Source organism: Pecten maximus, chromosome 16 (genome assembly GCF_902652985.1).
Source record: "Pecten maximus chromosome 16, xPecMax1.1, whole genome shotgun sequence".
Classification (NCBI taxonomy): Eukaryota; Metazoa; Mollusca; class Bivalvia; order Pectinida; family Pectinidae; genus Pecten; species Pecten maximus.
In genome coordinates this window covers 31,318,751-31,443,609 of record NC_047030.1, presented here as the reverse complement: position 1 = coordinate 31,443,609, position 124,859 = coordinate 31,318,751, and the positions used below count along the sequence as shown (strand labels likewise).

Sequence of the window (124,859 nt, the reverse complement as noted above, 5' to 3'; positions counted from 1 at the left end):
GCTTTATATATAAACATAAGTACATGTATACCGAAGTCCAAAACTATCAATATCTAAATGTACATTATATCATTCTAAACCTCTTTGCTCTCCCAAATTCTCCTTGATAACTTAGATAGGCGTGCTACTGCACATTAGCTACATGGAAAGCTAAACAGAACTTGCTTTCTATCTCTAAGTGGATACATTTGTATATGTATCACTGATAATTGAAATTCAAAATCACCTACAACTCCGAAAATTAATGGGGTGCATGATTGAAAGATTCCATTTGAAAATTGTTCGTAAACATAGATAACAAGAAATATCTTTAAAAAAGATAAACGGCATAGTTTTAATGCTGCTGGTTATAATGTAAAACTACTGGTGAAATAAATTAACGAACTACATTGTTATTAATAAATGCGCAGTTTCAGCACGGATAACAAAATTATATCAGTTTGAATCATTTTTTGGGTATAATAAGACTGCAAATGTGTCATTTGAATAGATGCATCCACTTATTCAGCTTGCATTCAATTTAAAAGGGATATCACGGTAAAACGTTGCAATTTTCACTGAATGTACGCGTTTTGTTCCGTTCCAGTTATGTTTCTGTGCTGTTCCAATGTTCACAGTCCATCCCTATGTCCAGCTTGACCACTCGATATAGTTGGGAATCCCCCTCTAATTAGCGCGGAAATTATTTTTAAATCATTACGTGACTGTTTTGAAATCGTGGCAACACAAACACACGAAAGTTTACAAGGCGATATCTATATTCCATCTGGGTTAGTTGGATAACGATATTATACACAGTGGTTTAAATGTTAAATAACACGTTCTGTATACAAATGTATATTACGGCACACATATTTATGTGTTACTGTTCACAGTAATAAGTGTAAACACTGTTCATATAGTATAGTGACAGAAGCGATGTACTGGTACAGACTGTATAAATATTACCGAGTTTGTGTAAATATTACCGAGTTCGTGTAAATATTACCGAGTTTGCATAAATATTACCGAGATTGTCATGACCTACATAATGTACTATCAAACAATCAAGCAGAATACGAGCGGCGTCCGTATTACTGCTGTTTTCATGTTTGAACTGTTACAATCTATTGTACTGCTTCCCAAGTTTTAAATTCTAGGATTGTGTTTGACCTATTTCCCTATCATTCTCTTCATTGCGGAAGCTGTTATCGTTTTCAACCGCAGTCGATTCACATTGGAAGCCATTTTTGTTTCCATGTGTTTTAGTTTGTTGTGCGCATGCGTTTATTGTATATTTCACAAAATTTGCATATTCGGAGTGATAACCTTTTAATAATTGATAATTGATGTTTTATGTACATACATCATCAAATTCGAATGGTTATTGTTCAGAAGGTTATTTTTTTTTAAAGATATGCCCAATAATATGATAAAAAATGCACAATATATATTGGTTTACCGTGAGGTCCCTTTAACTTTGTTTCGTTTTTCACTGTATATCTACATTTTGCATTGACCGCTACATTGACCAATCACATACTTCATTTTGACCAGTAACGCCACCTGTCGCGTCATATCCGGGGCCAAAACAAAATTAGACGACTATGCCGAAAAAGTTTTTGGGGTGTTCGCTTTTAGGCTTTTACAGCCTCTGAAATGTTATCATCAGCAGCAATGCCCCGTCCAACTTCCAGGCGTGCCGCGTTGGGACTCTTTTGAAATCCAATATTAAAAATTATCATAATTGAACGAATGATGGAGATATTGTACATTCCTGTCAAGATTTTGACATTTCTTTCGATTTCTTCTGCCGGTTCGTTGACATCAGTGCGTTATACCAGACAGATCGCTGACGAGAACTGGACAGACGTAACAGTTGTGCGATATCCCGAACATCACTGACAAGTCGTAAAAGGAAGAAATAGATGTACGAGGCAGTTTGATTCGTTTTGTTTTTGTTTTTATTTTATTTTTCTGTATCTAACTGTAAGTAAGCACAAATGAGTGTTAATATATGGTGTGCCGTTTGTACAATCCTTTCATAAAATTTTCGTAAAATGCAACCAACTACGGCATTATAAAGAATTGTTATCATTCAATAACCTATTGTTATACACATCATTAATGCGAAATCTTAATTCCAACTAATAATTGATAAAATATAGATTAAATCAGGCGTTTCTATTAAAGTAAGAAATAGCGCGATTGATTGCAGGGCGAAAATAAATGTTGGTTTGATGTTTGACGTTAAATCTGAAGTTTATAAACGTCGATATTAAAAGAGTACTTAGCAAAATTGATACTGAACGAATAAATAAAGATAAATAAATAAATGAATATATAAATAAAAAATACAAACAAATAAACAAACAAATAAATAAAAATAAAGGAATAAAAAATAAAATAACTAAATAAATAAATAAATAATACAAAAATAATAAAATAAATAATAAATAAATAATAGATAAATAAATGAATACATAAATAAATAGAAATGCATAAATAAATAAATACATGTAAATAAATAAATAAATAAATAAATAAATAAAATGTTTTTGGAGGAATAAGATCTTCTTTAGCTACCGTAGAAACACGAGAGGTTTCGCCGGCCTCGTACAAAACATATCTTGATTGTGAAGCGGTACCTTCGTCATGTAACACGAAACTAAAAGATTACATCACAAATTAACTATCAATCTTTCTTGCCCTTATGTAAGTCGTGCTAGAACAAAGCTATATATAGCCAAGTTCTCTGGTGACAAAATGGCCAAATTAAACCGTATAAATATGCAAATTTAAAGTAATAAAGTAAATGAATGTATAATTGTATTATAGTGTGCATTTGGTTTCTTGATAAAGAGCTACACAACGTATAGTGTAGTGGTAATCATAAAGTCGTACATTGCTTCGCTGTCCATTTTGATTAATATATATATTGTTTTTACTAAAACACTAAACAGTTTATTGTTTTAAAATTGTCACCATATTCATATTTTCTTCATTTAAAAAAAAGTTTTGTAAACAAAACACGCATACGATAGGATACCATATTGTTTTTCTATCCTAAAAAGTATCCGGAAATTTTACAACATACATTATTTTAACATATGTTCAAACATGGCCTTCGGGTTGATAAGTATAAATGGGAAAAGACTATCTTTTCGGTATTTCCAACATATTAATTTATATGTCAAGGGTAAACTGCAGATTTCAATTGATATTTCATTGAAAAAAATACAAAACTTATCATAACTTCCGAAGTTAACATACAATAGTTACAATTTATGACACTTATTATCGATAATTTTGAAATTTGCTGATGTGCCTTGTCAGCGTAGCATTGGTTCCTTTGTCGTGTATACCAACCAGAGTTATCTCCCATTTGGTAATTGAAAGAAAGACATGGTAAGGTTTGAAAAATATTTTATCGAAATAGAGACAATACAGAGAAAATGAAGAAAAGAAATCAACGGAATATGTTCAATTACAGAAAGTACTGAGAAATTGAATATTAAATTTAATCGAGAAACCGATAGCTTATACCAAGACAATTAAGGAAATGTGTTTATTTTCTTTTTTCAAATTACACTGGAAATTATGATATTCTAGTTTGAGTTTTATTTCCCGAAAGGTTTCCATAACTTTGTATGTCATGAATATAGATAGTGACAGCAGTTCAGATCTACTCGCGTGCTGTTTTAAAATGATTCAATATCTAACAAGAAATATCTTTAAAATAAGATAAACGACATAGTTTTAATGCTGGTGGTTATAATGTAGCCCGAGTTTTCTCTGACCCTGTCACCATGTCTGGTGTAAATATGGTGACAGGGACAGAGGAAACTCGGGCTAGATATAATGTAAAACTGATGGTAAAATAAATTAACAAACTAAAGCGTTTTAGCACGAATAACAAAATTATATCAGTTTGAATCATTTTTTGGTAATAATAAGACTGCATTTGAATCAGGAATATGATTTTATTAATGTGTCATTTAAAAGGATAATCTACTTATTCAACTTGCATTCAATCTTATCTTTGTTTCGTTTTTAACTGAATATCTGCATTTGGCATTGCCGCTACATTGACCAATCACATACTTCATCTTGACCAGTAACGCCACCTGCGCGTCATATCCGGGGCCAAAAGAAAATTATACGGCTATGCCGAAAAACAATACAATTAAATTATGGGGTTCCACAGTACATCTGTGTTGATGTTGTTGTGCTCACAAGCCGACCTAGATCTTCACACTTTTGCCTCCTTGCAATACTGACGAGTCCAAAATTGACGAAACATTTCCAAGATTTAATTTTACGCATAATATATATATATTTTTTATTACTTATTTCATATTGATGAAACAATAATCCTTAAAACTTATCGTTAACAACGATCCTTAACAGTAATTCTAAACAGAAATCCTTAAAACTATTCCTGAACAGTGATCCTTAACAGTAATTCTAAACAGAAATCCTTAAAACTATTCCTGAACAGTGATCCTTAACAGTAATTCTAAACAGAAATCCTTAAAACTATTCCTGAACAGTGATCCTTAACAGTAATTCTAAACAGAAATCCTTAAAACTATTCCTGAACAGTGATCCTTAACAGTAATTCTAAACAGATATCCTTAAAACTATTCCTGAACAGTGATCCTTAACAGTAATTCTAAACAGAAATCCTTAAAACTATTTCTGAACAGTGATCCTTAACAGTAATTCTAAACAGAAATCCTTAAAACTATTCCTGAACAGTGATCCTTAACAGTAATTCTCAACAGAAATCCTTAAAACTATTCCTGAACAGTGATCCTTAACAGTAATTCTAAACAGAAATCTTTAAAACTATTCCTGAACAGTGATCCTTAACAGTAATTCTAAACAGAAATCCTTAAAACTATTCCTGAACAGTGATCCTTAACAGTGATTCTAAACAGAAATCCTTAAAACTATTCCTTAACAGTGATCCTTAACAGTAATTCTAAACAGAAATCCTTAAAACTATTCCTGAACAGTGATTCATAACAGTGATTCTAAACAGAAATCCTTAAAACTATTCCTGAACAGTGATCCTTAAGAGCAATCCTTAACAGTAATCCTTAACAGAAATCTGCAGTCAGGTTTGTGTAATAATAAACCACATACATATCTATCTAATTATATTTACGCATCATCATATTTTTTTTTTTCAATTTTTCTAAAACTAAGAACAGTTACATTCCATTCTGTGAAAAAGAAATGCTAATTTCAAAATGGATGAAATATCATAAAAATAAAACTCAAAAAACCGCGTTGATATGATATAGCAATGTACAGAGTTTAATGTATTTTAAGAAACATTATTACATGTTTGGTTGAAGGTTATTATATGTGTATTAAACAATAGCACCTCCATATATCAGTTTCTACAGATGGATTCATAATCCAATCTTTGTAGACTAAACTGTCTATTAGTAAATTGCATGAGACAAAGTGAAGTGATATCGTCAAAAATACATAGAGCTAATTCTCCGTCAAGGCAGGGAGTTTCTCAACTACAAGTGAACCACGTCATCATTTGAAGTCTTTCCACGGCCCCCTCATCCCGGGTGACAGTATTTAGGTATTAACGCTTAATATGTGGGCTGCAAATTCTGTAAAGATAAAAAAAGCATATGCAATTTATTAGATTTATTATTTGGATGCATGGAAGGGAAGATGATTAAAAATTGTTTTAACTTAAGTTAAATATAATTGCAATACCAGTATAATTTTACTTTCAATTTAATGGCAATACGTACCATGCCAAATTATTGAACCAAAATGGTTTTGAGAATATGATCTTTTTATTGATTGAAGAAGGAGAAAATATTATTATATATATACATTGTATATAGGAAAAAGAAATCTGTCCTTGCGAAGGTGAATATATATATATAAAAAAAAAAAAAAAAAAAACTTTGCCGCAAGGGGTTTCTGCTTTTTGTTATTTTTTTTTTATACATTGTATATATATATTGGAGTAACTTGCGGTAATCATTATTGAAAACTTTGGGACTGCGGAGTAGTCAATTGATTTTAATTCTAACAATTTTGTTCTACCTTCAAATGCAATTTGTCCAGATCCTGTTTTGTCGGCCTCTTTGATCATTTCCTCTACTTCCTCATCTGTCAGTTTCTCTCCTAGATTAATCATCGCCTGTCGGAGGTCCGGTGTCGCTATAAATCCATTGCTGTCCTTAGCGAAAACCCTGAAGGCCTCCCGAAGGTCCTCCTCTGTGTCCTTCTCTTTCATAGATTTCGTCATTAATGTCAAGAACGCGGGGAATTCTACCAGACCACCTTCAATGGAATAAAGATATAAATAGTATTTTATTACTACATCAGAATTTATTTTGCATGTGCATGAGCTTTGTTGTTATAACTATTGCTCCCAAAGCATTATGACAATAGATAGACCAGTAATACATTACTTTACCCTAAACTTTGCGTGTTAACAGTTTAATTTTTCGGATTTTATCGAACATTTTAAGAATAATAGTGTATTTTAAGGAGATATTCGAAACAGGTATAATGTCTCAATCAACTTTATTTCCATACTTTGATTTTTTTCTTTCTGATTATTTGTTTTTCGCAAATAGCGAAAATATGTATCTGTTTGAAAAAGACACACACACATACATATATACAGAAATGTTGAGATATTCCAAGTATTCAAGGCAAGGTAACCTAGTGTTGTTGACACTTTGTAAATGTTGTTGTTATTATTTACATCTCATGTGCGACACGCTGTGCATTTACTATTGTTTGAACACATTTTCCGGACGCTGTGCATTTACTATTGTTTAAGCACATTTTCCGGACACTGTGCATTAACTATTGTTTAAACACATTATTTCTTCGGGCGCTGTGCAGTTAATATTGTTTAAACATATTTTTGGGCATTATGAGAATATACTTTGTGACACCTGTGTTATTGTTGATGTTTACACCTTCTTATTGTCTAATCACAGACAAAAAAAAAAAAAAAAAAAGTGGGGGGTGTTCACCTTTATCCTCTTCCTCCAGTTCGTCTATTCTGTCCTGTAGTTCTTGCTCGGAGGGATTTTGACCTAGTGACCTCATCACATTACCGACCTCCTTCGTGGAAATTGCTCCATCGCCGTCTTTGTCGACCAAACTGAAGGCTTCTTTTATCTCTGTTTATAAAAATAAAAAAAAATAAAAGATGATTGCAAATCATAGACGAATTCGGTGATGAAATGGAGGGACAACGAATTCAACAGTCAACAAAAACTGTTACTAAATGATAATTACCCAGCGAAACCAGCCATTTCCATATGTACTTAAAATGTTTCTTGTGTAAATATGAATACTACTAACTTTTAAATAAACATATGTTAAAATTGATGCTAACGATATTTTTAACTTTGTGGCGTTTTCGGTCGAATCCCCACCTCTCTCTCTCTCTCTCTCTCTCTCTCTCTCTCTCTCTCTCTCTCTCTCTCTCTCTCTCTCTCTCTCTTTTATAATCCCTTATCTTTATGATCTTATCATACTTACTGGTGTGTCAAATTTTCGTAATAATTTTGTTATAATATTTTGATATATGTTTTATCTTGTTGTAATAAACTTGTCATCTTCTAGGGGCCTATTTTCAATTCATATAACTGTTTTTTCTGTATGTTTGGTTTGGTTTGGTTTTATTTGTTTAACGTCCTATTAACAACTAAGGTAATTTAAGGACGGCCTCCCGTGCGTGCGATATGCATGGATGTGGTGAGTGCGTATGTATGTTTTGGTAGGCTGCGGTATGTTTGTGTTATGTCTCCTTGTGATAGGCAACTGCCCCACGTAGGTTTCGAACTCGCAACCCAAAGGTGGAGGGCTAGTGTTAAAGTGTCGGGACACCTTAACCACTCGGCCACCGCGGCCAGGTACTGACCGTAGGCCGGTGGTTTTTCTCCGGGTACTCCGGCTTTCCTCCACCTCCAAAACCTTGCACGTCCTTAAATGACCCTGGCTGTTAATAGGACGTTAAACAAAAACAAACCAAACCAAACCTTGTGATATGCCGAAACTTTTGCCGATTTATAGTGCTATCTCACTGAAGCATACTGCCGATGACACCCAGCAGGATACCCCACCCGGTCACAGTTTTCTGTATGTATAGTGTGCATAAATACTACTAAGTTATAGATATACATGTACAGCCTGATAAAACTGAAATAAATTACGATTTATAATTTAATATTAACTTTGCTGAGTACTTGTAAATGAATGTATCACTTGTAACATATATCTATTCCCAACAAACTATTATCATAGCGATGGGAACAAACTGTGTCCCTTTACATGCTAGCGAACTTGTTTTGCTTTCATAAAAAGTAGTTCAAATGGAAGAGTTCATCAGAGCAGGTAGCAAAGACCATACAAATGGCTTCAGTTTCTCCTACAGCTAGATTGACGTTGTGACATCTTTGAATAACGAAACCTACATTAACCATGTCGATTGGATAATACCCTATTGTATTTAAAATCAAGGACACCACAGACCCTTCAACATCAACTTTTTATCTCGATCTTATAACGTAAACAACGAGATTTTTTCATTTCTAGAAAATGTATGCATCCCCTGCCTACCGTCAGTACCTGGCAACTGCCCCACGTAGGTTTCGAACTCGCAACCCAGAGGTGGAGGCCTAGTGATAAAGTGTCGGGACACCTTAACCACTCCGCCACCGCGGCCCCAAAATACATGGGAACCGTGGTTTTATTTTCGATATCATGATCTCATTTGGATATATATCCCCCTATGTGATATGAAGTATAACGTGTTTGGTGCTTGTTCTTATGTCTATAGTGGTTCCGTTGTAGCCACCTTAACGATAATTTGAGATGGTCACTTGAATGGATTTTACCTAAAGTTGTACGGCGGGTTGTCTTCGTTGAGGCAGAAGACACTCGCTATCCCGGGGCGCCTGGTCTTAATTTCTATGTATTTTTCATAAGTCTCCATCAGAATCTATTATTTTGCTTATAGATTTCAAACGTTTAGCCGATTTTGAGTTTCAATTAAAGGTTCGTTACAGTGTGCTATGACAGAATTATTTGTTGTTTTAAAAATCTTACAACTGGTGACAAAAACAATGACGTTACAATGAGGATGTACATTTATAATTCTTGTGAAAACATTATTAAACCCATCACGTGTCAAAAATATGTATCAATAAAATTATGCTGTAACTTGCCTGCGACCTGATCCTCTGTCAGCTCGTCCGCCTGAAATTTACAATTCAGCATATTATTTTTTTATTAATAAATTTTACATATTTGTATGTATTTAGAAAGAAAACTAATTTTGATGCAAGGGAGGTAACTGGTCAATTTCAATATTACATTACTTCTATGACGATTTTTCACACTAATAGTAATATCAGATATATTATAAATATATGTATGCTATCATTTTGTTAATACAAATAGACATATATCTATATGAAAGGACGGCAGGAAGACTTCAGGAAACGAAACAAAGAAAATGGCAGCATCAACAGTAAGGACTTGACGAAACAAGATGACAGCTAAAACAAAGAAACAAAAAACAACGAGAACAACAAGATATCAGGGAACAAAGGATAGAAGAGAGGAACTGTGTAAGATAAAGAAAAAAATTGAATGAAAAAAAAATCTAAGGCATTATACATCAGGAACAGCTAGACCACTTGGGATTAATTGGAAAGCTTCCTAAATCGTTTAGAAATATCTATTAGCGATATTTAAGACGGCACGATCCAACAATGTCTTTGAAATTCCACTTAATTCTGGAGAAGTTGTTATTTGGACAACTTAATGCTGACCCCCCCCCCCCCCCCCGATCTTTTTATGCAATTAGATTTATTCCATATTCTATTCCACATTCTATTCCACATTCTATTCCATATTCTATTCCATATTCTATTCCATATTCTATTCCACATTCTATTTGAGATTCCTCATAAATATTTCATAACGTTCTGTACGTATGCAACATGTAATTACTAATTATATAATATATTAATTATTGGTGTTTCATTTCAATTAACAAAATCGTTTGAATATAAACATATACACATTACTTAGGACAGAATTCAATATTATGAAAAATGTTCTACTGGTTGGTAAATTGATTGTGCATAGACTTTGGTATATAACAATCGATATAGACTGTAAGTGTACATTGTCGTTGCTCTTGTCATTCCTCTGATGAAGATGACAGTGAAGTCATCGAAACATCATACTCAAATCCTACACTGGTTGTGATATACCATAGTCTATCACTGGTCATTTGTCTGATGAAGGTGACAGTGTCGTCACTGAAAGTTGTGATATATACCAAAGTCTATTACTGATCATTTGTCTGATGAAGGTGACAGGGTGGTCATCGAAACGTCACACTCAAATCCCACACTGGTTGTGATATACCAAAGTCTATCACTGGTCATTTGTCTGATGAAGGTGACAGTGTCGTCACTGAAAGTTGTGATATATACCAAAGTCTATTACTGATCATTTGTCTGATGAAGGTGACAGGGTGGTCATCGAAACGTCACACTCCAATCCTACACTGGTTGTGATATACCAAAATCTATTACTGGTCATTGGTCAGATGAAGGTGACAGTGTCGTCACCGAAAGATGTGATATATACCAAAGTCTATTACTGGTCATTTGTCTGATGAAGGTGACAGGGTGGTCATCGAAACGTCACACTCAAATCCTACACTGGTTGTGATATACCAAAGTCTATCACTGGTCATTTGTCTGATGAAGGTGACAGTGTCGTCACTGAAAGTTGTGATATATACCAAAATATATTACTGGTCATAAGTCTGATGAAGATGACAGGGTGGTCATCGAAACGTCACACTCAAATCCTACACTGGTTGTGATATACCAAAGTCTATCACTGGTCATTTGTCTGATGAAGGTGACAGTGTCGTCACTGAAAGTTGTGATATATACCAAAGTCTATTACTGATCATTTGTCTGATGAAGGTGACAGGGTGGTCATCGAAACGTCACACTCCAATCCTACACTGGTTGTGATATACCAAAATCTATTACTGGTCATTGGTCAGATGAAGGTGACAGTGTCGTCACCGAAAGATGTGATATATACCAAAGTCTATTACTGGTCATTTGTCTGATGAAGGTGACAGGGTGGTCATCGAAACGTCACACTCAAATCCTACACTGGTTGTGATATACCAAAGTCTATCACTGGTCATTTGTCTGATGAAGGTGACAGTGTCGTCACTGAAAGTTGTGATATATACCAAAATATATTACTGGTCATAAGTCTGATGAAGATGACAGGGTGGTCATCGAAACGTCACACTCAAATCATACACTGGTTGTGATATACCAAAGTCTATCACTGGTCATTTGTCTGATGAAGGTGACAGGGTTGTCACCGAAACGTCATACTCAAATCATACAGTGGTTATGATATATATACCAAGATATATTCACATTCAGAATTCAACATTGTTTACATTCCAAGTATTTTCGATTGTACTAATAACAAGACCATGGAAAACAAACACTAAAATGAGACTATTTTAAACACAAATCATCCATTTTTGTTTTAAATATCTGGATCAATTAAAATTGTCAGCACTGTTCATTAGCTATCTATAAACACAAGGAGACGGATTGACATAAGTACCAAGTACTTGTTTCTGAATCTTGTATACATGTTTGTACAATTTCAATTTATGATGATAAAATAAAGTCTAAACTAAAATAATGCAGTACTTACCATGTTGGTTTCGGCCTTGTGTAATGTACGAATTCGATCTGTGTTAAATGTATCGGTTACTGTACCGAATTCGGCACACATACGTTTGTGACGAAATCACATAGAAAATCCATGGTTAGCTTTATTCTCGCCCGGTCGAACTCGGGTGATCGATATATGTCAATAAATATCTAGTTCAGACATAATGTGGTTATTTTGTGTAATACCAACGCAGTTTAATGGTACATCTATTTATTTTAAATCAAATTTTTTTACAATTTGTAACCAAATTCTTAGCGAGTCTTTACAACTTAAATTGTGCCGTTTTCATGGCGAAGCACACGCTATACTCGATGAATACAATACTCAGATAGTATCACTTCTATATCTTTCTGGTCGGCCGATATCTTAAACGAACATTTAATTCATTCGCCGAGACGCTGTGTATGGTGGCTAACACGCAGTGTGTGCTATTGTTACAGACCTATTGTTATAATGCAAATAAAACGTCCGGTACGTGGGGATATTTTATCTATAATTATATGTAAACTAGGCTTAAAAGGAGACGACTGTTTTATTTATTTTCTGAAACAAAACCTTGCGACCTTTCTGAATTGCTTATAAAACGCATTATATTGAATCATTTAGAGAAAATCAAATATCTTTTTGGGACTAAATAGCAGGTTCGAATAAACCCCATTAGAAACATTCTCTCACGCAAACAAGACAAGTAAAAGCCAATTAGTTATATAATTATAGTCTTGAGTGATTTCCACCATGCCTGAAACGGCAGTGGGAAAAAATTACATTTGATTATCAACGATGTTATTCTTTGTTTGTATTGACAATTAATGAATTCATTTTAAATACAATACAAGTTTATAGATATAGCGTTAAATGATTTCTTTTATTATCTTATGGTAAAACACAGCTTCGAACATGAATGGTCTGAATTCTAGAAAATCTCTAAATATTTCTATTTTTAGCAACATGTGTACTTCAAGGGTTATTTATTTTCAAGATGTTTCTTTTCTAATTTCGTGGATATAATTAAAACGCGTAAATTCAGATACATTAAAAATAAATGTGATAAGAAAGTTATGGTCCATTTCATAATTTCCGCAAAGATGAACCCGTTTAAACCATCTTTAGCTAAAAATTTAATTATGAAATATAAATTGTGAAAAAAGGTATGACCACTTGATCCAGTTCGTATTCGTTACATTTCAGTTTAATAAATAAAATATTTTATCGATTTAGTATCTATCTAACTGCATGATCAATGCACGGTATATATTTAAATTATATAGTGAGTATGTTGCTAAATTGATAAACATTCTCTTCGCATGTACAGAAAAAAATGTTTTGAAAATCAATCAACCTATAATTTAAGATTTGCTAACATTGAAATTGACATGGATATTGATTTTCGACCTTGATCATTTCACAGCAAAAAGATCGGTATTTTATTTATATATTTCATATATATATATATTTACATCACATATTGAACATTTATTTCACCTAAAACGGGACCACGGGTGTCTTCGATTTTATTACAACAATTTAATTTAATTTGTTTGCCTTTATAAAAGTCTTATTGATTATTCATCCCCTTTAGGAGAATATCGATAGTTACTCGTTTAATTACCGTCATGGTCCCTTTATAAGTATACAAAACGCCAAGAATGTCGCTAGAACGAATATTTATGCCCCGCATACACTCGCCAACAGGATGACGACCATCTGTCAGAACTCGTCCGTCCGTCGTTCAGAGATACGTTATCGCAGCTAGAATTCACGTAAGTTTATACATTCAAAACTAGTTAGTTTTCCATACACCAAGAAAGCATTTTTTTTTCAGGAAATAAACACAAGACAAATCTCTATTTTCTTTTCACGGGGAAGAAAAATATACTTTAAGTGAAAACGGAGACCCATATCTTTAAGATATTGTGTAATTATATAGATACTACACAAACTAATTTTCTCTTCAGTGGAAATCCTTTTCACTCATCGTAAATGAACATTGAGTGCATTCTGTTTTATTTCACTAGGCTAAAAGGAGTAAATTGCAAGCGAGGAAATCTAGACTTGGGCCGTTTCCGTTGAACCAGTTGGACCGATGTTGTTCGCATAAAATAAAGACGGACCTGGTGATTTTATATAATATTGTGTTCAAACGAGTCCTGGTAAAGACTTCCAAGGCCTGTATTAACCTTTGCAGGTCCGTCAAGATATATGCTTGAAGAAAATACATTTAATTAAAAACTGACAAACCGGTTTGTCCGCATTTACGAATAATCTAGGATAAATGTTTGTCCTGAACTTGTCATAGATTTAACCTGAATTTTTAAAATCATTCTTAAATAAAAGCATGAAGAAGGTCATTTTTGTAGGTGTAAAGTAGACGGCTTTGAATTCTGTATGTTAATAGTCGGAACAACTAATATCTTTATATATCCATTACAGCCAAATTATATCCTCTACTTTCGCTTTATACTTTACCGCCATTAATTTCAAACCATTCGGAGTATTTCGTGAGTAAGAAAAGGAAGGCATCCGAGAGACACCGAATGAATAGCAACGTTGTAGCAACGATGCTTCGTTCTTATACCACCGCATAGAAATATAGTTCGGTATAATTTTATTGGGAAACCGAAAAGGGTATATGTAGTATTAGGTTCAGCTATTTTTTATTAATGTGTTATACTTCCCTTGATTTAATTTCATGTCTTGAGCTGCAATATATTCGTTATTCAACGACAAAAATAATCTGACGCGCAGTAATATCTGTGTTGTTGTCCACATGAAGTTCATGACGGTCCTGTTCCTGTAAGAAAGATAGGAATATTGTGATCCGATAGGAAGGGATATGGCTCAAGGTGATCCACAGAAATGGCATTTGCCTGGATGGAGGATAGAACAAAAGTTTGCACCAGGTGTTCTAATCGGAAACTGGTCGGAAGAGAGATATACGGTAAGTTTACACGTACAGATTATACGGCATATCATGGAGGGCCCACATATTTCATGTTTTAAGGGTGTTTCATGTAATTTATTTCAACATACCCTTGCCTATATATGGTAACATGTTTTACAAGAGCACTCTTGAAGCTTTCCGTCGATGTTGAATACCGAAATTATCTTGGTATCCTCCTCCCCATCTACACACATTCGATCATCCCTGTCGGAGGTGTGACTCACTGTGAGAATCGGCCGGAGGACAATCGAACTAACGAGAGGTTCTGATGTTAATATCCCCTTTAGCGCTGCCTTGTGTATCTACGTAGGAAGATCGCCAGAAAATTCGAACTACGCTCAGTACTGCAGTACTGAATAAAGCTGACTGCCGAAACTTCTCTATGGCTAAGAAAAGATGTAAGAAAATGTTTGCGAGAACCTTCTAAGTTCTGTGCTAAGTATTTTCGACAATAACGTTACTTTAAATTATATTTTCAATAAATCAAATGTGCTTATTTTTCAATATCTTACAAATCTTATAAAGACTTACACTTTTACCATAGGAGCTTAAGAAGAACTTTCCCTTGCACAACTAGTGGCTTACATGTAGCTAGTGAACATTGTCCTTCATACTTTCCTATATATATTCATATACCAGAGGTACTTGAATGCCTTGGTAGCTGTATGTACTGACAGTAAAATACTGCCATGTTGAGTGCAATCAAGAGTAAGCTTCATACCACTCTCTAGAACATTGGATGGAGATGTACGTTGTGTAACAGGAGAGGAGAAAATGTAGCGGCCAGACCAGGATTCGAACCCGGGACCTCCGAACACTAGCCGGACACTCTACCAATTAAGCTACCTGGTCACTGGTGATCGACCCAGTTTAGTCCTGCTACACACCTCCCTCCTTTTTTCCAAGTCTTTGCCCTCGTAGACACTCAAGACCCTTATACCACCACCATGCATGATGGGTATTTTATCTGGGCGCCGATTTTGTAACAGACGAGAAAATGTAGCGGCTAGACCGGGATTCGAACCCGGGACCTCCGAACACTAGCCGGATACTCTACCAATTGAGCTATCTGGTCACCGATGATCGACCTAGTCCAATCCGGACTGTCCTGCTGCAGTTGGATTAGATTTGCCACAGATAGCAAATTGGGTTTTTCTCCAACATCTATTTAAGTAATATTTGTCTTAACATGCATCATAATAGCCTCTGCAGATCTAATAGTTATATTCATTCACTTTAATTTTTTTTACCATTTCAGTTCAATAAAGGAGATCAGAAACATAACAGTACTCACAGAGCAGATTTCCGTAATTTCAAAGGACATCGTCCTGACGTGTTGGTAAGAAGGAAAGCCCTGCTGAAAAACAACGGTCTTGGACCGGAGCATATATTCTATCATCATGGTAAACGATATTCCAACAACACAGTGTCCTGGTATGATGAGCACTACAATGGTCGTTTTACGGAAAATAATGATCTGCCAGGATTGAGAGACTGGAACAGTCACAAACTGTCATGGGCACCAGAGAAATCGGATTATCCCCTTCAAGGTAAAATTAGGAACATACAAAATTTATCTGCAAACAAACCCCTGTCCACAAATAAGCTCCTTTCTTTATATGTGCAGGATTGTCAATTCTCAGATATTAAGGTAAACAGTAAAATTGGTTCACAAGCTATCCCCAAGACTTTTATATTAAACTTTTCAGTAGGGGATTTTTTTTTTTGTGTGGATGAATGTGGTTATCATGTAATTTTCAAGTTATCAGTGTCATAATGCCTAGTACATAAATTCCAGAGATTCACTCCAACAATGTAAGAGGTTCAACATGGCGAGAAACTTTTGACAGGTGCTGTTTCGCAGATATGCCAGTGCAAGCAGACAGACTAATGCCTCTTACATGTATATGATTTCCTGAAGTGAAGAAACTTTGCTTTACACTGAATTTTTCAACGATTTATGTTGAAAAACTTTGCAACATTAGATTTGTTTACAGCCCTATCATATTGTAATACACTTTGTTGTTCCTTAACTAATCATAATTAAACTTTTGGCCATATTCATATTAGTGATATTCAATGGAATTTAAATTTACTTTTAATTAAGTTTTAATTTTGCCTTTTTGGTTTGATTATTTTTTAAAGGAAAACCAACAAATTTCGGATTACTGGAACAGCTTCAGAACAAGTGGCAAAGTCAAATCGCTGATGAAACCAAGGGAGACTACTCCTCAACCTACCAGAATTCCTTCCTTCAACACCCAACAGACAGCATGGTGAAGGCAAGATTTGCAATTCCCAAAAATATGTCAACAAGTCTTCACCCCTGTCAACAAAATCAACAAAGATCTTCACCTCAGAAACACATCTGTGTACAAATCTCCAGAGAAACTGCCAGCGCTGGCATAATTATTGAGCTATAAATGTATATCAACGCTCTCATCATTTTCGTGTTCAGTATGGGCATAAACATTCAGTATACAAAATATATCAGATAAATGAACAGTTTAGTCATTTGATCTATGAATTAATTCTTCAACCATATATGGGAAGAATAAAGGATTCTGCGTTTGAAATCTAGTAATTTACAATAATTTCAAACATTTTGTTCATATATACTTAATTATGAATTTATAATTAGTTAAATAAAAAATTTAGATTTTCTGGGTTATCATGTACACGGATACTTATAAATATTGATATTATGCGAAGATTAGGGTACAGGAAAAAAAAGTGCTTGAATTCTTATATGTTGAAAAAAAAAAGATTTTGAAAATTTCATGTGTCGGTCAAATTCTTTTTATTACTTTTTACTGATTTTGTGAATTGTTTTTCATGCTGTTGGTAAATTTGATGAACATTTTCTGATGAATTTGTTGTTTTTGATATTTTGATGTCACAATGTTTAGAAATAATAGAAAAGACACAAATTTTCTTCTTAAAAATCTGATATGAACTTTCCTCAGAATCATATGCTATTATCGTAGTGCCTCTATGAACAGCATTAAATATTCTCTAGTATTTTAATATTTCTTATCTGTTTGGATATGGGAACTTCTTTTAGATTTTCAACTTTTCTTTCATGAATATACATTCATAATACACAACTTTTTATCATAAATCAGGTTTTATCTAATTACTCTCAAATAAAGTGAAACTTTATTGAAATGTTCGTTTTAAACTATGATTTTTTTTTTATTGTGAAGCCGTCCATTTATGAATTATTATAGTTCTTATAAGACTTACCAGGTAAAAATATCTATGTTTATGACTTTCATTACATTTGTTTTTATTATGGATATATATACAATGTATTTTCATTATCTGTAAATAATATGCGAGTTTCTGCACCCTTTTTCTAGTCTTTGTACAAAAATTCATTTTGCCATTGAGACAGCACTACTGCTTATTTAGTATAATCTATATTTATTTATTATCCTCACTATAAGGCACTTTCTGTACAGTATTATGAATATTCATCGTCTTTCAATGCTTTCATTGTTTACTTGCTGTGATATGTTTCAAATCATGTGATATTTTTTAATTTTATTCAAAATGATTTTTTTATAAATACTTAGAAAATTGAAAATTAGTGTAATTGAAAATTATGTATGCAAATTTTATATACTTAGATAATTTCTGTGTTTAAGAAATGTTTTTTAAAATTAAATAAAAAATAATATTCAGTATTAATTACCGAAAATAGACAATATTGAAACCTGTAAATGTGAACTAACTTTTAGATTAAAAGAAAGTTCAGAGAACAAAAATGTGTAGATCTAGCAACACACATTAGAATAAAATTAAAGAAAATTGAGAGGGTTCACAATTAAAGTATCAGTCCATTATTCAAAATCATATCTTGATCTAAATGGGCAGAGTAGTTACTCCCAGTATGTTAAAAATATACCGTTTGAGTTTTGGATGAATATTGATTAATAAGTCATTCAATAAAAGCTTTTTAGGATGGTGACATAATTTTGCCACTATCATATTATATGCCATCAAACTGATGTGAAAGATTTTTAATGATTTTTATACTTAAGTGTTTCTCTACTATAATTATTGACTTTGAAGTATGCATACAAGTTCTCTATGAATATTGGTCATGAACTCTAATACTTTTATGTACACATACAATAGAGATTTTGATACAGTTTAAGATAATTATACTCAGTAGATCTATCTAGACCTTACTTCAGTATTAAATTCCAATTTTACATGGAATTGATTAAATCTAAAATGTAATTTTAGTTTGTGTTGTATAATTTTTGCCAATTTTTGAATCTCTGTGATCGATGTACAAGTACCACCAAATGATTATGCTCACTATTTCTGCACAAGTACAATGAAAATAGCCAAGTAGCATTAAAACAGTATATGTATAGTACATTTTTATGACCTGTTTTCCAAAGCAGTAAGACAAAAATCCATTGTTTCTTGAATATTAAATTATGCTCAAATCTGTAATTTTGAAAAATTGTACAAAAAATGAATTATAATTTATGTTTTTGTTTTAAATTTTTTTGAAAGAATTTAATGAATTTGATAAAACTCCATTAAAGCTTCATGCTTCAAGTATAACATCATTTTTTATTCAAATTCCTTGCATTTAAGTAACAAAATTTTCAACTTTTTGCTTCAAACTAAGACAAAATGTTTTGCAAATCATTTGTTATCAATATTAATACTTATTTTATTGTACTCTTAACAAAGTACATCTATATATTCTATCAGTCTGTTGGGGAATTGGTATCTTGTCAACATAAAATTTCGTTCAAAATGAAAAAAAAAGAGACAAATATCGAGGATAAAATCCTTTCTAGAAAAATGAAGTCATTCATGAGATTGTTCTTAAATCTGAGATGCAAAATTTAAGAATAAGCTATTACTAGTTGACAGATTCCAATTAAAACAGAAATTGTAATCTAAAATATATTTACCGATATTGCATATATCAAACCACCTTGCTCAAGCCTGACCATTATAATCTCATTAGATTGGAAGTTATTTAGAAGTTTTATTTTGAAGATATATTTATATATATATAAAGCTGTAGATATTGTTGGCTTTTTGGTTTTTTTGTTTGTTTTTCTTGTTATTCTCCTACTATAGTCTATATCATTACCAGTATTATGGTTTCACAGTATTGTAAACAAGTTGTGGGACACATTTTATATTTTTTGTGTGAAGATGGACCATATCATTTTGTGTGTCACAATGGAAGAAGTATTATAGTTGTTATAATTTTTATGTTATTACAACATTTATATCTTACGAAGAAAAAACCTGAAATAGTTGTGCCCTACTCTTACAGTATTTCCTGCACAATATATAGCATCTCATAATGTTGTTTTTTTTAATCTTTCAAAAAAAAGTTTTATTTCTTTAAATTCATTTCTGCATTGTAACAAGAAACCTTTTCTTTAAAATAACAGATTTGATTCCGAAACAATAATGACATTTCAAATAAATTTCAAATAAATTTCATTTTTAATAAAACAAAAAATTTATATTTTATTGCATCAGGGATTTTTCGAAAATCTTTAAAACTTTTTTTGAACACCTTCATACCAAGTGAAAATTATAGCTATTTTTATTTATTTTGGTATTTTAATACCCGTAACGTAAATTGAAGTATTCCTGAATGTTAAAGGTTGTTATCTAGTTAAATAAGTATTAGAGAAATGTGATTGATCATTGACTGTGATACATATTTTATGTGTGTTACAACAATAAATAGATTGTTAAAATTGTATCCTGGTGTTTGTCTGAATTTCTTTATCCAGGTAAGAGTATCTCGGGGTCTGTGGAATAACATACATCCCTCCAATGTCAAATGGACAGATTCTGGTATCAAAAAGCATCAAATATTGAAATGTAATAAGAAGATTCATTTTCAGAAGTCAAAGTGAAAGATTCGGGTATCAAAAAGGATGAAAAATTAGAAATACATGTATAAACAGAAGGATTAAAATGCTTTTTAAGAAACAATAACTCTATGTCACTGTAACAAGTCACAACTTTGGGCAAGATTAATATATTGTTATAAACAAAGGGCAATAACTCTTTCAAAATCATAAAATCAAAATGCAGCCCAGGAAAACATAGCTACCTGGTACATACCACGATTAACAAGAAATATCTTTAAAAATGATAAACGGCATAGTTTAAATGCTGGTGGTTATAATGTAAAACTGCTGGTGAAATAAATTAACGAACTAATTAATAAATGCGCAGTTTCAGGACGGATGACAAAATTATATCAGTTTGAATCATGTTTCGTCCGTCATCGTGCGCCGTGCGCCGTCCGCCGTGCGTAAACTTTTCACATTTCAAACTTCTTCTCAAGTTCCACCAGTTGGATTGAGCTGAAACTTGCCTGAAATGATGCTGGGATGGTCCTGACCAAGTGTTGTTATTTTTCGGGTCAGTCTGAAATCCAAGATGGCCGCCACAGCCACCATCTTTAAAACACATTTGAAACTTCTTCTCAAGTTCCACTGGTCAGATTGAGCTGAAACTTGCCTGAAATGATGCTGGGATGGTCCTGAGGAAGTGTATTATTTTTCAGGTCGGTCAGAAATCCAAGATGGCCGCCACAGCAACCATCTTGAAAAACACATTTTAAACTTCTTCTCCAGTTCCACTCATGCCATTGAGCTGGAAATTGGTGAGGATGTTAAGGAAGGAGAGCCAATAAAGTGTTGTTATTTTTTGGCTTCGTAAAAACTTTGACATGGCAGCCACGGTGGCCATTTTGTTACTTGATTGCGCAATCATGGTTCTTCTGAACAACACCTATTTCAAACTTCTTCTCAAATACCATCAGTGGGATTCAGCTCTAACTTACCAGAAATGATCCTGAGATGGTCCTGACCAAGTGTTGTTATTTTTAAGGTCGGTCAGAAAACCAAGATGGCCGCCATGGCAGCCATCTTGAAAAACACATTTTAAACTTCTTCTCCAGTTCCACTGGTGCCATTGAGCTGGAAATAGGTGAGGATGTTAAGGAAGGAGAGGCAACAAAGTGTTGTTATTTTTCGGCCCCGTAAAAACTTTGACATGGCAGCCACGGTGGCCATTTTGTTACTTGATTGCACAATCATGGTTCTTCTGAACAACACCTATTTCAAACTTCTTCTCAAATTCCATCTGTGGGATTCAGCTCTAACTTACCAGAAATGATCCTGAGATGGTCCTGACAAAGTGTTGTTATTTTTCAAGTCGGTCTAAAATCCAAGATGGCCGCCATGGCAGCCATCTTGAAAAACACATTTTAAACTTCTTCTCAAGTTCCACTGGTGCCATTGAGCTGGAAATAGGTGAGGATGTTAAGGAAGGAGAGGCAACAAAGTGTTGTTATTTTTCGGCCCCCTAAAAACTTTGACATGGCAGCCATGGCGGCTATTTTGTAACATGATTGCGCAATCATGGTTCTTCTGAACAACACCTATTTCAAATTCCATCAGTGGGATTCAGCTCTAACTTACCAGAAATGATCTTGAGATGGTCTTGACCAAGTGTTGTTATTTTTCAGGTCTGTCATAAATCCAAGATGGCCGCCATGGCCAACAGTGCCACTTTACTCGCTACAGAGAATGCATACTACAAAAGTATAAGGGTCTTTAATTTTGAGTCAGACAACCGTTAAGGCCCATGGGCCTCTTGTTGGTGATAATAAGACTGCATTTGAATCAGGAATATGATTTTATTAATGTGTCATTTGAATAGATACATCCACTTATTCAGCTTGCATTCAATCTTAATTTTGTTTGGTCTTTAACTGCATATCTGCATTTTGCATTGACCGCTACATTGACCAATCACATACTTCACCTTGACCAGTAACGCCACCTTTCGCGTCATATCCGGGGCCAAAAGAAAATTATACGGCTATGCCGAAAAAGACTCCCAAAATTTAATGGGATCAATTGAAAACAGAAAGGAGAAGATCTCCGGATAAACAAGGTTTACACACTGCATACATTGTTTGTCTGAAAACTACAGACATGGACAGACCTGAGACCAAGTCATTATCATATCTTGTCAAGTTTTGCCAGGCGTATCTGATCAGGACCAAATGTCATAAATGTCGCATACCGACATCTAATAAATAATGTATGTCTGAAACAAAATCTCACAAGGTCGCTGATTGGTTGAAGCATTTTGTCTCCAGCAGAGATGCTATTCAGGTACTGTAGTTTTTACCTGGATGTACTGTGGGAAATTTTAGCTGGGCCTTTAATTTGGTGATTTGGCGGGTCTGTATATAGATAGCCAAAATTCAACCCATCAAATTTTAACACTGCCAATTAAAAAGACGTGAATATTTCAATTTCATCAATAGTTTCCGTTTCGACCTGCATTTACCTTTGATAACTCCCGAGAGTAACGAGTGGTGCTAATGTTGGTTGTTGCCTGGCACCAGTCCGCCAAAATGCTGATAGGTATATGTAATACGAATAGCTAGTGAACAACTTCTCACATGTATAGCAATATAAGTATGACATATATTGCATCAGAAGTGATTTTTTTGTGAAAACAAAGCCATCTACCCATACCATTCAATGAACTGATGTTAACACTTTACCTGAAGACTCATTGTTTCAGTTTTCATGACCAAATTGCCAAATTTTATGACCACTAAAATTTCCCGCTATACATTATATGGTGATTATACAGTTCTCAGTTGAACTAAAACATGACTTCGGTAAATGAAGGATCTGGAACCAATAGCACTAATTTTTAAACTCTTTATTCTATAAAACTACAAAAACTATATTTGTGTTATTCAGGTTTTATTTCTCGAAATAGGACACAATAAAAACAATATCATTCATGCAATGGAATGATGATGCTCATGTATGTGATGGTGAAATGAAACACAACTGACAAGAAGAAAAAAGTACTGATTCTCTATGAGAAGGATTTGACTGCAGAAAATGCAAACTTAAAGTCATGATTAGTGTTCAAAGTTTACAGACCTATTGTTATACGGCCTATTGTTATATGGCCTATTGTTATACAGCCTATTGTTATACGGCCTATTGTTATACGGCCTATTGTTATATGGCCTATTGTTATACGGCCTATTGTTATATGGCCTATTGTTATACGGCCTATTGTTATATGGCCTATTGTTATACGGCCTATTGTTACCCCTCCCCTTCCACAAAAACATAAAACCACTCGGCTACTACCCCTTGTTTCCAATGTTCAACACATTATGCAATTTATGTGATTTCATTTCTTTCACTAGCTTGGTTTCTCTATTCTAAAATCTACATTGTTTCTGATCACAGGAAACAAATCTTAGGTCACAACCACAGTCTTAAAATTAAACAAAAGAATGAAAGAATATGCATACGTTTCACAAAGAAAATATTCACTCCAATTTTAAAATATTGCAATATAACATTCATTGTTTAACTAAGTATGTCTATCTTACATACTGCCATCCATAAAAACTATACACTCTTGAAACTTTACAATTCCTTGAAGGTTATTTATTTATTTATCATTGACAATAGGAAATTTTCATGAGAATAACCTATCCCGATGAAGATTCATGGGGGTGTAGGGGACTCGGGACCGATTTTTCAAAATATCCAAAAATGCATCAAAATCATAATAATTTTTTTTTTCTTAAAGAATAAAGGTGCACCATAACATTGAACTCTATGAATTATCCCTTCAAAAAATTATATTATTCTGTGAAAGCATGATCTCAATTTAACAAAATTTCTAAAAAGACATACATTTACATGTATTATTCCAAAAATGTTGCATTTTGAGGATTTGTAAACCATTAATAACAGTATCGACTAGTGATAAACTATAAAAGCATTATAAGAAGTTCATTGATAAAAAGTACAATACACAATTGTTTAGTGATATTTACTGAATTAAAAACATTTCCTGCACAGTGTATAGAACTTATGGATGGTAGTAGTGTATAACGGAATATCCTTGCAGGTTGGTACTTTCTCCAAAAGACATTGATCAATTTTTTCAAGAAATAAGATTCCATGTTAATATTTCTATTTAAAAACAAATGATGTATTAAAACATACACAATAAAATTCTGAAGCTGTGAAACCAAAACGTTGATTCTATTAACCAATGTTGAAAGTACTGACAGTAATGAACTGTAATTACACAAGAAACTTTTATGCATTCGTAGATATTCGTAAAAGGCTAATGCAAAAACCAGTATGTTTAAATACATTTATCTGAATATAACAAAATGTGTTTTTTCCTTTATTATCTGAATATACACATATCAAAATTTTGCATTACATATTTCTGCTATAGGAAGGAGTAAGGGAGATATATCCTGCCATGCTGAAGCTTGGCATTTCAACCTGTGCTCTAAATTTTTACGAGATTTCACAAAAGCAAGATATCCACTTGCATGGGTAGTCTGATGAAGGATATAATAAACATGTAGTAATACAAAAAACATGAAAAATGTTATTTTTATTACAAAACCACACAAAAAAAAAAAAAAATCAAAAAAAATCTCGGAGTAAACATGGATCTATAAATAGGGTATTTATGTGAATTAAATACAAAAAACATATCAAGATTTCACACAATACTTCATGCTTGCTCACTCAATCCCCCACATAAACATGTATACACATATTACATAGAAAATCCAACACCTGTAGACATGCCATATTGAATTTTTATACTGAGCCCAACTCGATTTGCACTATTCTCGGAAGAGAAGCCTTCTCAGAAGATCGTATTCCGTTAAATGTAAACCGGAAGAACATAACCCAAAACAAACAACTTTTTAAGTTTTATCAAACACTCGGACACAAACATGTGCATGTATGTGTCATAAATCCTTCTCTAGTGAAACTCATCACTCGCACACTTAAAACATGGTCGCCGCCATCTTGGAAGACAAATCTTCCAGCTTCGAGACGGAAGAGGTAGAAGAACTTCCAGAAGCAGAAGAGCTACAAATCGAGTGACCGGAAGATATATTCTAGAAGGAGAAGAGTGAACACCGAGTAGGCCTCTGATCACAACAATCTAAGGGAGATAATCTAGTTATTAATTTGGTTTTAAGTTCAAATACAATCGCATGAAAATTAAAAAAGTTATTAATAAATTCAATATACCACAAACAAAATAAAATGAGTTATACTCTTTTTAAGCTACATTTTTCACTATCAAGATATCCACGGCTACTTTTATTTATTAGTCAACAGTTTGACGAAGAGTTGCATAATCTATGAAATAATTAAATAAAGGTGGACCTAATGGTCATATTTTACTGTCTGGCAAGCCATTAACTAAGACTTTCAGACAATATTTATGCTTAAATGTTACATTTAAAAAAAAAAAAAAGACAAACTGGCTTTCAAGGACTGTATTAACATCAAGTCAGTCAAAATTTATGAAAAAAACCTGACAAACTGGGTAGTCATTCAGTACTATTACTGATTAAGTGATCACACAACATCACATAATTAATATTCTTTCTTTAACACCGATGTGAGTGATACAATACACAAAATCTAAACATTTCTAATAACTGCACATTTACAATACCCAATATCTGACTAAACAGTTCTAGTAATGCTCTTTTGTTAATTAAAACAATACGTAACTTAAGACTATAAGTTCTCGGGATTTCTGTAATAAAACACTAGAAAAGTAAGCCATTAGGCTTACTACCATAAAAATTTATGTTCAGAAATTATTAAAGGGACATAACTTCTAGGAAAATTATCAAAATGAAAAACCGCAATATAAATACACCATAACCTTCATAAAAATTGTAACGAGAGTTATGAGTATCATTTTGGATTAAATCATCTATAAATCGATGGTCAGACACATAGCATCCAGATTAAAAACCTCCCAAGACTCCAATTGTGAGTAAAAAAATCTGGGATTTCTTGGAAGATACAGGAATGTTTCAAACTCAATTTAAAACAACTGTTTGTGGAATGGGGAATCCCAAGAACATTGTATTTTGTTCAATTTTGTTTAAATACAGAAGTTTACGAAAAAAATTTTCAGGACAATATGCCTGAAAAGACAAGATGTGTCACTCAAATGACAAACATGGACTTAACCACTTATAAACAAGATGATAAAAACAAAAAAATGGATTTTAATTTGGCTGATAGGTTTAAATGAATCATTCCTTTGAAATTATTTAACACCAGGGACCGCAAAAGTTCAGTAAAGCGTCAGGCTAATGCATTGTCAGATGAAAATCTGAAGAGTGTGGTCCAATCCCTATACAGAATGGGTTGTGTTTCAGACAGACCTGTACTGTTGGATTGTGTCAAAACACTTTCCCCACACTGTTCAGTAGTGGATATGATTAGCCTCATGTATGATGCAAGTGATGTAGCCACTCTCTACTACAATGATACTCTATCTCAAAATGTTCAGGGGTTGATAAACCCAGCAAGCAAGCAAACAACAAACAAACAAACAAACAAACACACTTAATTAATAAAACAGACAAAATAGGAATCCAATTCCATCATCCAAATCAAATTATACTAATGCAGAAAAACACAAAATTTTGGAGATCATTTTGTTCATTTGCTTTTGAGAGCAATTTTGTAAAATGTATCGAGCACGAGGTATGTTACAGAGAAAAAACTATAAGTAACATATTAAGTAAAACAAAGGATTTTCAAAGAGATATATATAAGATTACTACTCTGTAGGAATCATAGAGATAATCAAATTACAGTGCAAGGGAGATAATCCACATTCCAGGGGAGATAATCTATAAACTAAACTAAGGTTGATATTTTCTCCCAGATACATTATTTTACATGTATAAATATATTATATTGTGATTATGGTGTCTAGAATAAATAATTAACAACATTTATTAACAATATCAATAAAAAAATGTAAATAATATTATATATCTTCATTACTATACTGTTTGATTCAGTGTATAGAAAAATGCTGTCTAAGTTGAACAAATTCATCGACTTTCATCCATTTGATAAAAAAACCCCACCCTTTATCGGTATCATAGCTGAGTATGTAAATGGTGTTTAAAACACAAGCTAGCTAATAATTTCTAGTGCAGCTGTGCTTAACTAAATGTTCCCACTGATTCTAATCAAACTTCATACCTACATGGTATCACATGTACATGCATTGTGAAACCACACGACAGAGGAACGGAATGAGAATATTCGTTTTTCTACATCTTCTAAAAAACTGCTTCCATCAATTTTGGGACAATTATTTAAGTGATAAACAGAATTTTACATTTGTCTCCTTTTCCTATTTTTTTTCTTCCTTTTTTCTTTTTTTAAGAATTATCACTTATTTTTCATTTTACTTTACAATAAGTGCGGGTTTATTACCAGACATGGGTTTAATGTTGAGTCGTGGGCTTTTACTTTCAGGGTTGCAAGAAAGAGCTTTTCTTTCAAATATCTTGACGCTCATTTCACAACCAAAATACAATCTAGCCATCTTTGTTTAAATGTCACTAAAGAGTAAATAAACATTTATTAATAATAAATTGTATGAGAATCATTGTATATAAAAACTGTAAATAGATCTGACTAGAATTTTTCTAGATCCGTGATTTAGGCGACACTATACAAACCTTGATCTCAATATTGCAGGGATGATAAGAAAACAAACATTTTGGAGATATAGATTATCATCATACACTATGACGGAAGACAATCAATTCTGTTCAATTAATACTAATTCAAAACAGAAATTGAGGTCCAACATTTTCATTTATATCAATCCAGTTATCACAAACTAACAAATCACACAAATTCACAATTCTCATACAATAATTATGTATTTGTTTAACAAATCGACAAGACATTTTTGTAAAAAAAAAAAAAAAAAAACCACACAAAAGAAATACATGTTCGTTATATACTGTATACACTATTCACGAAGCACAATGCTAAAACAACATCAAATTAACAGTCATTTCTAGACTTTAATGAGGAGGGGAGTCATCCATTGCAGTCTGATCCAAATTTTCCTAAGCGAATTTTTTTTTAAACGACTACATGTACATACATTATATGTAGGAGGTGAGGATACAATCCTTTAAAACCATGTTATGAAAGCTAACGACAAAACTCTGGATTTCATATTTTCAAGGAATGTGGGCCATATGAAATTGAAGTGTAAGTTAATTAATTGAGATATCAATTTTAGGGGAGTCAGCTAGGACAAGGCATTATTTGGGAACCAACTCTTTCGGAAAAGTTCACATTAGACTAAAATTGTCACTAGACTTTTATTTTATTTCATTTTAGATTTTTATCTCATATTCAACTATAATCAATTACACTTGCTTCTGATGCTATGTTAGGATTTATGAGTCTGAATCTCTTTTTGACGTAACTCTTTATCAGCAAAATGAGGAAAAGCAAAAGAAGTCACTCTGATTTCTAAGATGAAATCAGATCTTCGATAACACACCACATTTTTGACCAGTTTTGAATATTGCAATAATCCTGAACGAAATTCAAATAAAAATTTGCGCATTTAGTATTAAGACATACGCTTAACAAAATACATTTTATTTTGGATTCCATCATTAATATCTACAAATATTGATGATCCAAAGAAATTAATATAAATTTGTCAATAGAAATATTGTTGACTTGTAAAACAAAGGAACATAAACTTTATAAAAATGTAAAATGGAAATATGGGTGTAATTGGAAATGTACATGCTATATAAACTTGTAAAAGAAAACACCAACTTTTCATATGATACAATTTCATAGAAAAAACACCAACTACAAATAATGTATACAACTGATACAATTTCAAAGCATTCACTCAAACTTCTTACACAAAATTTTATATAAAACGGCAGTGTTTTTTGGTGGTCTCTTTTTCAGTTAATAAAGTTTTTAATTAAAGGTAAGTTTACATTCAGTACCAAGGTAACATTTCAGATTTTAATTTCAACTCAAATGATCATTGATGATAAATCTCAACATAAATGAAAATAAAGGTAGTTATTTAATAATAAAAATTTTCAAGAGTTCAGCAAATTTTGTTATATTATAAATGAAAAATTAAATTAAATATAAGGGTACACTCGAAGTCGTAACTTACCAGGAATTAAAAAACTTCCTGTAACAAGAATTGCAATGCAACAAGTGTATTCTTCTGAGATGTCCTAAATTGTTTTTATTTTGTTTGGCAAAAGTGATAAGACATACATGATGGCAATCTCATTTGTTTGTTTTTCTGTCATTTTAATCATTTATCAATAAGAATTCTTATACAAGAGGTTAATCAGTCATGAATTCTAATAAAATAGTTTTGGCTTTGTGTCATTTGCATCAATGAACCACTTCAGTGTGAACTGAAGGTAATCTATTTTATTTATCTGTACATGAATGTATGACCGTACCTGTATGTATGACCGTACCTGTATATATGACCGTACCTGTATGTATGACCGTACCTGTATGTATGACCGTACCTGTATGTAAAACCGTACCTGTATGTAAAACCGTACCTGTATGTATGACCGTACCTGTATGTATGACCGTACCTGTATGTAAAACTGTACCTGTATGTATGACCGTACCTGTATGTATGATTGTACCAGTACGTATGACCGTACCTGTATGTATGACCGTACCTGTATGTATGACTGTACCTGTATGAATGACCGTTCCTGTATGTAAAACCATACCTGTATGTATGACCATAACCGTACCTGTATGTATGACCGTACCAGTATGTATGATCGTACCTGTATGTATGACCTTACCTGTATGTATGACCGTACCTGTATGTATGACCGTACCTGTATGTATGACTGTACCTGTATGAATGACCGTACCTGTATGTAAAACCATACCTGTATGTATGACCATAACCGTACCTGTATGTATGACCGTACCAGTATGTATGATCGTACCTGTATGTAAAACCGTACCTGTATGTATGACCATACCTCCATACTTATATGTATCAGTTTGTAATATATCAAACTAGTAATATATCAAATTCTGTACCCCTTATCTTACATTATGTAATTACCTAGTATATATTATGCATATGCACAAAGGCACCATTGCTCATTGCTGAATAATTAACATATTTTTAAATGTGATGGTATAATAATACATCTACTGAGTTAAACAAGTATTTGTATTAATCTCTGATGAGCTCTCGCTAATAAGTAATTGCAGAAATCCGACATTATAGCATTGAATGTGGTTAAGCCTCAGAAACAGTGGATACAGATCTGGTCAAACTAAATTCAAGGCCATTTCAAGACATTTCCATGTCTTTAATTTAATTTTCAAAGGAATTTTCTATACAAAGTTTAAGCCCATTTAAACAATTTTTGCAAATGCCTGATATTTCTCATTTTATGTATATTTTTAAATGCCAATTTATACATTTTCTTAAATTTCAGTAATAAATTTCTCTTTGACACTATTAGATTCACAAAAGAGTCAATTTTCCAATTGAATTGAAAGTAAATCCTCCCCATTGACATGTCACTGTGTAATTACATACCTTACCAGTATATAAAACACACTATCAGACAATCAAGGACTTTTCAAAAGCCATTGGCCAGGATTCAAGACTTTCAAGGCCAAACGTAAATTAAAGGCTTTTCAAGGCTGTATTCATCATCAATACAACATTGAAAAAAAAAAGTATTCATCCTAAGAATACAACATTGAAAAAAACCAAAAAAAGTATTCATCCTAAGAATACAACATTAAAAAAAAAAAAACGAATTAAATTATCTCCAGTTTGTTTTCAACTGATCACCATTTCAGGCCAGTATGGGACACGGATTTTCTTAACAGATCCATCAAAAACTCGATCCATCCATGTTATATAGCCTTTCAGAAGATCCTCCACCTTTGGTTCCTCTCCTCTTAAGCGTTTCTCCTCGGAGTCTGATTCCTCGTCTGTATCGAAAAATCCAATAGAGCTCGGAATGTTATCGGTGTGTTTTCTAACCCATTTCCGCACACGCTTTGGATGGTAGATGTAGTAATAGTTTCTGAAACCATTAATGGCCAGAACTGTTCCTATACAACTTTTGATTTTTATGTTAGATAAGTCTTGTTTGTAGTCTACGCATTCCTCGAGTAGATGTCTATACCAACCCAGGTAGAGATCGAGGTCGATAAAACCAAACGTCAGGGCGCTGTACCTACAAAGGGGTAAAGATAAGGAATTAGGGGAGCAGAAATCTGGGTCACTTGAACCTCTTCGTCATGATAATGATATTTCTTATAACTTATTTAGAATTTACCCTGGCACCTACTACAGTGTATATATGTATCGACACTTTAAGCCCTTAGCATTACAGATGCGTGTACTGAAATGTTTTTATGGGTCTTTCATATAATCCAATAGGTCCATGATGAATTGAAGTTCATTGTCTAAATCCTAGGATTTCATTTTAAAGCCACATAATTATAAAAACACATGAGATTTCCCATATAATAGGTTCATGGACCAGACACCGTATAATTTTTCATACCTTGTGTAGTTCGGGAAAACTAGTTCCCCAAAACGATTGAGCAGCCTCTCTTTGGATTCCTCATCGACTAATAGGGCAAAGGTCAAACCTGTCTCCACATGAACAATTAAGTCATCGTAGGACTTATAGTTGATCTCGTACAAGTTCACCTTCTTGTTGTCTACAGACCTGAAAGTAGGAAATTAATTATCTGAGTATATTTTTCAGTATAAGAGCAGTTTTGTTTTGTTTTATTTTTGCTTAACGTCCTATTAACAGCCAGGGTCATTTAAGGACGTGCCAGGGTTTTGAAGGTGGAGGAAAGCCAGAGTACCCGGAGAAAAACCAGACATTTTATTGATATCTTTTAGGAGATCAAGGTTAATATATTCAGTACATATTCAATGAAGGAGGTCAAGGTCAAAATTTTCATACATATTGAAGGTAAAGGTCACTGACTCAATATTTACATTATTTGGAGGAGGTCAAAGTTAATATTAATATATAATGAAGGAGGTCAAGATCAATATACACTCTGAAGGTCAAGATCAATACATACATATATGTTAAAGAAGGTCAAGGTCAATATCTACACAGATATTGAAGGGAGAGGAGGTCAATGAAGGTAAACAAACTGCATATGCTAAAGGGGGCAGTGTCAACATATATATACTCTGAAGAGGTCAAGGTCAAAAGATACTTACGTTGAAGGAGGTCAAGGTCAACAGATACTTACGTTGAAGGAGGTCTGGACTTCACATTTTTTGGTTTCTTTTCCATCACCTGCTCATGTTCAATAGCGGCCATTTTGTTCATGAAGTATCCCATAAAAAACATGAGGAATAGAGACAGCAGTACAGTTCCCACCGTGAAACCATCATACCTAGGTAAGAATAACATATCTTAACTATTAAACGAAAACTGAAAAAATTTCAAAGAATATTCTGAAAAAAAAAGAAGAAAGTTGTCAATCATACATCTGATAAGGTTACTCAACATAGGTTGTCATGGTGATGAAAGTTTAAATTGTCAATCATACATATTATTAGGTTAATCAACACAGGTTGTCATGGTGATGAAAGTTTAAATTGTCAATCATACATCTGATTAGGTTACCCAACACAGGTTGTCATGGTGATGAAAGTTTAAATTGTCAATCATACATCTTATTAGGTTAATCAACACAGGTTGTCAAGGTGATGAAAGTCTAACTTGTCAATCATACATATGGTTAGGTTAACCAACACGGGTTGCCATGGTGATGAAAGTTTAAATTGTCAATCCAGGGCTTTTTCTTACTGATTTGGGAAAGGGCCTTTTTTGCTTCATTTGGAAAGAAAATTGGAAAATTGGGAAAGATTTTTTCAGGAGTAAACTGCAGAATTTGGGAATTTTGCTTAAATATGAAATAATTTCAATTGGGAATGGGGCCCATTAACAGCCCCAAAAAGACCCCAGAAAAAGCCCTGCAAACATACATCTGAGAAGGTTACCCAATATGGGTTTCCTTAGTGGAAGGCAAGGGTGATTTCTGAGGTGTTCCAAATGCCAGCCACCCATGACAGGAGAAACTTCAACTCACAACTCTAGACATAAGAGGACAATATACCAGTCCAGGGTATGTAGGAGGATGAAACAAGTCCAATATATTACGATACAGGACCGGAGTCATGGAGTGTGATAGATATGCCAGTTGATTACTTACGATGTCAGGTAGGAAAAAACCCTGTCGGCCCAATCTAGAAGTCTGTACACTATCCTCACCATAAGTCCCTGTTAAATAAACATCCTACATCAGAACAAGATAAAAAAGATCTTTTCAAAACACTGGATATTTTATCAATTTTCATCATAATAAGACATCTTAAAAATCAATCTAGATATCAGACGTACTTATCATAAACCTTCCATTGTCACCATAGTTGTTAAATTTCACGGGGCTAAACTTTTGCGGTTGCCCCAGTCCGACAAGTTTGAGAGTATTACGTATTCTTCTCACTAACATGCCTTGAAAGCATTCTGCAGTAAACACTAAATATACATTTGTTTGTATATATAAATATTATCTGTGTGTTAATTTTTGATTTAAATTTAATGGCAGCAAATTCAGTGAAAATTAAATCTACCGCGAACATTAGTAATAAATACATTTATGTACTTTAATACCCGACAGATCAGAAAACACATGCGTTAAGCAATAATGGGATAGGTTCGATTTTCATAATTGATATTGGCATGTAAACCACTGATTGACAAATGTACCTGGCATCAAATATAATCTATTTTCCCTTTATTCAATCAATTATCTTTTCAGTTTTAGTATCATTTTATTTTACATTTTTGACAAATTTTTTTATTTTACATTTTTGACAAATTTTTTTATTTTACATTTTTGACTAATTTTTTTATTTTACATTTTTGACTAATTTTCAGTTTCGATTACCCACCCCATTATTAGCAATAACTATCCAAACTGTCAGTTTACATACCAAAGCGTGCTCATTATGGAATTCTGGTAAAAGAATCTTGTATGCAAGAGACTGATCCGAGTTAAGGAGAAGCTTGACTTTCTCCTCTAGGTATTCCTCGCATTCCTGTAGTCGCTGAGGGTCGCCACTCCAACCTGACTTCAACCAATCATAGCTGAGATGATGTATGTCCATTCTCCATATTAGGACAACCTAAAATAATAATTTGAGTAATTTGTAATATAACAAGCTTTATTTATTTTACCATAATTGTTTAACAAGTTATACCAACTTATATTAATTAATCAATTTTAATGGCTCAGATAGAAATCCACTAGGGGTCTTGCTATGTGAGGAAACAGGAGTACTCCAAGAAAGCCTATGAGGTTTGGCTGGTGACACCATATCCTTTTCACGTCCAATCAGGGATTCGGGGAATACATACATTTTTTTAAACATCCAAAGTAAATGTATGCATAAGTAAAATCCTCAAAATCTATGCTTCTATTATATAAACAAATATAATGTGCTATCTATTTTAGAATAAGGAGATATCCTAAAGTTTAGTCTATGAATGAAACTGTCAAATACCTTTGCAGCATTCTTTTGAATAACAGATTTGCTTCCCTTTGTTAGACTCTTCACAAAGTCCTTCTGAGTATCTTCGTATATATAGGTGAATCTGACGCGATCCTGCTGTAGGAATGGAGACCGTCGAATGTACTGACGGAACGACTCACGATATTTCTCGTTATCTTTTGCCTTCTTTGTCAATAGAACCACACACAATCTGAAGATAGAATGTAAATATAGAAAGAAATATCTTTCACATTAACAATGGAATCTTACAATGAACTAAATTCATAGCAGATATTAAGAATGTCACATATTCAGAACAATAATTTTACATGGGTATTTGTTTGTTTGTTTTTGTTTAACGTCCTATTAAAAGCCAGGGTCATTTAAGGACATGCCAGGTTTTGGAGGTATAAGAAAGCCGGAGTACCCGGAGAAAAACCACCGGCCTACGGTCAGTACCAGCCAACTGCCCCACGTAGGTAATACCCTTGCTTCAATTAGCTTAAGGTCCTTGGATAATTTTTTGTTCTGATGTCAACCAATAGCGCCTATCAAATGTTTCTCGCCTTATCCTCTAACATTGTTGGAGTATAATTCCCTATAGCTAGACTTGTCAAAGTTAGAAAACCTACCTGTAGTGCCATAATTGGAGTAACGAATTCATTATTTCTATAAATTCATGATTATACAGTACTTATTTTGTATCTACTTTCAGACAATTATGCAGAAAAAAATATTCACACAGTGTGCATATATGTTCTATTAAGATTATTATAATTTGTACAGAAGGGAAGTAACTCCAATTATCTTTTTTTGAATGATGTAAGTGAAATTTTTTATACATTCATGATTATTAAGTACTTATTTTGTAGTTTACTTTGGCAATTGTGCGAAAAAAACAACATTCACATAGAGTACCTATGTTCTATTAAAATTATCATAATTTGTACCAAAGGGAGGTAACTCCAATTATCTTGTTTCGAATGTTGTAAGTGACATTTGATAATATTGAAGCAGAATGGGATGAATTGTATCTACCGGTACCGAGAAAGGATGATATTGCACATACTGTACATGACTTCAATAATTTGAGAGAATTTCAATTTCAGACATCGTTTTTATCCAATTAATCTTCACCATCTTGCAGGCAAAACTACTAAGATAATACTTCCTAAAAATTCTATACTCAAGTAAAACTGTAAAGAATTAATTTACTGACTTTTTACGTCGTGCCGATCGCTCAATGGGGCAAAGTTCTTCAAATTTTTCCTGGGATGACAACCTCGGCAACAGGAGGAATTTATTGCTTTCAATGACTTCATTAAGTGTGCTACGAGACAACTGGTGCATCTGGTGAGAAAAAGAAATTTTGTGGTTGACAGCAATGGTACTGGTAGACACCCAAAAAACTGAATCCTTTTCACTCAAGGACTCTACACTCTATAGACCAAGACTTTTCAAAATATCCTTATCTGAATAGAAGAAGAAAGATTTAAAAAGAATAATATATATTTCTCTTACAGGGCTAATCTCTCTTCCCTAAGGGTAAAGGGTATGGAGGAGCATATCATTTGTTTAAATATACAAAATTCAACCCCTTCATCCAGGAATGCTGCAGAATAAATTTGATCAAATTTTCCTTATCTGAACAGAAGAAAACATTCTTTACACAAAATTAAGCCTTCCCAAGAATGCTGCAAGTCTATTTTTGATCAAAATTCCTTCACTCAAAACAGAAGAATTATCAGACCAAGCACACTTTCTGAACAAATGTCTGATTAAGAAAGATTTTTTCATTTGTTATACTCATAAAGTGGAATTTTAAGAACTTCTTCCAAATTTTATGAAATGTGAAGAATAAGATTATAATCTGATTGATGAAGAACTCACGCTAATAGTGGCCACAGGCGACGATGATTCCTCATTAAACATGAGCAGAGTCTCCCTGTGTTTGTTAACTCCGTTTTTCTTCATGATTTTCCCTATATCCGGTGAGGCAGTATTTATGTACGCAAATTTAACAAAATTTTTATAATGCATGGCAGTGGCAAGAAATCTAATCGCTGGTTCCTCCTTCTGTCCCAGAATAATGGCTCTCATTTGATTGTCCATCCACCCATCCAGAAAAGCGCTGTATGTGTCATCTGTCAATTTCTGAAGAAAAGGCATGAAAAATTATGCCTTTACATATATCTGTTTGTGTTAAGTAATGTCATCTATTCTAGAGCCTGCATTTATAATTATCAAGTCTATAAAGTTTCAATGATATTGGTCTAAAGCTGAAAGATGACAAGATTAAAGTTCTGAAAAAATAAAGGGCAATAACTCCATAAAAGATGTTCTAATCAACACATCGCTAAGAAAAGCACAGCTTCATATATTGACAAAACCTACAAAGTTTCAAAGAGGCCAATGAGAACCTGGGAGAGACATCTGGAAAATACTTAAATATTGCCGATGTCATCCAACAACTGTTTGAATTATTTACAATGAATATCTACAATTAGTTCATTAAAAACATATATATGGAAGCAACTTTTATTTAGTTCACACCAAAAGGTCTGGAAAATATTTTACCCTATCTATAAGTTTTGCCGGGAATAACTTTCTGATGAAGTCTCGGAATTGCTGAGGTCCTACGCTTCCGGTGAAGAAAGTTGATCTCCCGTTGACGATTCCTAAAATGGCAGGTACATGATGGACACGGAGCTCCGATGCCAATCCACCAGCATGTCCGGCATGGAATGTTCCTACTCCAATACCTACACAGGAAGCACCAAGATATTTCATGAACAGTGAAATAGTATATACCTACTGAGTTAATTAATTAAATTAATAAATAAATAAATAAAATATAGGAGTATGAACGACGCATCTAAATAAAACACCATTTCAACCAACTAAGAGTCCAGAGTGCAAGACATTTGAACTGAAAATATGTATATTTACCAACGAGATCAAGCTCTTTGATGAATTTCTCTATATGGTGGTCAATTCTTGAACATTCAAAACAGAAATCTGCATAGGCATATAAGAAGTAGGGTCGACTGTAGCTCTCAGGGAGGATCTTCGTCTCATACATTCTGTAAAAGAATTTGAGCTGTAGTTATAATTACTGAAACTAACATGAATTATTGGGCTTAGAGTTAGTAGTACAGTAAATAATAACTACCAGTGTGGGGGGTAATGATAGAAAATTATGGAAAATTAGCCGAAAAAAATAAATTTGATCATCAATGACAATTTTGGAAAAGCAATTAATCGAAAATTTATGGCAGTGTTCGTAAATCTTTGGCTGTGCGTATTTTTGTAATGTTACCAAACCATGATCTTATATCTAATGATATATTCATTCTTAAAAGTAATCACAGATATATATCAACAACTGTTGTGCTTTGTTTGTGTTCAGTATAAAAAAATTGATATCAAAGACTAAGACATGTAATAAATGTACTTGAGATGAACATAATTTTTTTTTACAAAAGGGCAATTCTGTGCTAAATTTAGAAAACTGATTATAATTGATAATCGATCAATTTCAAGTTTCCAATTATTGATTCTGAAAGTAAAACCAATTCCCATCACTAGATAAGTCATGATATTAGTACTTGAATTCATGAGAGTTATTTCTTTATATTTTCAGGAGAAAATTCATTAACTTGATATAAATATTATTTGGAAAGATGTTTCTTTTCCAAAAACAAATATTGAGACTTGAAATGTGTTATGAGCATTCAAGCACTGTGGTGTTTTTACCACTCTACCCCCTTATTGCAGATATAGTGAACGGTCATCAAGGCTCAGTAATTGGCACTCAGTAAGATTAAATAGGGAAATGTCATGAATTATGTAAAAATATCAAAATATATTAGCTCTACAAGGTGTTGTATAAGACAGATCGAAAGAAGGATTGAATAAAGTGGTTTAACACATGTAGAATCTATCACACTCCTGCAATCAAAATGGCGCACATAGCTAGATTAGCATAAAATCACAATTTTGATATGAAATACACAATTAATATCACTCACAAGTGATGTTAAAGCTTAATATATGATAATGAATAGACATCTTCATCTGGAATAATTTTAAAACTGAATATTTTACCATTTCCACAGCCTTGGATATTCTGCTATAACATATACTGATAGTCTGTTTCATAAAACTTCAGAATAATGAATCTTAATAGGGCGCACCTACTGTCAATTAACCCCCCCCCCCCCCCCCCCCCCCCCGTGCCTTTTAGGTCATATATGGTATATCCTTCATTCTGGACACAAAAACACAGAACATCCATTATTTCTTTATATTTTGATAAAACACTTTCATATATATACAAAAACACATTTCCAGCAAAGGGACACAACTCCCAAAATCCACTTCCATTACAGTTATCACATACCCGTCAGCCTTTCTTCTTAAATATACTTTACCTGTATGTGACAGTGTATTTATCAATGATAGATTCCCCTCCTCCAAAATGGAATCCGGAACTTCTGAAGAAATTTCCGAATCCTTCAAAAGGACCACCACCTTGGTGAAAGCCATGTTGTCTTTGAGGTTCACGTGCGGTCGTGTAACCAAATCTGTCATACTGACGTCGCTTCTCCTCGTCACTTAAGGTCTTGAAAAAGAAACTCATGGCATTCAAATTCTTTGTTTTGATGTGATGATATAAATGATAATATCTTATAATCTCGAACCATATACTACTATCAATGGTCACTTTTGTTTGTTTGCTGGTTATATTGCTCTGTGAGAAGCTAGGGTCGTTTTGATGATGGGTTTCCTTATACCAATTGGGGACATGTACAACCTCAAGCTCACTGAACAACATATGAGAGGCCTGTTTCATGCCATCCAGAGCAATATATAGGGTATATAGGGTAAAATGTCTCGCCCAAGGACACAGCCACGATAGTGCAGACTGGCCAGTCTGTTTCTCAGCTTCCCAAGAAACATAAACTGACATGAGTATAGGAAGCATTAAACCATGCACCTCGGGCCTTCATCTCAGGTGACGTAGCTGGCGCTCTAACGCCCTGAACTATCGAGACCCATTTCAATGCTGAACCAATCAGAACAAGAGGGTCCAACATAACAAAATAATTATAATCTATTTTCCAACAGACCTGTGAAATCATGTACTTCCAACGCTATTAAAGTTCATGTTTGACATGTGTCATACAAACTTTAAAAACTAATATAAATTTTCGACAGAATCTGTCAAGACTGATGAGAAACAACTTGAACAGATAGATGGAGGCAATTGATATAAAATGATATACAGCATATCATCCATCTACAACCAATACAATATTGTCCTAGACATACATATACCAGGTATTTGATATACCAGTATACTGTACATACATAAATTTGTATAATTTATAAGTAAGTAAAGTTTCGTTTGTTTTCACTTTGGATGGTTTTTAATTTATAACTGTAGTAATATGTATGTATGTAGTTTCCAAAAGCATGGTTAGTTGTTACAGCACACCTAATGTTGTGGTGAACTGGGGCCTCGGTGGCCCAGTGGTTAAGGTGTCCCGACACTTTATCACTAGCCCACTACCTCTGGGTTGCGAGTTCGAAACCAACGTGGGGCAGTTGCCAGGTAATGACCGTAGGCCGGTGGTTTTTCTCCAGGTACTCCGGCTTTCCTCCACCTTCAAAACCTGGCACACCCTTAAATGACCCTGGCTGTTAATAGGACGTTAAACAAAAACAAACAAACCAAATTGTGGTGAACTTGGAATTGCAATGAAAAATGTTTCTGGGCCTTAAACTAGTGACCTCTGGCTCTCCCAGGCAAACATCCTACCACTATAGCTAGCTAGGGTAAAGGGAAATTACCACAAGCCTGAGCTAGTATGTAAGGTGACCTATAATCTCCACATCCTACATACGTACGTACCACTAAAGGCTAAAGGGAAATTCCCACTAGCCTGACCTAGTAATGTAACATATATACTCTCCACATCCTACCACTAGGCTGAAGGGAAATTCCCACTAGTCTGAGCTAGTAATGTAACATATACTCTCCACATCCTACGTACCACTTGGCTAAAGGGAAATTCCCACTAGCCTGACCTAGTAATGTAACATATATACTCTCCACATCCTACCACTAGGCTGAAGAGAAATTCCCACTAGTCTGAGTTAGTAATGTAACATACCGTATTTGACCTAATAAGGGCGCCTGCCCTAATAAGGGCGCCCCTACCTTTTTTCAAGGAAAAAAATCTTTGACTGAGTGTCAAAATGGTGTTCAAAAGTAATAATTCATGTGAAATATTTTGCTTCTTTATGTGTTCAATTTTCTTCAGCAAATTAAGTAACTGGAACACATGTTTTCGCCACATTTTGTGTATTCCTACAGGCTACAGATGACATGTCAGTTCAAAGAGCACCCAAAACTAAACATACATACAAATAATAACTTACCATCTTCATTTGAAGATAAAGTAAAGACTTCATTCTTGTTGATAAATAACTTTTGTTCAGAACAGAAAGCTAGTAAAAGACATTGTTAATCAATTATTTGGTCAAAGAAAATGATGTCTGATATGATCGGGGAAATCACCTGTTTCTATAAATAGAACACAAAAGAGTTCCATTTGAACATAAATGGTGGAACACACGTTCTCTGGTCTAAAGATCAGCTGGCATGGTTTACAAGTTTACAGGAGTATTCACAAGTGATGTTTAAGCTTAATATATGATAATGAATAGATATCCTCATCTGGAATATTTTTATGACTGAATATTTTACCGTTTCCACAACCTTGGGTATTCTGCTATAAGGTATAGTCTGTTTCATAAAACTTCAGAATAACTAATCTTAATAAGGGCGCCCCCACTGTCAATTACCCGCGCCCTGCGCCCTTATTAGGTCAAATACGGTATACTCTCCACATCCTACGTACCCTTGGCTAAAGGGAAATTCCCACTAGCCTGAGCTGGTAATTAATATAATGTAACATATACTCTCCACATCCTACCTAGAGATTCCGCTATTACATCAGTACTGTGAATGAAGCCATGATTCCTCTCCATATCTACCATAACTTTGTCAAACAAGAAATATACTCCTTTTCCTTTGGTCTCAATGAACAATTTACTCTAATTCAATTTTATTTTTCTCAAATTGTTATTTTGGACAGGAATATGTTTGTGTCTGGATAATTGAGACCTAAACACTTGTGTACCATACCTCATATGCTTCATTTATTTTAGTGAAAACATCAGCTGCATCAGGGTCTTTGTTTTTATCGGGATGCCTGGAATAAAAAAGAGGTAAAACGACTAATCATTGATTAAATTGAATTAATCGCAACAACACTACAAGCTGGTGGACTGTGTACATACTTCACTGAAAAAAATGCATCGCCTATGAATATAGGGTATTGCTCAACTTCAACAAATTGAAGATAATTGGCAAAAAGAAGAGCTAAAGTAATTTTGGTTTACTAATATAATATGCTTGAAGAAAAGCTGCAGATTTGAAAGAATCTGGGGAATTAAAGACATTTTTTGGTGATAATGCATTCCAATCAATGAAAAAATGAGGATTTTCTCATCTGTATTCGACATGATGGAATTTGATATGGATTAGATTGGGAATTTGGAGAGAAATGGTAGAATGAGAGTTTTTCTTTACAGCCACTTTTTCGTTTATAATGAAATTAATGTATATAAAGTGTAGAGCAATGACTTTGAATGTGTATAGCGCATAATTGAAAGACAGAGACTCGGAGAAGAGAGGAAGACATAAGCTAATAAATAATTGATCGAGATCGACCAACCGGTCCCATCTGCTGGTCATCTCATCTCATCTTACCATTCTCGAGCTTGTGCCTTGTAAGCTTGCTTAATTTCTTTTAGGGATGCAGTTCTCTTCACTCCAAGAATCCGGTACAGATCATCATCTTCGTTACCAGTTGAAATGGTTACAATTAGAATAAGAAGAAGGAAAAGGCTTAATTTTAACATTTTCAATACCAATATTATTTCTCATTATCAAATGCTCACTTAACACGAACTCAGGGTCGAAATTAAGCTTGAAACTTCGGTAAGGAAAAATTATTATGTAAAACACATGATTGATTTAGATCTTCGTCAATTTAGTTTCGCCTTATGCGTTTTTAATGTTTTTGCGTACCTTAACTAATAAACTATTCAAACAGTTCATATATATGTTAATTTCTAAAAACAATCTAACACATATCCAAAAGTTCTACGTTGATATCAAATGTGAACATTTTATAGGGGAGTACGCAAATACGAAACTAAGACCTGGCCTCAATCGTCCATGCTTATTATTAGAACGAAAAAGGGAATATTATTTGGTAAGTTATTTTATATTTATGCTCTAGATTTAATTCTGATGATAAGATTTTAGCACCACGGATATTGATTATGTGTATGTTTTAATATCAATGTTTGATCACTAACCGGCACAGTTTGTGGAATACATTTTGTGAAATTGTTGTCGTATTGTTGCGAAATTTAAATGATGGTCTGTTTACAATTTTGTTCATGTGCTATATCCGAGTATTGATATTTTATTTTACGTTGACGAACTTTTATTTCAACTAAATACACATCGTTGATAGGTATTTGAGTTAAATATTATCAATACAATGGTAAGAACGGTATTCCTTTCCACGAAAATGTTTATAATTTGATATTTTATGTTTTATTGTTTATCGGTTCCAAATTAAATCAACTAGGAACAGGGCGGTCCACCTAATGAGTGACCTGTGGGGAATGAGTGTCCTGTGAGAGTTTTTTCACGCCCCGCAATTCGTTAAGTAATATTTTTAAATAATTTTTTCTGTATCATACAGATGAACGTCGAACCCATTACCATGCCAAATTTCACTTTGATTGGACGTGTGCATATTATGCATTTTTTACGACAAAGTTACGGTGCAGCGCACATGCGAGTGTCCTGTGAGGTTTTTTCACGCCCCGCAATTCTTTAAGTGACATTTTCGAATATTTTTTTCTGTATCATACAGATGAACATCTAACCGATTAATTTGCCAAATTTGACTTTGATTGAACGAGTGCATATTATGCTAATGTACCGGCAAAGTTACGATGCATTACACATGTGAGCGTCCTGTGAGGAATGAGTGTCCTGTGAGAGTTTTTTCACGCCCCGCGATTCATTAATAGACATTTTAAAATTATTTTTTCTCTAGCATACAGATGAACATAGAACATATTAGCACGCAAAATTTGACTATGATTGGACAAGGGCATATAATGCAAATATATGCAAATCTATCGGCGAAGTTACGGTGCACTACACACGCGAGTGTCCTGTGAGGAATGAGTGTCCTGTGAGTGATTTTACACGCCCCGCAATTCGTTAAGTGATATTTTTAATTTTTTTTTTCTGTTTCATACAGATGAACATCTAACCCATAACCATGCCAAATTTGACTTCGATTGGACGTATGCATATGATGCATTTTTTACGACAAAGTTACGGTGCTGATCGATTTGTTCGCACGCCCCATTTACCGATGGTTATACACATGTACCACCTGTGTCCTGTGGCGCCGTGCCAACCTCGGGTACCTTGACGTGTTAGTTATATATCCTTGCCGCAGGCATGGATCACTGTTAATTAAACTGCTGAAACCTTTTTTTCTTAAATGTGCGGGCCGGTTTGTGCTGCTCCTTTTACATGTAATTTACGCACATATGATAACTTAATGCATTGTTTAAGCTACTTGAGTTAGACGTATTAATATAGAATTGAACAATATAACTTATACATAATATATAACCAAATATAATGGTAAACTGTTATTAATACATAGAATTTGTTAATCTCAGTCTGAAAACTTGTAATGTACAATCACGTACAAATTATGTTTGCTGTATAATAAAGATGGACATCTAATCGATTGATCTGCCCCGCAATTCGTTAAGTGATATTTTTGATTTTTTTTTTCTGTATCATACAGAAAAACATCTAACCGATTAATATGCCAAATTTAACTTAGATGGGACGTGTGCATATTATGCTAATGTACCGCCAAAGTTACGATGTGAGCGTCCTGAGAGGAATGAGTGTCCCGTGAGGAATGAGTGTCCTGTGAAAATTTTTTCACGCCCCGCAATTCGTTAAGTGATATTTTAAAATATTTTTTTCTGTATCATAGAGATGAACATCTAACCGATTAATATGCCAAATTTAACTTAGATGGGACGTGTGCATATTATGCTAATGTACCGGCAAAGTTACGATGCATTACACATGTGAGCGTCCTGAGAGGAATGAGTGTCCCGTGAGGAATGAGTGTCCGGTGAAAGTTTTTTCACGCCCCGCAATTCGTTAAAACGTTAAAAACAACTGTTATTGGTAATGTACGAAAAGCAGTACTGCCGTCAATTATATGTTTAAATGTATTTAAACTTTAAAGTGCGTTAACTATGTAGACAGTGTATTTGCACTTTTACTAAATACGTGTAATTAGAAATTACATTAAAAGTTAAGACTGTGCATTTTCTTGGTGTACATGTTGATTGTGAGCGTTAGTTAAATATTGAAGGATTTTACTTTTCATTATATTTTATTAACCATAATTATTTGTTTACATCGTTCCTTTTTCAAAAGGTAATTAACAGTACAGTGTATATGAATTGATTGGTGATGCCAACTAACTCACTTTATATACATATACATGTATAATTATTATATACGGACTTGGGGAGAAAATACGTATATTGTAGGCGTAATAAAGTTAATTCTTGTAGAATTCTTATAAACGGACTTTGGGAGAAAATACGTATATTTCGAGCATGATAAAGTTAATTTTTGTATAATTATTATATACGGACTTGGGGATAAAATACGTATATTTCAGGCGTAATAAAGTTATTTATTGTATAATTCTTATAAACGGACTTAGGGAGAAAATACGTATATTGTAGGCGTAATAAAGTTATTTATTGTATAATTCTTATAAACGGACTTAGGGAGAAAATACGTATATTGTAGGCGTAATAAAGTTATTTATTGTATAATTCTTATAAACGGACTTAGGGAGAAAATACGTATATTGTAGGCGTAATAAAGTTAATTCTTGTAGAATTCTTATAAACGGACTTAGGGAGAAAATACGTATATTGTAGGCGTAATAAAGTTAATTCTTGTAGAATTCTTATAAACGGACTTTGGGAGAAAATACGTATATTTCAAGCATGATAAAGTTAATTTTTGTATAATTATTATATACGGACTTGGGAATAAAATACGTATATTTCAGGCGTAATAAAGTTATTTATTGTATAATTCTTATAAACGGACTTTGGGAGAAAATACGTATATTGTAGGCGTAATAAAGATAATTCTTGTAGAATTCTTATAAACGGACTTAGGGAGAAAATACGTATATTGTAGGCGTAATAAAGTTAATTCTTGTAGAATTCTTATAAACGGACTTTGGGAGAAAATACGTATATTTCGAGCATGATAAAGTTAATTTTTGTATAATTATTATATACGGACTTGGGGATAAAATACGTATATTTCAGGCGTAATAAAGTTAATTATTGTATAATTCTTATAAACGGACTTTGGGAGAAAATACGTATATTTCGAGCATGATAAAGTTATTTTTTGTATAATTATTATATACGGACTTGGGGATAAAATACGTATATTGTAGGCGTAATAAAGTTATTTATTGTATAATTCTTATAAACGGACTTAGGGAGAAAATACGTATATTGTAGGCGTAATAAAGTTAATTCTTGTAGAATTCTTATAAACGGACTTAGGGAGAAAATACGTTTATTGTAGGCGTAATAAAGTTAATTCTTGTAGAATTCTTATAAACGGACTTTGGGAGAAAATACGTATATTTCGAGCATGATAAAGTTAATTTTTGTATAATTATTATATACGGACTTGGGAATAAAATACGTATATTTCAGGCGTAATAAAGTTATTTATTGTATAATTCTTATAAACGGACTTAGGGAGAAAATACGTATATTGTAGGCGTAATAAAGTTATTTATTGTATAATTCTTATAAACGGACTTAGGGAGAAAATACGTATATTGTAGGCGTAATAAAGTTATTTATTGTATAATTCTTATAAACGGACTTAGGGAGAAAATACGTATATTGTAGGCGTAATAAAGTTAATTCTTGTAGAATTCTTATAAACGGACTTAGGGAGAAAATACGTATATTGTAGGCGTAATAAAGTTAATTCTTGTAGAATTCTTATAAACGGACTTTGGGAGAAAATACGTATATTTCAAGCATGATAAAGTTAATTTTTGTATAATTATTATATACGGACTTGGGAATAAAATACGTATATTTCAGGCGTAATAAAGTTATTTATTGTATAATTCTTATAAACGGACTTTGGGAGAAAATACGTATATTGTAGGCGTAATAAAGATAATTCTTGTAGAATTCTTATAAACGGACTTAGGGAGAAAATACGTATATTGTAGGCGTAATAAAGTTAATTCTTGTAGAATTCTTATAAACGGACTTTGGGAGAAAATACGTATATTTCGAGCATGATAAAGTTAATTTTTGTATAATTATTATATACGGACTTGGGGATAAAATACGTATATTTCAGGCGTAATAAAGTTAATTATTGTATAATTCTTATAAACGGACTTTGGGAGAAAATACGTATATTTCGAGCATGATAAAGTTATTTTTTGTATAATTATTATATACGGACTTGGGGATAAAATACGTATATTGTAGGCGTAATAAAGTTATTTATTGTATAATTCTTATAAACGGACTTAGGGAGAAAATACGTATATTGTAGGCGTAATAAAGTTAATTCTTGTAGAATTCTTATAAACGGACTTAGGGAGAAAATACGTTTATTGTAGGCGTAATAAAGTTAATTCTTGTAGAATTCTTATAAACGGACTTTGGGAGAAAATACGTATATTTCGAGCATGATAAAGTTAATTTTTGTATAATTATTATATACGGACTTGGGAATAAAATACGTATATTTCAGGCGTAATAAAGTTATTTATTGTATAATTCTTATAAACGGACTTTGGGAGAAAATACGTATATTGTAGGCGTAATAAAGATAATTCTTGTAGAATTCTTATAAACGGACTTAGGGAGAAAATACGTATATTGTAGGCGTAATAAAGTTAATTCTTGTAGAATTCTTATAAACGGACTTTGGGAGAAAATACGTATATTTCGAGCATGATAAAGTTAATTTTTGTATAATTATTATATACGGACTTGGGGATAAAATACGTATATTTCAGGCGTAATAAAGTTATTTATTGTATAATTCTTATAAACGGACTTTGGGAGAAAATATGTATATTTCGAGCATGATAAAGTTATTTTTTGTATAATTATTATATACGGACTTGGGGATAAAATACGTATATTTCAGGCGTAATAAAGTTATTTATTGTATAATTCTTATAAACGTACTTTGGGAGAAAATACATAAATGTACGTATATTTCGAGCATGATAAAGTTAATTTTTTGAATAATTATTATATACGGACTTGGGGATAAAATACGTATATTTCAGGCGTAATAAAGTTATTTATTGTATAATTCTTATAAACGGACTTTGGGAGAAAATAGGTGTATTTGTATTTCTTATATAACGGACATAGTTTTGAAGTTTGAGCAGTTCAATCACCAGTGACCATGCCTGCGGCAAGGTACCCGAGGTTGGCACGGCGCCACAGGACACTCACTAGTTAGCCTAGTACACACTGTATTCGAAAGGTAAACAAAATCACGGGGCGTGTGAACACCTCGCGGGACACCCTGCAATGTAACTTTGACGGTGCATTTATATAATATGCACTCGTGCAATCAAGGTCAACTTTTGCATGGTAATAGGCTCAATGTGCATTTGTATGATACAGAAAAAATAATTCTAAAATATCATTTAATGAGTTGCGGGGCGTGCAAAAACGATCACAGTACACTCATTCCTCACAGGACACTCGTATGTTTATGGCACCGTAACTTCGTGTTCGCCGGTACATTTGTATAGTATATGCACTCGTTGTATCACAGTCAAATTTTACATGTTAATAGGTTAGATATTCATCTGTATGATACAGAAAAAATAATTCTAAAATATCATTTAATGAATTGCGGGGCGTGCAAAAACACTCACAGGACACTCATTCCTCACAGGTCACATTCCTCGCAGGACACTCGCAGTTTTATGGCACCGTTACTTCGTCTTCGCCGTTACATTTGCATGTTATGCACCCGTCCAATCAAAGTCAAATTTTGCATGTTATTAGGTTTAATATTCATCTGTATGATACAGAAAAAATAATTTTAAAATATCGTTTAATGAATTGCGGGGCGTGCAAAAACACTCACAGGACACTCATTCCTCACAGGTCACATTCCTCGCAGGACACTCGCAGTTTTATGGCACCGTTACTTCGTCTTCGCCGTTACATTTGCATGTTATGCACCCGTCCAATCAAAGTCAAATTTTGCATGTTATTAGGTTTAATATTCATCTGTATGATACAGAAAAAATAATTTTAAAATATCGTTTAATGAATTGCGGGGCGTGCGAAAACCTCACAGGACACTCGCATGTGCACTGCACCGTAACTATGTCGTTAAAAATGCATAATATGCACACGTCCAATCCAAGTCAAATTTCGCATGTTAATGGGTTCGATGTTCATCTGTATGATACAGAAAAAAATATTTAAAAATATCACTTAACGAATTGCGGGGCGTGAAAAAACTCTCATCACAGGACACTCATTCCTCACAGGACACTCATTAGGCACACCCGGAACAGGGTAATTAGAGCACAGGTAGCCTACATGAAGTCTGTCAATACACCCAATTTCGCTTCACTAGGCTGATTGATCATGAGGTACTAAAAATATAATCTTGATTATATATTGAGTACATGTACATGTATTGACAGATGAGGCGAGTACCTGTAGTTGAGCTGAATTACCATTTCTTTACTGTAGGATGGTCCAGTTTAAACCAGACTTAACCAGCTCTCTTCCAAATAATTATGATATCATTTCTATATACGCACGTGCATTTTATCTTCTATGGAAAAAAGTTCAATTTTTTTTTGTTTGTTTCAATTTTGATTTTGTTAAAATTATTGTCATATGTACATGTACATGTGCGATAGCAGTTTATGTATATATCCTATATATAGGTAGCTATAAGAAAATAACAAGATATTGAAGGTTTGTATTGGGATTTTAGCACTTGCTTCTCCAAGAGAGGGGCTTATATATGTTGTCGCCCTGGCTTCAGTGCTGGTGTCAGATTTACTCCAACAATAGAGGTTTTACACGGCGAGATACTTTTGACAGTCGCAAAATCGTATCCGATAGAAAAAGAGCCGACCAGCGGCCTCTTATGTTATAGGAGTAGTGTCAGATTCAGCATTGTTTTTTTTAAATGTTAGTTTTTGGATGGTGCAAGAGTAATTACGACGATATTCTTGTTAATGTTTATATAATTATAATCTGATATACATAGTATTTATATTTTGGTTACCTTCTGACAACATTGTATTTCAAATCAATTGCAATCCAGGTATAAAGTTTTGATAGTGCTTTGAAATATTTATACCGTATTTGACCTAATAAGGGCGCAGGGCGCGGGTAATTGACAGTGGGGGCACCCTTATTAAGATTAGTTATTCTGAAGTTTTATGAAACAGACTATACCTTATAGCAGAATACCCAAGGTTGTGGAAACAGTAAAATATTAAGTCATAAAAATATTTCAGATGAAGATATCTAATCATTATCATATATTAAGCTTAAACATCACTTGAATACTCCTGTAAACTTGTAAACCATGCCAGCTGATCTTTAGACCAGAGAACGTGTGTTCCACCATTTGTGTTCAAATGGAACTCATTTGTGTTCTATTTATAGAAACAGGTGATTTCCCAGATCATATCAGACATCGTTTTCTTTGACCTAATAATTGATTTACAATGTCTTTTACTAGCTTTGTGTTCTGAACAAAAGTTATTTATCAACAAGAATGAAGTCTTTACTTTACCTTCAAATAAAGATGGTAAGTTATTATTTGTATGTGTGTTTAGTTTTGGGTGCTCTTTGCACTGACATGTCATCTAGATCTGTAGCCTGTAGGAATACACAAAATGTGGCGAAAACATGTGTTCCAGTTACTTAATTTGCTGAAGAAAATTGAACACATAAAGTAGCAAAATATTTCACATGAATTATTACTTTTGAACACCATTTTGACACCATTTTGACACTCAGTCAAAGATTTATTTCCTTGAAAAAAGGTAGGGGCGCCCTTATTAGGGCAGGCACCCTTATTAGGTCAAATATGGTACATATAATGTATTCAAAGAATCAATAATGATGACAGATATATATGACAGATTATATATAATTAGATCTGACAACACACAACAGCCATGGCAGAACTTGACTGGGGAGCCGCTGTGGATGAGCAAGAAGTCAGCCTTGTCTCCCAGGTATGCAGAAGTTTATTTTATTGTATAACAGTTAAACACATATACCATTCCTGTCGTTATTACTACTTGACAAATTTACTATGTAGTATATATATATATTCAATATATGGCATTTTAAGCATTGTTATTAAAATGTATCACATTTAATTAGATGGAAGTAAATTTGAATCTCAAGTAAATTAACTTCATCATGATTAAAAGTTCAATTAGCTAGGGCATAGGGCATCCATTGATTTTTGATTTTTAGCAATTTTCAGAAGTCAAATGACTATTTCTTGGTGAAAACATATGACAAATTAGACATCTTCCTTCAATCCTGAATAAAATCTAATTTTTGGGAGTCAAAATCGTACTCTCAAGGGTCTACTAGGATGCCCTGGCCTGTAAACCCTATATATTTCAGTGGATCTTATTTTTTAGTAAGAAAAGACCCTGATTAAATATGAATACATATATATGTGATATTGTTGTTTCTTTAGTATCACGGTCTATCACCTACCAATAAATTAGGTTATAAGAGAATTAGAGGCCTGTCTAGATACGTCCCTGTAACCAATTATATTTTAGAAGCTTAAACCATTGTTCAAACACATTCCAAATGCTCTTGGATTTATTTTAAGCTGTTCTGCTGCAGCTCCTTGATTGTCAAATAAACTTTAAATATTTTTTGTACATTTGATGATTTATATAACATTCATTTAAATGTTATTTGTTCATGCAGGTGCAAAATCTTGACATACAGAATTTGGACAGTAAAGCAGTTCCTGCTCCTAGCAAAGCTACAGAACCCAGTAATGCAAACATAGCGAACAATGCAACAACATCTACGTCAAACGAAAATGCTACAGCACAATCGAGCACGAGTGATGCTCCAGCATCCAACAGCACTTCCCTCGATAACAACAATTCTTCAAACACAGATGGTGAGAGTAGTCCTAAGCATAAAGGTAATGGACATGATTTGCTAGCCATTGGCGATGGGACATGTCGGTTACAAATCCATAATCAGTTTTCATCGGAAAGGCTTGGCTTTCCAATGTCGTTAATCAAGTACAAGATCTGATGACGGCATATTCAAATGAAAAAAAAATGAAAACTTTTACTGCTGTTGTGATTTTTTTTTTTTTTTTTTTGTTTATTTAACTTGAAATTGTCCAACATATATATAATTAACTAGGATTCGCATGTGAATGTGTCAACAACGGATATCTTTATCATGTACACTATGAAATTTGTCGGATCTAAAACACATATTACAAATTTTAAATGATTACAATCATAATCAATATGTTGGAAAATCTTGCAAGGATTTCAATCCTGTTCAATAGGTCCTAGGGCAATGAAAACTCTTTCAAGATCTTTGAGCACATTTTTGGAAATGGCTGTTGTGCAAAATCTTGCATGAGTTTCATTCATGTTCGATAGTTCTAGTAATGAAAACTCTTTCCAGATCTTCAAATTAATACACATGTACAAACTTTGCATTAATTTAAAAGCAGTGTTTGAAATGATGAAATTTGTCAGAATGTCATTCTTGATGATCAAAATACGATAAATGAATATGATTTCAGCTGCAGATGCATCTAAGGAAGAACAGCTACGTAAACTGGTGAAGTCTAAACTGGTCACATCTGTACATGCAGACCTGGAAATTCTTCAGGCGGACCCGAACTCGCCTCTCTTCAGTGTCAAATCATTCGAGGCATTAAATCTGTAAGTTCTCGTTGATAACTTTTCTTTAGGATTGTTCCACTTGTCCAAGGTAGCTAATTAAGAATATGATCTGGTTTGTTCCTCTGACGTTTTTTGATACCTCTCTGGTAAAATATAATCTAAAATTTTGTACAGAAGGAGTTAGTCAATTTTAAATGTTTGTACGTTCTATAGATTTTTTTAGTTAATTGACATTCGTCTTAGATTTGAAATGTATAACCTTTTCTTTAACCAAACGTGCTGATAAGATTTTAATAAATGATAAAGTTGTTGATATTAGAATGGACAAAGGGGACACACAAGGAGTGATGGGAAAGCAATATCCTTAAGTTAGCTATGTATAGGCTTACCATTATAAAACTATCCAATTTTGACAAAAGTATCAAATTTTACTGACAACAGAATATATCCCAATTAATGGAATTAAATATGAAATAATGTATATGAACCCCAAACTAAGTTGTACAGTTCAAACTTGAATTTAATTTGTTTAATGAAATCAGCTCAGAAGAATATTACTTACTAATTTGCTATGTATAGAAAACTGGAAAACTTCATAATACTGTGTAATTACATGATACATTGAAAACCAGAGGGTTTCTTTGCAGAATTTTTACCTTATTTATCGTTCTGAATTTCAGGAAAAAGGAACTGCTACAGGGATTGTATGATATGAAGTTTAATGTACTTTATTTATCGTTCTGAATTTCAGGAAAAAGGAACTGCTACAGGGATTGTATGATATGAAGTTTAATGCCCCATCAAAGATTCAAGAAACAGCTCTGCCAAGTTTATTGGCAGATCCGTAAGTGTTGTAAAATATAAGTTGATTATCAAAACTAGATTTTATGTCATTTTGTATAATGACGTGTATTCAACAATTTTGTTTCTGTAACAAATTAAGGATCTCGGTTTGTAATTCAAATGAAAAATCAGAATTATTTGAAGGAATTTATAAGTGAAGTTGTATATCATAGCTTCTTCATAATCATAGCAGATTTTCGCATTGGCCATGATGAAGTATTGTGTTTGATATTTATAACCATGTGGTGAAGATACTGGCTTTAGAAAAAAAAGACACGATCAGTCATTGATTTTAATATTTAGAATGATCAGTATTAAAATGAGTCATATACTCTCGTGGTATCATGCTGTGACACTGCAAACCTAAAACCTCATGTGCAAGTACATTTTACACACCCACAAACAATACTGTTGCTGGTGTACATGTACTACTAAGAACCGCAGTGACTGAGTGGTTAAGGTGTCCCACCTCTGGGTTGTGAGTTCGAAACCTACGTGGGGCAGTTGCCAGGTACTGACTGTAGGCATGTTGGTGGTTTTTCTCTGGGTACTCCGGCTTTCCTCCACCTCCAAAACCAGGCATGCCCTTAAATGACCTTGGCTGTTAATGGGACATTAAATTAAACAAAAGAACCAAACCAAAATGGTGAACAACTGATCAATATGAACAGCCATTTTGTGTGGTTGCCTTCCATTGGTTGGTCAGTATTGCAGATTAAAAACTAAATGTAAGAATCCTGTACTTACGACTGTATGGACCTAACTGTATCAGTGTTAATCAGATAGAAAAGTCGATTTCGACATTTAAGAAATGAGATGTTTACTGGTAATATTGTTTTGACACCTGATGTTACAGTCCCGTCAACATGATAGCCCAGAGCCAGAGTGGGACGGGAAAGACAGCAGCGTTTGTACTGACCATGCTGAGCCGTGTAGATACAAACAAATCCTACCCACAGGTAACTTCTGAAGTACTGTAATTACAATGGTAGTTATTTCGGCCTACTCAAATTTTAGCTCATCCAAACTGCTTATCTTCGAAAACATTAAAAGAAATTGTAATTAGCACAATGATGAACAGCACCAAGAAAATCACTGCTTAAATATAAATGAATTAAAACCTGTGATATGTCACCTGCCAAGGGAGTAGAGCTGTGTATTGCAAGGTGGGTAGTGATACGATTCATATCGCGATACAGGGGTCACGATACGATACGTATCACGATATATGAGAAGCTGATGACCTATCAGATATCTGATATTCCATCGTACAGTAGTCATGTTTTGTTTGTGGTATTTCCGGAATATTAGAATCCCACAAATGGCTCTTGAATTTAGATAATTTGGATTTGAAAGAACTCCAACAGGCAGCTTTATAAGCCGCAAGAACGGCCTTGTCAGCCATGTTGTTTGCTACAAAACGTAAGCTAACGTTGGTCAAGGGAGATAACTACACATTTTCAAGTATTGTGATACAAATCAAGGACAGACGATGCATCGATGCACCACTCTGCGATCCAATACATTGATGCATAAGTGAATCGTTGCACCAATACAAGGGAGGCAATAAAAAAGTTCACATATGTCAGGTGGTCTCTTAATCCAGTATCATGTAACTTTTGTAGTAAGAAATATAACATTGAAAGGGGAAAATATGGTCACTTATGAGATGTAGTGACCTAATTCAGGTTGTCACTATAAAGGCACGTTTGACTCGTCGTCGGGAACCCATGGCCACAGCACACCGCTCTTCGTTACTCTACGTTAGTGTAATACAAATCGTAAGAGCGGTATCTGGTGGGTTTCCGACGATGGGTTTGACTCTACATTAACAGAATATATACTGTTTACAGACATACCCTTATGTCCTGCCGTAAATGCAATGGACAGCTGATGACATACTGGAATATTTACATTTGCTCCGCATTTCCCCATTAACACAATGCGAAGAGGCAGTTACCACCATACGCCTATAACACCCAGTGTCTCAGGCTATAACCCCCAGTGGGTCATGTGACATTAAAAAAGGCGGGAATTTTTTGTGTTGGTGTAGTTTTTTTCAGAGTTAACGAAAATTGTAAGACATTGTAAATATAAGTATTGAACAGTGGTTTTAATGTTGTTATAGTCGATATGGCAGCAAGATGTATGGTGGGCAAATGTAGCATGGGAACCCTTGCCCACCATACATCTTGCTGCCATATCGACTATAACAACATTAAAATCACTGTTCATTACTTAAATGAAGTAGATTTCTGTTTGATAGGATGTTTCAGTTCAAAGTGTCCTCTTGTTGTAAGTTAGGATGTAGGCCTTATTTGCTATTCTCCACATCTATGTGTCTTTTGTGATCCTCTGCCTCATTGGTAAGATATGCTGCTGGAGGTTTGCTGTAATCCTGCATGTCATCCGATAAATTGACAGTATTATAGGTATAGTTCACCTTCCCTATAAAGGGATTGAGATGCGTTTTTTTGTTACATTGGCACTGATGTGAATGCTGTGGCGTACAGATAAATTTTACGTATTGTTACATTGGCACTGATGTGAATGCTGTGGTTACAGATAAATTCTATGTATTGTGTGGTGCGTGATTGTCTGTTTGTATTATTTTCAGTGCCTTTGTTTAGCGCCGACGTATGAGCTGGCTTTACAAATCGGACAGAACATTGAACAAATGTCAAAACATATGACAAATTTCAAACTGGTTTACGCTGTGAGAGGAGAAAGAGGTAAGTTTATCCATGGCTGGGTTTAAATATCCTGTTTTGTGTGTAGTTGAGGCGATTTTGGAATGATGGCTTCCTCTCTATGCTAGAGCTGGATTCTTCTGCAATCTGGTTTAGAAAGTGTTTATAGACTGAGCTACAAAACAACTGTTTCCTATACTGACTTCTCAATGGGCAAGATTTTACAGATAGAATTATTTTACAAATTACTAGACACATAAAAGAAATTATGCTTGTATTGATTCATTGAGAAATCTTGATTGAACACAATGAATCTTGATAGCAAGTTGCCCTCGAAGAATAGTGATTATTGTCACTGGAGAATGATGAAAGAAATGAAATATTTTTCATTATTATTATTCTTTTCTGTGCAATAATTATGTAGCTATACATGTTTCAAATCTTTCTTTAGAATTATAATCTTGTATCTTTTACTCAGAATGATAATCTTGTATCTTTTATTCAGAATGATAATCTATTTCTTTCTTAAAGTTGCAAGAGGACAAAAAGTTCAAGGTCATATCATCATCGGGACACCAGGGACAGTGGCAGACTGGTCACTCAAATTTAAAAGCTTTGACTTGAAGAAGATTGATGTATTTTGTTTAGACGAGGCTGATGTTATGATTGCTACACAAGGTCACCAGGACCAGTCCATTAGGATACAGCGGTAGGTTAAGGTCACCAGGACAAGTCCATTAGGATACATAGGTTAGTCAAGATCATAAGGACCAGTCCATTAGGATACAGAGGTAGGTTAAGGTAATCAGGATCAGTCTATTAGGATGCAGAGATAGGTCAAGGTCACCAGGACCAGTCCATTAGGATAAAGAGGTAGGTCAAGGTCACCAGGACCAGTCTATTAGGATACAGAGGTAGGTCAAGGTCATCAGGACACAGTCCATTTGGATGAAATGGTATGTCAAGGTAATCAGGACAAGACCAATAGGATGCAGAGATAGGTCAAGGTCACCAGGACCAGTCTATTAGGATACAGAGGTAGGTCAAGTTCAGCATGGCAGTCGTGGCTTGCCATTTCATAACATGATTGAGCAACACATGTTTCAAACTTTTATTTCAAATTACACTATCACATGGTGTTTTATAGTCAGATGACTGTATTTACAGGCCCTGTGGGCCTCCTGTTCTGATTTACACTTCCCCTTTACATGTATTTAACAAGGCTCTCAATTTATGATTTTCATTTCAGAGGACTAAGAAAGGATTGCCAGATGTTGTTATTTTCGGCTACATACGACGATGATGTGATGAGATTTGCACAAGCTGTGATTCCAAATAACCCAGTCATTATCAAATTACGGCGTGAAGAACAGAGTTTGGACAATATCAAACAGTATTACATAGAGTGTACAGACAAAGAAAGTAAATTCCAGGCTTTATCTAATATATACGGGAGCATCTCTATAGGCCAGTCAATGATCTTCTGTGCGGTAAGTTAATTTCATGTTAGAATGCACAATTGCTATCCAGAAATGATTTATAATGCTGTAATATCTGTAAACTGTCTAATTTGGTAATTAAGTATACACATTGAAATAGGGGTTATTATCTTTAGGGGCCGCTGTGGTCTAGTGGTTAGGTATCCTGACACTTTATCACTAGCCCTCCTCTCGGTCCCGAGTTCGAAATCCACATGGGCCAGTTGCCTGGTATTGACCGTAGGCCAGTTGTTTTTCTCCAGGTACTCTGGCTTTCCTCAACCTGCAAAACCAGGCACGTCCTTAAATGACACCGGCTGTTAACCTAATAAAAAGGTTAAACAAAATAAACCAAAAAAAAAAAAAAAAAATTTAGTATACACATGAAGTGTAGATAGTGATGGGAATCGGTTTCACTTTCAGAATCAGTAATCAGAAACTCGAAACCAATTGATTATGAATTATTATTGGTTTTCTGAATTAAGCACAGAATTGCTTTTTGTAGAAAATTTATGTAATTTCAAGTATATTTGTTCATGTCTTTGCCTTGGTTATCAGTATTTTTAATTCTGACCACAAACAAAGCACTTAATGGTTGTTATTATATTTAAATCTCCTTAATAACTTGTAAATTACCTATGAATATATTGGTAAAATGTAAGATCAACCACTTCTTGGCTCAGTATCATTACAAAAATACAGGAAGCCAAAGGATTCAAAACAGAAACTTCTGATTAATTGCCTTTTCAAAATCGTCATCGATGATCGGTTTTACTTTTTACTTTTTTTTTTATCATCAGCTCACCACTAAATAACAGAATAGATTGTTACCCAAAGTGTTTTAATCATTCAATGACCTTCAAACTATTTCACTTTTGTTTTTGTTTTCATGGTAGAGATGTATTGCCTTATTGTTCTCTCTTTTGTTTTCATGCTTATTGTCATTTTCTAACAATATTTTTTCACATTTGTATATCAGCACCCAGTTGTTAAAATGTGATCACATGGTTAAACAACATTTTTCAAATCCTGATATAATAATTTCTGGTAGAACTAGCTTGTCAAAACAATATGAAATTCTGTAATTTTAAATTCTCTTCCAACTGGCATAATTTAAAGATGATATACAAAGTGTACTCAAAGGTTTTGCAACAAATGAGAAATGAAATTTTCACTAATCAAATGATAATTTACACAACCAGTTTTGAATGGCTGATACACAGTCTGTAAGTAGCAACACAAACATAGTACATGAAAGATCTAGATAAGTTTATGATGAGGTGAAAAAATCCTTGAGAAACACAAAAATGCATTGACAAGATATTATAGTCTGTGTTTCAAATTGATTCAAGATTTGAATATGATTTTCCTATGTTTAGACACGGAATACAGCCCATTGGTTGTCAGAAAAAATGACAAAGGATGGTCATGCTGTTGGATTGTTGAGTGGAGATCTTGACATTGCCCAGAGGGCGGCCATCATTACCAGATTCAGGGACGGCAAAGAGAAAGTGCTCATCACAACAAACGTAACTGCTAGAGGTAAGATATTACAACAAAATTAATGTAACTATGCCGACAGAACTTTAGCCAATGAAACAAAGTCATAGCCAGAGTCCAGTGGCTAACTATATGCGACAGAACACTGACTATATGCGACAGAACACTGACTATAGTCGACAGAACACTAACTATAGTCGACAGAACACTGAATATAGTCTACAGAACACTGACTATAGTCGACAGAACACTAACTATATGCGACAGAACACTGAATATAGTCTACAGAACACTGACTATAGTCGACAGAACACTGACTATAGTAGACAGAACACTGACTATAGTCGACAGAACACAGGACACTGACTACAGTCGACAGGACACTGACTATAGTCGACAGAACACTGACTATAGTCGACAGAACACTGACTAAAGTTGCAGAACACTGACTATAGTCGACAGAACACTGACTATAGTCGACAGAACACTGACTATAGTCGACAGAACACTGACTATAGTCGACAGAACACTGACTATAGTCGACAGACACTGACATGTCGACAGAACACTGACTATAGCCGACAGAACAACCGACTATAGCCGACAGGACACTGACTATAGCCAACAGAACACCGACTATAGTCAACAGAACACTGACTATAGTCGACAGAACACTGACTATAGTCGACAGAACACTGACTATAGTCGACAGAACACCGACTATAGTCGACAGAACACTGACTAGTCGACAGAACACCGACTATAGTCGACAGAACACTGACTATAGTCGACAGAACACTGACTATAGTCGACAGAACACTGACTATAGTCAAGAACACTGACTATAGTCTACAGAACACTGACTATAGTCGACAGAACACTGACTATAGTCGACAGAACACTGACTATAGTCTACAGAACACTGACTATAGTCGACAGAACACTGACTATAGTCGACAGAACACTGACTATAGTCTACAGAACACTGACTATAGTCGACAGAACACTGACTATAGTCTACAGAACACTGACTATAGTCGACAGAACACTGACTATAGTCGACAGAACACTGACTATAGTCGACAGAACACTGACTATAGTCGACAGAACACTGACTATAGTCGACAGAACACTGACTATAGTCGACAGAACACTGACTATAGTCGACAGAACACTGACTATAGTCGACAGAACACTGACTATAGTCGACAGAACACTGACTATAGTCGACAGAACACTGAAATAGTCGACAGAACACTGACTATAGTCGACAGAACACTGACTATAGTCGACAGAACACTGACTATAGTCGACAGAACACTGACTATAGTCGACAGAACACTGACTATAGTCGACAGAACACTGACTATAGTCGACAGAACACTGACTATAGTCGACAGAACACTGACTATAGTCGACAGAACACTGACTATAGTCGACAGAACACTGACTATAGTCTACAGAACACTGACTATAGTCCGACAGAACACTGACTATAGCCGACAGAACACTGACTATAGTCAACAGAACACTGACTATAGTCTACAGAACACTGACTATAGTCAACAGAACACTGACTATAGTCTACAGAACACTGACTATAGTCGACAGAACACTGACTATAGTCTACAGAACACTGACTATAGTCTACAGAACACTGACTATAGCCGACAGAACACTGACTATAGTCGACAGAACACTGACTATAGTCGACAGAACACTGACTATAGTCGACAGAACACTGACTATAGTCGACAGAACACTGACTATAGTCGACAGAACACTGACTATAGTCGACAGAACACTGACTATAGTCGACAGAACACTGACTATAGTCGACAGAACACTGACTATAGTCGACAGAACACTGACTATAGTCGACAGAACACTGACTATAGTCGACAGAACACTGAATATAGTCGACAGAACACTGACTATAGTCGACAGAACACTGACTATAGTCGACAGAACACTGACTATAGTCGACAGAACACTGACTATAGTCGACAGAACACTGACTATAGTCGACAGAACACTGACTATAGTCGACAGAACACTGACTATAGTCGACAGAACACTGACTATAGTCGACAGAACACTGACTATAGTCTACAGAACACTGACTATAGTCGACAGAACACTGACTATAGTCGACAGAACACTGACTATAGTCGACAGAACACTGACTATAGTCGACAGAACACTGACTATAGTCTACAGAACACTGACTATAGTCGACAGAACACTGACTATAGTCGACAGAACACTGACTATAGTCGACAGAACACTGACTATAGTCGACAGAACACTGACTATAGTCGACAGAACACTGACTATAGTCGACAGAACACTGACTATAGTCGACAGAACACTGACTATAGTCGACAGAACACTGACTATAGTCGACAGAACACGGACTATAGTCGACAGAACACTGACTATAGTCGACAGAACACTGACTATAGTCGACAGAACACTGAAAATAGTCGACAGAACACTGAAAATAGTCGACAGAACACTGACTATAGTCGACAGAACACTGACTATAGTCGACAGAACACTGAAAATAGTCGACAGAACACTGACTATAGTCGACAGAACACTGACTATAGTCGACAGAACACTGACTATAGTCGACAGAACACTGACTATAGTCGACAGAACACTGACTATAGTCTACAGAACACTGACTATAGCCGACAGAACACTGACTATAGCCGACAGAACACTGACTATAGTCGACAGAACACTGACTATAGTCTACAGAACACTGACTATAGTCAACAGAACACTGACTAAAGTCGACAGAACACTGACTATAGTCGACAGAACACTGACTATAGTCGACAGAACACTGACTATAGTCTACAGAACACTGACTATAGTCTACAGAACACTGACTATAGTCTACAGAACACTGACTATAGTCTACAGAACACTGACTATAGTCTACAGAACACTGACTATAGCCGACAGAACACTGACTATAGTCGACAGAACACTGACTATAGTCGACAGAACACTGACTATAGTCGACAGAACACTGACTATAGTCGACAGAACACTGACTATAGTCGACAGAACACTGACTATAGTCTACAGAACACTGACTATAGTCGACAACACTGACTATAGCCGACAGAACACTGACTATAGTCAACAGAACACTGACTATAGTCTACAGAACACTGACTATAGCCGACAGAACACTGACTATAGCCGACAGAACACTGACTATAGTCAACAGAACACTGACTATAGTCTACAGAACACTGACTATAGTCAACAGAACACTGACTAAAGTCGACAGAACACTGACTATAGTCGACAGAACACTGACTATAGTCGACAGAACACGACAGAACACTGACTATAGTCGACAGAACACTGACTAGTCGACAGAACACTGACTATAGTCGACAGAACACTGACTATAGTCGACAACACTGACTATAGCCAACAGAACACTGACTATAGTCGACAGAACACTGACTATAGTCGACAGGACACTGACTATAGTCGACAGAACACTGACTATAGTCTACAGAACACTGACTATAGTCGACAACACTGACTATAGCCAACAGAACACTGACTATAGTCGACAGAACACTGACTGTAGTCGACAGGACACTGACTATAGTCGACAGGACACTGACTATAGTCGACAGAACACTGACTATAGTCGACAGAACACTGACTATAGTCAACAGAACACTGACTATAGTCGGTGAGACAAAGTCTAGTCAATTTTCGCAAAAGTACCAATGTCACAGTAGCTTTTGACCAGATTGTCAGTTGAGCAAATTAAGGTTGAATGCCATTTCCTAATGATGATTTTCAGGAATAGATGTTGAACAGGTCACAGTTGTTGTGAACTTTGACCTTCCCCTTACGCAAGATATGAAACCAGACAACGAAACGTATCTACATCGTATTGGACGGACGGGTCGGTTTGGGAAAAATGGAATCGCACTCAACCTCATTGACAACTCCAGATCATTCAACACCCTTCGGGCCATAGAGAAATTTTTCGGTGAGTGAAATGATTATTTAGGACCTTATCCAAACTAGAAAATAAAACTTTGACATGTTTTGAACTAAATTTTGTGCTGATCTCCATGTCCATCAAAAGGGAGCACATAAAATGTTTTACAATTATTCTGTAACTGATAGAAGGGAAGCATATACGTTCATTAGTATTTCACTGTCTCCTGTCAAACTTCCTGACCACTATTTGAAGGCAGAGTGTCCCGTACAACAAACTCTTAAAGCATTAATTGTACAAAACCGTTAAGACATTGATCTTTGAAATGTGTACACAGCTTTTTAGGGCATCCTGTTGACCCTTGATTTTTTGATTTTTTTTTCATTTTTAAAGACATTTTTAATGCATAAATACATAAGAACCACACACACAACGAACACACATTAAGTCCAATAGACATGGTTTACAATTATCATCATAATCATAATATCATCTTCACTATCATCATCATGACCTAGATCTTTCATCACCATTATATCATCATCATCATAACCATCATCATACTAACCATCATGACCCTTGACTTTCAGGAAATTTAGAAGTCAAATAACTATTTCTCAGAAATTTTGAAGGGTAAAAAGTCTGATGTCCTTTCAATTTCAAGAGTAAGAGATCTCATTTTAGGAAGTCAAAAACAAACCCTCAAGGGTCTACTGGATGCCCTGTATAAATTTATACATTGAAGACTGATTGCATATTTTTTCCTTTCTTCACAGGACGACGAATAGTTAAACTGGATGCTGAAGACATTGATGAAATAGAAAAGATCGGGACATAAAACTAATTTACATTGAGGACTAATTTTAGTGTGCAAATCAAACTCGTTCTGTATTTTCCTTGTATACATTGAATGGAAATTTTTACAATAAGCATTGAGTAAGTTTGGAAATATCTTGTGAAAAGATCATAATACCAACTTTGAATCCATAGCTCAAATTTCAATCAAGAACTTTTTAAACATTAATGGATATTTTAAATTTATGAATATGACAATTTGTGTTGGAACCCCGAGACGCCTGATCCTGATGACATTGAAAAACAGATATCTTCGATAATAGAACTCCTCATCTAATCACTGGAAAGTTTATTCTGTGCTATATACATGGAAAGCTGGAAACTTATTGAAGGAGTCAGAGCTTATTGAAGGAGTCAGAGCTTATTGAAGGAGTCAGAGCTTATTGAAGGAGTCAGAGCTTATTGAAGGAGTCAGAGCTTATTGGAAGGAGTCAAAGTTTAATGTTGAAGTATTCAACATTTTGTTCAATTCATGCAGATGAAAGAGTCATACACTACGTTCAAGGTGTCATTTTGCAATATAATATCAGCATTTCTTCAGATTTCATTTTTGCAGCCTTTAATATCAGATTAGATTCAATAATTTATCAGTTTTCAAATTTTCATGTCATTGCCAAATTATATTGGTATATGCTACTTTGTGTTTAGATAAAAACCTCTGATTCTTAGAATGTCCGAATGTGTTCAGTCATTTATAGGGTGCGCAGAGGTCCGACAGTAATTGTAATGATATACAAAGTGGGTTTGGAGGACACTTCTATTTTGGAGTGATGTCTTGAGGAATTTATTACACCTGAATTCAATGATTCCCTGAAAACTGGTTTTCATGGGGCCTGTTCGTTTATGCGGACAAACGGGTTCGTCAGTTTTTAAATGTAATATTTCAAATATATATCTTGACAGACCTGCAAATGTTAATACAGGCCTTGGAAGTCTTTGTCAAGGCTCGTCTGAAAACAATATAAAATCACCAGGTCCGTCTTTATTTCATAAATTACCAACACCGGTCCAAGTGGTCTAATCGTTTGGACCGCAAAAACAAAAACAGCCATGATATTTTGTTCATACAGCTTGTTATCCAAAAAGCTCTTTAATACAAAGAAGTAAAATTGTCAAGTTTCTGGATGATAAATCTTTCATCCATAAAGATTTTATATGAGATTTATTTTGTGGTAGGTAAATGTGATATTTGTGTTCAAGTGCTAGAAGCGTCTCCAAACACATTTTTTGACTAGTTATATATGAATACCATGTGGTTGTTAATGATAATTTGACAAGTGTCCTTGGAATTTGTTCTTTCATGATAATGTATATTTGTGTCTGTAGAGTATTATGTATTACTTACTGTATTCATGCATGGCCTTTGAACTCGTAAAATTTTTTGTTCCATTTAAACTCTTATATTATTTTAATGTGAAAATAAGCAAGCCTTTTGCATTGTAACAAAGAAAAAAAAAAGAAACTTGAAAGGGTTGACCTAATAATATTAAAATACATGTACTACTATATAAAAAAAAAACTACGAACATGTTGTTATAACTGAATCATTATCTGAAAGTCCATCTTACTTGAAAGAAAAATTGTGGTTTACAAAACTACGAACATGTTGTTATAACTGAATCGTTATCTGAAAGTCCATCTTACTTGAAAGAAAAATTGTGGTTCAAGATTTGTTTCGCTATACATGTATATCCATATTGAAAAAAAATCTTGGATTTTTTTAAAAGTAATATCTCAATTTGATCACATATTCATTTATAAACTTAGAAAACATACAAAAACATACATCATGCTGCTATCTTATGATGTTGATAAACACCGACACATGCTACGGATGACTATATCACTATATCTCTCAATTACCGGTAGATGCAATTCTCATACCTCTGTTTGTTGGATATGTAAAATTGATCAACATAAATTCTAGATCTGACAGTGCAATAGTTTTTGTGAATGTTGTATATTTGGTACAAGTTTAAAAGCTGCCTGAAATGTGATTAGCATACCATATTTATCTGATGTTAAGCCTACAGTATGCCTGGTAAATAAGCCAACCTGTGTCTATTGCACTTCAGTGATCTTAAAAAAACTTTTTATTGTCCAGGTCTTCAGATCGAGGCTTAGTTTATGTGTTGGCCTACTCGGCTTACTATAAGATAAAGGCAGTGTCATTTTGGATACAAGTTCTCTCCATCAAAGACCTAAGAAAATACAGCCTTTTAAACATTGACTGTTACATGCTGTTTTACCTAGTAAAAAAATATTGGTTGATATTGCATAAGACCTTTGAATTTCAAAATACTTGTTAATATCGCATAAGTCTTGAATGTTCTGTGTATTTCAGTAATGAACCAAGACTGAATAAATTGTAAAATAGTGAGGTTATCATTGTGTAAGTTGAATTGACGAAAAGTGGTTTATGATCATTGGAAACAGTTTAAAAGTTTAAGTCCGTCATAATCTGTTCTTGTATATGAGCTAGTACCTGTAACAATTGGTTTCAGAAGAAAGTGGTTTTAACTTAAAAAGATGAAGAAGTTTTAAATACATACAACTGTACAAGTAAAAATTGCATTCATGTTAAGGTGTTATGCTACCATTTTGCAATATGCATCTCCTTTTAAAAGTTTTATACTTTAAATTAAACCTTGTGTAATTTGATCAGGTTCAAACCATATGATAAGTAATTGTAAAACAGTATTTTATCTACTTTTTTGCGACTTGTTTTTTGCTATCTTGTCATGATTTCTTTCTTTTCATGAATTAATTGAATATTTGTTTTCTGAAACTTCCAATCAATTTACAAAATATTTTGTTCAGTATACTAGAGATCTAGACAATCGAGAATAGAAGAAAATGTTCTTAGTTGTATAAGTTAGCAAATGTGTCTTGGACAAAATACATTTAAAAAGAAAACTAAATTGAAAGACTGCTGGAACATGAAAAAACATTTATAAATTTTCAATGTGTATTTGATACATAACTGTTGTAGAGTTGGTGACGTTGATAAACAAATATTATTTTTCAACATGTATGGCTACATATTTTGAATTTGTTGAATTTTTACATGGCAGTTGGAATTTATTTGTCATTCCTGCTATCTAGGAATAGTCTAGGCTAGTCTTGTTCAACCAGACTCTTGTTGTTTGCGCATGCTTCACCACAGAGAATGGGTAGCATGAAGCATCTGGTTGAACAAGACTAAATGTTGGCACAATGGACTAAAATGGCAAGGGCTGGGGGTGAAAAATGGGAGGTCGTTGCTTGTTAAATCAAATATTTCTTAAACTTTGTATGAATTTCATTTGCACAACAAATGTACATTTTATATATTAATGTAAACATCCTGTCCATTATTTGTATGTTATCATTGACAGAATCAAGCCATGTCATTAAATCTTTGAAAGTTGCTTTTCGTATTTATGGTATTCTGTTACTTATGATACTTCGAAAACATTCTCATCCTTAGTAAATCAAAAATTGTGACTGATTATACAGTTATACACTCATCTTTCTCTGAAGTCCTTTTGAAAATTATGAATGATTAAATGTAATTTTTATCTATTTTATAACAATAGCGAAACAAGTTATATAACTAATATTGATCACACTTGTTGGCCCGGATGGAAGAGTGCAAGGGGTCTTACTGTGGGAGGAAACTGGAGTAACCAGGGAAAACCCACATGGTTGGGCAGGTGACCCCATACCTTTTCATGTCCGATTAGGGAATCGAACCCCGGTTGCCTAGGTGAAAGGCAAGTGTGTTACCACTGTGCCACCCGACCATCCTAATGAATGATTAATATGTCAATGAAACTTTTGAATTCAGAAATTCACTACAGCCTAGTTGTAGTAATTATATGGTAGTAGCCCATTCTCAGTAATAAGCCAATCCTGTTTCAGTTTGCTATTCAGCAGAATTTCCAATGTTATTTCGTTGTCTCTCTAACAAGTTCTTCCAAACATGAGATGGAGGTTGCTGCTGTTAAGCTTTTAAGAAAACTTTGTATTAAGGAATTGGTGATGGAGAAATTAGATGCTGTTATGAAATTGGTAAAGGAGGAACAGACGAACACAATGAAATTGGTGTTGGATGATGGATTGATGCTAAGAAATTCATGACTGATGAACATACAGGCGCTGTAAACAAGAGGCCCCAGTGGGCCTGTATCAAATGTTATTCACTTAGATGATTCTTTGCCTTTCATTTACTCAGAAGAATTTGATTCAAGTCCTTTCATTTAATTAAAAGTCTTTTGGGTGTTTTAAAAAAATTTGTTGCGAGTCAAGGAACCTGCATGTACCAGCTAAATATATATATTTTGTTTGAGAGAAGAAGTTATTTGAATGTTTTAACAAATTAAGGTGTCAGCAAACAATTGGTTAGGGAGGTACAGATGGACTATGTCAGAAATTCCTGAGGGACGAACAGACGAATGCTTTAAGAAGGTTTTGAAGGAGGAACAGAGAGACAAAATAAATCGGAGAGGGAAGAAGGACAGATGCTGTGGTATAGATCACTATAACTTGTCAAATGTCAGCACGAATTTAGGCAGTGGGAATATAAAACAATAAACATTGTATACTAAATAGACACTTTTATTCAGAATATATAGCTACATTAAATTGCAGCAATGTATGTACAGTATAAAAGTATAGCACAGGGAACTGACATAATATATTTTACATGTAACACAGGTACCTGTTATAGCCATGGTTGATGTATACAGTAAAGAATTTCACATATACAACAGGACCTGCATATTTATGGATGATGACAGGAATATTACTGAGTGTGTATGAGACTATACAAATAACAAGTGCTTGATAAATTATATCAACTTATGTGTCAACAGTTAACAAGACAAAAATTTAACATTGAAAATATATAATGATTTATCAGTCACGACAGTAATTTTGGTAAAGCCATGAAAACTTTTAACAGAAAAAGAAAAACGCTGCAGGACAATTCAGTGAATTTAAGTCATCCCCCCCCCCCAACCCCAACCCCACTGGATGTGAAATTATATGCCAAGAAGCCCACAACCCATTAACGGACCAAAAGGCAGTAGGATGTAAATTTCTTGGTACACTAAATTGTATAATTGATAATATTAAAAATTTATCACCATTAATATGTAACAGAGTGCATGATTAATTCAATTTAAATCACTGCTTCCGCTGGGGATCGAACCCGGGACCTCTGGCTTAATAGTCTTACGCTCAACCGGTCAAGCTAAAGAGCAGATATCTTTAGCAGAGTGGTATACGTATATTGCGGCTAGTATTCACCAGGGTTACAAATAGCCGGATTGCAATTAATAGAAAAGTCATGCCAACAGGGGAGATAACCAAATAGACAACAGGGGAGATAACCATATTAGTTGCACTATCAATGTACTCTGGTAGATACATCTGTAACTTATTATGTTGAAGAAATAAAATGGATTTTTTTACCATATACCTGACTCTCAAAAAACCTTGTCCAATTATCAGATAAATCTTATGATCAATATTATCATACTGAAGAAATAAATTGTAACTCTATTTACTAAGTTTTTCTAGCTAAAGTATTCACACAAAATTTGATGTGAAATCATGTAAAACTAAATTAAATAATATAATCAATAACAGAATATAAGTCCTAAATGTTTTATAAGAACTATTATGTGCAATGTTTTATTATCTGTCATAGCGATGGAAAGTATACAATGTATATACTGATGAATCTCTCGTCACTAATTCAATAAATAAATTAAAAAAAATTATCACAAGCATTAAGAATTCAATAAATATGGCATTAATTCAAATCTTTTGAATACCTTTCCATCCTGTCTAGAGAAGCTACTGAATATTCATATAAAATCTTAAATTCTGATAAACAAATGTCTGCATGTAAACTACTGAATATTCATTATCACGTAAATCCTAGTTACCGGTAATCAACATCTGCATGGAAACTACTAAATATTCATTATAAGTTTTAAATTCTGATAAACAAATGTCTGCATATAAACTACTGAATATTCATTATCACATGTAAATCCTAGTTAACCAACATTTGGAAACTACTGAATATTCATAGTAACATCAATCTAATCAAAATCAGATGTGCATTTATTTGCTCTATGCTTGAGTGTCATGGTACAAATTTACATCTGATATTAATTAGATTGATAGTAACATGTAAATCCTGAATCACTGAATAACTGGATGACATCCAATCTAAGTATTGGGTAGCATTTTCATGTACATGTAATTACTGCAGAGAAACTAGAGTACTGAATATTCATTTCTGCATGTAAACCATGTAAAACAAATGCCTGCATGGAAGCTATTGAATATTCATAACTTTATGCATATGTAACTAAAACATTACTGAATATTCATAATAGCATGTCGCAACAATTCCTAATAACATATACTGGACTACTAAAGTCACATTTACACTAATAGGTCGACATACATACAACTAAAACATCATGTATAATGGAATGATTTTTGGCAAGATATGTGTAATATCAAATGGTTCTACAAATTAAAATGATGTCTTAAACAAATAAAATTCATCTGTTATACCAGTATACCTAGTAGTATTGGTGAATTTCATCCCGAAAGCACTGTCCATCAGAGCCTGAATTATGTCAATTTACAGCACGGAATATATTGTCGTCAAATATATATATTGATTCTCAAAAAAAGTCGGCAGTAATAAATTTCAGGTTAAGTATATTTTCAAACCTATTTCATTTTGAAAGTAAAATAGAAAAAAGAATTCCCAAATGTCAAAATTCATTTGTCATATTTCTTGTGTAAAACTTTCAACTCGCTAACATGTTAAACAAAAATAGTGGGAACAACTTTATTCATGACATAGAGATCAAATTATCAGGAGAATACAATCACAACTGAAAAAAAAATTCAGAAAATTGTATATATGGAGGCTGAGCTAGACCTTTAACACAAATTTAACTCATTTTCCATTTTACAGAGAAGTTTAATTTATAAAAATGAAAATTCAAAACAGATTATTATGTATACAATTAAAACAATATCTGTTTCTATCAACATTATGGCACAAAAAAAGCATGAATCGTTGACAATTGAAGGAACAGGAAGGGGGGAACTTAAAGCAGGAAGCAATAAATTGAAAGAACAAATAGAGGGGAAATTTACATAAAAGAACATGGATGGGATTACTTGAATACAATGTATTAGGTTTCATTCTCATGAAATCTTCTTAGCGAATACATTGATATTACAATGTAAATAATTAATATGGAATATTGAATATTGAAAGCCAAAATGCAAGTCAAGAAAAGACCTAAGCAAATTCTTGAAAATCTCACCATTTAATAGGTATTAAAAAAAACAACATGAATAGTAAAGAGGTTTTACAGATAAATTAAGCCAAAAATTTTAGAATAAAAATTCAGAGTTTTCCTCTCAAATATGAAGAATTGGTGAGCATGAAAAATAGTGAAGTAAAAAGAAAGCATATGCATTTGCAGCTTGACAAAAGATAGCCCTAACAGTCAGAAGAAAAATAATAATGTTTCTTTTGAAATGAACATGGCAAAATTCAAGCACTTTCTAAGTCAATTTCAAGTACCAAAATTTACTAATGTCATGATCAGAATATCAATTTGAAAGCACTTTTCAAGCATTGCTTTCAGCACTTTTCAATGTCTGAATCATGTGTAAATTACTTTTATTTAGTCAAATGTTAACATTAATATAAGTTTGATAGAACATTGCAATAAACTTGTTCATTAAGTATAGAAATATATACCAGTGATATTTCTATATAAGCATCTCATTAAAACTTACTTAAATTCAACTAAAAATTCCTTAACTATAAATCTCTCATTAAAACCTACTAAAATTCAATTGATGTCCTTAAAACATAAATCTCTCATCTAATCTTACTTAAATTACATTCAAAGTCTTTGAATTTTGAATCTCTCATTAAAACCTATATATATATAGCTACTTAGATTAAATTTGAAGTCCTAAATCATAAATCTGTCATCAAAATCTACTTAGATTCAATTAGATTCAAGTCCTTAAATTATAAATCTCACATCAGGCAGTAACCAAATTTAGGAAATATCTTCTGTACAATACATACTGTTCTTATTGTAAAAACGCTTTTTTCCCTAAAAGTATTGGAAATTTTATAATATTTCTTATTAGATATCTGTTTATCTTTAGGAAAAAAATAATATTCTAGGAAAAATTCAGGGTTGAGTATAATTATTATATATAGAACAACAGAAGCGAAAACGGAAACATATTACATTAAAAAAAAAATGTGAACAATACCGGTAAGTATATTTAAACAAATAAAACAACAACAATATCCTGAACAAAAAACAAACAAATGATCCTACAGGAAAATTATTATATTAGGTTATTTACTGTATAAATTTACTAATTAGTCAATCAAATATCACAGACTAAAAAAATATTTTGACACAATGAAAATCTTTGGATTTTGATAAAATAAACCCTAAAAATGTCACTAAAAATTGGCCTGACAGATCTAGATCTATGTAATTTGTAAAAATAAATAATAAAAAAAAAGATAAATAAATAATTTAAAAAAAATGAATATGTCTAGCATTTGTAAGTACCATTTTATTTACTTAATGACTTTTTCTTATCATACAGGAGATATTTTATCTAAAAACTAATAGACACACTGTTATATTATTTTTAGAGACTCCGTAAATGAGCTATATCATTTTGGTAAAATATTGCTATATGTATGTGATTACTGTCACATTAATTTTTTCCTTTTAAATATTTTTTTCTTGGGAGATCACAGCCTGTAGGTTTAAATACAATTGATATACTTTCTATGCACCAGTGTAATATTTTTCAAAAATATGAATTTTTGCTGCTTTTTTTAACAGCGATCGAGTCAAAATGAGAAAGGCCACTGACAGGCATACCCTATAGCTAGGTTCTGGTAAAATGTTTAAAAACATTCAATATTAAAGTGACTCAAACTAGCATCATTCTCCTGGTCCCAAATACCATTACAGAGATACTAGGAGTCTTTCTCTTCTAGGTATAAAACTGTCCGGTCTTCCAAGTCTGCCTCCCCGACCAGCACATTTAAATCGGTGTACACAACACGTGGCATATTTCTCACAAGGTCATACAAGGACAAATCACAATTAATGCAATTCTCAGCAAATTGTAAGACCACTTCAAGCTTGTCTGTGACCCTGAAGTAGCGTTGTTTACGAGATCCATCAAGTAAACGCACAGCCAAAAGAATTCTAGTCTCTCCTGCCGACGGCTCTGCCGGTAATTTATGAGGTATAAAATGCGAACTCTCCTGTGGAACCCGGTAACCATGGTTACTACTTTGATCTGATCCCTGATAATCCTGTAATAATCTACTTTCTGGATCCTCTGAAGAAACTGAAAGATCTTTTGACCTTTGTTCCTCTGAATAGTCACTTTCAGACCTATAAAGTGAGCGAGAACGAGTCTGAAGTTCAGTCATGTGACTCTCAGATGGTAAATAGTGTTCCTCATTACTTAAGTCCAGTCTCTTTGTTTTCAGTGACAGTGCTTCTAGCGAGATTTCATCACGACGAGGGGCCTGTGGTGTTCCGATTGCAGGCAAAAGTTTGTACCGTGTTAAAGATGACGTCGGTCTCATAGAGGCTGTTGTCGGCAAGTTTTCTGAAGAAAAGAAAAAACAACAAATTACCTATTATTACATACAGACAATGGAATGGGCCAGTTATACTCTTTTCATTGCGGGGTGTCATGCAGGAAGTACCAAGAGACATTTTTATAACTTTGTTAAAACACAGACCCAGGACAGAACGTTCCCATAGCCTTCCTCACATTGGTGAACCCAAATTGAAAAATTCCATATCAAAACTCAGATCAAGGCAGGGTCATGGACAATATTTGAAAGAAAAATATATTTTAGAGAAAACAGACAAAGATTAATTGAATTTATTAGTCGCTCCTTAAGAAGCATGCAATATGATCAGCAGGTACATGTACAATCTTACCCTCTACCTGCAGGGACTGATAAGGAATGGGTTGTCTTACTGCACTGTGGCATATATATATACTTGACCGATAAAACACTATCAGGAATTCAGTAATATACCATTTTGTATCTTTCACACAGGTCTAATTAAAATGGTCAACTTATCATAAAATTTGGTTTGTTTGTTTTGAGGTGTTTAGGTCATATGAGGACAGGTGTCAAGGAGACACCTATAGAAGAAAACGAAGAAAAACAGAGCAGTGAGGAAAGAAAGGAAAGATTTAAGACGTCCCAAAGGGCCTGTTTGTTTATGCGGACAAACCCGTTCATCAGATTTCAAATGTAATATCTCAAACATATATCCTGACGGACCAGCAAATGTTAACACAGGCCTTGAGAGTCTTTGTCAAGGCTCGTCAAAAAACAATATAAAATCACCAGGTCCGTCTTTATTTCATAAACGAACAACATGGTTCCAACTGGTCAAACCGTTCTAACCGCAGAAACGAAAATCGCACAAGTGTTACATTCAAGGCAGATGATCTAAAATATTTTTGGTCTCTTAAATGTTCCCTATTAAGAACAGTTCTAGGCAAAATTATGTATCAATTTCCTTATCAATCTTGGGAAAGTTTTACATACACATATAAGAAACACAATAACAAGCTGCAATTCTCACTTACCAATTACAGATTCTGGTTCTGTACTTAGCACACTTTGTTTTTTTCTGGCACTTCCCGGAGGTCGTCGTTTTTTACCCGATTTCATTCGAGCTGAGTATCGTTGTTTTTTGTTCTCCTGTTGGTACATGTTTTCCTGTTCCTGTCGTTCATATCCCTGAGACAATTCTCCTTCTTGATTTCTCTCATATCCTGTGTCTTGGTTGATATAATACCCATCATAATCCTGCCTTGATGACGGACGATTTGCAGATGGCGAGGGTTGCCTTTCATGGAAGTATGGCGAAGAGTCATCGACGTAATTTTCATTTCCATAGTGAGGCTGGTCCTGCCTGTTAGAATTTCGCGAAAATGAAGAACGCTTCGAACTTGAACTTTTATGCCTTTGTTGTAAATAAGAAGTATCCCCTGAAGATCGATCAAATTTATCCATCGGAGAGTTTCTGCTGAAATTTTCTGAGGGAGACATTCGATACCTGTTTGTAGATGTTGGTCGTTGTTGCGGACTAGGCGTCAGTCCGGGACTTTGAAACCCGGATAATCTCTGTTGTCTGTTTGATGGTGACATCCTTTCTCCGAATGGACTTTCACGTGACCTCGGCTGTCCTGCAGGGCTCGGACGCATCTGGACCGGAGAGCCCTGACGACCAGCTGGAGACATCGGAGGACTCAGACCGCTGCTATCGTCAGAACTTATCTGACTGTCGAGAGTAAGAGTTTGGCGAGAGTATTCATCATAGTCGTGTCTGAAAATACAAGAATTAAGTGATCAACCAACATTGTACAGAAGTCTAGATCTATCCACAAGTAGCATCAATTCAACAGATTTTCTTAATATTAGTCCCCTAATGGTTTCATCTCTGTCTGTCTTGTATGCATGTACATGTACCTATGTATATATGTCAATATTTGTCAGCGCTCTAGGGACAATTATCATTCCTTCAGGGATTTTCTTTAAAATTCACACAATGATAAAGGACCAGAGCTTCAGGGTTTCTGGGTCAAGGTCAATGTAACTATTTTAGCGGGAACCAGTAGAGGACATGTATTGCTTTAGCAATGCCTAGTATGCTTGTTTTATAGCACATCAAGATGAAGCAATCAGATGTAGTGTTCTGTTGTTGATGTGAGGTTGTGTTTGGGGACTCGCTTACATGATGATAAATATCAGACACACAAAAATACACTTCTTCACGTTCCAAGTCGTTTATCTATACTGAAGAATCATGTTATCTTACAAGGAGAGCTCCAATAAAGGGAAAGAACTCTTACAGTTTGAGTTCCAAATTATCTCCCCTAGATCATATGACTTTACTGTTACAAGACATTATGTAATCTCATCACACCCATACAACCATATACACAACAATAGAATGATAAACTAAAAGTTGAATGATTTTAAAAACCTTCTGCTTAAAGATTTATTCAAGTATATGATTGAAATTGACACTATTCAATCAAAAATGATCAAAATGAATAACTGCTTAGGTAATTATAGGTCAAAATTTTCTTTTAAAAAGGAATGCCATAAAAGGGGCATAACTCCAAGTAAAATCAGTGACTGTAAAAATAAATTGCAGGTGTAGAACTACTTATGAACTGATAAAGAACTAGTTTTATGAAAGGAGGGGTGCCAATTTGGGCCTTTATAAAAGGTGTGTGTTGGGGGGGGGGGGGGGGGGGGGGGGGCCAATTTTGGCCCTTTATGAAAGGAGGGGTGCCAATTTGGGCCCTCTGTTGGCTATCACCGATAAGTTTTGTATTTTGTATATAACTACTTTGAGGTTAGGTGAACATGATATGACAAGAAATTAAGGTCAGGTCAGAGGTCGTTTCAAGATATGAGGGGGTAAAGTGGGGGTAAATTTTCTGATTGGCCCAAATTTCGACAAAATGTAATGATATTTAAAGAATCTTTTTCCATGCATATGATGCATTGATATATGTAGAAAATAAAACCAATTGAAAAAATTAACCCTTGTCAAAAAGTAGGTCACAGTGACCCAATTTTATAAATGCCAATTATATCAAAAATATATTCTATTCTAGCCCCCAGTCCACAGGGAATGAAAATTTCAATTAAAAACCCTTGATTCAGTCATTGGCAGTGACATATATATTGAAACTGAGAAGTAAAATTTATTTATTGTTCAGTTTTATAAGACTCTGAAGTAAATTGATAATCATTTTTTTACCTTTGATAGGTTTCTGGTGTATAGCCCCTACGCGATGCTGGTCGTCCTTGGTTTTCGTTGTCCTCAGGTTCATAGCTTGGTTCCACTGGTGTTCGACCCATCCTAGATTTGGGACGATTTCTACGTCCAGTACTGGTCTTTGGCCTCTCCATGGAGTCTATATCCATGGTAACAGCTTGTTGCTTCAGCTGATAGACATCTGATGAAAACAACAACAAAATTATAAATCATGTTTAGAGGATTAATAATTACTAATTGCATGTTCAAAATGCAAATAAATAGTGATGTCCTTTCGATCAATATTGATGTTTTTGTTTTGTATTTAATTTCCTTTTGGCTTTACCACATTTTTGATGAAAACCACAGCTCTGTTATCACGTACGTGCTTAAGAGCTAGCCTTGGGTAAATGTGTCATTATCATTGCAACTTTACCAAGAGGGCATGTTATACCATAATGGGTTTTACATATATGTTAATATATATGTACATTGTAGCTGACTGTCTATAAAACGTTTGAAAAAGAACTATAAAAACTATATAAACAAATTTAATAAGGAAAAGTCAAAATTCACCCAGGCTCCTGCAAAATCCCTTACTGTAGAATGCTAGATAATAGTTGAACTTACATGTACTTTTAAATTAGTACTGTTGAATGTGAATTTACATGTTGTTAGTAAATTATAGCCTATAAATACATGTTAACAGATATACTTTGCAACACACTGGCATACGTATGTCATTGGCTGCTGTGTCAAGTTTATGCTAACATTGGCACAATCAGAACACACTGGAAAGGACATTCAACACGAATGTTGACACAGAACCTCCTGACAGATCGGAGATTGACCAACCGATGACCGAAGCCGACATGTTTTGAAACAATCTGACCTATGATGACATTGCTTTAGGAAAGCATATATGGCAAGTAACCTGATTCACCTTCTTGGTCAACGTAATCGATGGTAGAATAGTTAGGTATGTCATCGGTATATCGACTACTGGTATTAACATTGCGTCCTGGAGCATGGTATCTTCCATGACGACTAACGGGTCGACAAGAATCCGCCATATTGTTTACATCTTTGCGTCATAGATTTTCTCATAATGCTTGTTTTTCATTGGTTAAAATTAATTGATTTTCCCCTATAACAAGAAACAATCAATATATACAATTAAAAGAAACATGTTATTTAATATTGTCTTATCAATTACCAATAACATTTGGAAGTTTTTAATAATTATTTCTTGTTATTATCACGACCAAATACTAATAATAGAACCGTTAACACGGATAAAAATATCCGGCTGGCAAAGTTCCCTCCCCCTTTCGTTTCTGTTTTTATACCCCCGCAACGAAGTTAGGGCGGGGGGGGGGGGGTTATACTGAAATCAGGTTGTCTGTATGTAGACACATTTACACATATTAATGACCATGTGTAGATGTGCATGCCACTTTCTTTTTCTCAAAATTATGGTTGCAATGGCAACTGGTCACTATACACAGGTTTTCCGATAAGAACCATAACTTTAAGTTTGTCCGGACAACTCATCCTTAACCGATGGGCTGATTCAATGAAACTTCACACATATATAGAGGATCATATGCAGATCTATACATGCTATGGCAACTGGTCACTATGTTACTGGGTTATCTTAGTTAGCCTCTAATTAAGAATTCCAATTCACCATTGACTCGTGCAGATTGCGGGGGTATTAGTCAGTTCTAGTTGTTTTGTTGTGATTTTTTTTGTAGAAGACGGGGGGTGGGGGAGGGGCGATGGTACTAACACGACAACGCGCGAGATGTCAGTTTTCCAGTAAATACAAATTCTAGAGGTTTTCTACACGTCGTTTTTTTTATAGATACATCTTTTACAGCATGACATGCCAAAATGTAAAAATAGTACATTTACTTAAGGTGAAAATATTTTAACATTAAGGCAAACATTTTGCCCCAAAGATTAAATCATCTGACCTTATGTGGTAATAAAGAGTTGGACACCCTTTTACAACATTATGAAAAGTATAATCATTCAACTAATGGAAAAGACAAGTTTCGTTCAAAAGTTAACATTTTTAACATTAAGATTGGGGAATTTTTGTTATGACTTAGGTTAGAAGTACATGATGAAAAACATGTTTTACTAAGGGAAGCAATTTCTTGTCATTTGATTTCCCCCTAAGGTCAAAACACTTTGCATGAACATTCTGTAGTGAGTATTTGCTATTATATAATATACATGTATTATTTTTAAAAGGTAAATCAGAGACATATATATCCGATATACAAGTCTCTGGTTAAATGATCCCTCCCCCCCCCCCCCCCCCCCCCCCCTTAAATATCATATATGCATTATTTTGACACATTGTCATGCCATAGTACAGCACTAGAAAATACAAATGTACCACTCGGAACACCTCAGCCGATTCTCTACGGTCATCTAAACAATAAGATACAGTAAGACTAGTATTTTTGGTAGTAGTTGAAACAGAGACCTATATTAATTTAGTATATAGGTCTCTGGTTGAAATAATAACCATGAACCCTTAATTCACTTGTAAAATTCAATTTCTGCATTAGACATTTGCACTGAAAAAACATGGGCGGATCATTTCTTTATGACAAATCAAGACGAATTGTTTAGCCTAATCAATCACGCTTCTTATGCGTAACACTATTTTGTACGCCGCAAAGTCTACCTATTTTTTTTTTCATTATCATTGAGTCCGCTTTTTCACTACCGGTAACGTTTTAACGTTTATAGTATAACACTCATTCAGACGCTTGTAGTCTCTTGCCTTACAAACGTTTACTAAACTCATATCATATTTTATGCGGGATAGTAACATGTCAGCGCCCGCAACACACAACTTCACGGAAAGATGCTTGGGGATTTGGTAAAAGGAAGAGAAAAGTCCGTACTTATTTTGATCGAGGGTACGTATATCACATTCAAACTTTATCTGTCCACAGGTTTCTGGCGGATGATTGGTAAACAGGCGCCATGTGATGGCCACAAATGTAACTTTACCTTTACTTAATGAATGAAGCCAAAACCTTCTATTTCTACCAAATAATCACAGAATGAATACGCCTTTTCTTCCTATCTGAGCTAGCGCTGATGGTAATGACATGCAGGTATTTAGCTTCAGACACTTGTTGTAGTTCGTGTCCATGAAGCTTACGTTGGTACTCGTAGACTATGGTATTTCTCTTTCTAGCCCGAGTTTTCTCTGGCCCTGTCCACAGGCGTCTGAAGTTCTGACAGTAAACTGAGATATAATACCATAGAAAAAATAAGAGTATCTACTAATAGTAGATACTCGTATTTTTTCTATGGTATTATATCTCAGTTTACTGTCAGAACTTCAGACGCCTGTGCCCTGTCACCATGTCTGGTGTAGGGCCAGAGCGCACTACTATATGAAAACGTGGAATTATCCGACACCGTTTGGTGTCGCTAAGAATTTGATGCAAAAACAATAAAATCGGGTGTGACATAACACCTACCTTACATATATGGATAAATGAGATATTTATGTACCCCAAAACACCCATTTAGTCTCATCTAGGTGTTTTATTTCGTCCGTACAGGCCCTCGCTTTACGCTAGTCAAAATTTCATACTTGACTCGACGCCATATTGCTAACTATGTAGGTCGCGGTCCGCCTAATTACCCTAATCTGTGCGCGATGGAGCGAAAAGAAAAAAAAATACTACATTTACTTTTATATATTTTACCGCTTATAATTTATAAATAATGATTTTTTTAATGGAATATAACATCTTTTGGGAAATAATCAACTTAGTTTTCATAATTTAAACTTTGTAAGAAGAAAAACACAATAAATGATATGTGGTCTTTTCGGTCCATTGCGTTCCGATTTGGGTGGTTAGTCGTACTGTCACTTACAAAATGGCGGGTCAACAGTATGAAATTTTGACTAGCGTAAAGCGAGGGCCTGTACGGACGAAATAAAACACCTAGATGAGACTAAATGGGTGTTTTGGGGTACATAAATATCTCATTTATCCATATATGTAAGGTAGGTGTTATGTCACACCCGATTTTATTGTTTTTGCATCAAATTCTTAGCGACACCAAACGGTGTCGGATAATTCCACGTTTTCATATAGTAGTGCGCTCTGGCCCTACACCAGACATGGTGACAGGGCCAGAGAAAACTCGGGCTATTCTCTTTCTAGTTATAGACAGATAGACAGGACCTGGCATTTGTCTGGATGGAACTCCGTCTTCCAGTTTCTCTCCCATTGACCGAGTTTGATAAGATCCCTTTGAGAGATTATGCATCTTGCTATGATGTTACTGCAAGATACATAATGGTGTCATCTGCAAAGAGCCTTATAGATGATTAGATGCCTTCGGTGATGTCATTTATGTAATACAGCCAGGAAAAGACTCGGCTCGAGGACCGAACCTTGGGGTCCCCGGATCTTACTGGGACACAGTGTTGGATTTCCCACCTTCTACCACCTCTAATTGTGTCCTGTTTCTTAGGAAGCTTTCAATCTATTTGTTAACTTATAGTTAACTTTTACCATATACAGTCAAACTTCGATGTTTCGAAGTTCAAGGGACTAACAGAAAAACTTCAATACAGCGGGACTTCGAATTATTCATGGTTGACAATAGATCGATGTTTTCTTGATAATTAAACAGAATATGTATCGGTTACAAAACACTTATATCGCGTTTAACAGATAAAACAAAAGAAGTACAATGCACACTTACGTAAGTCGTTAGGCTTTTCTGCTAAAGACACGTGCGTTTACGTTATGTGCATATAAAATACGGAATGCCGATCGGTTGGAGAATGCATGATTGAATGACAAATAATCAATTTACTTGGATATTTATGTATAAGTTTGAAACGTGACACTTTGAATATGAGTGAAGCCATCGCTAATTGTTTGTGTTTAAAAATGGTCCGGTTGTTTTACAGTTCCGTAAAATTTACTCACCGAACGCTGATTTCAATGGCGGCGGAGATTATCAGAGACGACTACCGAAATGTTTTACCGGAGTGATTAAATGTCATGGCTTCTAAATACACTTTTTATCTATCAATTTGATCTGATTATTAATAAACCCCATGACCGGGAGTGACAACACACGCTATCGTTATCCCTATTGTCAGTCAGGGCATTTGGGGGAGAGGTGTGAAATCTTGCCGCAGGGGTCACGACAAACACCTGTCCAGTGGTCAGTACAGGTAATTTTTTTGTTCGAATCATGAGATGTCAATTACCTATAATATCATAGCTAACGGGTCATGAAAAAAGTTCGATACATCGAAAACTTCGATTTATAAAAATTTGAATCATACATAGTTTCGTTAGTAGTGTTATATAGTGAGAAAATTCGGGACCAAGCAAAAAGTTCGATACAGCGAGAAATTCGAATCAACGAAGTTCGAATCATCGAGGTTTGACTGTAGTTCTTACGTTTATGGATTAAAAGTTGGTGGCTGACCTTATCAAATGCCTTACTGAAGTCCATAATAAGAACATCAGTTTGCTTCCCAAGTTCCATATTGCTTGTGATATCATCAATGAATTCAATTAACTGGCTTTCACATTATCTAGATTGTCTGTTTTGTTATTTTTGTTTATCATAAATTGATATCTAGTAATTTAATGTCGGGGAGTAAACAGGTTGACACCATAAAATCATAAAATTCATTGATGTAATACAAGTTTTAATAAAACTTTATGATCATCCTTTTGAGTTTCCAGTATATGTATCGTATGTGCTATGAATACTTCAGAACACCATAAATAAATAGGTGATAATATAATGAGACACTAATCCGACATTTCTTGACCTAAATTAAGTTTCATTAACTTGTGTTTTTTTTTTTTACCTCAAATGAGCTTCACATGCATTTAAGAAATCAACAAACTGACAATGGTATGTGATACATGGTAAAGGAGGATGAACCCTTAAACTCTGAAAAACCCTCTTAGACAATCTGGAATTAATTAGGTCTGTGCATCGCTAAGGTTTCCAAAAATTACGATGGTAATTAGTCACACTTCTTTAAATATCAGTTTCTGATAACTCGACTGATTCTGCTTAAATGGAACAAAAAATTCAGTTTTAACGTTAAAAGTTCTATATACAGTCAAACCTGTCTATAAAGGACACCCAAAGGACAGAACAAAAGTGTCCTTTACAGACAGGTGTCCTTTATACAGAGGTTAATTATATAGTAAATTGGAAGGAGTGGGTCTGACGAATCTGTCCTTTATAGACAAGTGTACTTTGTACAGAGGTGTCCTTTATAACAGGTTTGACTGTATATAAAATTGGTTTATTCAAGACATCTCTTAAGATTTTTCATTACTTCGAGATAACAAAGTCCCACTGTACTGGAAAAAGAATCTGAAGCATATAGTCATGGTATATTATCCTTTCTCGCAGGAGGATGGCTTTCCTCGCTTTGTGTCTTACTTATATATAATTATTTGTGGTAAAGGATCCACCTCTTATTCCTCGTAGATATAGGTATATATATGTATAGATTGCAGGTGTTTAAAATGTCCATGTGACAGTAAATAATGATAAAATAAAAAATCAAACACAGATCTGCTTTCTCCCAAGTACTTTCGCGGCTACATCATGCCGCTCTTCAGGGGAATAACCCTTAGAGAGAGAGAGACTTAAGTGCTTTTCTTAGTTGACATCTAGTAAGAATCAGTCATTTCCAAAGGCTTAGCGTTAGAAAAAAAAAATAAAAAATAAAACAATACCTTATATGCAGTGGAAGTCATCGGATATATGGGTATTGTATACCTGACATTACCTGTTAGTTACCTGTTAGCATATCTGTACTGATCAAATATTTAATTAGTACTTAACATGTTTAGGTAAAAACAAACAATTTTTCTTATAATTATATATGTACTTTATAAGTATTGTAAATATTGCCTTTAGCACTATAGGCAGTTTGTAAGTAATACACATATACATGTTTTTGTATATATATTGTACATAGTGTGTCATTCTACAGTATACACATATGTATCTTGATTTTAATCCTAAAACTCGAGCTGAGCTCTTATGTAAAGATCAAAACTGTTTGTTTATTAGCTTACAGCATTTGTAGGGTCTCTTGTCTCAAAACTGGACAGTTGGTTTCAGTGGAAAACTACAAGGCACAACATGAAATTTTGTTTTCAATTAATAATCTTAAGCCTGTAGCTGTCTCTGTAATATGTCAAAATAAAAATGAGACTTTATTACTTATTTGATCTTAAACTCTGACTGGAAGATAATTAGTATTAGAACCAGTGGTGTTACGATTCACCGATGCATCGTCTATCCTTGATTTGTATCACAATACTTGAAATTTTGTAGTTATCTCCCTTGACCAATGTTAGCTTACGACAGTACGTTTTGTAGTAAACAGCATGGCTGTCAAGGCCGTTCCAGCGGCTTATAAAGCTGCCTGTTGGGGTTATTTCAAATCAAAATTATCTAAATTCAATAACGTTTAGTGGGAAACGGACAAAATGTATGTTTTTTGTAATAAATGTAGACAAAGACTTAAATATTCCGGAAATACCACAAACAAAACATGACTACTGTACGATGGAATACCAGATATCTGATAGGTCATCAGTTTCTCATATATTGTGATACATATCGTATCGTGACCCCTGTATTGCGATATGAATCGTATTGCTACCCACCTTGTGATACACTGCTCTAATTAGAACTCAGCTATCCAATTAGAAAATACAAAAAATTAAGGAACTGGTTAAGCCAGTCCAGTTGCTATTTTTTTGCCGCTTTTAAATTTTCTATGGTAACGTTCAAGGAAGCAATTTTAAAGTCAGAATCACTATTATAACTCATGTATAACTTAAAAAAAAATAATTTGAAATAATTTTTTTTAAATTAAACCTGTAATTTTTAAGCATATTATTCAGGACCAGTAGAGGTAAAAGAAATGTAACATATTTTTTGTTTTGTTTGGCCTTTCGTTTGGTGGCGTTGGCCTGCTGGTGATTTTGTTGATATCGGTGTCAATTATCATACATTACGTATTTGTAAAATGACATTTAATGTGAGGCTTATCTTCATGGTTGCCTATAAGACTTGGCAAAAGTTGAGATGTAATGGAAAAGTCAATTTCATCCCATGAAACTTTGAATTCAAGTGCACAATAAAGCAGGCAGAGGTCTACTGTGTTATGATCATGATGGTATGAAGACTGATTGATAAGTTATGAGTCTCATATTGAAGGAGGTACTCAAGGATGTTCTTTTTAAGTCCTACTATTCTCTGACTATAAAGCCATTAAAGGGTTGTGTACCCATAGACTTATCTCATTTGGTTAGTTTATATTGACAAGGTAGCACTCTAAAGTAAACAAGACAAGTGGCTTTTGCAAAATGGACAAAATTTGTTAGGGTTAGGGTGAAAGAGTCATTGCCATGGCTGCCATTCATGATTGTGGTTTTAAATTGATTGAGCTTCCGCCACATTCACCTGACCTTGCTCTATCAGACTTTCATCTATTTCCAAAACTGAAAACAGCTACTTCAGGCACCCTAACCCTAACCCTAACATGCAGTGGATGACTTTCTGGACAGCCAAGAAAAGGAGTTCTATAAAAATGGCATTGAGACCCTTAAACACCACTGGCAAAAGTGTATAGATACTGAAGCAATGGGATTATGTGAAAAATAATACAATATCTCCGGCAAAATTCAAATCCTTCAATATGAGGCTCACAACTTATCAATCAGCCCTCGTATATAATACATATGCGTCATGTTGAAGATTTATCATGTTGGTCTCCCTAATAAGTTTATATAAAAAGTCTTTCACATTGGTGACATGAATGATCTTCCACTAATCCTCATCTGTGAAGATTTATCTGTTGGAGGAACTATAGCTTCCATGTCCCATTTGGTCTTCGCCCCCTCCCACACACATACCTCTCCATTGTTTTCACCTTCCTTGCCTGACCTCTTCCTGTTGCCTGATCTCTCCCTGTACTTGCTTTTTTTCCTCTCTGCTGCATCAGCATCTCTCCATCTCATTCACTCTCTTCTTAATCCTTGCTTTCCGATGCACTGTCCCCATGATGTCCTTGTGATGGTGTTTGCTCTCTGCCTTTATAACCACCTTGCTGGATAACCACTTCTTTTCTATCTACACCTCCACTCAGAACTTTGATTTAATGTAGCTGTTTGGCTTACTGCAGGACAATGGAAAAGTCTTTGTTAATATTTTTACTGAACTGCAGTAGACAAAGACTTATTATCAGGCAATGACTTATTGTCAGAAGAATACGTATATTAAAAACTTACGAAACTTGTGGTATTACATCATCTTGATTTTATTGTTCAGATTTTGTGATCTCTTTTCCAGATTCAGTTGAAGAACCGGGAAGAGGACTAGTATCATGTTTCCTTCTCAGCCTCTGTCAAAGGTAATTGTTGGGGGGTCCTGGGTTCGAACCCTGGTCTGGCTGCTACATTTTCTCTTTCTCCTGTTACATAATTGGTGAGCTTGCCAACCCTTTAAAGCATTAGGGGTATGCTTAGCAAGGGGATATCTGAACTTGTGGTCTTCAGGGTCAAAGACTTTAAAAAAGGAGGAAGGAATGTCGCACAACTGGATTGGGTCGATCATCAGCAACCAGGTAGCTCAATGGTAGAGTGTCTGTCTAGAGTTTGGGGGGGTCCGTGGTTCAAACCCCAGTCTGGCTACTTCATTTTCCCTTTCTTCTGTTACACTCAGAAGATGTCTCATGGATTCCATAATTAATTAATTCATATTTACACTACTGTATATATGATCCATCATCAAGTTCTAAAGATTTTTGCAGTTTTCAGTGAAGGTTAAAGGTCAAATTTCACTCCCTACCACTTTCAAAATAAAAAGCTTGTGCACAAGATATATCGTGGACCCATGATCAGATTCAGTACATAGTCACAACTATACCATCACACTGTCAGGATCAATATCGGATTAGATTTTAGAGGTCATAGGTCACACAATTTTTGTCTATGTGATCAGCCCGTGCTCACTTTGCTTCAGTTGTAGAACTAAACTTGAAACATTGATGTTTGCTAACAGTTTCATTGTATATTTTTCAGGATGGATGAAATACATGTGGTCACATTTGATCCAAAGTCACAATCGATGTTAAAGGTTGTGCCAGCGGAAGCACAGGCAAAGTAAGTCACAGAAAACATGAACATGTGTTTTATTCAAAGGTACATGTTATTCAATCTTATATGTATTTTGGTTGAAATTCAAATTTGCCAAGACAGATATTAATTTTGTCATGACATCTTGAATCTTCCAATCACTGAAAGTACAAAGCATGACATGTATGATCTCTTCATGCTTCTGGTCAAGTACAAAAGACGATAAAGTCGTGTTTCCTTAACCTTTTAAAAGTGTAGATCAATATATTAATTTGTGGTAATTGTTTTCATGATGGGGTTATTATATAGACCTACAATTGGACTACTATTAAGTTAAATATTGCTCATTTGTTCTTTAAAAGCGTATCTGTTACAGTGTAATTTCTTGTGTGTTGATATCACATCTGTTAATGTCATATCTGTTAATGTCATATCTGTTAATGTCACATCTGTTAATGTCATATCTGTTAATGTCACATCTGTTGATGTCACATCTGTTAATGTCACATCTGTTAATGTCACATATGTTAATGTCATATCTGTTAATGTCACATCTGTTAATGTCATATCTGTTAATGTAACATCTGTTAATGTAACATCTGTTAAATGCCACGTCTGTTAATGTCACATCTGTTAATGTAACATCTGTTAATGTCACATCTGTTAATGTAACATCTGTTAATGTCACATATGTTAATGTAACATCTGTTAATGTCATATCTGTTAATGTCACATCTGTTAATGTCACATTTGTTAATATAACATCTGTTATTGCCACGTCTGTAACTGTAACATCTGTTAATGTCAAATCTGTTCATATCACACCTGTTAATATCATATCTAAATGTCACATCTGTGTGTTATTGTGACTTTTTGTAATTAATGTCATGTGTTCAGTAAAGGTCACTTTTTCTCCTTTCTACAGGTAAATTTAAATAAGATATGGACTTTTTCAATCTACACTTAGTATCACTTTCTTTAGTCTTTCATCATAAAAATACAGGGAAATAAGGAAAATAATCATCAGATTATTACAAGTTGTTAAAGTATATGTAGTTAATGACATCAATCCCGAAAGAAAATTGAATGGAATTAAGGCAAAACGTATCAATTTTATACATAGGCCTCTAATGCAACTCAGTCCTCAGAGGGACCTACATGTATGTTATTAATGTGTAAACAAAACATTTCATTTGGTCATACAGCAATGTCCTTCATTAACTTATTTTCAGAATAATTCATCATAATTGTCAAAATGATTTCCTGAAATGGAAACAGTCAGCCGGACTTGGCCTGGATTCAGACCTTCCGAAGGAGATTGCAGCAAAGGGAAATCCGAACAAGGACAGAAAGATTGCCATGGTGATCGACTCATTGAGTTCCCTCCTTCTGTTCCGACCGGTACCATACACCTGTCAAACTCTACACAAACTCTCGGACAGTAATGTCATGGGTATGTCTTCAACTGAAACACTAGTTTGTGTAACAGTGTTGTCCTGATTAATCAGTTTAATTGATGATTATTCGTTTTTTACTTCTTACTATAGCTCATTGGTCATGGTTTTCTGTTATCAATCATGGTTTGTCCGTTACATGGAAACTTGAATATAAATTAATATATTGTACAAGTTGATGAAATGTCGTACTTGTGACAAATAATAAGAAGTGAAGTGAAGTGAAGTAGACTTCAAATTTTTGTTTGTTGGTTTTATCGCCCCGTAAACAGCTAGGGTAATTTTTAGGCAGAGTCTGTCTGTAGTAGTTGGTGACTACCTCACTGAATAACATACAGGAGGCTCATAGCATGCCAACCAAAGCAACTAGCATAAAGTGTCTTGCCCAAGGACACAACCACGACAGCACAGACTGACCCGTTTCTCAGCTTCCTGAGAAACACAAACCGCGGGGAAGCATTGAATGATTAGTTTGCTATCAAATACTATTGGCTGTTTCATTTATCATGGATTCAAATCTGTTTTATCAGGAGCTTCCGTCGAGCAGATTGTTGTGTTGGTACATCATGATCTCCATGACGCTGGTAGCCTCGCTTTGATAGAACACACAGCCTCGACTGTCATTCGAACATCACCTACACAATCTGGCGGACACGAATTTTGCTGCAATATTCTACATAAAAAGATCTCTGGGAAAATAACCAGAATAGTGAGTGAATAAATTAAATTAAAATATTTTTTTTTTTTTTTTATTAAATTAGTATTTAATGCTTGATCTAAATTGATGTTTTATTATCATCAACTATCAAATAGTGATAGAGTAATTTTTTTCTGTATGCCCTATAATAAATAGCTAATTGGTGGTGAAAATTAGGATTTGTTTGTTTATAAGGTTTTCATTGTTATAACTTATCTTATTTACACTAAAACAATTGTAGCATGTGGCTTGGGGCTGCATTCTTAAAACGTTTACTCAAATTAATGGATTGGTTTATTGTAGGACAATAAAATTGTTATTCGTTAGTGTAGAGGATTTGTGTAACTTTATTACTAAACATTGACTTGTTGGCAGATCAATATGCTATGTATATGTACATACATTGACTGAAAGATATATGTTTTTACATGTATATATTATGGGAAAATAAATATTATTTGAATTTTAATTTTGACTTCAGAATGAGCATTTCAACATCAGTGACCAATTAGAAATAGAAAATCTCACGGAATTAAAAGCTGTAATTGATACGACACCACAGCAACCGACAGTCCAGGTAATATCATTCTTAAAGCACATGTAGATTTTGAATAATTACCAGGAATTTTTCATGTGGTTTTGTATGATTGTCTATATGTACTAATTAAGGCAAATTCATTTGCCCATAAACCTTGCTCATTTGTAAAAATTGATTTTTAGAAAAATTAAATATAAAAGCAAAAATAGTAAACATATGTCTCAATTGACTGTTTGTCTATCATATTGCTTACCATCAAATTTGTAAAATTGATGTCATTTTCATTTAGACCTATAATATAGTTATGAATTTTAAAATTTGTTAATTTGAAAATCACTACAGGTTGATCCTGCTGCAAATTTGACCTTTAACCTGTCGTTGACCGACCAGGAGAAAAGAGCACGGAGCCAGGTGAAGCTGCCGTATACTTACGACCAGGACAGGTAAGGCCATGACCGGAGCATACTGAAGTACAAATTGGTATCGGTGTAGATCTATTATACTGAAGTACAAATCAATATTGGCCTGTAGATCTATTATACTGAAGTAGAAATTAGTATCGGCCTTTAGATCGATTATACTGAAGTATAAATCAGTATCGGCTGGTAGATCTATTATACTGAAGTACAAATCAGTATCGGCCTGTAGATTATACTGAAGTACAAATCTGTATTGGCCTGTAGATCGATTATACTGAAATAGAAATCAGTATCGGCTGGTAGATCGATTATACTGAAATAGAAATCAGTATCGGCTGGTAGATCGATTATACTGAAGTACAAATCAGTATTGGCCTGTAGATCGATTATACTGAAGTACAAAAATACTGAAGTACAAATCAGTATCAGCCTGTAGATCTATTATACTGAAGTACAAATCAGTATTGGCCTGTAGATTATACTGAAGTACAAATCAGTATTGGCCGGTAGATCGATTATACTGAAGTACAAATCAGTATCAGCCTGTAGATCTATTATACTGAAGTACAAATCAGTATCGGCCTGTAGATCGATTATACTGAAGTACAAATCAGTATTGGCCCGTAGATCGATTATACTGAAGTACAAATCAGTATCGGCCGGTAGATCAATTATACTGAAGTACAAATAAATCAGTATCGGCCGGTAGATTGATTATACTGAAGTACAAATCAGTATCGGCCTGTAGATCGATTATACTGAAGTACAAATCAGTATCGGCCTGTAGATCTACTATACTGAAGTACAAATCAGTATCGGCCGGTAGATCTATTATACTGAAGTACAAATCAGTATCGGCCGGTAGATCGATTATACTGAAGTATAAATCAGTATTGGCCCGTAGATCTATTATAAAGTATCGGCCGGATAAATCGATTATACTGAAGTACAAATCAGTATCGGCCTGTAGATCTATTATACTGAAGTACAAATCAGTATTGGCCTGTAGATCTATTATACTGAAGTACAAATCAGTATTGGCCTGTAGATCTATTATACTGAAGTACAAATCAGTATCGGCCTGTAGATCGATTATACTGAAGTACAAATCAGTATTGGCCTGTAGATCTATTATGCTGAAGTACTGACTGTAGGTCGGTGTTTTTTCTCCGGGTACTCTGGCTTTCCTCCATCTCCAAACCTGGCACGTCCTTAAATGACCCTGGCTGTTAATACCAAAAACCAAAGAATGAAGTGAAATGCTCCTATGAATACATTTCTCATTTTCTCTATTATTTTTTTTATTATTGTTTCAGGATAGACGCAACACTAAACAAGTCTGTCGTCGAGGGTAAGATATTTTACCAGCCTGATGAAGCTGACGACTTTGATGAGGAAGACCCGGATGATGACTTAGATGTGTGATGATTCTGTTGTTACTATTAAAATAAATCTCAACATTTCCTGCTCAGTTTGTCTCTCTTTGTTAGACAAAGTCAAGTTAAGAGGAAAAGTAATCTTCACAACTATTTAAACTTTGTCGCTGAATGATTATAAAAAGATGTAAAGGCTACGAAAAGTGTTGGGACACCGTTTACTCAATACCTTATGTCATTGAGACTAGTATTAATATGTAAACTTCATTTATTTGTATCATGTCAAAGTGACTGCATTTTTGCAATGAAATCAGGTTTGACAAAGTTCTTCAAAATAAATTCTCAAGGCACAAATTAAATTCTCAATTAAAAGTTCATGACATGATGACAACTTTTTTTTTTTTTGGGGTGGGGGGTGGGGGATTGTTGAAGTGGTGAAACAATAAACTGTTCAGAGAAAGTAAAAGAGAGATTTTTACTGAAATTATACAGGTATATTCCACCTACTTGGTTCTGAATATTACATTGTGGTATTGATCAAAAACTAAGATGGGCGGGAGGTTTCCATCTTAGATTCTGTGAGTTGAAATTTGCTAGTCGACATTTCACAGAAAATTATGCATTTATTTTAAAGATGCTACACCTCCGACGAAGTGTAATAAATTGTTATTATTTTGACAATAAATGACATTTAGTCCATATATGTATGCCTAATTAAGACCTACAAATAAAAAAAAAAAATTTATAACGTCAAATATTGTCGGAATGAAGCCAAGAAGATTCGAACTTTTGAACATTATAATCTACTTTGCATACACTTGACCTTGACCGCAGTGCATTCTTGGAAGAGATTTACATACAGAAGAAAACAAATATGGTTGATTTTTTTTTTTATTCAGCTGGGACAACTATATATATATTGCCTGTTGCCTAACTTAATTAATTGCGAGGTTTTAATGCAAATAGCAAATAAACACTAAATAAACATTTCAATATTATCCGTTGGGAAAAACCACGACCATGTTTATGTTGTACATCTCCCACGAACGGAAACGCTTTCTTAGCTTTACCCCTTCGGCTTCGGCCCCATTTCGATGGATTGATACAGGTGTGATTTATCAACAAGTTTAAGCTGATGAACTATAGTGAATATGCAATCACTACATATCACAAACCGCATCATATGCCTAGAGTTTTCAGTAAATAAACAGACCGAACGTTACACTACTTATGTGTGTACGTTAAACACTTGCATCTCCAACAAAAACTCAACTGTGTCATTTCCGCATGAGTTCCGATTCCATTGTCGTTTATAATTCCAGCGGTCTGTGCAGTCTCCGATTGAAATCCTTCCCTTTCATCGTTCTCTTTTCATAATCTAATTTATGCTTCCTTCTTTCTGGAGATGTTAGGCTAACAAATGTTGCCTTCCTCGCCTCGCCATGTGGTTCCTACTTTCTGTTTTCAGCGCATGCGCAATCAGCATTTCATTCAATGTGGAGGCGGAGCGAAATGGAATTTTTTCGGGACGCAATTTTTAAAATTTTAAAGATAAATAAGAAGATGAAACTTTCCGAGGGTGGTAATAATGTCAAGTGTGTAACTTTTATTCCTGAAGAAAAATACATACAAGTCTATTCGTGTTTTTAATTGATAAAAAATACTATCTGTCGAGGGTGTAGCACCTTTAAGTTCTTGTATTGCACATGTTTGTTGTCATTGGTCCTTATTTGTGCATATTAAACTTTAAGACAAATTTTAAGAATAACATAGTAAGGTAGTTGATGGCTGTAGTAGATAGATGGCCAGTTTGGATTTCGACAGTTGGAGTTTGTCATTGCCATATATCAGAAAGTGCTTAAAAGAACACAAATTTCACTGCACATTTATGTTCTTCCTCTTCATTCAGTGTTTGCAAACAAAATCGCCAACAGGTGGTAATTATGGAACCTGACAGTCAATGTTGGTATCTGTATTTCTCATTTGGTACTCAATGAACTTTTCCTTAACACTTGTACTTTCTTCTTTTGTCCTTTTTGTTCTGTTTGTTTAATTTCTAGACCAATTTGACTTACAAATCAAAAGAAGTCATCTTTTTCAATACATTACAGTACAAAAAATAAATTTTAAGAAAAAGGAAGTACAGGAAAAAATTCATCTGGAATATCTTGAAGCCAATTTTCTTGACGGAGAAATATCTGTTGCTTAGAGATCATTGCATAAACATTCAGATAGCATGGTTCAAAGTTAATAGTCAAGGATATCGGCTTGTTAAAGTGTTCTTGGAGCCCAATACCGCACAAGTATGTCTTTAGGATGTGTTTATGTTAATAAGTCTTCAATTCGATCAGCAAGAGCTTTATTGGTACTCCTGGTTAGAGAATTGTACAGTGCATTCCGCTTAATTGGGTTGCTTATTTGCGGGGGCTTTTTACCCGATTAACAGACTTATGCAATAAGCCGAAATGCACATCGCCATCTTGGATTTGGTCCGTAATGGTTGTCAGACTTGGGGCGATTTTGGATGAAAATATTTGCATTTATTATTGAACAACAACACAGTTCTAAACATGACAAAAACCCGACATAACTTTATCGTTTAAGGTAATATTTTACCGTTTTTTTGACAATATAACCATCTAAATTACCCTATTTGTTGATAAATGTCTAAAACTGAAACTGAAATACGTGATGACTTTCGTGAATATTTGGAGCATTTCTATTTTTTTGGTCAGATTGTCATAGTCGAATAACCGAAAAATATGACTTTTCCAACCCAATTAAACGATTTTTTAAAACACGATTCAAGAGAAAATGGTTTTGGTTTTTGAATTTTTACCCCAATAAACGAAAAACCGTATTAAGCGTTACCCGATTAACTGGAATGTACTGTACATGATGCTACATCTATGAAAAAGTTTGATTGAAGTCGATGGAGAGGTTCACAATCAGCTGACTTTGCAGTAATATGACAGTACATAAAACATATACACCAGTACATATACAAAGTCATAAATATTGTGAATTTTACTTTACAACAAAAAACGTTTTTTTAAATTTATATTTATTTCAAAGTCAACAAGATTGTCCAGAAAAAACACATTCGGTACATAATTAACTAATTAACATTTCATTTTATATATCAATGATGAAAATTGTTCCTGCAGATTTGATAAGCAAAATGTGCTTAGAAAAATAAAATAAAATCATATAAATATCCATCATCAACATCAATCAATATTAATTAATTTATAACCAACTTAAAAATATCTGAATTTTCTAATTTGAATCAACAAAATGTTAATTTACAAAATACATTTAACTCTTCACAACCTAAAATTTGTAATTATGTAAATAAACAAAAAATTCAGTATATAAACTGATTCGTACAATTTTCCAAATTGAATTATTTCGCAAATCTGGAATGAATTCAATAAACTAATATGAATTTATCATCAAGAAGGTTTGGCCGTTAGAGGCCTGACATGTCTTAGTTTGAAGTTGTACATTCCTGGAGCGAGGACTGTCAGCATTTGATGTAACAAAATGGCAGTCATTCCCCAGATCCTGGATTCACCGCCCAGAAACACCGGCAGTGTGTAGCCGTTAGTGAACTGGGTGGACCGGACATTGACTGGATCGCACAGGGAGGTGATAGTCCTGGTAAAGACGGCATCCACCTGGCAATTTAACAAATTAATAGTTTGATGTTTACCATAATGTATTCAATTAGATTTGTCCTGTCGTATAAAGCCTTGAGGACAGTAAAGAGATAAATCAATGCCCTTTAGAGATGCCAAAGTAGGTGATCTCCTAGCTGCGATAACGTAGCTCTGGACGACGGACGGACAATTTCTGACAGATGGTCGTCGTCAGAGAGCAGTGTAGGTAGGGTATGAATATTCGTTCTAGAGATCTCCCAGTAAGAGATTGTTCACTGTAGGACATTTAGCACAATGACATTCTAATGACAAATTCTTTTTGTGCAGTAATTATCATCATAAAGTAACCCCCCCCCCCCCCCCCCCCCAAAAAAAAAAAAAATTGTTGTACATTTTGTATTAAAAATCTAGTCTTTGTAGTAACAGTATCAAGAATTGTATATTTTTAAATACACATCTAGATTCCATGGTAAATGAAATTAAGAAAATGTGTATTTTGTCTTTCCTTTTTAATGATCAGTAAATTATTATCTTAAAATATAAGTTGAATTTCAAGCAAATTGAGAAATGTTTATTCAAACAATGACCCAAACCATTTATTGTAAGGAGTTGGCTTGTTGCAAGTTCAAATTATGCCTATCTTCATTTGCCCTGTAAGAATACATTAAGTTTGTAGCTTAAAGTTTCATTGTCATTTATATAATTATATCCATACAAGTACCATTAAGGGTCACAGCTAAAATTTGTGTTATTAAAATTTCAGTCCTATGGGTGTAGGATATTTTTTCATTATAACAAATTGATATAAAATCCAACATTGTGTAAGAGTTGTGCTTAGGTGACAACCCATTACTCCAGCAAAAATTGTTTGAATATGAAATTTGACAGGTGCTAAGTAACAATTTAAAGAAATTCCAATATTACATCAATTGCATTATAAATTAATTATTAATTGATTTCAAAGTAAAGGATCACATTGTTGTTTTTTTTCCTTTTTTTCTTCTTTATTTTGTTTCCTCAATAGAATATTGCAAAAGAAAATACAGAGATAAAATATTTCATAATGTTTAGGTACAACTGCATTCTCTGAAACTATGCTACCTCTTTAATTAATCAGATTTTCTCACTGGGTATGCTAATTACCTCAGAATCGTCCAGCACTAACCGAGAGATATCCATATTTCCACAGAATCCCAAATATGGAGTTACTTCTATTTTACCATCCTTCTGAAACAAAGACACATACTGAAATATCTGTTTTCTTATATAGTTACTCATCATTCCAGAATAGAAAATAAGTTTGAGTATATAGGATTTTCCACTTTTCTAAAATTTACATTTCACATGCAACCTTGATCTTTGATCTGGTTGCCATGACTTGAGGTCACATGATTTGATATTCAATTGAAAACAAATTTCCAACAAAATCCGACATTTGTGATTTTTGATCTTGACCTTTCATGTTGTGACCTTGACCTTTAGACATATGACTTCTTTCCAACTCGTACGTGAATATTTTATAAATATAAGTTTTAGAGCAATGACAAGTCAATTTTGTAACTGTTAACTTGACCTTGACAAATGTCTTAAATGCAAACTTGTGCAAGGTGTTTCAGTTCTTAACATCTATGCAAGGTTGAATCATTCATACTGCATTTGTCCACAGATAGACTAAGTAGCATGCCATACTATTAGTATAAAATTCTTCATCAAAGTGTAAAATTTCAACTTTAAAATTAAGAACTGAATTGTTGCAAGATGTCAATTTACATGAGATATGGGAGGATATTCTCACCTTACTAGGGATCTTGGGCATATTTCCCCATATATTGACAGTCTCCGACGAAAGCCCTATCTCCTCAAATGTCTCCCTCAGAGCAGTTTGGGAAAGGTCAAGGTCGACGTCATCCTTCATACCACCTGGAAAACTGACCATGTCGGTCAATACAAATGTATTGTGAAGAATTTTTAAAGACTGGCTCTCCTGGGAATTTCGGAGGATCAAATACAACATATGCTGTATAGAAACTACGATTTGTTAACAAAATTAGCTCGACAAGAAAATCGCTGACATAAGATTAACCATTAAAATATGTACGTTCATGATCACAGTATCACGTTTTTTCAGACAGAACAGACTACAAAACCTACCATACTTCACCCTTGTGTACAGGAACTTTCCACGATCTGACCATGAACAGAAGGGATGGTTCGTTGTTGACGTAGCACAGAGGTATCAGGACAGCGGCGTCTTTACGATCCTCTCGATAAGGCACAACTCTTTTCACTGGTTTCAAAGATGTAAGTTTGCCTTGAACTCTACATCTATTTTCTTCCGAGAAAATATTCTCAGGGTTCACGGTTGTATCAGAGAAGAAACGACATTGGGTTATAATGTTAGCGTTGTTTCCCATAGAATTCATGTTGGGCAATAAGGCATTCCTTAACACAGGCATTCTATGCCGATTTCTCAGTATCACAAAGGAAGACATATTTTTCCCTGAAATTAAGCGTAAATCTATTTTTGATCTTGATGTATTGTGCCTCGAATAATTCTCAAATGATCTCTTTTTTCCTGATACGGTTGTGGAGAGGTTTTTACATTTCGGATGTCGTTCAAATTTTGACTTGCTGAGAATATTTTTCCACAAAATAACTCTCCAAGTTGTCCACCTCATGGTGAGTTGTGATTATAACATTGAATTATGAAGCTAAATCAAATTATTGTAGTAATATTTTCATTTTTTTTGACGATAATCCAATTCCTTTCTGTTTAATGCTGCAGTCTTCTCATCAGATGTCAAATACAGGAAGAAGTTCTTAGCCAATCTTATGCCAGTTCAGGTCGTGAAAACATTAGCTGAAAAACAAGGTAAAATATGGCTTTAATTTGAAATCATATGTTTTATAATGTATACATTTATGATCCATACATACAGGACAAATGCACCTAAACCTGTCAACTAGATGGCTGGCTATCTTTGTTACACATGTACTTCCCACTTCCAAATCAACCCAAATTCCCAATCTCTCCCACACTGAGGAAGATCTATGGTAGCACACCACAGTAAGACAGCCTGGCCATGGGCAATTTTTTTGTTAAGCAAATAACTCCTGTATTATGATATGCATAAAAAATGAAAAAATAACTGTACACTATAATTGGTATATTCAGTATGAATTAGTACATACAGGCTTCACATTTATTAAAACAAAAATCAATAAATTGGTTCCGGATTTTAAATATCCGGATTTTCCGAACGTGTGTTTACACAGGAAATTTTGTTTTGCCTACAGCGCAAAATGGAAGCCCACGGAAAAGGTAAGATAGCGGAAAAACTTAATTTACAACATATGTCCAAACAAGATTAATTCTGTCTTTGGGATAGAGATATTTAATTTTAAATAGGTTTCAGAAAAAAAATTGTGTAGAGAATTGTGCCATTTAGGGTCAAATATCATAATATTTTGCAATTTTTGAGAATTTTTTAAGCTGTTACCATGGTATTCACAGCTCTAAAAATCACAGAAAATATCAGTTTACTTATCCTTCAGAGCTCTATTAAAATTGCAAATGTTGTACAGATTTCAAATATATATACTTTATTAGAGGTTATATGTAAGGTTAACTGGCAATGTTTACATATCTAAAACATGTGCCATATTTTTCAGAATTTGGCATTTTTACTGTACACTGCTACCTATGATGAACTAGATATCTACAGTAGGCCTGTTCACTGTTGCGTGGTCGTTACTGACAAATACTGTTAGGCCTACATGTTAGATTCTAACAGTTACGGTTGTCTAACAGATTATTGATAGAATGTCGGCGGTGTGACTGCCATCGATGGACAATTGATCCCTAAGTATACACCATGCTTTTCAGGCAAAAAGAGAATTCCAGAGTTTTTGTACAAACGTCAAATACTCACGTGCTCACAAGTTTATCTTTGAAGGTAGGCATACGTGTACCAGGGTAACAGCCCGAGGAGCTCCGACTGCATTCACCGAGGTATTCCGAATAGATACCATATCCGGTTAACAGAGCAACAGGGACGTTGCAATTGATAGTGGTGATTTTCACTGAATTTCTGTGTACATATTTGTTATGGAATGGTATGATAACATGATTTAGGATCGTAAGTATGTACTAATTTATATATACAAAGGATGACTTAGTTATTTTATCCTATACTATTCCTGAATCGTAAAATATCGTACTTGGGCCTGTAATATTTTTCATGAAGTAATCTCTACTGTACTTTCACTTTGAAGACGAATAACGACGAACAAAATTTAGGATCGTTATTTTGTGAAATCATAGATACCTATGTTAAGAACTGATTATTTCATAACACTATGCTATCGAGAATATTGTCACAGTATGTGTTACTGACGTTGTCAAACTATAAGTCAATGTCGATTTTCCAATTTGCCTGGTTTAATGTAACCTCAGAAGGAAAATGACTGCACCATTATAATCCCCCTGAAGCTGCTGGTCCAACTAACCCCAACGCCACACTAGAAATGCACACCAGTACACAATGATTATGTTGTATATTCTTGCAGAAAATTATCTTACTTCTCATGACCAATCTCTGATCGGAACTCTCTTTCTCCTGATATTTCATCCATCACATCAGCTTTATCATTTAAGTCATCCATTATCAAGGAGCCAGTGACCATTGTCCAGCAGAGGATGACCATCCTTACATTTCCATGAACTTTTGATGAAATTGATAATTTGCTTTCATATTTTAATGAATGTTCAAAGATTTAAAAAATGTGTAAATTTATTCAAGAATACAAAATAATACATGTACAAATCTTGATTGACATTTTAATGATTTTGGACATTTTTGTTGACAGGATATTTTGTATTAAAGATAGAATGTCTTGTTTCTGTACAAAATGTTTTGAATGCTGACATAAACAATGGCATCTGGTGGCAGACCTAACATGAACATAATTACCACTGGGGCTGGTGACTATGATGAGGATTACGTACGGAAAAAGATTGAGAGAGCAAATTTAAAAGTAAGAAAAAAGAAAGGTCAGGCATTAAAAGCATGATAAACCTGACATTTACAAATGTGGTTTGTAGATACATTTGTATTAACAAATTAAACTATGGAACAACTGCAGTTGTAATTTTGGAAACATTAATGAAATGAAAAACAAGCTTCCATTTTAAGGGATACACATCATCTCCTAATTCATGTTATTCTGACGTTTTATAAAAAAAAACATCAAAAATAATTTTCTCCCTTATAACTAATTTGCTCAAAGTATTTTTGAGTCTTGTCCATTGGGAACATCTTAAATTCATTTTGTTTTTTCTGTCGTCAACATTTAAAATTTTACATGAAATACCTGAACTGCTTATTGGATTTTAACTGAATTTAATTTTGGTAGGGAGTAATGATAAGTAAAGGAATTAATCATTTTCAAATAAGACAATTGGTTTATGAAAATTAGGGGCCATATGCACACAAAATGTTCACAATGGACAAGAGGAATTCTTTAAAATGTGATGCAGACAAAGAACAAATAAACCGTAAGTAGTGAACAATGGTAAAAGGTCCATGTGACCTTTAACATAGATCCCTGAATGATGTTAATTGTATTGTTTCATCTAGTACAATTACAATCATAATTAGACATTTTACACATAAAGCCATGCAAACACCACACAAATCACATACCCTCACCACCCTTACACATGTATTTATATACAAGGGCTTGTTCATTTATGCGGACAAACCGATTTGTCTGTTTTTAAATGTAATATTTCAGGCATATATCTTGACTGACCTTCAGATGTTAATGCAAGCTTTGAAATTCTTTGTCAAAGCTCTTCTGAAAATAATAAAAAAAAAATCACAAGGTCAGTCTTTATTACGTAAACGAACTACTTTTGTGCTTTTAGTCCAACCGTTTGGACCTCGATAAACAAAAACGGCTCAAGTCACACTTATAATAGTTGAAGGGGAAGTAACTCTAAGAAAAGAGATTGTAATATTAGAATGTCTCCCTGTTCAGTAAAAGATGAATCTTTTTTTTATCTTTATTCAGCATAAAGAACCCTAAGAGGAAGAGAAATTAAATAGATTTCCATAGAATTCCATTTACCATACTTCAATGCTGTCTTAATAAATGAGCCTATATCAATCAAAGAAAATACATGTAGTCTTGGATCTTGTAAATAAGGAATGTATCTTCTCTTTCTGTCATTATACTTTTTTAGGTAGCCGCAGCCATGGAAAAAATAAAAAAGGCACAAAAACAAGTAACGTATGTAGAGGACAGTAGCTCAGATTCATCAGACGATGAGATGGGAGATCTTCTTTCTCCTCAAGGTATGTTTATCATGTAGGAAGTGTTCAATCTGAAGAGATCAGAGAAGCATGAAGGAAGAATAATTCACTAAAATTTATATGTGTAGTATCATTTTCCACTCTTATCTGATAAATGTACTAATTTAACAAATGTTGTTTATTGTTTGTTTGTTTGTTTGCTGTGTTTATCGCCCCATGAACAGCCAAGGTCAATTTGAGGTGGGTTCTCCTTGTAGTAGTTGGTGACTACCTCACTGAATAATGTACAGGAGGCCCATTGATACTATCCAGAGCAATAAGGGTAATATGTCTTGCCCAAGGATACAACACGACAGCACATCTTTCCTGTAAAGAGCTTCCCGAAAAACGTTAACCGCCACAGTAAGGGAGCATTGAACCACGCACCTCAGATAACCCGAGCTGCGCTCTAACCAAATCAGCTATCACTTCCCCCAACGCTGTTCATATTGCTGTCTTTGTCGAGATTGTGAATGTGTCAAATATGTGCTCAAGTTGACTGAATTTGTTTGCTCAGTTGGTTCAAATTCAGATTTAGTAAAAAAGCTACAAATTGGTTTATGCCCTGGGGTCGGAAAGATTGAAGAAATGATTTGAATAATTATTTGTTGATGTAGAAATCCTATATAAACTTTATATTCAGGACTCCATAATGCATATTTAAATGTTCTAATGAACTTCGCTTCCTTGTTACAATATTAAAGAACTTAAAGTAATCAGAAGGGGAAATAATGTTTTTGGCAAATTATCTCCCCTTGGACAATACATTTTCATCTCGTGTCTTTAATATGTGATGTGTGTTATGGCATAGAAAATTTTGCTCATGCACATTTCTCACCCATGAGAATTCCAAAAAGTTTGCAAGTTTGTTAAAATGTTTCACTAATCACGTAACTTAGCACTTGAATGATCTTAATTGATATATATACAGTCAAACCTGTTTATAGCGACCGCCCAAGGGGAGGCAGAAAAACGGTCACTATAGACAGGTTGCCTTTATAGACAGGTCAAAATTATTGCACCAACGTCAGTTTACGACTTTTATTAGTATTGACTAATTAAAGATGGCGGCAGTACAAACGCTAGTACCGACAGCTACGATTAAGAAAGGCATTATTGGCTTTCATGTGAGTAAATCTTGTTGACAGATATGACCAGTGTTTGTTATTGAAGTGATGTATCCTAGTTGTAATCACAAAATTAACTGACCGTGTCAAATGAAGCCACCTGTGCACAGTTGTAATGTAATACCGACACGCATGGTGACCCGACTCCTCTCTTACCGAGCCCCAGGCCAGGGCAGCTACAGTAATTATAGGCTAACAGGTGGTAGGGGTCTTTTGTTTATATACTCAGGCCAGGGTTGTGGTGGTCCTTTGTTTGTATAATCAAGCCAGGGTCGATGTGTCTGAATTTTCCGGGGATTTTATGAGGGATGACTGCCGAGAGCAGAAGATGGCTGACATAAATCGGTCGCTATAGAAAACAAAAATAGCGAGCGCCGTTCCGAAATCACCGGTCGTTAGCCACATTAGACAGGTAGTCGCTATACAGAGGGTCATTATATAGTAAAATCTCACGGGGAATCTTAAAACTGGTCGTTATAGACAGGCAGTCGTTATATACAGGGGGTCGTTAGAGCAGGTTTGACTGTATTGAAAGTGTTCTGCAAAGTATTTGTTACGGGATATATTTCACCATTACAGATTTTAATAAGAATCCAGATGGAGCAGCAATCCATATTAAAAAGCAGATTGGGAATGGCGCCATCGCCAACATAAGGATTGGTAGTGCTAAGAATATTCAAGTTGGAGACAGGAACACTATGGTTATAAACAAGGGTACCAGAACTCCCCGCCAAGAGAAGAGGGAGGAAGACATGATGTCCATAGAAGATGTAACGCCTCCACCAGAACTGACTACTGCACAACAGGCAGTACTAGGTAAACTCATAGTGGGCTCACAGATCCACAGAAGTTCGTTTTAGGCCAATAGTGAACTCACAGATCTTCAGAAGTTCGTTATATAATAGGCCAATAATGAACTCACAGATCCTCAGAAGTTTGTTATAGGCCAATAGTGAACTCACAGATCCTCAGAAGTTTGTTATAGACCAATAGTGAACTCACAGATCCTCAGAAGTTTGTTATAGGCCAATAGTGAACTCACAGATCCTCAGAAGTTCGTTATAGGCCAATAGTGAACTCACAGATCCTCAGAAGTTTGTTATAGACCAATAGTGAACTCACAGATCCTCAGAAGTTCGTTATAGGCCAATAGTGAACTCACAGATCCTCAGAAGTTCGTTATAGGCCAATAGTGAACTCACAGATCCTCAGAAGTTCGTTATAGGCCAATAATGAACTCACAGATCCTCAGAAGTTCGTTTTAGGCCAATAGTGAACTCACAGATCCTCAGAAGTTCGTTATAGGCCAATAGTGAACTCACAGATCCTAAGAAGTTCGTTATAGGCCAATAGTGAACTCACAGATCCTCAGAAGTTCGTTATAGGCCAATAGTGAACTCACAGATCCTCAGAAGTTCGTTATAGGCCAATAGTGAACTCACAGATCCTCAGAAGTTCGTTATAGGCCAATAGTGAACTCACAGATCCTCAGAAGTTCGTTATAGGCCAATAGTGAACTCACAGATCCTCAGAAGTTCGTTATAGGCCAATAGTTAACTCACAGATCCTCAGAATTTCGTTATAGGCTCATAATGAACTCACAAATCCTTCGGAAGTTTGTTATAGGCCAACAGAAGTTTGTTATAGGCCAAATTACCTTCCAAGTAAAGAATTTTTTTTTTTCTTAGAATGAATTTCAGTGAGTTCATCTTTTGTTTATCCACTTATTGTTCAATATTTATATTTGTGCTGTAATTTGTATTCTCCCGTTGCATTATTTTGATGTGTTATGAGAATATAAATCCATTTGATCATGTGACTACTTTTTATGCATTATTGCCTTCTTTTGAGGGCACTATGGGCTGAAATGTTGTCGAAGGATGGCATAATATTTGAGCTTTTGTCAACGGTACTATTCCATTTCAAGACAACACTATCAGACCATATTGTCCGCAAAAGAACGCAATAACTTTTTTAATGCATCACACTAACAGTTACTTTGCTAATTTCAATATCCAGCTGAATATTTCTCCACTGGAGGGTCTGTAAACAGTAGGAAATTTGTGGGACTCTCTACCTTAACTGGAAAACAACATACAAAAACTTAAAATACAGTAGAAAAGTGGTGGGACAATTTACCTTAACAGGAAAATAACTTATGAAGGCCTGTATACAGTAGAAAAGTGGCGGGACACTCTATCTTAATAGGAAAATAACTTATAAAGGCCTGTATACAGTAGAAAAGTGATAAAGGCCTGTATATAGTAGAAAAGTGGCGGGACACTATCTTAATAGGAAATGGCTTATAAAGGCCTGTATACAGTAGAAAAATGGTGGGACACTCTATCTTAATAGGAAAATAACTTATAAAGGCCTGTATACAGTAGAAAAGTGATAAAGGCCTGTATATAGTAGAAAAGTGGCGGGACACTATCTTAATAGGAAATGGCTTATAAAGGCCTGTATACAGTAGAAAAATGGTGGGACACTCTATCTTAATAGGAAAATAACTTATAAAGGCCTGTATACAGTAGAAAAGTGATAAAGGCCTGTATATAGTAGAAAAGTGGTGGGACACTATCTTAATAGGAAAATAACTTATAAAGGCCTGTATACAGTAGAAAAGTGATAAAGGCCTGTATATAGTAGAAAAGTGGTGGGACACTATCTTAATAGGAAAATAACTTATAAAGGCCTGTATACAGTAGAAAAGTGATAAAGGCCTGTATATAGTAGAAAAGTGGTGGGACACTATCTTAATAGGAAAATAACTTATAAAGGCCTGTATACAGTAGAAAAGTGATAAAGGCCTGTATATAGTAGAAAAGTGGCGGGACACTATCTTAATAGGAAATGGCTTATAAAGGCCTGTATACAGTAGAAAAATGGTGGGACACTCTATCTTAATAGGAAATGGCTTATAAAGGCCTGTATACAGTAGAAAAGTGATAAAGGCCTGTATATAGTAGAAAAATGGTGGGACACTATCTTAATAGGAAATGGCTTATAAAGGCCTGTATACAGTAGAAAAATGGAGGACAATTTATCTTATCAGGAAAATAACTTACAAAAGCCTGTATACTATTGGAAAGTGGGGGACACTCCACCTTCAAAAGAAAATAACTTACACAGGCTTGTATACAGTAGAAAATTTTTGGGGGACACTCTACCTTAACAGGAAAATAACTTATGAAGGCCTGTATACACTATACAGTAGAAAATTGGTGCGACTCTCTACCTTAGCAGGAAAATAACTTAAAAAGGCCTGTTACTTCAGAAATAATTGACGATGATTCGTGTATTGTTGCAGGATATACAACGAGGACGAGGATATTTTGCAATTAAATTAATAACGAATTTCTATTCTACCATGTACTGTTTAGTTCTAAGATCTACCTCTTCCTATTAGAAAAACGGCAATGAAACCCTGGGAAATGTTTCGCTACATGGCTGTTACAATTCACAAGAAATGATAAGGCGCGCATGCTAATTAATATTCAAAAGCTGACGTCAATTCCAAGCGCGTTTCGAAAACTTTCAGGGATGTCGGCAAGCAATTCATGTAGAAATGCTCTCCAAAGGTTGCCTGTGGAAATAGACCTTACAACATATTGTTAAGCAAAGTCTGCTCTGGGTGGATAGAAATTAACAATCTGCTAAATTTCTCTGATGTAAAATACACGGTCTCCGACGTTCAAACGTTTTGGCGCCGCCATGTTTGTTTACAAATGCACGATTTTGGAGGGGAAAGATTGTAACAGCCGTGACTCACGAGTGTGTATTATTGGAAAATAATACATGGTTTTATACTAATCAAAACTGTCGTTGCATAGCAAACATGGTAGAATATAAATTAGTAGAAAGTGGAACACTCGGCCCTATGGTTTGTATGTATAGAAAGTCACAGAAATGTTTTAGGTTCATGCTGTTTAAAAATTTTAAAAGACATTATCTTATCTCAGATTCAGACAAAATTGTTGATGACGTGAAACTACAGGCCCTTACCACAGTAATCGGGAAACAGTATCGACGAATATGTAAGTAATCAGCATAAAGAGCTAATAAATGTTTTTGTTTATCCTCTCAAACTGTCTTATTCATTTACGCATCTTTTGATATATGATAAGTGCAGCAAAGGTTTCTTTTCACAGAATGAGGATAGCATTTTTTTTTTAGCTCACCTGGACCGAAGGTCCAGTGAGCTTATGTCATGACGCGGTGTCCGTCGTCCGTCCGTCTGTATTGGATTTTGACCAATTTTGGTCGGAAACATCCTTGGCGGAAGGGGATCAGATTTTGCCTAAATGGTGACTCTGACCCCAGAGGGGCCAAATGGGCACAGACTAATAGGGGAAATAGAGGTAATGCCTTTAATTTGCTACTAATCATAAAGTTATGAATGGATTTGAACCAAATTTGTACAGAAATATTCTTGGGGGAAGGGGGAAAGATTTTGCATAAATGGTGACTCTAGCCCCAGAGGGGCCAAATGGGCAGGGCCCAATAGGGGAAATAGAGGTAATGCCTTTAAATCGATACTAGTCATAAAGTTATGAATGGATTTGAACCCAATTTTGTCAGAAACATCCATGGGGAAAGGGGAACAGATTTTGCATAAATGGTGACTCTGACCCCCAAGGGGCCGGAGGAGCGGGGCCCAATAGAGTAAATTGAGGCAATTCCTTTAAATCATTACTCGTCTTAGAGTTATAAATTCATTTGAACCCAATTTAGTCAGAAACATCCTTGCGGGAAGGGGAACAGATTTTGCATAAATGGTGACTCTGACCCCAGAGGGGCCAAATGGGCACGGACCAATAGGGGAAATAGAGGTAATGCCTTTAATTTGCTACTAATCATAAAGTTATGAATGGATTTGAACCAAATTTGGTCAGAAATATTCTTGGGGGAAGGGGAACAGATTTTGCATAAATGGTGACTCTGACCCCCAAGGGGCCAAAGGAGTGGGGCCCAATACGGGAAATAGAGGTAATTCTTTTAAATCACTACTTGTCATAAAGTTATGAATGGATTTGAGTAATTTTTTTAAATCACTACTTGTCATAAAGTTATGAATGGATTTGAACCCAATTTGGTCAGAAACATCCTTGGGGGAAGAGGAACAGATTTTGCGTAAATGTTGACTCTGACCCCTGAGGGGCCAAAGGGGCGGGGCCCAATAGGGGAAATAGAGATAATTCCTTTAAATTGCTACTAGTCATAAAGTTATGAATGCATGTTGTAAACTTAGAGAGTCTGGACTTCGTTATTTCTTTAAAGCAGTTGGGATCCCCACACTAAAACCATATATAGCATTGTTTGAGGTTGACAAATGAATCGAATTGAACATGAACATTATTTTGACATTTGGTCAAATCCAACCAGGTGAGTGATACAGGCCCTATGGGCCTCTTGTTTCCTCACCCAATTTTTTTTCTGTATTTTCCAAAAGCATAGGGAAACCTATCTAAATTATATTTAGCAAAGCCATTTGTTTTATTTGCAATTTGTGCAGAATAATTTTCAAATCTGATAGTTTTTTCACTTGATCGTTCTACTGACATCAGAATATGAATACTGCTAAGACGGTTGACCTTGACCTTGCACCCAAATCACAGGCAAAGTAGGTACACTCGCTCCTATCACTGGACATTGTGGTTTCAAAAGCGTTCATCAATTCAATTATCATTTTTAGCTCACCTGCCCAAAGGGCAAGTGAGCTTATGTTGTGGTGCGGCGTCCCTCGTCCGTCCGGCGTCAACTTTTTCATTTAAACGACTTCTTCTTAATAACCAAGAGGCCCAGGGACTTGATATTGGGCCTGTAGCATTCTAGGTGGGAAGGGCTGTCAAGTTTGTTCAAATAAATGATCTTGACCTTCATTCGAGGTCACATGGGTCAAATAGGCTATAATCTTCAAATGACTTCTTCTCAATAACCAAGAGGCCCAGGGACTTGATATTGGGCATGTAGCATGCTGGGGTGAAGGGCTACCAAATTTTTTTCAAATAAATGACCTTGACCTTAATTCAAGATCACATGGGTCAAATAGGCTATACTCTTCAAATGACTTCTTCTCAATAACCAAGAGGCCCAGGGACTTTATATAGGGCCTGTCTGTAGCATGCTGGGGTGTAGGGCTACCAAGTTTGTTCAAATGAATGACATTGACCTACATTCAAGGTCACGGGTGAAATATTTTAAAATCTTGCAATAGCCAAGAGTCACCAAGACCCGATATTAGGCCAATAGTATGCTGGAATGAAGGACTAGAAAATTTATTGACATGAATAAACCTAGCTTACTCTGATATTTGAATTAATTGGTTATAAGCATAGTATCTGTAGAAATGACCTCAATCAACTGCAAATTCGCTGTAGAGCCAGGTGAGCAATACAGGCCCATTGGGCCTCTTGTTTACCTTTGAGATTTTTCACCAAACACTCCAACCGGCAAAAAAGCTACATTTTCACATACTGCAACACTAGATTTTTAAGTGGTTTATTTTTTTTCTTTTACAGTCAGGAAATTAGAAATATATGATGAGGATATTGACCAACTCTATCAGGACTACAAAGGAGACGGCATTCGAACAGTTATATATCAAGGACTTTTGATGTGGAAGAAAAAGACTGCGAGAAATGCAACAGTGGGGACACTTGTGAAAGCAATTTATGGTGTCACCAAAAACACAAAGGTCATGGATAGTATGATCAATTAAGTCTCAAAATAGACCCAGTCCATCTGCGTTGTAGCACGAGCTCGGTCTTGACAACTCTTCTTCACCTAGGTTTTATCCCTTCCCTGGAGAAATCCGAGGTTCTTCCCTTCCAGGACTTCGTTTTCTATGGTTGGGAAGGATTTATCGAAATGATCATAATTATGGAAAATTCTTTTCAAGACATAATGTTATGTGATTCAAAAAAGCAGTGCTCATGTTTTATTTACTGGCCAATGGAATTGGATTTTTTGCATTACAACAGTGAAATTTCTATCATTATTCATTACGTTGTTGAAACATACCAAAATCACGCTTGTTGGCCCGGATGGACATGCCTGAAGGGTCTAAGTGTGGGAGGAAACTGCAGTACCCAGGAAAAATCCATCGGGCAGGAGATCCCATATCTTTTCATGTCCGATCAAGGAATCCAACCCAGGCCGCCTAGATGAAAGGCAAGTGTACTACAGCTGTGCCACATGGACCACACAGAATCTTTATAGCCTTGGCTAGAAATACAATGTAATGCATATTGAATAAATCATTTTTTTCTGAGTTTGATTAATTAAGTTTTCTTCCCAATGCAATTTTGTTTCCAGACTATTTGTTTTGTTTCACTGGATTTATAGCCTCATGACTAACCAGGGTTATTTTGAGGTCGGGTCTCCGTGTAGTAGCTGGTGGCTACTTCACTGAACAATATATGAATGGCTGATCTCATATTTTCCACAGAAATATATGTCTTTTACAAGGACACAACAGATGTAGGACAGAATGATCCATAAAATCAACTTCGTGAGAAAACACAAACTGTCCGAGTAAGGATAAAAACACAAGATATCTCAGGCTTTCACCTTAGATTGCATTGTTCTCTGCTTTACTGGATAAGCTATCATGTTCTAAGCTTTTAAACTACAAACAGAGTGTTCTTGTGTCAATGTCAGAATTTCTGTACAATATTATACAATTATTGACATTGTTTAGGCTAATATAAGGAATTGTTAACCTAGTGAGGGCGGAGGGGAATATTATCTTTCTCAGGTTAACAATTCCTTGTATTAACCTAAACAAAGTCAATAACTGTTTGGTTATATGAAACAATTCCAATGATACCATTTTTCGCTATATGAATTCTTAACTTAACACAGCTTATAAAAATCACATGTTTATTAAAATATTAACATGTCTTATAAAACAAAAACAACACAAATTTTGTAGATTTTCCATATATTGTAATTTGCATTAAATTGAGAAAAAAATGAAATTCTCTCATTTAACATAAGCACTTACATGACTGGTGTTCATGCAGTGATTCACATCCCCAGTTTCACTACATTGACATTTTTGACATTATTCTATGTGTGTACAGTCAAAACACTTATTATCAAACTTGGCAGTAGTTTTGTCTGCTATTTTGTTTATGAAGGCTGTATATAGTCTGATAATCGACAAATTTTGTGACTATTAAAAGATACTGAAACCCTAGAACATCCTGTGTTTACATTTATAGTCGAGGTTAACAATGTGTGATATTGACCTCTCATGCAGGAATTCGGAGACTAAGGAAATTAATGATGTATAGATCAAGAAAACCAATGTGCATAAAATATGCAGCAATTAGAATAAATCATGGTCTCAGTCGAGGTTGATGGAACAATTGGTTATCTAGATCAATGCTTATGATAATAAAACTGAAAAAAAAGTGATTAAATCTACATAATTTTCAGATCTATGCAAATGTAATGGTGCATTGATTTTTGCATTGTCCAAACTTATAGGCCATGATATAAATTTCTATTTTTGATAAGAATTTGTGAAGATATTAGCAAACAATCGTCAATCGGCCCCTTCCCCTGGAGAGATTTAGTATTTTCCTCATTTCCTGTTCATATTTTCCTGATCAGAAATCATTTTAGTGTCCCTGTACATCACCTTGTGTGAAGAAATGTTGATCAGTATAACCATGTATTTCACGAAGGTGTACTAGTTTCTATTTATAGAAACTGATTTAACATAAAAAAAAATGTGTTTATAATAACCCCCAATTACCAAAAAATGTATTTTTCAAAAGAAAAGGTACATGATTCTGAAATAAGGTTAAGAAAATCACTGATCAAACTGTTCTGAAAAAAAAAAAAAAATGATTTTTTTTGTTACTGAAAAACTGGTTGTATATATGATGTCATATGACATTTTCTATAAGTTCAAAGATTTCTTTTAACTAAGGGATTCTCTGATGTAAAGTCAGTGATTTTATTTCCCTCTTAATAGATTCACCCCATTTTCACTAACCAAGGGTTACAGTATGCTAAGCTCCATTTCAAATTTGAACTGGAGCTTAACGTAGTATAACCGCGTTGGTTAACGAAAATCGATTCACCCAGGATAACTCAAAATTTCATTAAACTTAATATGATCAGTTTTGACTTTGATGTCATGTCTTCTCTGACAGAAGGATATGATATTGAATACATAGTAAACTTTTATTAGGTCATCTGACCCGAAGGGTCAGGATGACCTATAGTCATCATGCTTCGTCCGTCGTCGTGCGCCGTCTGCCGTGCGCCGTCCGCCGTGCGTAAACTTTTCACATTTTAAACTTCTTCTCAAGTTCCACCAGTGGGATTGAGCTGAAACTTGCCTGAAATGATGCTGGGATGGTCCTGACCAAGTGTTGTTAATTTTCGGGTCGGTCCGAAATCCAAGATGGCCGCAATTGCTGCCATTTTAAAAACACATTTGAAACTTCTTCTCAAGTTCCACTGGTGAGATTGAGCTGAAACTTGCCTGAAATGATCCTGGGATGGTCCTGAGGAAGTGTTGTTATTTTTCAGGTCGGTCAGAAATCCAAGATGGCCGCCATGGCAACCATCTTGATAAACACATTTTAAACTTCTTCTCCAGTTCCACTGGTGTGATTGAGCTGGAAATTGGTGAGGATGTTAAGGAAGGAGAGCCAATAAAGTGTTGTTATTTTTCGGCTTCGTAAAAACTTTGACATGGCAGCCACGGCAGCCATTTTATAACATGATTGCGCAATCATTGTTCTTCTGAACAACACCTATTTCAAACTTCTTCTCAAATTCCATCAGTGGGATTCAGCTTTAACTAACCAGAAATGATCCTGAGATGGTCCTGACCAAGTGTTGTTATTTTTCAAGTCGGTCAGAAATCCAAGATGGCCGCCATGGCAACCATCTTGAAAAACACGTTTTAAACTTCTTCTCCAGTTCCACTGGTGCGATTGAGCTGAAAATTGGTGAGGATGTTAAGGAAGGAGAGCCAATAAAGTGTTGTTATTTTTTCGGCCTCGTTAAAACTTTGACATTGCAGCCACGGCAGCCATTTTGTAAAATGATTGCGCAATCATGGTTCTTCTAAACAACACCTATATCAAACTTCTTCTCAAATTCCACCAGTGGGATTGAGCTCTTACTTACCAGAAATGATTTTGTGATGGTCCTGACCAAGTGTTGTTATTTTTCAAGTCGGTCAGAAATCCAAGATGGCCGCCATGGCAACCATCTTGAAAAACACGTTTTAAACTTCTTCTCCAGTTCCACTGGTACGATTGAGCTGGAAATTGGTGAGGATGTTAAGGAAGGAGAGGCAACAAAGTGTGGTTATTTTTTGGCTTCGTAAAAGCTTCGACATGGTAGCCACGGCGGCCATTTTGTAACATGATTGCGCAATCATGGTTTTTCCTGAACAACACCTATTTCAAACTTCATCAGTGGGATTCAGCTGTAACTTACCAGAAATGATCCTGAGATGGTTCTGGCCAAGTGTTGTTATTTATTGGATCGGTCAGAAATCCAAGATGGCCACCATGGCCAACAGTGCCACTATATACTTGCTACAGAGAATACATACTACAATAATAGAAGGTTTTTAATTTAGAGTCAGATGACCGTTAAGGCCCCTGGGCCTCTTGTTTTGATTGAACCAGTATACAAAATTTGATTGATAAGATGTTTCACTGTGAAGTCATTTCGAGAATGCTGTCTCTGACTTACTGCAGGATGATTTTGTTGTATGTTCCAACCTTCATCGGTGTGCCTTATTAGTGCTGGTTCTTATGAAGGAGCCAAATATATCAGATTTATAATGAATCATTGTTATTTGGTATTTGTTTTATGTACTTGTCAACAAATATCATTTTTAAAACACTATCACTGTAAATATTCATCGTAAATAACAGAAAATTTCTGAAAGTGGATATATGCACATTTTATTGGTAAGATTTCAAAACTTTCCTTTAAATATCAAATATCTATAATATAGCAGATATTAATATGGTTCGGGAGTGCAAAGCATGTATGAAAAATATTGATATACATGTATATTTATTATAAAAACAGTAGTTTAATTACTTTTTAAGAAATGAGTATTTATGCATCAAACTATGAAAAAATACTAGATCTTCCGGGTATAATTATAACCAGATTTTAAAGGTTTTTTAATTTTTCTACTCACCTGTAAGCTTAGAAATAAAATTGTGAAATAGATAGAGCTGATTGGATGTGTATTTGTTAAATGCATCAGCCACTTAAAGCATTTTTCCAATCTAAATAAAATTAGTCTTGTGATTTCCACTCCTCTACGATACTTTATGATACCCTTTAATATAATTGTATTGCAATGTATCCAAAGGTTTCGGATGCTTTATAGACCTTGGAAAAAATGCAATATGGGCCGTTAGTCGGATTATATTCATTTATAAACGAAAAACTGAAGAAAAACAAAGAAAAATGTACTTAAAAGAAATTGATTAAAGAAAGGAAGTGTAAAAAATGTGAATGAATAAATTTTTTTTTGTTTTTTTTTGTTTTTTGTTTTTTTTTTGTTTTGTTCAATCCTGATTTTACATGAAAACTTGTTGTAGGTTGTTTTTATTAAGCAGACTCCTCCAGCATCGTTTAAGTGTGGGATGTCCTTACAAGCTAAACATACATATTTTTTAGTGTATATCCCTTGACAATCACATGCTACTTCCACCTTTCCATGTAGATTAAAGTAATTGGTTTAATATCAAGTTAATAATGTATGATTTGAACTGCTGGATGCATGTATGCTAGGGTTCCCAGAGCTTTTTAAATTGACATGTTATTCAATGAATGTGAAGTCAAATCTCTTGCAAAAATTCTTATTTAGGTTAGTAGTGCATTAAATTGGAAATGGAATTTGTTTGTGTTTTGTTTTTTGAAGATATTTTGTATATCTTATTTATCGATATATGAAATAAAATGTGGTGTTAAATAACATTTGATATAACTATGTATTGGTAGTATTTGTTACTTTAACTTAATATATCAATCTAGAAGCTGATATTTAGCAATGAAAAAAAACATTAATTTGGAATGAAAACATGAGAGAAATGATAACTGGTTTTTTTTTGTAATATATTTTTGATTTTCATTAATATCTATGAGCATCATTAAATTGATTCCACAATTTTCATACTGTTATAGTGTATTTACATTATTTTATTCATTGTGTATATCTAGCCTGAGTCTGGGTTAGGGGTAGGGGTAGGGTTAGGGTTAAAACCATTCATCTTTCTGTCAGAATGTCTAAATCTGGAATCAAAGCCAGAGGAAACTCCGGCTAGTATACATGTACGTCATGTAATTAGAAGAACTCGTGAAGTTCTAACTTATGTTGACCATGTTGATCAGATATAACCTTAAAACTGAAATCAACGACACAACCGACTAAACTTCAGTCACTTTTGACTTAAAACTTAACCAACATGATCAGCTTACAACTAAACTGTATGTGATGGTTTCAATTTTGCAATGATTAACTTTCGATTTCTGGATAGTAACATCCCTTCTTTCCTAACTTACATCGTAGTACTTGTCCCACTCTCAATACTTCTGTATCGATTGCTGACAGAAACAGGAAATATCTTTTAAAAAGATAAGCGACATACATGTAGTTTTAATGCTGGTGGTTATAATGTAAAACTGCTGGTGAAATAAATTAACGAACTAATTAATAAATGCATTTCAGCACGGGTAACAAAATTATATCCGTTTGAATCATTTTAGTGATAATAAGACAGCATTTTGATCAGGAATATGATTTTATTAATGTGTCATTTGAATAGATACATCCACTTATTCAGCTTGCATTCAATCTTAATTTTGTTTCGTCTTTAACTGTATATCTGCATTTTGCATTTACCGCTACATTCACCAATCACATACTTCATCTTGACCAGTAACGCCACCTGTCGCGTCATATCCGGGGCCAAAAGAAAATTATACGGCTATGCCGAAAAATATAACACAGGGTTTCGAGAGAAGTTTAAGGTCAACATCTCATTTGATCTCGTTTGATGATATTCTCGTTAGTATTCCTGATGACATGGGTTCCGTTTTCATTTCTTAACTTGATTCTATATAACTATCTGCCCTTTGCTTCCGAAATTTGTCTCTGTTGATGTTTCTTGGTCACATGACCTTATTGCTGTGATGACGGAAAGCCCAATTCAAACAAACGACGAATTTCCTCATTAGGTAGATAAACTATGTAAATCTGTGATGTTCATGGATATGGGCATTTCAGCTGTAAAGTCAAAAACCTTGCTTTTGTGGCTGTGCGGTTGAGTGTCGTGCCTGTGTACCAAAGTTAAGCAACGTCGACCATGGACAGCTCTTGGATGGGTGACCGCTCCTTGGAATGGAACATAAATTGTATTAACTAAAATCGTCAAAATGTAATTGCAGTGTCTCTAATAATAACATGACACCAATCAGTATATGATTTATTGGTAATTCAGTACCGAGACTGCTAAAGGTATACGTAATTTAGATCAAAATGAGAAAGTCGCCGACACATTAATTGCAAGAATGATGAACAGAAATTTGCGGTTTCCTCTTTTGACATTACCACGGAGCTTTCACCTTTCCTCTAAAAAATGAAAATCCTTGACAAACATATTAGCGACCGATAGATATCAAGAGGCCTTTCTTTTGCAACAACAATACCGTCCAATGGTTTTATATATGTCAATGCCGTATTTGACGTTAACAGCTTCCAATTTCTTAAAACCACATACTCCCGAGGAAACATATATCAATGAAAATGTTTACATCTTGAGCTTTTTACAGTTTTCGGACTTGATACATACCTAACAGACTATCGTGAATCAGAAACTGAAAGAAAATAGGTATTTATGAAAGTATACGGGGAATTCCCCAAAATAATAACTGTGGCTGCCGGACCAAGTTTCACTGAAAATTAGTCCCACAATGCAACGGCGGGTTTTACAGTCCATACAAAATGGCGGAACGTCGAGAGCGTGGACCTGGGGAAACAATTCCCATTAGTTTGTATTCAATGGTTACCGGTGGATACACAGCCCGGAAGGAGATCTGACGGAAGTGTTGGGTCGTATATACAGTATTCCAAAGGAAGCGATTGTTGAACCCTTCCTAATTCCCATTTTCTGTTAAGAATCCAAGGACAAGGCCTACTCCTTATGTGATCATATTTCTCACAGAATCTATTTTCCCTCTCATCGATTCCTATTCAACAATGGACAATGCCAAAAGAGACCAATCTGGATCTGCAAACACACTGCTTCAAATTGAATATTATAAGACTCTTTCATATGTGTGTATGTAGGATAGGGATATTCCACCCGAGGGGTCACAAAATGTGGTGAAACCCGAGGCTTGCCGAGGGTTTTACCACATTTTGTGATCCCGAGGGTGGAATATCCCTATCCTACATACACACATAATGAAAGAGTCTTTTTCTCTCATATCATTACCGAATTTCTGGCGAAAGTGTCCCTCAGCCATCCATTTTCTTCAATTTTTTAATTTCTTTATTTGACGTTTTTACTAAATATACTTGTGATATTCTGAAAGATCATACCCTATTTTGACAAACTATGTTTGAACAAAAATTTCATTCATTTTGTGGTTAAGTGATGAACGAATGAACAATTCGCCGATAAAAATTACCGTAACTTGACCGACTTTTACGTGGCCGTGATCAAATTGTCAACATCCGAGAAAAAGAAGTTCTATCAACAATACTGAAAGCCAACGCTGAAATGAGTTTTCCAACTTCACATATAATTTGATTTGCACCTCGACATATTTAATCATTTCACAGAACACACTGTAATTTTAAATGTCAAGTCAAATTTTTTTTTTATAAAATACTACGTCACTGCATGACGTCACGACTGTCATTGGAATTCCATTCATAGTTCAAGGATATTGAGAGTGATGTCGATCTCGATCGCCATGACGCGGCGATGTTTCGTGGCTGGTAATTTTAAATTCACTGTGATTTTGGCAACTTCGTGTGTGAACCAGCGAACAGTGACTCTATACGAGTATTCGATCTTTTCTGTGACATAGGATTATATGTGTTTAACCGGTTGTCTTGATGGAATGACGAAGGTAGGTCAGTCGATAGGCTAACGATGATCATATTGAAAGGCTAGGATGGCAGTTAGTTTTCATGGTTACTCTACACAAATATAGACTCTGAGTTACAATTGAAATAAATATTTTTATATGAACATCGAGGGGTGTCATTTTTACCGAATGTTCGTTCATTTAAGAGCCAATTCCCAACTTCCAAATACACAGGTTACTGAGTAGGCCTAACAGTTACTGACAGTACAGTAGAGTAAACAAATTCCAGGGCCCCCTGCTGACGCAAACGGAACCATTTCATAGGTTGTGACGTTTGACATTTTCTTTTTTATATTTTTTTTATGTATGGCTTTTATTTTACTTCCTCTCATTGCCAGGTGATTGTGTGTGTTTACATGTTTTTAATGACAAATGACAAATCTGTCGGGTAAGCCAGTCTGTACTGTACTGTACTGTAACTGTTACAACAGGCCTGTAGGCGTAGTCTAACTGTTTGTTACAGTAACGGAGTTATGTTCGCTCAGATGAAATGTCTAATCGTTTAACCGTGTAGCCCTATTGATTTACTGCTGATATGATATATATTTATCTAAGAATGTATGTATTTTTATAGTTAAGTCCAACGTTTCAAAACCGACACCGACGATAAGGCCTGTCGGATGTGAACACAAGCAGACGACGTTGTGAGAGTTGTCCCCCTTGAACGCAGATTAATCCGCGCGCGTGAAATGCTATGTAAGATAGATTTATCTTACATAGCTATCTTACATGGGCAAACTCTATCCAACATGGCGAGATATGAGAGAATCATCTGTCATTCCTTTTTTTTTGTTTTTGACACAAACGTTAGTTTGAGTCTATGTCAGCGCTTTTGAGGTGTAGCTGACAAAATCTACGATGCCCTCTGGCGGATACTGCCTTGGCCAATCTAACCGTTGCTTTACAGTAACTCCGTAATGCTATGCAGTAAATATTTGTAAATATCGTAAATATTCACGATGAAAAATGACATATTGTAAAGTTCAGCTATAAAAAAAATCACCTTTTGTTGACACAAACGTAGACACAAACGTAAGTTTGAGTCTATGTCAGCGCTTTTGAGGGTAGCTGACAAAATCTACGATGCCCTCTGGCGGATACTGCTGTTGGCCAATCTAAACGTTGCTTTACAGTAACTCCGTAATGTTATGCAGTAAATATTTGTTGAACTTCACGATAAAAAATGACATACAGTGAAGTTCAGCTATTAAAAAAATCACCTTTTGTTTTGTTGTATTTTAGAAGCTGACAGGACAATGTGTTTTTTTTTGGCATTTTCGTTCGCTCTGACACAACTTCCACTGCCACTTCACAATCATATTCTATCGCAAAAAAATAATAGTCCCGTGACTTACGGAGTCAAATGCAACACTGCAGTTTCGTTAGATATATGACAAAACAACAGAACCTCACAAATAGATAGTTTTCAAAGTATTTAATTTAAGTATGTTCTGTCGATGATACGTAAGAATATTTTTCCGCGTTGAACGCATTAGATTTCACGCGGAATGATACAATCGACTTTTCGCTGGCGCCATATTGCTGCTTACCTGTGACCCGGAAGAAAAATCTACTAACATCAAGCTGAATTTTCATCATCGACATCTATGTGTTTTTTTTCTTTGGTGGCATGTTACTGAATGGGTTATAAAATTGATAAAGTTTCGTCGGAATATCGTTGTTATTTTGTACATTGAAAATCACTCATCCAGCATCCGATTTTGTCCGCCATCTTTCAGTAATGTAAACAATAATAAAAGCAAGAGTAGGTGATCAAACCCAACTTTGACTGTCATTTTCTCACTGAAATATTAACTTGCATGTGATTGATGTAGTCTGCAGATGGTTAGATTATATAGATGTTTTTTACGAAAGAAAAAAGTTGTCTATCCATCATGACAATATCACAACAACGGCAGTCGAGTACCATACGCATGTTTGCAAATAAAAAGTTAAATAAATTCTCACTGAATAGGGTTTCGAAAAGGCAAATGGACTTGTGAATATTAATATTGACTTCGGATCTATTGATTATATCCTACGTAATGCACATGAAGTTTTTCGTTTACAGAACGCGTACCGCATTAACGTGGCTGTCTGCATGCAGATGTAGACGTCACTGAAAATATCATCTCTAATTATAGCGACTGATTCTTTTTTTTCTAATATTCGTGATGGTTTAAAAAAAATAGAAAATGATCTATCATTATCATTTGAAATATTACATAACAGTCGAAGCATATTATAAAAAAGAAAGGGGTCTACGATGTACATCTACATAGACCTTTATTATGTTTGGTGGAGTTTTGAACGCTTCAGGGACGGTTAAAGGGCAGTAACTCTTTAGAAAACACCATTTTTCATGGAAATGTACTGATTTCTAAATTTAACCAGAGATATTTAAAGGCAGTGGAAATGTTATATTCCTACATCTGCGGTTTTTTCTGTCTTAAATCATTTCAGCTTCTGAATTAAATTAACCTTTAAACTAATGCACAGTAAAGTATTGATAAATCAATGCAAATAATTTATTATAACTTAGATTTATTATTATTATTTAATCTTTTTTTCTTTACAACACTAGTACATATTATTTGAGAAGAACAGCAAAAATTACTAAGTTCATTATTCTTCTAAACAACAAAAATGTGTAAAACTTGTTTGTGTTGTGCATATATCCTATTGTGAAATAACTTGGCATGACTAAAGATAATAGTATTGTCTTGATGGCTGTTACATACTATATCATAGGTTGAGTTAAATAATTATTTTCTTCTTATCAATTATGGTCAATGGTGAAAACACATTTTTTTCATTTAAATTGTTAAGTCGGTTTAATGTTCAAATTCAGATTAATTTAATTAAAGCAACTATTAATAATGTATATATGTGTTAACTTTTCTGACAAAGTCTTCAAGTAACCTGATTATATTTGACAGAATCAAAATGAGTAATTTTGTTGTTAAGAATAGTGGGCTTAGCCATTTACAACTGTTTAGATTCTACTTAATAAGGTTTGATTTTTAATATTTTGGCAAATTTATCTTATCAATATCCAATTTAGTTTTAAAGATAAGCAGTACTTCCATTTTTATGAAAATAAAAATTACTTCAGTGTTCTAATAATTTAAACACATGAACAATTGAAAGAAATACATTTGTATGAAAAGCATTCATAATGGACTTTGAAGAATGCTACTACATGTACAGTTCATTCAGTTTGGGCATTCGAACTACATTTTCATCTGAGAGATGCTGCAGATTAAAAAAAAAACTCTGATTTTGAAATCGATGATATCAATACATATAGCTACATTCACATCTCACTAACATTAATTAACATGATATATATACCATACATATATATATATGTATCGTGCAGTTACAGTTATGTATATGGTACATATACTATTGCGGAGAATATTTGATGCAATGTACATAGGTGAAAAACAAAATTCCACTTCAAATTGATTTGAACTGTACATGTGAATGAATGTGTTTTTGTTGTATAGATTATTTGTAGCTACACAGTATGGAGTGTAAACATATAACGTAGAGTGCTATATGAAAATCATGTTCACTCTAATGAGCGATTAAGAAACTGTCTCAAGTCTGAGCTGATATGAGCATGTAATTCTAAGTTTTGAATATAGTGCTTAGTTTAATGTGCCCGTCGTAATGGTATACCCTGCCCTGTCTACATCCGCATTCTACGCCTCCAGAGTCTGTTTATCAGACCCAGGTGTTTTTAACCCACCATCATCAGATGGTGGGCTATTCAAATCGCCCTGCGTCTGTGGTCCGTCCGTCCCTCCATCCGTAAACAATTCTTGTTATCGCTATTTCTCAAAGTACTGAAGGGATCTTCTAAAATTTCATATATAGGTTTCTCTTGGTTTCTAGTTATGCATATTGCATTTTGAGACTTATCGGAAAACAATATGGCCGACAGACAGCCATCTTAGGTTTTGACAATTGAAGTTTGTTATTGCTATTTCTCAGAAAGCACTGAATTGATCTTTCTCAAATTTCATATGTAGGTTCCTCTTGGTGCTTACATTAGTTATGTATATTGCATTTTGAGACCAATCGGAAAACAATATGGCCGACAGGCAGCCATCTTGGATTTAGACAATTGAAGTTTGTTATCGCTATTTCTCAGAAAGTGCTGAAGGGATCTTTCTCAAATTTTATATGTAGGTTCCCCTCGGTGCCTAGTTATGGATATTGCATTTTGAGACTAATCGGAAAACAACATGGTCGACAGGCAGCCATATTGTATTTTGACAATTGAAGTTTGTTATCGCTATTTTACAGAAGGTACTGAAGAGAAAGAACAATCTGCCACAAAATATCATTCAAAACCTTGACATAACATCATTCAAACCAGGGCTCACACACACGATAAAATCCTAAAACAATCACACAAGTGTTTTTAACCTGAGCTCTGATCTAAAAGCTGGTAGCTAGATGGGGCGCTACATCAAATGTATAAATATCTTTTCAATGGCTAATGATAATGATAATTTGTGAAGCGCTTATAGGCATGGGATCCTCAAAAGTTTGAAAAGAAAGGCCTCATTAATTTTACAGGTAATCTAGGACCTTCATATTACATCTACAACTACGTATACATTAACCCACTGAAGATGTCAAATAAGATTACCTGAGTACCTATCCTGACAATTAGCTGCCAAGACGCACTTCCAATCAAAAGTAGATATGAATTTCTTTTCTTGCCAATATTTTGTCCTAGTCCTAATCAGGTATTGGTGATGTTCCATACAAAGTTGACCATGTCCCCACTAAACAAAAGCAGTTAAAATAATTTGTTTTCGTTTGTGTCTTCAGTACTTTCAGTACTTTGATTTGTTTTGTTTCCAAAGTCATTTATCGCCATATGATCACGGCAGGTGCGAGGTGAACACGTTCCATTGTCTACTTTCTACTTTTTTACTTTTCTACTTTACTTTTGTCATTAAAATGCTAATTATATTGCTTGCCATTATCTCCCTTTTCTGCATTCATGAAATTCCTTTTGTATTCACTGATAAATGCCTTGGAATATATGAAAAGTGTTTAATCGATTTTGAACATATCATTGAGTCCAAGGGCACTAAGATACAAGCCATGGTCTATAGACCTTTTAAATTCCATATTTGAACGGAACGGAACCATCAACGATCTCGAGGTAGTCTGTAAATACTCGCTTTCGCTCGATTTGAAGCCATTGTCGTGTTTGCAGTCAATTAAAGGTCTGACCGAGTTTCTTTTGTCGCTAAGGGGAAACGTTTACCGCTAAATAAAGTGACCCGCGTCATACGTTAGTGATATACTGTAAATGTACATATTTTTGTGGTAATCTTATTTTAGTGGTAATCTTATTTTAGCGGTAATCTTATTTTAGTGGTAATCTTATCTTAGTGATTTTTGCACTAGAAGCTTTACACTAAATTAAGATTGCGATAGTTTTACTTTCTATACACTGTTTCGATATAATTTTGGCACGCCAAATTCATCAATGCGCTAATCTCTTAAAAAATTTAGAAATGCGCTGAAATTTGAGTGCGTCAAATAAAGTACGTTTTACAGTATATGGTAGTTATATGTAAGGGAGCGTAATACGAGGTTCTTGTTTTATACTGTTATTGTTTCATCCTCCTCCTTGAAGTTTGTTATTGGAATTCTTTATTAATCTTGAGAGTATATATGTCATGTCATTATGTTTCGTCAAATTGCGCCATTCGGGAAATTTGCCCTCCACTTTACCCCCTCCAAAGTTCGAAACTCGAAGTGACCTCTGACCTGTCCTTGATTTCATGTCATATCAAGACCACCTAATCTCAAGGTATTTATATACAAAAATAAAACTTATGTGATAGCCACCAGAGGACACAACTTGGCACTCCTCTTTTAGTTTGAACAACATTTTATTTGAGAAAAAATCGTACAATACAATAAATCAAAAGTTTACAAGATATATTTGGTAACAAGACTAGAGCTTATGTAAATCCATTATATATTTTTTTTTTTTGTTTTTGGTTCATAAAGTAAACATCTCATTTATCATTATGAACGATCTGTTATAGGTTAAAACTGTACTGAATTTGACACAATGCAGCTTTTATATCAACTGTTTGCTTT

At 34.5% G+C, this 124,859-nt stretch overlaps 9 protein-coding genes across 15 annotated transcripts in view; 5 read left to right on the top strand and 4 right to left on the bottom strand.

Annotated features, from left to right (window-relative positions):
• Nucleotides 1-5,277: 5,277 nt before the first annotated feature.
• LOC117345337 (calmodulin-alpha-like) lies at nucleotides 5,278-11,876 on the bottom strand. The gene is made up of 5 exons (XM_033908405.1): nucleotides 11,767-11,876; nucleotides 9,216-9,246; nucleotides 7,014-7,163; nucleotides 6,067-6,306; nucleotides 5,278-5,618 (listed from the first exon to the last, which is right to left on the bottom strand). Exons 1-5 carry the CDS (start codon nucleotides 11,845-11,847, stop codon nucleotides 5,584-5,586), a joined length of 537 nt encoding a protein of 178 aa, XP_033764296.1. The 5' UTR covers nucleotides 11,848-11,876; the 3' UTR covers nucleotides 5,278-5,583.
• A 2,635-nt stretch (nucleotides 11,877-14,511) lies between these two features.
• LOC117344843 (uncharacterized protein C1orf158 homolog) lies at nucleotides 14,512-20,486 on the top strand. The gene is given in 4 exon segments (XM_033907686.1): nucleotides 14,512-14,725; nucleotides 15,987-16,278; nucleotides 16,874-17,052; nucleotides 17,054-20,486. Coding segments are annotated over 4 exon segments (660 nt in total). The 5' UTR covers nucleotides 14,512-14,620; the 3' UTR covers nucleotides 17,138-20,486.
• An 11,020-nt stretch (nucleotides 20,487-31,506) lies between these two features.
• On the bottom strand, nucleotides 31,507-43,302 carry LOC117344842 (dnaJ homolog subfamily C member 16-like). Its single transcript, XM_033907685.1, has 13 exons — nucleotides 43,119-43,302; nucleotides 42,492-42,558; nucleotides 39,709-39,899; nucleotides 38,225-38,358; nucleotides 37,853-38,037; nucleotides 37,166-37,429; nucleotides 36,495-36,625; nucleotides 35,288-35,486; nucleotides 34,718-34,909; nucleotides 33,934-34,001; nucleotides 32,965-33,111; nucleotides 32,250-32,417; nucleotides 31,507-31,916 (listed from the first exon to the last, which is right to left on the bottom strand). Exons 1-13 carry the CDS (start codon nucleotides 43,268-43,270, stop codon nucleotides 31,514-31,516), a joined length of 2,301 nt encoding a protein of 766 aa, XP_033763576.1. The 5' UTR covers nucleotides 43,271-43,302; the 3' UTR covers nucleotides 31,507-31,513.
• A 257-nt stretch (nucleotides 43,303-43,559) lies between these two features.
• Nucleotides 43,560-68,243, top strand: LOC117344841 (ATP-dependent RNA helicase DDX19A-like). 4 transcript variants are annotated; one of them, XM_033907684.1, is made up of 12 exons: nucleotides 43,560-43,626; nucleotides 51,724-51,804; nucleotides 52,526-52,727; nucleotides 53,382-53,517; nucleotides 54,230-54,322; nucleotides 55,178-55,280; nucleotides 56,939-57,053; nucleotides 57,543-57,720; nucleotides 58,261-58,501; nucleotides 59,869-60,031; nucleotides 63,834-64,025; nucleotides 64,754-68,243. In XM_033907684.1, the coding sequence occupies exons 2-12, from the start codon at nucleotides 51,745-51,747 to the stop codon at nucleotides 64,813-64,815; spliced, it is 1,545 nt and encodes a 514-aa protein (XP_033763575.1). In that variant the 5' UTR covers nucleotides 43,560-43,626; nucleotides 51,724-51,744; the 3' UTR covers nucleotides 64,816-68,243. The 4 variants fall into 4 exon arrangements, with proteins under 4 accessions (XP_033763575.1, XP_033763574.1, XP_033763572.1 ...); XM_033907683.1 differs by having other exon boundaries at nucleotides 53,376-53,517; XM_033907681.1 differs by having other exon boundaries at nucleotides 52,526-52,751; nucleotides 53,376-53,517.
• A 1,723-nt stretch (nucleotides 68,244-69,966) lies between these two features.
• Nucleotides 69,967-78,835, bottom strand: LOC117344840 (serine/arginine repetitive matrix protein 4-like). The gene is made up of 4 exons (XM_033907680.1): nucleotides 78,672-78,835; nucleotides 77,732-77,930; nucleotides 75,540-76,282; nucleotides 69,967-74,534 (listed from the first exon to the last, which is right to left on the bottom strand). The coding sequence occupies exons 1-4, from the start codon at nucleotides 78,799-78,801 to the stop codon at nucleotides 73,888-73,890; spliced, it is 1,719 nt and encodes a 572-aa protein (XP_033763571.1). The 5' UTR covers nucleotides 78,802-78,835; the 3' UTR covers nucleotides 69,967-73,887.
• A 1,707-nt stretch (nucleotides 78,836-80,542) lies between these two features.
• LOC117344839 (elongator complex protein 5-like) lies at nucleotides 80,543-92,499 on the top strand. The gene is made up of 8 exons (XM_033907679.1): nucleotides 80,543-80,670; nucleotides 87,140-87,200; nucleotides 87,871-87,951; nucleotides 89,157-89,377; nucleotides 89,909-90,087; nucleotides 90,557-90,652; nucleotides 90,956-91,056; nucleotides 92,349-92,499. Exons 1-8 carry the CDS (start codon nucleotides 80,616-80,618, stop codon nucleotides 92,455-92,457), a joined length of 903 nt encoding a protein of 300 aa, XP_033763570.1. The 5' UTR covers nucleotides 80,543-80,615; the 3' UTR covers nucleotides 92,458-92,499.
• A 2,697-nt stretch (nucleotides 92,500-95,196) lies between these two features.
• Nucleotides 95,197-100,109, bottom strand: LOC117344837 (nucleoside diphosphate-linked moiety X motif 8-like). Of its 3 annotated transcripts, none has more exons than XM_033907673.1 (5): nucleotides 100,003-100,109; nucleotides 98,222-98,930; nucleotides 97,866-97,998; nucleotides 97,214-97,297; nucleotides 95,197-96,088 (listed from the first exon to the last, which is right to left on the bottom strand). In XM_033907673.1, the coding sequence occupies exons 2-5, from the start codon at nucleotides 98,746-98,748 to the stop codon at nucleotides 95,864-95,866; spliced, it is 969 nt and encodes a 322-aa protein (XP_033763564.1). In that variant the 5' UTR covers nucleotides 98,749-98,930; nucleotides 100,003-100,109; the 3' UTR covers nucleotides 95,197-95,863. The 3 variants fall into 3 exon arrangements, with proteins under 3 accessions (XP_033763564.1, XP_033763565.1, XP_033763566.1); XM_033907674.1 differs by having other exon boundaries at nucleotides 97,214-97,294; XM_033907675.1 differs by having other exon boundaries at nucleotides 97,866-97,990.
• On the top strand, nucleotides 100,106-111,962 carry LOC117344838. 2 transcript variants are annotated; one of them, XM_033907676.1, is made up of 6 exons: nucleotides 100,106-100,209; nucleotides 100,940-101,107; nucleotides 102,318-102,429; nucleotides 104,133-104,369; nucleotides 107,516-107,590; nucleotides 110,075-111,962. In XM_033907676.1, exons 2-6 carry the CDS (start codon nucleotides 101,006-101,008, stop codon nucleotides 110,272-110,274), a joined length of 726 nt encoding a protein of 241 aa, XP_033763567.1. In that variant the 5' UTR covers nucleotides 100,106-100,209; nucleotides 100,940-101,005; the 3' UTR covers nucleotides 110,275-111,962. The 2 variants fall into 2 exon arrangements, with proteins under 2 accessions (XP_033763567.1, XP_033763569.1); XM_033907678.1 differs by having other exon boundaries at nucleotides 100,113-100,213.
• A 12,836-nt stretch (nucleotides 111,963-124,798) lies between these two features.
• Nucleotides 124,799-124,859, top strand: part of LOC117344835 — an 8,678-nt gene continuing 8,617 nt past the window's right edge. The window contains exon 1 of the mRNA XM_033907672.1: nucleotides 124,799-124,859. This exon is cut by the window's right edge and continues 243 nt beyond it. The gene's annotated coding sequence lies outside the window, so the exon portion shown is untranslated.

Excerpts from the sequence above, each read along its gene's own strand:
- LOC117345337 (XM_033908405.1), bottom strand. The coding sequence starts at position 11,847 with ATGTGTGCCGAATTCGGTACAGTAACCGATACATTTAACACAGATCGA. Across the intron at positions 9,247-11,766 it reads ACAAGGCCGAAACCAACATG|GCGGACGAGCTGACAGAGGA; the intron begins GTAAGTACTGCA and ends TGTAAATTTCAG. Across the intron at positions 5,619-6,066 it reads TGGACAAATTGCATTTGAAG|AATTTGCAGCCCACATATTA; the intron begins GTAGAACAAAAT and ends TTATCTTTACAG.
- LOC117344842 (XM_033907685.1), bottom strand. The coding sequence starts at position 43,270 with ATGTTAAAATTAAGCCTTTTCCTTCTTCTTATTCTAATTGTAACCATT. Across the intron at positions 39,900-42,491 it reads AAATAAATGAAGCATATGAG|ACCTTAAGTGACGAGGAGAA; the intron begins GTATGGTACACA and ends TTCTTTTTCAAG. Across the intron at positions 32,418-32,964 it reads AAGTCCAGACCTCCTTCAAC|GTCTGTAGACAACAAGAAGG; the intron begins GTAAGTATCTGT and ends TCCTACTTTCAG.
- LOC117344841 (XM_033907681.1), top strand. The coding sequence starts at position 51,745 with ATGGCAGAACTTGACTGGGGAGCCGCTGTGGATGAGCAAGAAGTCAGC. Across the intron at positions 53,518-54,229 it reads TCATTCGAGGCATTAAATCT|GAAAAAGGAACTGCTACAGG; the intron begins GTAAGTTCTCGT and ends TCTGAATTTCAG. Across the intron at positions 64,026-64,753 it reads GGCCATAGAGAAATTTTTCG|GACGACGAATAGTTAAACTG; the intron begins GTGAGTGAAATG and ends CTTTCTTCACAG.
- LOC117344840 (XM_033907680.1), bottom strand. The coding sequence starts at position 78,801 with ATGGCGGATTCTTGTCGACCCGTTAGTCGTCATGGAAGATACCATGCT. Across the intron at positions 76,283-77,731 it reads ACACCAGAAACCTATCAAAG|ACACGACTATGATGAATACT; the intron begins GTAAAAAAATGA and ends TTGTATTTTCAG. Across the intron at positions 74,535-75,539 it reads AGAACCAGAATCTGTAATTG|AAAACTTGCCGACAACAGCC; the intron begins GTAAGTGAGAAT and ends TCTTTTCTTCAG.
- LOC117344839 (XM_033907679.1), top strand. The coding sequence starts at position 80,616 with ATGCTTGGGGATTTGGTAAAAGGAAGAGAAAAGTCCGTACTTATTTTG. Across the intron at positions 80,671-87,139 it reads CGTACTTATTTTGATCGAGG|ATTCAGTTGAAGAACCGGGA; the intron begins GTACGTATATCA and ends TCTCTTTTCCAG. Across the intron at positions 90,088-90,556 it reads CTGGGAAAATAACCAGAATA|AATGAGCATTTCAACATCAG; the intron begins GTGAGTGAATAA and ends TTTTGACTTCAG.
- LOC117344837 (XM_033907673.1), bottom strand. The coding sequence starts at position 98,748 with ATGAGGTGGACAACTTGGAGAGTTATTTTGTGGAAAAATATTCTCAGC. Across the intron at positions 97,999-98,221 it reads GTACACAAGGGTGAAGTATG|TTTTCCAGGTGGTATGAAGG; the intron begins GTAGGTTTTGTA and ends CGACATGGTCAG. Across the intron at positions 96,089-97,213 it reads TAGTGCTGGACGATTCTGAG|GTGGATGCCGTCTTTACCAG; the intron begins GTAATTAGCATA and ends TTAAATTGCCAG.
- LOC117344838 (XM_033907676.1), top strand. The coding sequence starts at position 101,006 with ATGGCATCTGGTGGCAGACCTAACATGAACATAATTACCACTGGGGCT. Across the intron at positions 102,430-104,132 it reads AGATCTTCTTTCTCCTCAAG|ATTTTAATAAGAATCCAGAT; the intron begins GTATGTTTATCA and ends TCACCATTACAG. Across the intron at positions 104,370-107,515 it reads TGCACAACAGGCAGTACTAG|ATTCAGACAAAATTGTTGAT; the intron begins GTAAACTCATAG and ends ATCTTATCTCAG.